This window comes from Pseudopodoces humilis, chromosome 2 (assembly GCF_049639895.1).
Source record: "Pseudopodoces humilis isolate 2021_Gansu_Grassland_sample_001 chromosome 2, ASM4963989v1, whole genome shotgun sequence".
Lineage (NCBI taxonomy): Eukaryota > Metazoa > Chordata > Aves > Passeriformes > Paridae > Pseudopodoces > Pseudopodoces humilis.
Genome location: NC_142201.1, coordinates 39,582,679 through 39,726,857, shown reverse-complemented (window position 1 = coordinate 39,726,857; position 144,179 = coordinate 39,582,679). Strand labels below are relative to the sequence as shown.

At 40.1% G+C, this 144,179-nt stretch overlaps 1 protein-coding gene across 10 annotated transcripts; it reads left to right on the top strand.

The window, feature by feature from the left end:
* Window positions 1-34,456: 34,456 nt before the first annotated feature.
* Window positions 34,457-140,997, top strand: MBNL2 (muscleblind like splicing regulator 2). 10 transcript variants are annotated; one of them, XM_088052163.1, is made up of 10 exons: window positions 34,457-34,587; window positions 72,223-73,064; window positions 106,932-107,096; window positions 110,065-110,265; window positions 111,378-111,641; window positions 117,184-117,237; window positions 117,929-118,082; window positions 121,262-121,297; window positions 122,710-122,804; window positions 138,040-140,997. In XM_088052163.1, exons 2-10 carry the CDS (start codon window positions 72,891-72,893, stop codon window positions 138,052-138,054), a joined length of 1,158 nt encoding a protein of 385 aa, XP_087908289.1. In that variant the 5' UTR covers window positions 34,457-34,587; window positions 72,223-72,890; the 3' UTR covers window positions 138,055-140,997. The 10 variants fall into 10 exon arrangements, with proteins under 10 accessions (XP_087908289.1, XP_087908292.1, XP_014104748.1 ...); XM_088052165.1 differs by lacking the exon at window positions 34,457-34,587 and adding an exon at window positions 35,299-35,317; XM_088052164.1 differs by lacking the exon at window positions 34,457-34,587 and adding an exon at window positions 51,116-51,325.
* The last annotated feature ends 3,182 nt before the right edge of the window (window positions 140,998-144,179 follow it).

Sequence of the window (144,179 nt, the reverse complement as noted above, 5' to 3'; positions counted from 1 at the left end):
TTTTGATTCAGTCTCTGCGTTAAACAGGACGGACTGCAGTGCTGACTCACGGACACCTGTGACGTTGGTCGTGGCAGCAGCAGATCCTGGAGGATGTACTTCCCAAGAAGCTGCTTGGAGTACCTGTGCCACTGGTGTCGCCCCCTCGGTGCCTGCAATTCACCCCAGCGCAAGCAGGTGCTCTGCAGCTCTGTGAATCACAGCGCCGTTCCTTAGAAACCAGGTGATACGGGCAGCGCTTTTATCTTGTGGTATTTTTTAGTAACGACAACATCATAGGGACATAAAACGTGTGGGGTACCATCAAAGACTAGGAGAATGCACACTGGTTAAAAATTAGCCTTTTCTTTTCAAATGCACTCAAAATTATGTGAATGATCATATCCAAAGAAATAGAGAGTCTTCCATTTTTTAAAGTAAAATCATACCCCTAGTGGCTTGGGTAATACAAAAATTAATGCCAGTGCTAAAACGTAATTAAAAAGGTGGAAAACCTGACATCTTTCTGCTCTAAAATTGTGAGCTGTCTTGTGATCAATTTACTCATTACCAGGCTTTAGCAGATGGATGCTATAGGGCAATATGATGATCTGGTGTCTCTAGCGAGCCATGCCATCCATCATAACCAGTTTAAAAAAAAAAATTATTTGGTTTTTATATAAAAATAAAAGTGTGCAGAATAAAAATACCTCTTAACAAAGAATTTGGTAGTAAAATATTACCCATGTGAGAATATAAATCACATTTGAATTGATGGTAGGGGGAAAGTCTTTTCTACCAGTAAGTGTTGCAAGCAGTGGTTGAGTTGGACTTGGAATAGCTTCAGTTGTTCTGTGACTCTAGTGTCCATTAATCACAGCACCAGGCTCCACCTCAGGTTGTCAGTGTAAAGCCTCTCTTAGCATCCAGGGAACTTTCTTCCCACGTTCTGTAGCCGGTGAGTTATTGTGATAATAAATGCAGCAAGGAGCTAGACTCCCTGTCCTTACATGCCCTTCCATTTATCCAATCCAGCATCTGCCTATTTGAACAAGTGCATCAGATACAGGCAACATGCCAGCTATTAAAATGTTAAACCTACTGCCATGGAGCTGCATTGTACATTTTGTTTTTCCCTTGTCCTTGAAAAGGACTCACTGCTGAACTAATAGGAGTGTGCTTAATGGTTCCTTATCTTAAATTCCCTATTTACACAACTATGTCTTCCCTGATTTGATACTTTGTATTCCCTTCTCTTCATGCTATTCATGGGAACATTAAATACCATTCTGCAAGGAAAGTCATTTGAGACACAACCTTTGCCAACTCTATGGAAAACTGATTTCAAAATCCATTTCTACTCTGATGAAGAATGCAAATCAAATATTTTGAGGGGTGGGAAAAGGATCATTTTAAAAGTTCCTTTTTTAAAACTCAGAGTGCTTTTGCTCTTCTTAGGAGCCGACATGAAATACCTTTAGCTAGGGGTCCTGTTGCTATGGTCAGATATAGCTTAGGTTTCAATAAATTCACTGGTTTTTACTGAAGAAATGGTGGATCTCAGCTTTGCTTTCTGTTGTCCTAGGGGAACTCAGGACTTGAGAATGGCTATGCTCAGTAAATTAGGAATTGAAGGTCTACCACAGACCACAGACCTTTTTGTCCTGGAAATATTGATTTAAGGGAAAGTCTTGCCAGATTTATTATGTGAAGATGCTTGCATAATCACGGAACTTAGGTGACGAACCTTGTTTTCAATTAGATTGCTTTAGCTCTAGGCTTCATTTCATCCAGAAGAGAAATTACTGGAATAAAGGTTAAATATCCAAATCAGAAATATTATTGCCTGTGTTCCTTTATGTTTGAAATGGTAATAAAACAAATTGAACATTAACCTAGTAGGACCAAGGCACTTCTATTTGCATGGTTTTGACATCTGAATTGGGCAATAACTTCTCCATGTTGAAATTATGCAATGGTTGTTAGTCAGTCTTTCATTTCCTCAAGCATTTGTGCACAGATTACATCCGCATATTATATTTTATTATGAGTCATTAAAATGCTAATCAACAGAAGTACACCACCACAGTTCCAGGAGAGATCTACATTGTTAAATGGGCCTCCATTTTGATACCTTTCTCCTAGCAAACACAACACATCCACTGAAATCTACACCAACAGCTTGCTTTTGAAGTCTACTTTGTGCACTGCTAGTCTCCCTGTACCTGCTTTGCGCTTCTGATTTCTTTCTGGTTTCCTAACCTTTTCCCCTACACCCACCAACCTATTCTCAAGGTAAAATCACTGTGTCATGGTTAAGGTATTTCTGTGAAGCTGCCTCCTCTGCTGCCTGATTCCTGTACTTCACCTACCTGCCACACTCACCCAACTTTTTTCTCTGCTCACATAAAACCTTTGATCTCTGCTTTCCCTCTGTCAAATCCAGATTTATTTTTCTTGTTCTGGTATTTTTTCTTTCTATCTGACTCTTCTCTCTGATCCTGTACTAATATGTCTTCACTAGAAAGTACCTCCACACATCTAGTTTTTCAAGAATTGCTTTCACCATCCATAAATTCTGAATATAAATCCTTAAATTCAAGACATCAATTTGACCAAATAGTACATTGTCCTTACAGCTATCAGATAGGACATTTACTTTCTCCCTTCAAACTTTTAGTAATGATAGCTTTGCATCAGCAGAATTTCTACTTGGCTGAATCTTAGTTAGTCTGATACTAGAATTACATTCTGGAAAACTGCTATTTATCACCAGATCTGTGCTTATTCTGTTCCCCTCCTTTCTACCATTGCCCATACTTAGACATCATATGGATGATGGCCTTAAAACGAAGGACAGTAAGTTTAGATTAGACATTATGGAGAAATTCTTTATATAAGGGCAGTGAGGCACTGGAACAGGTTGCCCAGAGAGGTTGTGGACTCCCCATTCCTGGCAGTGTTCAAAGCCAGGCTGCATGGTGCTCTGAATAGCCTGGTCATATGAAAAGTGTCATGCCTATGGCAGGGGGGTTGGAACTAGATGGTCTTTAAGGCCCCTTCCAACTCAAACCATTCTATATTCTAGGATTCTATGATTCTAGTATTCCAGGATTCTATAATTCTATGTTGTTTTCTTTTTAATTTTACTGCCCAGATTATTTCTTTAAAACATATTCATATCTTGCTGATAAATTAAAATTACTCTATCTTTCCACTTCTTAAATATTTAAATTAAAATCTAAAATTTTAATACCAGTATTCAAAGATATTTTCACTTGCTTAGGAAAAGTTAGTGAGAAGGAATGTCCAGTTCTAATTCACAGTATAGTCTACCTCATTCTAAGACAATTCAATATTGGCAAGAGGAGTAATTCCTGTCTTTTAGCCCTACCAGAGCAGTTATGTATTACCCTTACCTTTGTATTGACTCACTTCTTTGTGTCACTGGCTTATTTCCCTCTATTCCTGGAATTTGGAGCTGTATTTGTCTACTTCTCTGTGTTTTTATTTGGACATCAAATTATAGGAATTTAGGTCATGACTTCAAGAAGCCTGGGGTTTATCTGACCATGGACAATAAAAGCAAACAATCGTAAGAGGCATGAGAAATAAGAAAGTTGGCCTGAGTAAAAGAATTACTCTTACTCTCACCTGATAACAGAGTCATAACGGGGATTAGCTGAATCTGGGACTGCCATGAGTTAGTTTAGATAGTTGTGACTGAAGAAGGTTGAGGCATTCTGGCTGCTTTCAAAATAAATATGTCGATCATCTGCTCTCATTGGCTCCCACTCCAGTTGGCTTACTTGAGTTTTTTAAAAGTAGCATGTCTGGTTTTTGTGCACCTGGTGCAACTCTATTTTTGGGCTACTATGAGGCATTTTATCAAGTACATAAATCATGCTGAGTACTGCAGTATTTTGAGCATGTGTATGTGCATGTAATTCTAACACATAGCCTCAAAGAAAAATCTTTGTCAGAATTATAGATCGCTAAATATTCATTATTCACCACTGTTTGTATTTCTGTCCAAAACATTTTATTATCTTTTTAGTCTGATAGCAGTTTTCTAGGCCACTGTGCAAGCTTTCATGTTATGTAGCAGTTAATCTCACCCAAAAATGGAACAACAGGTTCTTTGTCTACCCTTCTATCTAATCCAAGAAAAATAAACACCATTCCTTTTTATCTTACTACTTTTCCTTCCAGTGTGCTCTCCAGATACTAATACAGTCCACAGTGGAAAGTGGAAAAAAAAAAAACACATGCAGAAGAGGTTAAATTCCTGTCTGAAACAATTTGTGATTGGAAATAATAATAATATCCTCTACAAGTAAGTAAGAGAAACTCTAGCATCTTCTATGGATATTTTGAAGGTTTGACTGCCATGCATGAATGCTCAGATGTTGCTGTAATGGAGACCTTCAGAAAAGAGTGGTTAGATAAAAATCAGGGTCTATCCTTTGCTCTTCTTTTCTAGTTTTGTTTAAACTTTCTCTGTATGGGTTTTTTTTCTCAAGTAAGAACCATGTAAAGAGGTTCCTCTTAAAATGATAGTGACTTTAGGTAAGAAGTTTTCTGAGAGCATTACGGGATGAACTTTCTAATCCCTGTCTTGAAAAGAGAATATTTAGATGCATCAGTATCTGTTTTCGATCCCTTACTTCCATGATTTTCAATTGTAGTTACCTAAGTAGAATTCTAAATTTTTATTCCCTCTACAGAGAATAAAATGAAATAGCTCATGGCTTCAGAGATAAATGTGTTTTTGTTGCTGTTGCCATGTTTTCATCTCTTGTATAATTCTTTTCTTTTCTTTTTACGTGTTTTTCTTAGCCTAATTCCCTATTCTCTTGTAGATTTGTACTTCAGATTTTAGCCAGAGGCATAAAGTGTTTCTCAGAAACCCTCTTGAAACTTCTCAGTCCATTCCATGAAATCAGCATGAATGTTCTTGTCTCATGGGACTCCTAGAATAGATAAAAGCTTGCGAGGGCATCTACAAAGTGAAAAACCACAAAAGGGGAAAACATAATCGAGCTGACTACAACTCAGCCTGCCTTTTTACCATGGGTGAGAAAGACCATCCTCTTACCAAAGAATCAAGGTCTCTGTCCAGTTTTCCCTGAAGACAGTGGAATGTTTTCCGTGAACTTGGCTCAGAGCTTCGTCAATGCCCAGCACTCTTCTGCAGTACTTGGCACTGAAGCAAGCACTCATGTACAGTCAGACCATGGCAACACCCCAAATCACTGCTTCCTTCCCAGACCAAGCAACTCTGTGGCAATGTTTTGTGCTCAAATTCTTTAGGGCTTTTATTACTTTATCAAAGCTTTAAGACTACAGGTTATATTTTTCGCGATGCCATACAGACCATGCAGCCTAACTCACAGTAAAAATAATTTGGACTTTTAAGTCAGGTTGATACAGAAGGAGAAAACTTACACAGTTTTGAGGTATGATTTACAAGTAGCATTATTTCTCATTCTTTTCAGTCTCTCTGGGGTTCTAAGTCACAGTATTGCCATCTTGTATGACTCCCTTAGGGCAAGATGAACCTTGAATTAATTTAATTTGGCCTTTTAGGATCTATTATTCTGTGGGAACCACTGTTTGCACAAGCAATACCAAACATCAGCCATTTATTGTTAATACAGGAAGCAGAACTAAAATTTATTGTCGCTATTAAATAAAATTTATCTGCATTATTTACAAGCCTGTAAACATGGTCTTTCGTAAATAGATAATAAGCTTTTCATGTCCCTGAACATAGTGTCATTAGGCTATGACATACAGAGGCAATCAAGCTTCTAACTCTAAGTTAGGTTTTGGTAGAAGTTTGGGTATTTCATCAACTGCGAGCCTTTGAGGATCTGCTCACAGAGAGTATGGAATACACAAAAGCTTTCCAGAACAATATACCTTTTAATATCACTGTCCCCTCCCCTTGTCCTGGAAAAGTTTGCAAAGAGCCTTGGTTGCTTTGTTCATACATCACCCTGACCTGGGCATAAAAGCTTCTTCCTTGTGCTCACTTCAGGAGTCCTTGAGGTGCAGGCGATGATGGGATGTTAGGGAAGGTGTGTCTACATCCTCCACCTGCACTAAATTCTGAAAGGAGCATGGGCAGTGACTAAGAACATCTGGGAACAATAGTTCAAAGTCTTGGATAACAGAAATCTCAGGGAGGGAACTTCTGTTTGGGAAAAGTTCATGCCATCTCACTTTACTGAAATACTTAAATGACAATGCAGATTCTTGATGTTTCCCATAATGATATCTCCAGAAAGGAATTAATATCTCAATAGGGCAAAACAGACACCTCTAGAGGGCTGTCTCCCTCCACTTTCCCTACAGGGACCATGGGGAACTAAGCTTTCAGTAGAGGTGCTTCATTTAGATGCCTTCAACCAGACACTAAACTGCTTTGAGTTTGGTGTATGTAGGAAATCACTTAGATGTTGAACTTAATAAATTGCTAAAGATCTAGGACAAACTTCTGCTCTCTTTCAGCAAACCAAAACACATCTTCAAACAGAGAGAAGCATGAGGATTCATTCACGCATTCCCTAAGTAAGTGATGAAGAAACATATTTTTGCTCAACACTGAAGCAAATCAATATCTGGTCTGGCATGGTTTAGCTCAAATCTTTTTCTCTTTAGAACTTGTACAACAACTGCCGAGCTGCACACACAGCAGAATAGAAAAACCTGGAGAGAATGTGCCAGTGGAGAGGAGACAGGGATTGTTTATGCACTTGAGTACACACTATATGCACAATTACATACATCACCACTGACTGCCACTCCTGTAGGAGAAGTGGATCACCATTTGTGCTCAGCAATACAGTGATTCAGAAGAAAAACCCAAAGTTTTTGTTTTTTTTTTTTTCTTCAATCCACTGGCTAAAGGAACTATGTAATATAGTGTCTAATGTACAATACTTTAATATTTTCTATCCTTTAAAGTTACATTTTTTTGTCATCCATTCAGTGAGTCCTTACTGTCTGAAATCTCTCTGACAGAAACTTCTCTGTTTCCCTACCCTTGCTCCCAGCTGGCCAGATAAAAATCTTTTCACAATAGCATCTCTCTCCACCTCCACTCCCCACAAAATCTCTTTCTGTGATACCATAATTATAAAGATCAACACACAGAAAAAGAAGAAGTGAAATCAAGTGTCTTACACTCTGTAAAACTAAGTAGGCAATGTGTTCATTTTCACTATGTCCAGGACTTTCAGAATAGTCCCAGCAATCATGAATCTGTTTAAATGCCTTTAAATATCTCTCTTTAACCTTTGAAGACCTCCTCCTAGCAATTGACAAACTACTTTCAGTAGCAAATTAACTGTATTTGTAGCTCTTTACTGGCTTTTGGTTCAAAGATTAGTAAACACTTTCATGTCATATGTAGGATCACTTATTTAGATATATATAAGGGAGTTTTCAAAGTAACTGCATTGAATGGAGTTAAATGTGTTTATTCTGGGATGTTCTTGAAATCACAAGAATTCACAGTTGTGAAAGTTTGGAAAACCTGGTGCTGCTGTACTTTAGCTTTGACTCAATACCCTTCTGCTAAGATTTCTACCCTGACAGATGCTGCTTGGTGCACACTGAGCCAGGGCTGAAGTTCCATCCCAGCCTCAACCCATCCTCAGGAAGGTGCCTGATGTGCAGGGCTGGCCCTGGCTGCCCTGCTCCTGTGGCTATGGGACAGCACTGGCTGACAAGGGCCTGCCTTGCCAACCACCCAGCTCAGGGAGCCACCTTTTGCCCACCATCCCAGCCCCAGGGAGCAGCCAGTCTTTTCCTTATGGAGAGGGGTATTATCTCTTCATGGAAGGAAAATAAACCCTGATTTTCTTGAGAAGATAAAACCAAAACAAACCTTATTTGTAAGGACATTCTCTCCACATATTCCTTTCTGCAAGGCTACTGCATGCTATAACCAGTCATCAGCTATCATTGCTCCACAACAGGTCAAAACAATGAAAATCAGTATCATAACACAACTTGCACTGAGAATTAGGTAATTTATATGCAGTAAGATTTACTAGAAGTGTTGAGATTACTGCTGAGCAGGGCTATTCCATCCACGAATACCAACGATCTCTGTTGAAGTATTTCATTTTACATGGTTAAATGGGCACAGGAAATCAGCTGTTTTGAAGATGACATGCTCTGATAATCTGTGAATTTTCAATGAATTCTGTTGTTCAAAAGTCCAAAAGTAAAATGTAATTAAAGGGCATTGTTATCAGGAGTGGATTTGCCAAGTATCAGGGCACGTTCATGCACTTACTCGCTCACAGGAAAACATGAAAAAATGAAAACATGACTGGCAAAGGAGTTTCAGTAGAAAAGCAAGAGGGAAGGAAAGACACATGAATATTTTGGTTGGCAAATGTAATTTTGCACAGTTTGCGTTCTTGTCAGACCTAGGATTTTGTATCAAAAGTGCTTTGGATCTTGATGAGCAGCACAGCTGGAACAAGTAGATGTAGAGAATTACCACATTGTTAATAGCTCAAGGTCTCCTTCCTCTCTATTGCTCTCACAATGGGTCACTGATAAGAGCTAAGATGTTTGTTTTGGTTAGTGGGTTTGGGTTTTTTCCCCCAGTTGTAGCCATTTGATAAAACCACAGCACTGTTTCCCTCCTCCTGTGTCCCTGACTCACTACAAAACAACCACAAGGGAGAAGGCAGAACAAAATAGCAGATGATAAAAAAGTGAGATGGCCACAGTGGTGCAGGGGGAGCATGGTAGTTCAGAGGTAGAGAAGAGCAGTACAATACTCTGGGAGAAGAGAACACATTAATTATAGGGACAGTTTTATTTATCCAGTCTCATGTTATCATACAGTTTTATTGATCATAGAGCAGTTTAGCATACCAGCAGGAATGCTTTTTTGTATCCCACTGGGTACTACTGAAAACATGGAGTTATTTTACAGTCATTTGGGTCAACAGAATTAATTTCTTACATGCAGTGCCATTGCAATACCCATTTTTTGTAGTTCTAGTTGCCATTAATGTTTCTACTGATGAGTGCATATAAACAGCAGTTCACAAAACTTAAATGGATTAGTTTGAATCTCAAGTTCAATAAATCAAGGATATACACACATCTAGACAGCTTTAATGTCTCATCAAAAATATAGATCATTGCATTGTCTTTTTTTTTCCACAGTCTTCAGTGAGACCAAAAACTTTCTCTTTTTTCTTTTTTCCCTATCCAAAGGAGCAGACAGAGGATTCTTAATTATACTGTAGAAAATCTGGAAAGTCTCATGGTAAATATCCTTTTTTTCTTCCCTCAAGCAGGAAAGCAGTTAATCTTTGCTTTTTGCTTAGCAGAGATATGTCCCTATATAAAATTTTGGTCCTGACTTCTGTCACAGAGTCGTGACTCAAAACACTGGGAATTGCACTTCATGGTTAAAACATTTATCACCTGAGAAAAAGATCTTATTTCTAATCACTGCCCTAGTATTAGTGCTTCTAAAAATAACCTTCTTGTCTCCAGTCTCGGCTGTGTTCTTCCAGTGCGGTTATTGAGAACCACTGAACCTGAAATATGGTTATTGCCTGTCTCATTAGGTCAGTCTCACACTTAATTATTGAATGTAAGTTGTGTTGACATTGCAAAGTTAGGCAGTTTGTCTCCGCTTTGATTCTCTTGGTAAACCCTGAAACTTGTTCTTCAGCTGACAAAACACACAACCTTTTTCTTTCCCAACTGCCTAACAGTTTCAGTTTATTTGAGCCATGTGGAGAAATAGTGGATTTCTTTTTATCTTTCTCACTTATGTCCCGTATTTTCTGCTTGACTTCACTGGATTATTGTAGCTCTCCTTCAAAAAAAATGACAGGACATACATTGAGATTAGGAGCCAAAACGGTCTTCAGCTTTCCTCAGAGAGAAACTTGCCTAAAATAACATCAATTTTGAGCACTTCTTTATAGCTAAAATCACTTAACAAAAGCTGTTACAAAATGAATGTGATGACCTCTACATTTCTGAATAGGTCACTTGGATTTAGTACTGCTGTAAATACAAAGATACTGTTCAGTGCTACTGCCAACGTTTCCACGAACTCAAGACACTTTAACAGTCCTTGGCACAGACACCATTAGTACCAAGTGAGCTGTATCTTCTCTCACAAGTGTGAGGTCTGACAACTTCAGGGTGCCAATTCTACAGTTCTTCTATCAGCTTGTGTACCAAACACACTGGCAGTCTAGGTGTAACTCTTCCCCTTACTAGTCTGTGAACACAAGATTGTTTTATCAAAACATCATCCTGAGATTAAGTTTCAACACTCAAGGGAGAGGATAATTTAGAAGGATTTGCCATTCACCAAATGCTGTAACGAGAATATTGGTACCTAGCGTGGCAGAGCTTTGGCATCATAAAATACCAAGAATGTACTCTTCCAGAGTCATCTGCAGACCTTCAGGCAGGTGCCTGGTCTATGCAAATAGCTCCACAGATCTTTGTAGAAAAATTGATTATCCTCATCAATTTAGATTGTTTTCTGGTTCATTTAATAGAATTTTTTACCCTGATAGCAAAAAAATATTTGGTGAGCTCTCCAACAAATAGAGAGCCTCTAACCTTCTATGGACAGTTGCTGTGCTCTGGATCAAATTGCAAAGACTTTGCTAAAAATTATCGTCTTTTGCTCTCACAGAATGTTAACAAGCTGCTACTAAACTAAAGTAACATGATCTGGCTGAGATTGTGCTAATAATTAAGTCCAGATCCTCAAGTGTTTTCAACCCTACTGAAGCTGTGTTAAAAATGCTTAAGTACTTATAAGAGCATGGGTCCACCTTGCGTGTCATATATATGACATGCTGGTCTGTTCCTTGCAAACATGGAGGATAGAAGGAAGAAGTCAGAAAGTATGCATTCAAAATTATAACGCAGGAAGATAATAATTGACCATAACTAAACTCTACACCTTCCTATGCCAAAGCATCAGAGAAATGTAACAGAAAAAAAACCCCAAACATTATTTAAGATAAAAACTGGTCTAAAGAAGAGAGGAGATCGCCATGTATGAAAGGTCATGTTGCATAGACAGCAGAATGTAATTCCATAATGAAGCAATGGAGCTGCTGCCATAAGTCTGATTGCACAAATCTTATGAGGCTGAGGCAGCTGGGATAGTTTAGCCTGCAGAAGAGGAGGGTCAAGGGTGATCTTATTGCTCCCTACTACTGTCTGAAAGGAGGTTGCAGCCAGGTAGGGGTTGGCCTCTTGTCCCAGGCAATTAGTGACAGGACAAGAGGAAATGTCTTCAAGCTGTGCCAGGGAAGGTTCATGTTGGACATTTAAGAGGAATTTCTTCACAGAATGGGTAATTAGACATTGGAACAGGCTGTCTGGAGACTGCAGAGTCACTGTCCCTGGAGGTATTTAAGGGAAGACTGGACATGGCACTCAGTGACACAGCTAGTTGACAAGGTGGTGTTGGACTCAATGAGGTTGCAGGGACCTTTTCCAACCTAGTTGCTCCTGTGATCATTGAATTTTGTATGAGGCAGAGGGCTCTGTGGCTGCAGGACATATGAGTGGAGGGGACTGAGGGAGAGCAGGATATCTGTCCTGCTAGAGCCAGGTCATCAAAGAGGAAAAGCGTTTTAGAGAACAAGTGGGCCGTGCGGATGGGACTGAACCTTAAAGCGGGAGAAAACAATATAGATTTACTGTTTCTCCTACTGCTTCTCTGGGTCTCACTTCCACCTCTCAAAATAGAGTGGTAAATTCATGACTAAAATTATAGAGATTGCCATTTTCCTTTCTTTCAAAGCGGAAAGGTGCTGCAGGGCAGGAGTGGCAGACAAACAGTGCACATACTGCCCTGTCCACTATCCCAGTGACCATCCCCAGGGTAGTGTCCCATGAAAAGCCTAGCTCATGGATGGACACACACTGTGATGAGTCTGTGAGGTCTCTGTCACCAGCCCATGGGTGAAGTGCAGCTGCATCCAGTGTTGCTGTGTGCAACGAGTCATTTGTCTACAGGATAATGTCACTTGTCAGCAGTCTGCTCTGAAATGTGTGTGTGTCTGGTGGGGGTGGGGGGAGGTGTCCATGCCATGAAGTGTTTTATGCACTGATTTCTTTATTTAATTATGACAAATACAGACTTACATCTTGTTTTCCAAGGTGATATGTCTTGATGACTTCATGTCAAGCATCTTCACTGCTTGCCCAACAGTGGGAAAATGGGAGCTGTCACTTCATACCCAGAGCTGGGTACATTAACTTGGCCTAAATCTTTAGACATAACACTTTATCTGTCCTGAAGCAGAACAGACATGTTCTGTGATGATGCATCTCCTCTGTGTGCAGCAAAAGTCCCTTTGTAGACAATTCTTCCTTAGGAAATCCCCTTCTACGATTCCCTGCCTGCATGCATTGAACCCCATAATGTGAATATACTTGACTTTGAATAGACATCTCTAATGGAATTCAGAAGATGCAAGCCTTGGTCTTTGTCAAAAGCCAAGCCCCTCAAGCAGACAGAAGGTAGGTGGTTACAAGTCAGGACTGATAGCAACAGATAGATTGTGTCTGGGGGCAGCTGGTGGCAGTCAATGCTGCTCTGCAGTCATTGTGTAACTTCATGGGTTTTTGCCTTACTCTGCATGCTAAGTAGATTATTCTTTCACTGAAGGGTAAGAAACCTCAAATTACCTCATGCACCCCACAGCCCGCATCAGCAGCATGTCTTCTAATTACATATTGTGCTAGAAGGTGTTAGTTTTTATCAGCTTTTAATTCGCTACCTTACAATTTCTGAATGTCTCCATAGTCTTGGGTTGAACCAGGGAACAGAGCTGTCTCAACAAAGGTTTTTTATCTATCTTGCCTTTACCATTCCTTACTTTAACTACTATTATCATGCTCTCTTTTAAATGTCTGACTTGTGAAATGAACTCTCCCAATCATTTCAATCTACTCATGCATGAGTTTTCTGCATTCCTCATTAGTCCTGTTGCCTTCCTCTCAATACCCACAACCTCTGTTTTGTACTGTGTTGTGTTGGCAGATGGTGAAAGTACTGCTGCAACCTGTTTTATTTTAATATAATGGGTACATAGTAATTTTTTGTGTGTGCTTTTTCTCAATGCCTAGGCAATATAAGGTCAGGGTTTGGTTCTGAATATAGTTGCATACTGAAGAAAGGCTTTTGCTTGAGCTGTCCCTAGTGGTAAACCGGTGTCCTCCTTGAATAAGAATTCCAACTAATTCCAAGTTACCCTTCACACCTGTGCTATCTAGCGACATTGAGCTTAATCAGACATGATGTTATTTGTTTACCTCACTAAGGTAAGTCCCTCTGATGTTCCTGGGGGTCTTTGCAGGATCTGACCAGCCTTCATAGCCATCACAGCATGTGGCGGATAGACAAGTCTATAATTTGAGGAACTCTTTAAGCCAAAATCAGCTCTCACTAGTCCCAGCTGCTCTCTCGCTGCTGTGTAAACCGAACGTGTTTGTGTGGTTACACCACGAGCCAGGCTGGGGAGCAGCCTGGAGGCTGACACAGGGTCTGAGCCCTTGGCCCACCGAGCCCCGAGCTGTGGAAGCAGCTGTGTCCACAAAAGCAGTGCAGAGGTGGGAATGAGCCACGGGGAGCGGGAGATACTGGGGATCCCTTCTTTCAGTGGCAGTGCTTTCTTAAACTGTCAAGCAATCTGTGACTTACAGCCTCGTTGAGAAATGGCAAGTTGTGTTAGAACAAGCTTTATGCAGAAGTATCTGTAGTCAACAAAGAGCCTGAGGATACCCAGGCCGCACACCTCAGGTGGCTTTGCTGTGTGTGTGCCTCCCTGTGCCCCAGAATTTTCCTTCCTGCAATCTCAGAAGGGAGGTTTCAATAGCTTCCATCCAAATTTTGGTGCGAGATACTGTTGAAAAGCAGAGCTGGGGTGCTGCATTAAAAATCAAATTGGATTGGTTTGATATACATCAAACATCAGATACATAGCTGAGGCTATTAAGAACTTCCAACAATAGGCAGATGAAGAATCATTAGCCTTGAAAACCTGGAGGATGAGATTATGATCACACAAGCCAATAAATCACACAGGTCTGTCTTGCAGAAGCTGATGTGATATAGCAGCAATTTGTTTATGCTGTGACGGGTCAGTTGGATCAGTGTCAAATCTTCTTTGGGATAAAATATTTTGGTTTTAATGCATACCCTTTCCCAAATGGCTTCTATGAAGCCTTTATATCCAACACCTCTGGTCAATTTCAGGATTACAAATAGAAAATCTAAAGTAGATGAAACTGATAAAACAGAATTATTGCAGGATTACCTCAAGATGCAGATTTGGCATTGAAAGATCTCCAGAGTAAAGCAGCATTACATGACTTAAGTTCAATTCTATCCAAACCATTTAAAAATATTTCTAGTATATTCTTATAGCCTCAGCTTTAATCCCATCTCCTTTTGAGAGAAGATTCCCTAAACCATGTCTTTCTAAGGGAGATTTCAGGGATGACATGATCTTTTTATTACCTTTTCTAAAACCTTGACAAAAATTGTCCAGTCAGAGAAAGAGTGATAAAGTTGGGAGGCATGACGTAGATAGAGAATCTTATGCTTATGATGAATGTATCACTTCTTCAATTGGTATGAATTGATTTGATGTCACAAATTACTACACTTTTGAAAGTCTTACCTGCAATAATGGCCCAAATATTTGTAGCATAAAATGAAGATTATTAATGTAATAATGTAATAATGAAAATAAGAAACTGCAGTCGTGGCAACAAAGTCTACTGTCACACCAAGCAAAAGATAACATGGCTATGTCAAAAAATTGGGTTTTGACAGAGGTATAATGAGTATTTTAGGCTTGTGCCATCTGTCCTTTTGTCCTTATTTACTCTGGATTTGTCGCTACCAACATATAGGCAGACACTTCATCTGAGTAAGTTCTTTCCTTCTTCCTGTGCTTGTTTTCTGCTGGTACATTTCAGACCACAATTCCTTTTGTTCTCCACAGATTACAAATCATAATTTCAAATGTAATCTGGCAATTGGAAGATAAAAAAATATTTTACAGACTGCCTCTATACTTAATTAAAAATAAAAATAAAAATAAAATTTGGCATCGTCTAAACTTTTTTTTTTTTTTTGTAGGAAAAGAAGCTTTGATAGTGAAGAGTTATCTTTTACTTGGGATTTTTTCTTTTAATGGTGGTCTCTGCTGCTGTAAACCAAAAGGGTGATAATTAGTGTCTCCTACTGTTTACGCCTTCTGCCATCTACAACGATGAGCTATTATTATTCTGTCTGCTAATACTTGGAAAGGATATCAGTTGGAGAACTAATCCAAAATACAGCAAGTAAAGATCATTGTCACAAATGTCTGAAATGGAGACATTGTTACAGATGTTGGAAATGAAAGGATTTCATTATATTGAATCATTCAGTCCATCTGCCCAGACTGTGCTTTGCTGTGCAGTCTCTAATGTTTCACATAAGTGCTAGAATACTGTAAGTATTAAATAAATCATTCTCTTTGAAATGCATTGTGTTCACCCAAAAAACTTTTCCATAATTATGGTGCTAGGTAGACCCGATCTTAAACAGTGGTCCAGTTCAGTGGGGCTTTATAGCAGTTGTTGGTCTTCCTGATCATTTCCAATTACTGGTCTGGAGTCACTGTGAGGAAATTTCTAGATTAGACAGGCTTTCTGTGAAGAATTAGACTGCAAAACAGTCTAGAATATACTGTTGGAGGTCTTTATTTTTATTTTTTCTTTCTTTACTTTTTTGTTTTGTTTTATTTCTTAAGGAGTTACACTTTTGTTGAAAAGAAGTCCCCACCTTTGCAAAAGCTGTCAAACTGCAATTCTGCATCTCCATATGGTTTCTTCACAGGGACATGTTTTTCAGATGATCATGGTACATTCACTGTTTTGTTTGTGTTCACTGGTAGAAATCCAGAAGAAAAGGACCATAGAGAGTTCCAGCATCTGGGTTTCAGTTTCTTTGGCATGTACTGCCTTTGGCAACAGGAAGGCAGAGAAGCTGCCATCTTCAGCAGTTTGGAGGAAGGTGTCTCTGAGCCACCTGGAGTGCAGCATATATCACCCTGCTGAGTGATGGGATTAAACAATCCTCCTTGTACTTGACCATGAGTGACATGGGATCCCCTGCACCCTTTTTTCTTCCCGTTCTTTGCTGTATGTGTCTCAGAAGCAGTGCTCCACAGAAATTATGTAGAAGCCACCTGGAAATCCTCCTCTTGCAGCTGGTACAGGACCCCCTCCACTTCTCACTAAGTCTTCTTTTATCATTTCTCATTGCCCTCATCCCCCTGAGAAAATCTTCCTGCATGTTACTGGCATCTGTTGCAATTGACACCTAGTGCTATGTAAAAGTTGCACACTCACAGAAAGTGTCACCAGTGCCTCTTGCTGATTAAAATCCTTAAGCATAACACAATAATATTTCAGTATTTCAAATAAATTTTAATTCTTGAGTACAAGTCCTTCAAGTCTGACACTCTATAGAGTCCTAAACTTTTTTCTTGCTTTCTGTAAATAAATCTGACTGCAAAAATAGTTAAATTCCCTCATGACACGTAAGGGAGAAAACCTCCACATTTTCTTATGTAAACTCATGAATGACAGCAGCTATTTAAATCTATTTGATCATTCAGTCTTTCAAGTCATCTCCTTAACTAGATAGAAAAGTTTCAGTGGGATGTTAAAATGCTGAATGTGTGTGGGAGGGATCTACACTTTACAATGCTGGGGACCAGAAAATTGTGTTGTTCACAGTGCTTGTGTAAAAAGTAAGGAAGTGCTTTCTTACACTGCTTACTTTTACAGTTTCTCAATAAATGCTTTCTTGCAGTTGGTAAGGTATTGATTTAAAAAAAAAATAGAGGATTTGAGAACATACTTTACTGTAAGAATCATGTTCAATTCATGTATCTTGGATAGCTGACTTGTAGCTCAATTTTTGATGCCTGTTGAATAACCATTCCCAAAGTAAGGTTCTTAAAAAAGTTAAGGGGTAGAGGTCTTCAGAGACACCCAGTTCTTTCTCTTTTTAGGCACCTTGGTGAACCAGACTTCATAAAATAAATGTGTAAATGCTAAAATATAGCATTTATTGTAGGCAAACAGTGTTGTAGATTCACTAGCCACACTGCTGATTTTTTTTTCTAACAGTGCAATTCCTTAAACTGTGATTGCTGTTATCTAAAATAATAATGCAGTATGCTGTTTATTGTTTATTATTTATCTTTTATGTAGAGGTTCCTACTTGCAGTCTACATTTGTTTAACGGAGAAGCTCAAAAGGTAACACACTGCTCCTGCTGATCAAAGACATAAATGAGCTGTTTTCTCTCCTGGCTTATTCAATGTATGCAAATATCTCTTGTTTCTCCCTCACCTCTCTGTCTTCCCATTGTTTCCTTGTTTTAGATATGTTTACTGTCACTATACATTTTTAATAAGGTGTCCATAGCTGCTTTCCTAAGAAGCTATTGATTATGTCTGTGCCTGTCAGTCAGTCTGTTTCAGTCCTCTCTAAACTCAGTATCTTTTGAAGCAGTGGCTCCAGTTCAGCTGGATTTGTCAAAGGGATTTAAAGGTGATGTTTTCATGAGTTTTAAGGAACTAAAGGCTTTGCTAGGTAGGCAAGCACATCAGCAGGCCACTGTTGGAGAGACTCCAGTGTGACTTTGATCTGTTCAGCTTTCCCGTTAACCAACGAGCACGTGTGTTCTGGCCTGCTGGTCAGAATCCACACAGCTTGGAACAAGTCCAAGCACATGATATGAATCACATTCCCCGACAGTCACCCTTTTGCTAGACTAAGCAATCCAAGGCCTTTTAGTTTATGCTTGTAAAACAAGCTCTCCTTTCCTTGGATTATCTGAATATCATTTGCAACTGCTGGAATTTCAGCCCTTCTCTCTTAAGCATGGATGGACAGAGCTGCCCACCGGACTCCAGCTGAGGTCACATTAGGACTAGGTGGTGTTAGTTTCTGCTTGACTCCAACGGGACTATTTTGGCTGATTTAAGACATTTTGAAAACCAGCAAGACCTCCAGCACACTGAAGATGACTTGCCTTGGGCTGGGAAAGTCAGGAGTTACTAACTTAAGATTTTTTTTCCTTTTATTTGCTTGATGTTTTAAGCAGTAAGATCAATTTCATGAAAATGGAACTCTGTGAAATGCTAGAAAGTATTTCAAGGTTTCATTCAGAATTTATCTTCTAAAGGAGATTAATAATTTCTTCCCTTCTCCCACATTTAGTTTGTAGGAATAGATCTCACAGTAGCAAATTTTACTGCTTGGCCATCCAGTCCTCTGTACCCTGCAGGAAAAAAGCTATTTTTTGAACAAGCTGTTATAGATATTAGTCTTACAACGTCTCTTTGTCTGATAAGAAAGGGAAAGATGAGTGTAGGCAAGCAGCTGAACTAACTGGAAGACAGAAAAAGAGAAAGCAAATCTCTTTTGCATTGTGGCTGTAGAGATTTCTGAGCATTTAATGTTGGGCATTAGTACTTAGCACTTAAATGTATGTTTGAACTGTAATTTCTAGTTACTAAAAGGTTTTCTGGCTGAGGAAGTGGGTGTGTAAGTGTCCGGCAAGTGTCCTTCAAACTTGTGTCACAAGAGAGAAACTATCTTCTGGCCTGTTTGAAATTTGATGTATTTCAAATACACTTGCAGATTTTTAGCTGAAATACTGAACATATGTTTGAATTCTGTTCATCTTTTCTTCAGTTGATAAAAAGAAAGGAGTAAAATGAAAACAGTTTTTCTTATTAATAAGAGAAGATTAATTTTTCTACCTAGCTGAAAAGTATTGAGTTATGCTATTTCATATGGAAGTCAGTTCTCAGTAATGAAAGTGTTTTTCCTTTTATGTGATAAGATGGGTGGACTATAAAGTAGCTATAAAAAAAGAGGAATAGGAAATATATTGCTATAAAGAGCTACACCGTGTGCTTTTTGGTAGGATTGCTTCATAAAACCGACTTGCTGGAAGTAATCCACAAATAGGCTTAAAAATAAGCCTCAGAATTTTATTCTGAATATCTCATCAACAACAATAAGGAGAACATTATGCATACTGACGGAGACAAATCTTTGTGTCAAGTATTCACTGTAGTTTCAGAGCTGTTGCATGTTTAATTGTGTTTGCAAAACATCTTCGGACATCTATTTTGAACTCTTATGTGAAGGTTTCCCATGATTTCTATTCACTAACCTGAAAAAGGCAATCAACCACATACGTTTAGATAACCAAGGCTAGAAAGGAGCATCTGTTTTCCAGACATCTCTGTGTTGTACGTGACCTATGGTCCGATTTGGCTGAAATCTGATAGCGTTGTATAATTTCACATGCCATCATTAGAACATTCCTCCGAGGGGAAAAGGAACAGGCCCTGAGCCTGGGAGAGGCATCTTTGGGTGATCTTCCTGCTCTTAAGGAAGCTCCGTGCAGGATCGCATCCAGCACATGTGGAACAGCGCCCTGAGGATGGGCACGCAGGCTTTGGTGGGCGGGCATGAGCTGGCCTGCACACTGAGCACACAGGAGCCCCATAGCAGTGCTAGGGCAATGCTCAGCAGCACGTCCCAGGGCAAGGTTTAACAGCTGTGGTTCAGTCAACCACAGCAACACGGGTTGCACAATGGTTTGCAAAGGCATGCAGAGACATTCCCTCCTCTGGCTGCACCAGGCCTGCACATGCAGAGAACAGAGACCACGTGCATGTCAGCCAGCACCATGATGCACCAGGAGCAGATCAATAGATCCACTGTTAGGTGCTGAGCCTCCTACATCTTCGATAAATGTGGTCTGAAGTTTTGACTCCAATTAGGTCTAATGGGGTGCTCTGCACCAAACGTCTCTGGCACATGTGTGGTTAGAAACTGTCTGATGTTAGGTTTGGGGGCTGTGGTTTGCACCCCTGCCTGGGGATGGAGCACATTTGGGGAGCACCTGGAGTGGTGCTTGAGATTTAGCTGAAGGAAATACAGTTTGTATATACAAGCCCCATTCCTTTTATGCAACAATGTGCAGCAAGTATGACTGACTGGGGAATTTGATTCAAAACTGCTTTAAGGGTTCAAGCCAAACTACCAGCATAGACACAGCCTAATTAATTTTCTAATTATATTTGCTCACTTGTTCAACAACTCCTTCAGATCAACAAGATGTGTACAATTTATGTACAACTCAAAATCTGGTCTCATTCCATATGTTTTCTCTTGAAAGAACATGTTAGAGTAGTTTGAAATTGAAGAATGGGCCATAATGAGGTGGAAAAATCCAAGTTTTTATTTCAATGCCTTTCTCTGGGAAGTAACGTGAGTTGTATCAATATGAATTTTACTTACATTTTGATGTTGCATAAGTAATGGATTTAAATTCCAGAGAAGCAACTCATGGTATCAGAAATCCTGAAATTGTGGCTACCACTGCAACATGATTGTTCACACAAACTTAAAAGTTATGTTATATTTTTGTGAATTTTTCCAAGCGGTATATAGAGGAGTTTGGACAAAGAAAGTGATTTGAATGCAAAACCTACTCAAGTTCCTTAAATGCTTAGCAGCCTCTACCTTTACAAACTTGAGAAAAATGCAACAGCCAGAAGATTTAAAAGTATATATTTTAATTGAAATCATAACTTCTAATCAACACTGAGAGTTATGCCTAGTATGAAAGGAATGCAAATTATATCCACTGCCACTGAAACAAGAATAAACTAGAAAACAAATTTCAAGCTAATCTTTTATCTATGATTCAAATCAAATCCAAGTCAGTAGTGTCTGAAAGCTGGTATTGCTGGGATGACCATTCTCTGATACAGGTGATGTCAGGCTGATTTCCCTGAAGACTGATGTGTGTATCACAAAACTCCAACCCACTTTCACCACACCTAACAAGTAACTGGGTATCTGGACAGAAAGTAGGTGGAGGAGCACAGAGACAGGAAATGCTTTCTTATCCTGCTGATGCTTTCATTTAAGGTGTGGGCAGAATGGTGAGGACACACACAAACCTGCAGTTCCAAAATACTCGGCATGGCACCTTCTCTCTGAGTAAAGCTCTCATGGCTCTCCCAACCTCTCACCTTTCACAGCTATGCCATTCCTTTTTTAAAAAAAAAATAATTATTTATCTACATGCAGGTTGCATGAAAATTGAATAACAGAGCAATATTTTAGAGCAGTTTACCAATTTTTATTACTATCCAGAGAAGTTCAAGGGTAGTACTTGTAAACATTTTTCATAAGTTCCAACATAAAAAACATATCTAAGAGTAACTTAGATCTTACCTCCCATGCTAATCCTCCAGTGAAGACTTAAAAAAAAATAGGAAAAGGGGGACAAAAAGTCTATATAATATTGCAATAAATTCCAAATTTTTGCCTCATATTTTATTAATCAGGAGTACTTTTATGATCTGGCATGAGGCAATTCTAGGTTTACATCCTAATACATGAAGATTAAAGTCTTTAACCCATGTTGTCTACAGGTCTGGTGGCAGAAATACTATGTGGAATTCACCTCTCCAGATGACAGAAATCTAATGTGTTACCAACCAAACAAATATAAAAGGGAAAGATTGAAAAAAAAAGAGCACCATAAATAATCTTCTGTAGCAATATTGAAAGTGTTTTGAAGCAACAGTTCATTTCTTACTCAGAAAGCTGGAGGCTGCAAAGGTCTCCTGGATTACCATAGTAACTAAAAGAATAATTTAAATCTGCCTTTTAAAGGGTTGTAAATAATGCAAGTGTAATATCAGTCACTGCTCATTGCCATTTCACATGCTTCAGAGGACAATTTGAAGAAGACTTTGGTATCGCCATTCCTCTTGGAATGAAGGAATTCCAGCATAATAAAATGTTGTGTCCAAATCTTTCCTTTTCTCTGTTGTTTTTTTTTCTGGATCTATCTGATGAGAAATGAGAACTTGTACAACAGGCTTCATTTACATGTCTCTTTGGGAACCTGAAATGGTTGTAGATACCCACTTCTCTGTTTGTCTAAAAACGCATTATCCTAAAGCACTGAGAATATGAATCAGACTCTCTCTATGTGTGTATGTACCAAATGTCGAAGGATCTTCTGGGAACATTACAGTGCTAGTACAGAGCTGCAAACTGTGCATAAGGGTCTTCTGCATTATCTGCAAGAGTGGGAACACACAACTATATGGGTGCTGCTTTCAATATTATTAAAAATATTACCAGAGAAAATATTTTAGGTGGGGATTTAGATATACGGATGAAATGGCACTGATGATCTTGTACAGACAGCTATAGGAAAAAAGGGAGATAAAATTCTGATCTTGAGTGCTGGAATGAAAAAATATAGCAGGGCAAGAAATTCCTGAAGAACCACAAAGGTAACCTTTTTTGTGATGTAGAAAGTAGATACTTTTGACTCCTTTTGACTGCAATCAGATGGTTCTGTATCTCCCGGGTCAACTTCTCATTGTCACAGTAATCACGATAGGAATGAGAAAAATGCTTTCTGAAAGCAAGCTGAAAAATATTAGCAAATTGAGTAAAATGATGCTTAGAAATTATTTTTTTAGCAAGCAACCTATACACATTTTTGTCTCATCTAACTGCAGGGGTGTCCCTCTGTACAGAAAAGATACAGTAAAGGGACAAATCCAGCATACATCCTTAAGACAGCCCAGCACATATGAAGATCTGGACAAAACTGTTTTCTTTCCAGAGCCTCTGTCACTCACATTCATCTTTCCCCTGGATTTGTTTTCTCAAATCCATCATTGTATCTGTGCTTTCTGGCTTTGGCTTAGTATACTGCTTGTTAGCTTCTTTACAGGGCCTAGAAATAAAGTCTTCCTTTTGCTTAGACTTTTCTTGAGCCCAGACAGCCTGATGCACTGAGAATATATACCTGTGGTGTGTGTGCCAAGGCTGTCTGGCCATGATCCAGGCAGCTTTTATGTCTTGTCCTCAAGGGAAACGTGCCATTGCTGCCTTTTCTTCCTGACATGTGAGGCAGCATATCAGGAAACCTATACCTAAGATAGTAAACCAGTAATATTTACCACTAGTATTTGCTGTATTTATTGCAGGCTCAATGGGAGAAAGTAGGAAAATCCTTTAGTATAGATATGTGAATTCATATCAAAAGACAGGGAAGGAAAAGGATGCTGTGACAGACAAACATACATATACACATTCATATATATTCAATACAAAGAAGAAACTTATATGCAGAATATTAAGGCACAAATCTTTGTATTGAAGTATTGGTAGGAAGTATATACAAATTCTATGATGGTTCAGGTAGCGAAAATGTAGAAGAAATCAGATATTATAGGATTAGTTTTAGTCCTTATTAAAATAGACAAGACCCATGTAGGTGGGCATAGAAGCCTTAGAAGAGAACGTACATAGTTCTAATCAATAACACAAAAAAGAGGATTTACTTTAATTTCTGACTTGATAGAATTCTCTTAAATTAATATAATCCTTAGCCTACTAAACTTTAGTCTAACATTATATTGAATTCGTAGCACTTGCTTTGCACTTTGAGGAGGCAAAGTACTGTGAAGTATTGATCATGCAGCAAAAGGATGGCATTGAGTATTTCAAAGTACTGTGGTAGTTTTCCTTGGAAGTAAAAACATATCAGTCTCACAGCTTTTGTTTTGGCAGTGAGAAAATGAAGGCCAAAACTCAGATTTCCACCAAGTTAGTAATCCAGTATAATCCTCAATTTTCCAAATTTATTAGAAAGATCAGTGACAGAAATAGTTCTGTAACAACCCCCTCAATTTATATATAGTGCATTATTTTATTATCCAGTGATTTGGTATCCATTTTTCCTGACTCATTTTTCTTGTGTTGCCACTCTTACTTTGTGATATCATTTCAGTGGATTGAATTTGTTTTTCAGAGAACTCAAGTGCCACACTAATGGGACTAATGGTAGGTAAAACAACACAATTAGAAGGGCTAAATTCTGATGACTTTTGTTATTACCCAGGAATTCGCACAGTTGCAATTTTTAGCTGCAGCTGGATTTGAAATCAAGTTTTAAATCAAATGAGAACTTACAGAAATATTCTTATATAATTTCAAGCCTACATAGCTCCCTTAGGATATGTTGCTATACAGAAGAAACACACCTTTAAAGATGGGTGATTTCTCCATAACATTAAGTCAAATGAATTTATATTTTAATGAACTTGCCATGGTGAAGTACCATGTTTACATAATGCTTCCAGGAGAAACAATTTTCACAGCTGCATTTTTTAAAGTTGGTTTTGTTGATTATTTTTCCCCCAATAAGGCTATTTTTAAATTTTTAGCATAAACAAGATTCTAACCTAGGTAAGTAGAGGACTTCCACTGTTAAGTTCCTTTGCATTATATTGGTCAAAAAAAAAAAAAAAAGGACACTCAACAAAACATATGAGAGAAGAGCCAAAGATAAAATGCTCTTCATATTTGTAAAACAAAGTAGAGAAGGACAATTAAGTGTCAAGGCATACATTCAACATACTTAAGGCACTGTTTGTACCCCACATGCTGTAAATTTGGTCCAGATTAGCCAAATCACGATTAGAAATAGGATGCTGCCAAATCAGATTTCTCCATAAGTAACATCTGTACAAGATGTGAAATCAAGTACAAGATTTCCCTGTTTACTGACAAATAAGTTAACCCACAGATGCACTGCTTCTTCACAGTGCAGTGTAGAATTCATGCACATCAAAGCATTTATATGAATTGTACATTAGTGGTGAATTATGTAGATGTGAAAGCATGTATCACTTTCCCATCTGCTGCTTCACTTTGTATTGCTCTATTGATTCGGAAATAAAAACTCTTCTGGTACTGCTCGAAGAGTTGCTTAGTTTCAGCTCCATGTTCTGCCAGGGTCACCCAATGTGATTTTTCTCATCTGCAGCTCCTAACTGGCCGCTATGAGCCTTTTCTCTCTGATTGCAGATAGATTGCTAATACCCAATTCAGATGGCAACTGAGACTGGGGCACCCAGAACCACCTGGCTGTGAGTCTGCTTCGTTGCAGTTGGGAAACTTCTGCTTTTTTTCTTGTTTTGTTTTGTTTTATTTTATTTTATTTTATTTTATTTTATTTTATTTTATTTTATTTTATTTTATTTTATTTTATTTTATTTTATTTTATTTTATTTTATTTTATGTTATTTTATTTTATTTTAATGGATTAAAACATTTAAATGGGTTAGCTGCCTCTTGTTTTCAACAGTCATTTTTCATGTCAGAATTTACATTACTTACTTCATTAAGTCAGGTCATGAGGTTATGCAGGGCAGAAAATTAGAAGACCTAGAGCCCAACTAGAACTTAATCTGGTTACTGCCATAAAAAATAATAAAAAATGTTTCTATAAATGCATTAGCAACAAAAGGAGGGCTAAGGAGAATTTCCATTATTTTTTGGATGTGAAGGGAAACATAGTGACTAAGGATAAGGAAAAGTCTGAGGTGCTTAATGCTTTTTTTGCCTCAGTCTTCAGTATTAAGACTGGTTGTTTTCTGGGCACCCAGCCCTCTGAGATGGAAGATGAGGAGCAGAATGAAGCCCCCATAATCCAAGGGGAAATGGTCAATGACATGCTATACCACTTAGAGACACACAGGTCTATGGGCCACAATGGGATGCATCCCAAGGCATTGAGAGAATTGGCAGAAGTGTTCACCGAACCGCTTCCCATCCCATATCATCACTGCTGGCTAACTGCAGAGTTCCCAGCTGACTGCATTCCACATACCCTGTGTGATGTCCAGCTATAAGAAGGGTTGGAAGGAGGAGCCAGGGAACTACAGACCTGTGAGTACGACCCAGATATTGGGGAAGGTCATGGAGCAGACCATCCTGAGTACCATGTGCTGCATGCAGCACATGTGGGACAGCCAAGGGATCAGGCCCAGCCAGCATTGGTTCATGAAGGGTAGGTCCTCCTTGACCAACCGGATCTCATCCTGTGGCAAGGTGATCTGTCTAGTAGATAAAAAGAAGGCTGTGGATGTTGTTTGCCTGTACTCTAGTAAAGCCTTTGACACTGCTTCCCACAGCATTCTGGAAAAAACAGCTGCTCATGGCTTTGGCAGGTGCAGTGATTGTCTCTCTGTACTCGGCACTGATGAGGCCACACCTCCAATTCTGTGTTCAGTTCTGATCCCCTCACTACAAAAGAGACACTGTGGAGCTGGAGCGTGTCCAGAGAAGAGCAATGAAGCTGGTGAAGGGTCTGGAGCACAAGCCCCATGAGGAGCAGCTGCAGGAGCTGGGGTTCTTTAGCTGGAGAAAAGGAGGCTCAGGGGAGACCTTATCACACTCCCTGCATCCACCTGAAAGGAGAGAGTAGCCAGGTTGGGATTGCTCTCCCAGGCAACCAGCAGCAGGGCAAGATGAAATGGCCTCAAGGCATGCCAGGGGAGGTTTAGATTGGATATAAAGAAAAAACTCTTCATGGAAAGAGTTGTCAAGCATTGGAACTGGCTGTCCATGAGAATGGTTGAGTCACCATCCCTGACGGTATTTAAAAGACTGTAGATGTGACGCTTAGGCACATGGATTATTGGTGGACTTGGAAGAGTTGGACTTAAGGATCTTAAAGGTCTCTTTGAAACCTAAATGATTCTATGACTCTGTGATCACCTTGGTTTTGTACCTTCTCACTTCCAGAAACTCCTACCTGTATTTTCACACCATAACTGAGTCTCAGGTAGTTAGAAGGGTACCTAGGATCGTCAGTGCATTGCATGTAGAAGGAAATAAATTATTTAAACTTTATTCATTTGCAGAAGTACTCTATAGGTATAAAATTCTGACATAACTCCTGTGAATTTGTGCCAGTAGCTCTAGGGATCTGTTATATATTCACTGAGCATATCCCTATGAAAGTCATTTGCACATTTTTAAAAATTGCTATAGTTTATAAGAGACTGGATATCTGGATTCATTTTCTAGTTCAAATGATAAACTTTAAAATATTTGCTTTTTTTTTCCTGGATAATTTTAAAATCAAAGTTCTTAAACAGCTATCATTCTTAGACATTTAATAGGAGAAATGCTAAAAATGCATTCTAAATTGCAGAAAAAATCTCTTTTCAAGAATAAAACAAACCCCAAAACTACAAAAAAACACAGAAAACAAACGTGTGTTATTGATTTCATCTCTATTCAGCAAACCATTTAAACATACCAAGGCTCCACTGGAACTTCAAGACATACTTAAGTGGTCTGAGAAACAGCGATAAACTTAAACAAGTCCTTAAAGTTAAGTGCTTTGTTGAAACAGAATTCAGTGTTGCAATTCCCACCCTGTAAATTATTAAATAGATGTAGGTGAAACTGTAAAGTATGAACTTTAGCAACCTTTTTAATGAGTCTAAGGAAACTTCTCTGGCAAGGACTAATAATATTTAAAAATATGTGAGCTGCCATTTTAAAGAATAAAATGGTTTGGTTACATTCAGGTACAAAAATGGTATTTTAAAAAGGCATGTGGTGAAACAGATACACAATGAAGTTTTGTATAAAAATAAAAGAATGTTATTTTAAAGGTACAACTTCTTCAGCAGGGAACCTGCAGCACTAACTTCAGCCCTGTTTTATATAATGTCATGGCCATAGGACTGTGTCTGATTCCTTGATGCTCTGAAATTAGGTGAATATGGCCTGGGTGTAAGTCCTATTTTAATGCACACCTGGTTGGATTATTGCTTTTGTCTCTACTGGCCTTAAAAAACTATAGGATAAAGCACCCCTACAATATGTTCTCCTATATGAGTTGTCAAAACATTTGGATCTTGGCAAATGACAACATATTTTATGCTAAAGCTTATCTAGTTAATTCTAACCACAGAATGCTTGCTGGATAGTTTGCATTGGAGGGGGGGGAAGTACAAAAAAAAAAAAAGTAAAAAAAAAAGTACAAAAAAAAAGTGATGAACTTCAAGGAGAAGGATTATTTTCTTTTTAAAGCTTCTTAATGCAGTATGCCGCCTCCCAAAGGGAATGACTCATTATAAGACCTTCTTTTGACAAAGAATAGTTAATTGTCACTCTAAAAATTACCCTGTTGTTTATGTATTTCTCATTAGAATCTGATTACACTCCATTTGCCTAAACAGGCAATGGTAGCACCAATATTCATCTGTGAAACTCTTAAAGAGCTAATTACCCAAAGCTTAGACTAATTGTCAGCATAAAGGACAGAGAACACGGCTTTGAAGTAGAAAGCGTTAAGAGAAAATGCCAGTCGTTCAAAGATAGCCACTTGGATATGCAGATCGACACGATTTCATTAGCATGTAAAGCTTTTACTGGGCAGAAAGCCACCCTGGTTAAAAAAATTAAATGAGGAAATGAGAAAATAGAAAATCAATTTGTAAAGACTCAGGTGGGGAAACAAAGTAATTAATGACAGGGATTAAAAGTAGCAAGAAAAGAAAAAGTTACTTGCCGGAGTACTAGCAAGCAACTGGATTAAATGCAGTAAAAGGGCATTTTACATAAACGTTAGGAGGAAAAGCAAGGAAGAATCTTACCTCAAGTAACAACATGAAATACGGTAGGTAAACAGCACAACAGATTTTTGGTATTTAGAACAAAGGGATTATGTTTCCATGTGAGAGAGAGGGAGGAAAAAATCACCTACAAGATCCTTGTAACAAGAAAGCTAGCAGCCAGGTTCTGCGGAAATCAAACTTCAGTCCTAACAGAGTTAGGCAAGAATCTGTCTTCAGCTGCTAATAAGGCATTTCCCTAGGTGGTGGGTAATTCCAGAAGAGTATTGTCAAAGTTGCATCCGTTTTGAAAAGCTTGAAAGAACTTCTTGAATAACTACTGGTGTTATTCTTCACCATAGCAAAAAGATTGCTAATTTTGGATCTTATTAGCAAAAATTAGAGGTCAAAATACAATTAAGATCTGTCAACAGACCATCCAAGACAGCAGTTACTATAGTTCTTTTGCTGTGGAGCTTGTGTCTGTTTCCTCCTTTGTTTTGAAAACTGTGTGATTCCAAGTGCTACAGACAGCTGTGTTCACATGACAGCCATTGATTCCTTCAAAGCTTCCCAGTCAATACAGCAATAACACTTTGATTTAAAAGAACTTCCATTATATGAAATTAACATTACACGGATTAAAAACAGACTTGCTGTTTGATCTCCAGATGTTATTGTTAATGAAAAGACATAAACAAAATAGTTATTGTAATGATTTTTTTCCCCCCAGAAACTTATTTTTGTGCTTAATACTTTTATCAATGATTTAGACAACATAAAATATTGGGGCAAAGTTTGCAGATGGTAGTAAATACTGCAGAGCATGTACTGCTTTTGACAGTGAGTCTGAATCATCTCATTGAGAGCCACAATCCAACAAAAAAAGTCAAATTAAAAAGGCCAAATACAATAAATTACACATGGGATCTGGCTACATTAGCTGTATGTATAGAATAGGAAACTTGGGATCAGGAAACTCCACAATGTTACATATACAGAAGTAGACTGCAAGTAGGGCAAGAGGAGAGCCTCAGCACTGGTAGTTTGCTTTGGTCCTGTTTAATGGCTACCTACCACATGACATCATTGTATGACATGCTGTCATGAGCATGCAAACTCATACCACAGTGTTCTATCAGGGAATAACTGTACACACTAGGCAGAATAAATGTGGCCAGCTTTAAGGGGCATAGAAGAAAGTTTAGCCATGTGCATGCAACACAAAGTGTCACTCGGCCACAGGGTCAAGTGAGAAGAGTCAGGGTCAGAGAGGAGTCATATATAGGTAGCATGGAGATGTCCCTCTGCAGTCCTGCTGGAGGACATGAGCACTGTATTGCCCTGAGCATGTTCATTGCGTTTACAGCTCTTCATTAAAACAATGAATGTATTAAAATCTTGTATATCTTGTATATCTGGGCTTCAGCTGGTCAGCTGTCACAGTATGGAAAGCCTTCTTTCTGGTGCACAATAGCCCAATTGTACTTTGTGGGTAGAGGGTTGGTCTGACACACTAGAAATGAGCTGGAATATTAGTGGGAAGCCCTGATTTTCTGCAATTATATGGAGAATCTTTCTTCTCAGATGCTTGTCCTCTACAGGTTTTTCACACAGTGAATGAAGTGCCAAAGAATTTAATGAATCTATAAATGGGAAATAATTTGCTTCAAAGTCAGGGGTATTCTGTCTTCCTTTGAAGCACAGAGCAACAGTTTTCTCTTAGGATCATTTGGCAATATGGTACCACTACAGACTAAAGAGGAAGCCAGTCCCTACCAGGCCTTTGGTCAACTTCAGCTTCTCCATTTCTCTGAGCACAGCTTGCAAAGCTCAGTCTGCTGTGGGATAAGACAGCTTCTACTGTGATTGCTGAAGATGAGAACAACATCATTGGGCTGGTTCTCTGTGGCTGTGCCTTGGGAAAATTTAATAGTGCATGGTACATTGTATATCTGTAATCTATTGATTCAGTATGGCCTTGAGTACTGAAATAATGAAAGACTGCAAAACTTCCTAATAAATGTATCGTGAATGTATTTGAAGTGCTATTTCCCAAGAGCATCCTGAACAGATGGGGCAGATGCTGCAATTGTCGTATGAACAAATTTAATGTTGCATACATGAAAAAAAAAGACACTGCAAAACTTGTGCAGAAACAGCAGCTTGCAGACTTTGTTTCCTTGGATGATGGTGTTGCACAAATTTTGGGTGAATTGTTTATGGAAATAAATATATAGGAATAATAATGGATAATCCATAATAACATACAGAAATAAACATACAACTAACTTGCATGAGTTCATGTTTTCTCCTTAGTATTAAAAAAAAAAAAAAAAAATAGGGAAAAGAATGAGTTATGGCCCTAGCTATGAATCCTGATGGCTTCTGTATGTACATATATTGGTGCCCACATACAGGAAAATTTGATACTCAGCTGAATTTCTCCATTGTTTAAAAGATGACATAGGCTTGAACTGGCTTGATGGCCTTTGAAACAGCAAATTAATCTTTTAAAAATCTGGAGACAGGCATAATGTCAGTGAAACCATGCCAACTTTCCCTTCCCTCTGTGCATAAATATATAGATACAAAAAAAGGTAATTTGTAAAGTTTCTTTTTACTGGTAACCTTGAAAATAAAGAGGCAAAGAGAATTCATATCTGAATCTAGGAGTTTGCCATGGTCTGAAACAGACTGTTGGATTTTCCTGGTAGCCATTTTTACATAAAAGCAAATAAAAACACAGATTATGCCAGTATGGGCTGAAGTTACTTCATTCCATATACATCCTTCCCTTGTAGGAAATTCTCAAACTGATTTTAGGCTAGAGAGAAAGGCGCTGCAGGGCATAGAGATTGCGTATGCGGGGTTGCTAGTGACACATAAATCGAAGGAACTCCTGGAATGCCTGTATTTGAAATTCACGTGTGGAGACACATGAGGGCACCACTGGGCGGGGATGGCTGCAGGTGGAAAATGGACATGTGCTGGCCCCTTCTGTGGGCTAGCTCTTAGGACTCTACTGGATTCCATGGCTAGTGGGCAGCTTCAGGGCAAGCCCCTGAGACAGAGCTGGTGCAGCAGGGAAGGCAAGAATGGAGACTAGAAACACGGATGTCACATTCTCTTAAAAGAGTCGACAGAGAAGCTGGCAAGTTTCAGCAAAAAATCAGCATAATTTCTGAGCATCATTTTATAGTTTTATAAAATAGGAATAGTTCTAGTCAAACATCTTTTTAAAATGGTAAAAGCCCCTTTAGTCTTTGTGGTACATTTGTAGTAACAATTAATAATACAAATAAGACTAAATAATCCCTGCAAATATGAAAGAGTTAATGGTATTTAACTTTGTCTTGCCTTCTCATCAGTTTTCTAGGCTGCACTTTTCCAAGTAGGGTAATATTGACTAAGCCTCATTAAACTGATTGAGAAATAATTTTTTAAAGAAAAATGCAAAATTAATGATCCATACTGCAAGATCAATAAGCCACTTCAGAATGTACATTGATAAACTATTGCCACTAAAAAATACTCTCAATTTGGTATGCAAAATGAATAAGATGGGGGAAAGTGCTGGCTAGGCACTTAGGAAAGCATGAAATTCATACAGGGAAAAGCTGGTGAAGAAAGGGTGCTCTTGGCACTGACCCACTACTCAATGAGTCAGCATGAAATTGCCATTGCAACAAAAACAAATCACATTGAGGGATTTATTGGCAAAAGTTCTATATGTAAGTCACCATTAATTATTCCACTTTCTTCATTACTGCTGAGGCTTGGCTGGTCTACAGGGTCTTATTGTGGATGTTACATTCAAATGACTAGAGGAGGGAAACAAAAATGATACAAGCTTGAGAAAATGTGGCAATTTGAATCAAAAAGTAAAGTCTGAAGGGAAAATATGACTCATTATAGCTTTATATCTAAAAGATTGTCATAAATAGGATAACATCAGTCATCCTCCACAGTCAAAAGAGGACGACAAAATTTAATCAGGTTAATTTTCAGAAAGAGGGACCTGCTCAAAGCCAGTTGATGGGCACATCAAGTTGCCTGAAGAAAACAGGCACCTCATGGGTGGTTTTTAAAAGCAGGGTAAAAACCCGTGTTGGATTTGGCCTGAAATATATTTAATCCTGCTTCTGGGAGTAGATGCTTAATAGAAGGCCTCAGGAGAGCCCGAGTTTTATGGCATGTGCACTAAACTCTTATTGATGGAATATCCTGTTGAGGCTTTTTGCATATTTAACAATTTCTTTAGCTCTGCTTTCCCTCATTTAATGAAGATTAAAAACAATGTGCCAGGGGAAAAAAGAAATCACAATCTTATTTATTTTCCTTCAAAAAAACTGCCATTCAACAAGATCAGAATCATACAAAAGCAGGGAAGGAATAGATAGAGATGTTGCTGTTGCTGCTTCTGGTCACCTAGGGGCTACCATAATCAGCATTGGGTTATGTTGGAGCAGCAGCAGATTTTTAAATTTCATTTTCCACCCTTTTCAAAGCCACTGTCTCCTCCTACAAACTGGGGGAGAATGCTTACTGGACGTGGTGGCATCCTCAGCTAGGCTCTAGCTTGTCTTTGTGTATACTCTATTCTATTTCCCTTTCAAAGTAGAACAATATTGCCATAATTTTTTTCACTGGTATATTCAAACACATTAAACCACGGGGTCACCTTGAACAGACTGGTTAGAACTGGTTTCCAATTTGCCTTAAAATATTAATTTGTCACTCTGCTCATTAATTAAATTAAAAGATAAAAAAAGGATTTTTCTTTTTGTCTTTTTTTTCAGCCTCCTAACACCAAAAGGATGTGGCTAAGGTGAAAGGATCACTTTCCTTCTCAAAATGTAACACATTTTTCAGTAGCAGTTCAGTTACTGATCCTTGTGAAAGACCTCAGGGACAGTCTAAAGGAATTTATATGAAATTGAAGTGCAGCTGCTTTCCGATTTATTTCCTGCTCCACCACCCTTACATTGGGATCCTGCAGGGGTTAAGGTCCTTCGAGGATGGGGCAGCTGCGGCCTCACCCCTGGATGTTGCCTGGCTTTCCGGAGAGCCCGTTCAGGAACCTGAGCTGCCTGGAAATGAATTGTGGTGTTTGCCAGGTGAGGCTTCAGCCCTGCCAGCACACAGAGCAGGGGTTCGCAGGGCTCACGGGGGACCAGGGGTCGCTGGGGAAGCGCGGCCAGAGCGGGCAGTGCTCCAACACCTCCGCTGAACCGCACATTTAGCTTCACCTGGCACAAGAGCACAAGCACGGTTTGACGGGCTGGAGGCAAACCTGGAATCATTGCAGCTAGATGGGGAATATTCCATGTCTTTTAGGGGAAGGTGCCAACCCTTGTTCCAGGGACAGCGGCCTGTGGGAGAACGGGGGCAGAGGGGGCCTGCGCTGCCTGCTGCGGGTGAGGGGAAGAGAGCCCATTTTGCCTGCGAACGACAGTTCACAGGAACAGAAACTGCTCACGAATTCGGGTCAAAATGCGGGAAGAATAAGCCCTGGGAGTCAAGCCACGCGTTTGTTTCCTCCAGAAAATCGTCCACGGTAACCGGTGACACGCCATAGCTCCAGCAGTCAAAAGGAAGCCGAACGACACGACGCAAACCCAGGATTTTGGCCGCTCTGCAGCACCGCCCGCCCGCGCGCCGCTGCCCCCGTTGTTTTGCGGAGGAAACGCTCGGGCCCGTCCCCGAGGCGAAACACCGCGGGCCGGGTCGCCCCCCCCCCGAGCCCCGGCCCGCACCCCGCCGGAGCCCCGGCCCCCGCGCTGCCGCTGCCCCTTCCCCGGCCCCGGCGGGAGCCCGGCGGGGCGGGCCGCGGGGGGGGGGGCCGGCCCCGGGGCGGGGCGAGCGGCGCCCGCCCCGGGCAGGGAGGGCCCGGACCGCCCCTACGCGAGGAGCCGCCGCCGTCGCGGTCGCGGCGGGAGAGGTGACAAGTCGCCGCTGCGCGGAGCCGCCTCCGCCCGGCTGGGAGAAGCGGGTGTACCCCCGCTCCGCGCTCCGCTCCGAGGTAAGGCCGCCCCCCGCGCCGCCGCCTGCCCAGCCCCGCTCCGGGGCGGCTGCGGGGCCCCGGCGCGAGGACAGCCCGTGTCCGCTCGCCGCGGGGCCGGGCCGCGCGGGGACGCGGCGGGTGCGCGGCGGCGGCGGGGCTTCGGCTTGCCCGGCGCCCCGGGGACGAGTCGCGGCAGCGGTGCCGCCGGCCCCGGGGGAGCCTGGCGGCCGCGGCGGCCCGCGGCGCCTCCCTGCGCGGGGAGCTGCCGGCGCTGCCCGTCCCGCCGCACCCGGACCCGCCGTCCCTGCCGCTGCCGCCGCCAAGGACGCGGGAAGGCGCCCCGAGCTCCGCGCCGGTTCGGGTGCCCGCTGCCCCCGGCGCTCGCCTCCCCTTCGCTTCCCTGGGGAAGTCGCCGCGGCGTGGGACGGGGCGGGAGGCGGCGGGCGCTGCTGCTGGGCCGTCGCGTCTGGTTCAGCGGTGATTTATGGTTTTGTTAACTCAGCATTTGGCACGGCGTGCGAGCGGGGAGAGCGGCGAGCGGGAGTCATAACTTTGTGTTACTTCTGGAAGGGAAAGGGAAAGGGCCCCGTGGGGCCGTGGCCGCTCCAGCGGCTTCCTCCAAATTCCTCCCTCCCCGCTCCGTGCCCGCCCGCTTCGTCCCTGCGCCGGGGGCTCGCTGCGGCCAGCGGGGAATAGCGCTGGGCAGGTTCGTGGGGGGGGACACGACACGGGACTGCCACCCGTGAAGGTGAGTGTGACGGGGGGGGAGGGAAACTGTCCGAAATGAAATGTTTTTCTTACTCGTGGTTTTGCGTGGAACCCTATATATTTATTCCTTGTGTGCATATGTACTCGTCTGCATACGCACAGAATATGCGCACGTATTTTTTGAACTATGAGAATATTGCCGATAGGCTTCTGTTTCCAGATGTTTTGTTTTCTGTTTCTTTTGGGCATATTTACGGTTCTGCTGGGAGGGAGAGACAGCAGTAATGTGGCTGAATATGTATTTGAACAGTAGCAAGGAATAACTTGTGCGCCTTTAATTCAGCTGCAGAGGATATCCATGTGGGATTAATATACTTAAGTGATCGTGTCACACTGACGTATCTTGTTCAGACTTGTAGATTTTTAAAGCAGTGTGGACTTGTAGGTAGTAGCGGAAGTGTAATTAATTTTAAACATGTGACTTGGCCTAGTGCTTGTGATTTTAACGTGGTATTCATACCTTGGTAAATACGTATAGATTTAGCCATCTGTCCTCTATTTTCCCTTCGTGTGTGCACGTACCACACTGTGCAAATGAAAAAGGTACTTGCGGTAAGCTTTAGGGCCAAATACATATTTCAACTCTTCTGGGAAATGCTCTAAAGTTACTCTCAAGGACTAGTAGAATGTGTCTTTCATAGAGTTTCTGAGTATATTTAAAGTTTAAAAACATGGTTGCTCCAGCATCAATTATGTCAATTTGGAGCTTGTATTTGGCACTGGTACTATTTGCATTTGTCGGGTAAAGTTGACACTGGTGCTGGAAGGGATATAGTTTTTCCTACTGTGGACAAGGCCCTTTTGTGCAGTGTCAACCTCATGCTTTTAGAGGATGCGTGAACCCCTGGGCAGAGCCAGCCCTGCAAGTTTCTCTCCCCATTGATGAGGTGGTGGGGGGGTGCCAGCTCCAGTGTTCCTCACTGGAGATCATAGCAACAGAACTTCTGCCACAGGCTGGAGCTCCCAGCTGGGGCATGCCAGTCTTGGGCACTTGCCGTAGTTGCAGGCATGTGCTATGGCTTATCTGCGTGTCAGTGAAATCTGGAATAGCCATGGACCTGGTACAGTGTGGGGGTCTGTCTGTCTGTCCGTGCAAGGTAACCTGCAGGACAGTGCCTGTTTTCCTGCAGCTGAAGAGATGGGCTGTTTTGTTGCGGCATCCCTGCCGTCACCACAGGAGTGGTACCTATCTGCATTGTGCAGAGAGGTGGGTGGATGGTACAGCATGGGTCACTTCAACATGCCTTCTCCTCTGAATTTTATGTCCTCTATTATTTATGGCCCTCTCTCTGAAGAAATGGCCTGGGTTTAGTCAACAGCAACCCTGCCAAAATGTCTAATCTTTGGAACTGGTATGTTTGGGATTGTGATGCTGAAATCTTCATCTGAGCATCATTTTCTTAAATTTGGCTTTTATAGAATAACAGTTGTCATAAGAAGATTAAAAATAAAGTCTACTTGCTGCTAACACTTGGTGGGTGAAATTTTCATCTTCTATACTCCAGATGCTCTGCAGTTTCTCTGCTGGTTGCAGTCTCTAGAATTGTACTGTGCAGTACTAAATGCTTTTTCTCCTAACCTAAGGGTTCTTAAACTGTGGTAATACCTACCATAGTAAAAGTTGTACATGAATCCTGCCACCAATGGCATGTGAGTGCCATTTGGGGAGCCTTCTTAGTATGGCTTTTCCTTGGGTTAAAAGATTGGTTACAAGATGCTGGAAAAAGTTCTGTTAACTTTTTGTCCTGATTTATGGCAGTGAGAAAGAAAAAGTGTATTAAATTGGTATTCCCATTGCTGCCTGATGGTGTTAGATTTTTTTTGCATCCTCTGGGTAGCTCTTGGAATCTCAGCAACACTACATGATTATTTTACTCCTTATGCTGCCAAGTAGAATTATATAGCCTAATTTATTTAGATTTGGCGTGTTCTCACTGAAAGTCATACCATGCTAGGTAAATGAACAGTTTTCTTGTTTATATTGCCTTCACTCCCTACTCCCCTTTTAATAGGCCCTCACAGGTCTTACTATAGTTCTACTTGAATGTTTCTGAATTTTGTTGAATCTGGCAACAAAAATAGAAATAAAGAACTATGAATCACATTAAACTTGTTATCAAAGAAGGTATTTTCATGCTGTCAGTTAGCAGGGTAGAAATCTCACTTCTCATGGCTCCAGCCAGTCCTACAATCACATTTACTGCTCTTCTATACATTTTTTTTCCTGACAGTTTATTGTTAGCTCTCTGTGGCTGAAGTACTTGGGACAGATGTGAACATGCTGCCTTCATCTTTGAAGAATTACAAAATCACCTAATTGGCTTCCAGATCACACTGTATTTTTCTTCATAGCCCTCTATCATAATTCAGACTCTTCCAGTCTACTTATTATTCCTTTCCAGATGTCTTTTAACAGTCAAATTTTTGCTGGATCACTTTTCCCCTGATGAATTATTATTTATTTTCTCAGAGGCATCTAAGAAATAAAATGACTGATGGATTATTTTTTTCTCCTCCCATTACCTTTCTTCAGTATTCTCCCACGTTCATTTGCAAGTAGAGCTACTTAGAAAGTGTTCATTAAAATGTCATTGAAATGAAAGTCAAGGCAGAGTGTTAATCAAAAATGCTTTTCAGTTTCAAGTCACTCATTTCTCATGAATAAACCTTTAAAAACAAAAACAATCTCTTTCTTTTCTTCTGCTGATACTTTCTTTCCCTGTGTATTTTGCTGTCTTGATCATTGTGGTTGGATTATTTGTGGTAACTGCGTTTGACACAATCGATTGGCTGAGGGCTTTAGAGAAACACAGTATCAAAACACTCAGCTAGCTTCAGAATAAAAATATATGGCTCAGTCAACTACAGGTATGAAGAAAGACTAGACCTCTTCAAAAATCTTAAAAGCGCTGAAGAACTCAACAGTTCATCTTGCCTTGCAGTTGCATGCCAACACGTTCATGTCCGTTTCATGCAGGAAGTGTTGAGCTTTCGTTGGGTGACTGATGAGAGTGATGACTATCAGGGGCTGTTCCTCTGCTGAGCCCAAGGTAGCTCTGCTGCTGCCCAGGGCTGGGACATGGGGAGCTGCGGGAGAGCGGGTAGATGTTTGAGCACTGTGAGGATGCAGCCTGGAAGATGGGAGGATGATGCTGTGTTACTGGGGAAGGACATACATCACACGTTCTGGAGGAATCACATTTCCTAGATTGGAAGGCTTCTTGGGCTGCCCAGAGTGCACTGGGGACACAGATGACTCTTTGCCTAGATAGAGCTGAGACAGCAGTGCTGTTATTGAGCAGCGTTTCAGTATGGAAGTATAATGTCAGTGTAAAGTCCAGAAATACTTCTGACCAGCTGGGATCATATATCTTAAAGCAACAAACCTAGGGTCTGTCTGTGGCTGCAAACTCTTGACAGGGCTTTCTTCTGCTCTCCACTGAATTCCAGGTTTAGGTTTTACTTCAGCTATTCCTCCTTGTTTGGATGGTGCTGCAGTGTTTATGCTGAAGGTTAGATAGGTCTGTTGTACTTTCACATTGGCAGAATTTGAGACTGTTGCTGGCTAATTCACCTGGTTGTTTGACACTGATGTTAAAACGTAGTGTATAGGTAATTGAGCTTTGTAGGTCTCTACAGGGGAAAGAGCAAGTGATGTGGAAGCAGCTTTTACTGTTGCCTTTTTTTCATTGCCCCTGGTTTATCCAGGAAGGATCCAAACCATTCATAATATTTTTGTGGGCCCTTTGAGGCATCCCCCCTGGTGAGAGACAAATATTCCATGCCTGATGGTACCAAAAAGGAGGTCTGTGAGGTTGAGTTTATATCAGCCCTTACCTCCTCTGAAAAGAGATTATTTAAAATATAGGGAGATCCATGTCCTTTCTTTCATTTGATGTCCCTGGTACCATTAGGCTTACTGAAGTGAGCCAATAGTTGCTTTTGTTGCTTATCTTTTTCAGGAATGGGAGATTTGGCATTAACCAGTGGTTGCTCAGGACAGTATATCCACGAGTTTCCTCAGCAGTGGTAGGACTGACAGTTTCAAGGAGGAAGAAGACTTCCAAGTATTTTGTTAATGATTTCAGACTGGAAGGAGTGTGGTTGAATTTGCAGGTCTCAGGGAAAAAAAGACACCCTATTTTAAGATTAAGAGATGTCTAAATGGGCTTGGCTTGAGCTGTATAAGCGGGCTGTTGGTGGCTATGGGCGAGGCGCCGTTTTGTTTCCTGAGAGGGCTTTCCAAGTGTGCACAAGGTTTTCACAAAGGGGAGTATTTCCTTGCTGTGCAGTATGTCTGAATGGATGTCATAGGCCTTGAGCATGGAAAGACTTAGTATAGGCTTTGATGCATTCGTTATTTCAGCATTTATTGGCAATTTCTCCATTTGAGGGTTTCTATCCTATGCATATGGTGAGATACTGATAACATCAGGGTGATTTTTGGGTATGTTATTCTAGCAGAGTTTGTCAGGAGTTGACTGTGGTTTTAATCATTGCTGATGTGTGGGTCTCTGAGCCCTTAGGCCCTTGCCCTGCGGCTGTTGATGAGATCTGCAAGATTTTGGAGTTTCTCAGTCCTTAGTCTGCTGAGGCTTTCTGGTTCCTGGGAAGCTGGTCATGCTTTCACTTGCCTGAATGAGGCAATTCTCTTTCCATAACTGCAGTAGTGTTGTGATATCCATAATGTTCAACTTCTCTGTAAAGTGTTAGGTCAAAAATATGATCAGCTTTGCAGGTTGGTCCAGGTGTGATCTGTGAAAGTGCCAAGACGACTACAAAGAAATGGCTTTTCTTAAAAAACGCAAAGTGATAAGGTTTGGGGATTTTATCATGTTCAACCCTGTGTCAAAGCATCTGCTGAAATTCTCAAGCTTCATAATTCTGGGACATTCTGCTACCTTCCATTGCAATATATTAATGCTAGTCTTTCCAAAGCTGTTTCTTTATTGTAATCTTTCAGTGAATAAATTTTAGCTTTGGCTTTTCAGGTTAATGAAATCTAATAAAGAAGCTTTAATATAAGCACCTTAGATTTCACATTTGCAGAACAGGTGAATGAAGTACTTCTTGGTGTCTGCTTGTCTTGGGCGCTGTATTGTGAGGAGTGGGGAAAAAAGATATGGGATTTTTATCTCATCTAGAGAGCTTTGGGTGATGCAATGTATATAATATATTTCACTCTTGGAATTGTGTATTGCCTGTTGGCAGTTAGAGATAGGTCTTGCATTACTCAATTCATTCACTTAATTTCATAATGCTTTGTGCTCTTTGCTTCCTGTTTGTAGTGGAGTGTATTTCTTCTGCTTCTTGCAGTTACTGGAGAGTATCTGATTTCTCTGGTTCTTCCCCTCTAATTCCTTGGATAACCCAGTCCAGTTTATACCATGGCAGATGAAGTGTGCTGTGTCATTCGGATTGCTGGGTCCCACAAGAGAGGCATGTGATTTGTCTTGGAGACACAAGCTGTTGAATCCTGGGAATGGTTAGACCTGGATATGCCTCCTGTGGGAGCCATAGTGATTGTGGACAGGAAGGATGAGGGCAGGCCTATGTTAAAATTAACATTCCATCAGAAGATGGTGTTGGTGGTTTCAGGCAGTCATTTTTTATTTTAAAATAACCTGTCCTTGCTGTTGTGAGTTAGAGGAAGGGTGAAGAAAAATCTGTCCACTTCCTGAGCTGTAAAGAGGCCACTTGACTAATAGTGTGGCAATAACTGGAGGCCAGAGCTGGGTGGATCTCAATACTCCTCCCTCACAAAGCAGCAGAAGAGTTTGGTCATCTGAATTGTGGTGGTGGCCCTGGGGCTGACAGGAGGATTACTACAGCACTGCTCTTGCTTTCTGGAAAGCTTACACCATTCTTCTTTACAAATTTCAAAGATGACTGAAGTGGTTTTTTCTTACATGGTATGAGCAGTTCCTAAACTGCTAGAGCTGGTCCCCACTGCTGCTGAGTCCTTGGGGGAGTCTGGTGCTGGAAACAAACTGGGATGGGGGAAAATGTCATTAGTACAGAACTGTGCAGGAGGCTTTTAGGGTTGAGATAATGAATTTTCTAAACAGGAGGAATAATTGAAACTGCTGTAGTTCCACTTTGCTTACTCCAGCAAGATTTTTGTCAGCAGGTTCTTAGTTATTTGTTGATTTCTGCATAATAGAGTGAAAGAAGGAGCAGAATGAATGGATATCCATGAAGGTTAGGTTTTTTGGTTTGACTTCTTTTTTTGTTGTTGTTTGTGGGTTGGTGGGTTTGGGGTTTTTTTGGGTTTTTGTTGTTGTTTTTGGGGTTTTTTTGAGCTGCTAGTACTCTTGAAGTTACATTGTCTCAAAAAGAAATCTTTGGAAATGGCCATAATTGGAAACAGCTAGATAAATTTGGGGTCTTTTAAAGGACCTATAAAGAACTCCTATAGAAAATAAGCACTGCCAACTTCATTTATTATTGTTAGGTAGCATGATCTTACATACCTTTGTAAAATAGATGTGTATTCAATATGCAAAATATCTGAGAGTACTGAAATAGAAGGGTCTGAAATTCTGGGACATTTCTGTACAGGATGCAGAGCTTTTAACATATACCTTCTGTCAGCAGTACAAAGAGGAATCAAAAGAAGCAAATGCAAAACATCTGCGTGGTAATCCCTTGTATATGCAACCAGTAGTAAAGGAAGGAGAAAACTAAGTCTTTCTAGTTCATCCCATGTTAATTGAGCGCACGGTCACAGCTTTTGTCAAGGCAGTACTTCTAGCTTAGATGAAGTCCTATTGCCATATCTAGTTCCAGTGAAAAGTCACTTTTAGGGCTAGGGGTCTGGGTTGAAGGAGCTGGGCTTATTTGCTTGCATGAAAAGTAGGCAAGGGACAGTCCAGTAGCTGTTACAGCTATTGGAGGATGATTATGAAAATAGTAGGACCAAACTGTACTTAGTAGTGCCAGGTGACACCAAGGGAGACAACAACGGATTGTTTCTTTGGAGATTCAGGTTGGATGTTGGGGAATTCTTGTTACTAGGAGAGTGATGCAGCACACCACCAGTTCATCCAAAGGAGCAAATATCTGCCCTCTGAGCTTCTCAGGGCTCATCAAGGCAAAGCCATGCTGACCTACTCTGCTCTTGATGATAGTTTTCTTTTGAAGCAGAAGCTATACTAGGTAAGAAACACCCTTAGGTTTGTTACAATCAAAGTTTCTAGGAGAATTCCACCCCCTTCCCTCCGCCTCCCCCTTCTCAAATGAAGAATTTTTTTGACAACTTTGGACTGAGCTGACCAGCTACTGTGGGATGCTTGGTGGTAAGCTTACTTTCATGCCCTCACTACAGCTTTTGTAGTTCATACAGTAATGTTTCAGTGTACTATGCTTAGGTTAGTATTGTTAACGTAAGTATTTATGACCTGAGGACCAGCAGAATATTTTTGTCAACACGTTTCTTTTGTACTTACCTGTCCCTGAAGGAAGGGAACTCTTTGATGGTTAATACCCTGCCCAAATAGGCAAACTTCTCTTCATGGGTCTGCTGAAGGTAGCTTTGGCAGATGAGGTGGCATTACAGTTGCCAAAAGGGCAGCTGGCCTGCAGGGAAATTTAGCTTAAAGTCACAAGGCTATACATTTAAGTTCATAAGACTATACAAAATAGCAAATATAGCAAAAGACCTGTAACCTTCATCTTGTACTTTTTCCCTGCATTCTCCTTTGCTAAGTAGTACTACTTTTAAGCAAGCCAAAGGTAGCAGGCGGGATGTCTTATAATCTTATTTTGGCTCTTTTAATACATATTGGTGGTCATATTTTATTCTTATTAGAACTGATACGAGGGGGAACAGCCAAATGAATGTTTTTGTCAATTTCTAACACTTCTTTTTTTTTGAAAGAGAGAGGAAGAGGAGAGTTGGAGAAAAATAGAGAATGGGTGAAGGAGCTGTGTTAGAAAGCTGGATGCTATCCCTGTACAGACATTTCCCTACAAATAAACTCTCTGTTCCATCTTTGGATCTCTGGTGAATGACGTCCTGTATGCATTTTGATTTTTGAGGCAATTTTTTCTGTAATTTGCTTAATTTTTTGGGTGGTGGGATTAAATATTGACGTGTGCTACTTGGAACATGCTGTTTTTAGAGGTCATGCTGTTGGATGCCATTTTCTCCCACACAGTGCTTCTGCTAGAGGACCTTGTTTCTTGCCCTGCATTACTCATACTTGTTTGCTTATTTTTTTCTGTGTGAAAACAATTCTTGTTTCTCTTTGTGTTTACAGCTACTTATTACTTGGTTTCTGTTACATGACATTTGGGAAAAATGAAGGTTCATGTTCATGTATATAGTATTTTGTGACAGAGTAATTAGGCAAAGATCCACACGTAATGTGTAAAGGCATTATACAACAAAGTGTTCCTGACACTTCACAAGCTGAAACAAAGCAACCTCTTTTGAGGTGCAAATGGAAATTTGGTGCAAAACTCATGACTGAATGCATCTAAGTCTAATGTTTAAAGAAAAGCTTGCCTAAGTGAACACAAACTCATAGACTTCACAAAACAGAGCTGCCTGTTAACCAAAAGACTAGTTGCTTGCCAACAGTTCACTTGGCATAGCTTTCTCCTACCTGTCATCCATACTTCACAGAAAGAAATAAAACCCTGCACTTACATACTCCAGACCCTCTCTTCTTGCCAAAGTAATGCTTTTTTAATTATATAGAGTCCTCTGCTCTTACATGTGTGGGTTATTAATTGCTGTAAAAGGGTGAGGGATTGAATGCTGCTCTTACTGATTTTAAAAAACAAAAATTATCCAATTGGCTTTCATTTTCTGTGAAGTTTCCTGGAGCCTATTTTCTCTGCTTATAGTGGAGATTGCTTGCTGATTTTGCTGCATGCCCCTGAGCACCTACCCTACAGACTCAGGCTGTTAAGAGGCAGCTTGTAGGGAAATGGGAGGCAGCATCACCTGTTAAATTAGGTTGTTTTACACCTGTATTGCAGTAGAGTGCAAAAACAATTGGGTAATTTAAATGAATTAGAAAGAGCAAGTTGAATTATTTTTTTGCTGATTGAAGATGGGAAAATTCAAAATGTAACTTAGTTTTGGTGGCATTCTTTTGCCTTTCAGTTTATAATGGATTAATAAAATAGAGCTTTTGATTTAAAGGATAATTAGAGATTTCTCATCATATCACTCATTTAAAGATGTATTATTTGCAGTCATTCCTAGAATTATATGCAGGATTTCAAATATATTTGAGGCTGATAACTGAATCTACATTGATTTTAAAACTACTGGGTTTGCATGCAGAGAACTTGCTTGGAATACATCTTTGTTATAGTTCTATGAAATACTAATTTTGGTCATTTAGGAACTTCTTGGGGGACAAATCTTGCTTGTCTTCCCAGTAGGTTGGAAATCCCCAAGATAAGGGACAGAAATTTAGTATATATATCCTCCACTGTATTCCTTGAAATACAAGAGGGTTTTCCTATGCCCATGTGACTCTGTGGCTGAGGTTAGTAGGTTTTATGAAAAGGTGATTTATCAAATGGTTTCCTCCTGTTGTGGGTTTGAATAGGACCTACTCCAAATCTTAGGCCAGAACAATGGGTATGGAGGAAATTAGTCATGGAGGGGTCTGAGGAGGAAGGAGCGTGTTTTTATCAGCAATGGAAGAACTTCCCAGTACATGGGGGTCTCACTAAAGATGATTTATGCATCAATGGGTAGTGCTGAATTACACCTTTGCATTGTTTCCAATTGAGTATGAAAAACCTAAAGGTCCAACACTCACTTCTTAATTTGACACATTTGGGAAGTATTCTTCCTAACCATATGGGCTTGAAATACATTTTTATGAAGGCTTAAGCATTTGGTGTTTATTTCAGATGAAGTTGAAAACTTGAGAGTCTTCCATCAGGTAAATCCGTGGCCATGGTTTGTATTGCACAAACTAGGGGGACATGAAGTCATTTAGCAGAGAAAGATTCATCTTGAATTTATGATATATGTTTCTGGCTTAAATAGTGCTTGTACTTTCACACTGTGATTCCTTGTGATTCATAAAACATATTCTGGACAGGGTTCAGCAGCTGTTGATAGAGGGTTTCTGGTTTGTATATAACGCTTTTACATTCTGCTGGAAGATTTGGAAAGATCTGTTCTGATAGGAGTATTTCTGGGGAATTGGTTGCATTTTTGGATGGGTACAGGTATCTAAATATATAGCATCTAAAGTGGCACTAGACAATTTTATATCTGGGACATCTGTGTGGGGCTGGCAAATATAAAACATACCAGTAACCCAGTCCTTCCAGCAATGGCCACTGAAGGCCAACAGAAATTCCCGTGGGCATCTAGAAGAAACTAGGTATCTGGGTTTGGATGATTAAAATTTAAATTTTAATGTTTTAATACTTCTTTGATTTGGTATTTAAGATGAGCAAACTGAAAATGGCTTTTTATTCAGCTGTCATGAAGAAAAACAGAATCACTTTCCTGAAAAAACTTTTGCATAAGTCAGTGTTCTAGAAGTAAGGCAATGTAGGTGGTTTGCCAATTTATTTTACTGAGCTTATTATTTTGCCGATTTATAGTATCTGCCTTATGGAATCAGCAGTATAATGGTTATTTTACCAACCTTCCTTCTCCCCAAAAATGTCCTCCTCCAAAACAAAAAAGAAAATTGAGAGGAGAAGCCCAGTTCAACTCTTCTTAGTTTGAGTTGGTGTCAATCAGTTGTTCAGAGGAGGAAGGCGTGAGTGAGTGCAAAGATTGCTGTTCAGTCAGGGGGAAAAAAAAAACTGGAACATGTTCAGCATAGCTTAGAGAACAAGCTTATGTAGCTTATATAGCAACATAGCTGGAACATGCTTATGGCAAGCTGAGGATTTACACCAAAGCTGTAACTGTACATTGTCAAAATACAGGTGTCCTTTAGCTCTGTGCTAATGTCTTTAGTTATTTGAACTGAATTTGAAAATCTAAAGAGCCATCCAGTGTATGTAACTGAAATATCTAAATATTTATGTTCATAATAAGGCTTCTTCTCTAGTAAGATTTCATCTCCTACATGTTTAATGAAGGACGTGATAGAAGAAGCCTAAGGGTGACCGTCTCAGGTAACCAATACAGAAACACAGATGCTTTTAGGATATGATGGAATCTCTTAGAATAGCTACTTTGGGATAGGATGAATCACAGCCCACAAATGCCTATTTCTCTTCAGTGACTATAAAGAGAGAGGGGGAGTAGAGTGACTCAGTGAAATGTGGTTGTTTATATTTGGTCAAATGTATTTGAAGCTAAGTGCATAAGGCTACAAGTGAGAGGCAGCTCAGCTCTCCATGGCACCTGGTGTATGTGTCTCGAACATTCAGCTACAAAAGCCTGGTTAGAGTGCACTGCAATTCTCCTCTGGCTGATGCCTTCATCACCCTTCCCAACTGGAACCACCCTCTAAAGGAATGGTGCACATGTACTTGGTCTTCATCCCAATGGGGAATTGGTGTCATCCTAAAATAAAGTCAGGATGCAGACTGGATGTGTGCCTGAACCCATGTGTTTGGATCTCACAATTTAGACATGGCTTAAACGCCTTGTGCGAGCAGCGGAAGGAGAGAGAGCATTTGGAAAGCTTCCAGGAACCACCTTAATTTTGGTAAGATTGATTCCTAACATGTAGTTTGAATATGTGCCTGCTTCTGTGGAGTGTTTCCATTTTATATTTCTCTCAGCATATATATGATGAAAATAGAATAATCTGTTTTTCTTTTCTGTGCACAGACAATCTCCAGTTTCCTTAGGTTAGGGAGATGTTGGGATGTCTGGGAGGTAGGAAGTTAAAAGAGTTAAAAAGCCAGACTTAAAGTTCTTGTGGTAAGCCTGTTTTTAAAACAAAGATTAGACCTGTCCTTTCAGAACCTGTTCCCAATTAGTAACTTGGAATTTTGATATTACTCTTTAAACTTTTTAACTTAATAATGACTTCCACCATCCCTTCAGCCCCAGTATAGAGATTGTGGTATTTTGCAAAAGCCGGCATCAGTGGTATTATGTATGAGTGCCTAGTTCTAAAATCTTGGCAGCTGCTTTGACTTTTCTTTATGCTGTCATTCAGACCATAGCTACCAAAGCTGAATTTTGCTCGTAGTAACAGTTGTGGGAAGTTACTAAGGGAAGAGTCTATTACTGACACAGGAAATAGTTTTGCAGTTCTTTTTGTCATTGCCAAACTTATCAAAACGTCACTCTTGCCATAGGTCATCTATGCACAGTTCAAAATCATCAATCTGCTGCAACTGACTATCACATAAATTGCTTGGTGACTTCGGTGCTGGTGTTACATATGTTCCACCCTTCTTGCAAAACTCCCTTTAAATTGACAAGTTTTGTTGTTTCTGGAATTAGACCTAATTGCTGTGATTCAAGAGTAAGGAAGGAAAAATAACTGTGTGGGTTCTGCATTTTTCAGTTCTCCTCCTCTTTATTACTTCCAAAATAGTCCACTTTTCTTCAAAAGTTGTATCAAGACCATTCAGAAAATTATGTGTGAATAGTCACTGATAGAAGCATTTTTCCCTTGATTCATTAATTACAGGAGCATGTCAGGCAGAGCAGATGGCATTTTCTGAGTTGGGAATTTACCTTTGTTTATTCTTTGTTGAGTTTGACATCTGAATTTCTCAGCTTCTCTAAGATGATGCTGTTTTGCCATCAAATATATAGTATGTTTGTATAAATCGGACTGAAAATTGAAATTCTGGCCTTTTTCTTTGCAACTGATGTGAAAAACGAATGGATGCCTGGGCATATCTCTATTTGAGAACTAGTCCCTCCTCAATGTACAGAGCAATTATTTTTAAAAAAATTATTTTTGTGCAGTCCGTGAAGTCATGCCTTACTATGGTACTACTCAAGTGCCATTTTTGAGAAAGAGCATATATTTTCTCTTGAACTTTTTGATGGGTCTTAGCTAAAGGGCTCAAAAATGGGATGTGATGTATTTTCAGCACACCAAATTGAGTTGAGGGTCTTCTGATCTGCTGTCACGGGAGAATCTATAACATAATGACCCACACGAGGATCTGGGTGGGTGTGTGTCTGCTAGTTTGGTGTTTCTGATTCAGGAGTCCTGGGAGTGCTCTCTGGAAGCACCCCAGCCCCGTTTGACTGCAGTTAAAGCTCTGCAGTGGCTGAAGAGCAGTGTGTGCACTGTGAAGCAGTGGCACTTGAAATTGGGTAGCTGCTGAGCCCGCACCTTTTCAGAGCTTGTGTTGCTGACTTGCCTTGGGTGTGTGGCAGGGAAGGGTTGAGCGAACTCGCACATTTCCTCCCTCTTTTGGAGCGAACTAATGGGCCACAGAAGCTCTCGGTGGGTGTTGTGGTATGAATGTGCCTGCAGTCTGTGGAGAGTGTGTCTGGCTCCTGCTGACCGGTGCTGCCTGTGCTGCTTACTCTCCCTTCTCTGGCAGGGCCACCATCTTCTTCTGTGTCGTAACCTGCTCGACTAGACCAGCCAGACTCTGGCTCTTGCATCTCTTCCTCGCTGTCCCTCCTCTGCCCAGCCTCACGCCATGTTTTGGCCCAGCTGACCTTTCTGGCACCCCTCTGCAGTGCGTTCCGAAGGGCTTGTCTCACGCACGTCCGTGGGGCACCAGCCGAAGGGTCATGAGAGCGACAGGCGAGGTTGTCTTCCTGCTGTCAGCTCCAATGTCTGGTCTCTGGCAGATGGGAGCAGCAGTTACAGGGGAAATCCGGCTAATCTCCTGTAACTTGAGCCCATTACATGCTCAGTCGCACTGTGGGGCTGGTGCCTTTCCAGCCACATATGGACGGATTGCTGAAGGAATCGGACGCTTACTGCAGAACACTTTCCGAGATTTGCACTGTAGGGATCAGAAACAAAAATTAAAAAGATGCTGTGAGTCGGCTGAATATTAGCAGGTTTTAAAGTTTTGTCAAATAGGAAAATATTTTCATATGCATAGCAAAACCTATTAAAAAACCTTGATATATTAAAAAAAATACCCTCAAAAACATCAAAAAAGCAAGGGATCAGCACTTTGCCAAATTTCAAGGCTGTCCCAACATGGGTAGAGGAGCCAGAGTTCCCCAGTGAGTTACAAATATGGCAAAGCAACATGTTTTTGTCTAGGCTATCTCAGAAATAGGCAAACTGTGTTTTGGCAGAAAAGTCAATAAATCCTGCAGCAGATGTCCAGCATGGAAAATTTTTAACAAGGGCAGCTCAAGTTTGGCAGAGTCAAAAGAATGTGGAATATCCTGACGAGATGCACCAAGCCATCTTAATAATGGGTGGAGTTACCTCCCTTGTCCCCAGGGTCTCTCGAACCCACCAGAATCAACTATTTGTGGTTTTGTTGGGGTTTTTTTGAGGAGGATTTTGTTTTGGTTTTTTCGTTTTTTTTTTAATATAGGGCAGAATAGAGACGAATGGAGGGGGTGAATGAACAGAAAGTATGGGCTGACTGGCAGGAGCCTTCTTGGCAAGAACACATTTCAGCCATGCCTGGAAGGGGAGGGTTTTCACAAATTGTGTGGGAGATGGTGCAGCCCAAAAGGAGAGTTTCTGCTTGCTAGATAGAGGAATAATGGATTTTTGGGAAGCTGTGTTTATAATATGCAAAATAGTCCACAGGAAACAATGGGGCTTTGGGACAGAGCTGCCAGTGAATGAGAGCTTTGTTTTCCTCTTGTCTATTCATATTTCTAAACTTTTAGTGGCATTTTAAACACATTTTACACATTTTTTTGTGTAATGGCTTGAATTGCCTAAACTGCTGCCTAAAGTACTGTTGCGCTGCAATCTTTATCCCTTTTTGGATAAAGATTGATTTTCAGCTTAAGCTCCTTTTTGTATTTTTCTTAATTGCAACTCTTGTTTAATAATCCTTGGCTGCTTTGTTTTTATATTTTAAAATTTTAGAAAAATGTATAGGAAAACTGGTTGACAGCAGACCTTGTGTACCAAGCATGTCGAGCTACCCGCAGCTTGACTTGAAAATGGCAACTGGTATCGTAGTCCTTATGCCAGAACCTTGACACAAATGAACATCAATTGCAAGCTAATTGCATGGACTTCAGTTTAGATGCTGCTGATGGGATTTGTCTGCCATGGATATGAATTAAAACACCATCATATAGATTATGTTTTCATTGAGAAACATCCCATACCTGCAGTCCCTAACAACCAGTCTGAAATAATCGAAAAGATGTTACGGTTGTATTGCTGTTAAATGCAGACACTGCACATGAGATTATGCAGTATTAAAATGGGAATATTACTGCCTGAATCGGAGTGTGTTTTGGCTGCATGTTAAAATAAAAGATAGATGGTTTGATATATTATGGTGCATGTCTCACCTTTACAAACAAAACAGCACCACTGCAGTTTTGCAGTTTCAGAAATGTTGTTTGTGCATGCGTTTACAAATAGCAAAAGCTTTGAAAATCCTTGTGCAAGAGATGGTGAAGCTGCTGTTGCAGCGGAGGGAAAGGGAGTTGTTTGCTTTTGCTGCGTATGTTATTTCATGGAGCTATCGCTTTGCCTCGCCAGTAAAACTCCTTCCCTGTGCGAGGGAAATTCCTGGTTCATTGGTATGGATGCATTGTTTTTACACATTAGAAGTGCTGTGTTGCTGTGTCAATCATCCCGTTAGGATCAGTTTAAGAGCAGTAGGGCTGACGAAGCTGGGTGTGATTGGCTGCCATATGCTGGGAGGGCTCTGTGAGAAGGAAGGGCTGCAGTCTTTCAGCAACAGAGTTTAGGCTGTGTCTTTGCTTCATCATCTGAGGAAAAAAATCCTCAGATAAGTCACAAGGCTTTCTGAGAAAAAAACCCAAAACATTACGGGCTGCTCATCGTTTCAAGTGAGAATTAGTTACCATGATGCGATGGGAAAGATATGGCTGTTTGTTTATATCAGATGTTCCTGTTCACGTTGGGAATGTGTCGAATAGACAGGGCTAAACAAGGTAGGAGGATCCTTGTCTTTTATGGAATGTTTCAAGAGTTTGCTGCAGTATACTGCATACTGTATGTGTTGCTTGGGGGAGTCGGGGAAACATTGTTTCTCCCGTGAATGGATTCTATTTGGGTGAAATAGGTGGATTTTATGGTAACTTGTTTTCAAAGGGTATTAATTTCCAGTGTAAATAGCTCTCTGCAGAAATAGAACATGAGTATATGCATATTAAAACAAGTAAAAAAAGAAATAGGTCAGTGTGTTTCAGAAGTGCTGCTACCCTAATTGGATTTTTAGCTGGGTTGTTGTCTGGAAGTGCAGCCTAGCTTTAAGACAGAGAAGGAGTCAATCTGGAAATCTGTGAAGTTTATAGCAGCTATGTTTGAAGATTTAGGTGAATTAGACTGGCTGATCTAAATAATTCCCTATCGGAAGCTTTAACTAAAGCCAAGACTGCCTGTTTTAGATTTGTAGAAGTATACAATGAGATTACAGTATTTTGCTCTGTTATTATAAAAGTATGGGTGTTTTTGACTGCACTGTGATTCCTTGTGCTCTTCAAGGAAAGCTGGGGGAATTTTTCACATCGTAGTTTAGCTTATTGTAGTTTATTGTAGAAAGCTGCCCTTTCCAAGTCTTTGTCTAGGCAGCAAAACAGAACCTGTACACGAAAACAAGGAAAACAAGGTTAATAATACGTGCTGCAATTATCTGATCTTTATGCATTTTTAATGAGAGAACACACAGCTAGCAGAATAATTTAATGAGCAGGCTGGCTTTTAGAGCAATGATTTCACTGTGCTAAGGCACATCAACTTTCTTCCAGAGGAGGAGCCTCAGGAAGGAATGGAGAAGATTTATGTTAAATGCTCTAGAGAGAAAGAAGAGATATTTAGTCAGAAGTCTGTAAAATTCTGGAAGAATAGAGTAGTCTTTAGTTCTTCTCATTATTTATTAGATAGGAAGCAAACTTTGCCATCATGTTGCAGGAGGGCTCTGAGAACATTTCCTCATCCTGTGATATGCTGAAGCCTCTTCAACTTTCTCAGACTGCCATCTGCATTGATGGTGCTCAGTAGCTTTCAGGATGAAATTACCTGAATTAACGCTCTGACTTCAGCTGTGTTATAGCAGCATCATTTATATGTACAGTATATAATATAGTTGGGTTTTAATTTTTCCCCCCCCCTAAGATTAACCTTTGGTGAGACAACAAGAAAATGTTGTCTTCTTATTTATCCTGTAATAGTCATGTACATTGCATATAGATACTTGTATTCAGCTAGGACACTGGTAAAAGAAATAAGCGTATGTACTAAGGGAGACTAAAGATCAGTTTCTTAAAGAGAAATCAGGTAGAAGAACCTTTTGCTACCTAAAAAAAAACTTTCAGTGATGTAATTTTGAGGGGAAAGTTTCAAGATTTCCTTTATCCTAGGAATGAGTTACACTAGTTTGCTACTGCAGCAAGTAGGCCCTTCTAGACCAACTGTCCATTGCCCCTCCCATTTTTCAAGGAGAAGTGCAGGACACGTACTCAGAACTCCCGATGTCACCTCCCAACTCTGCACAGCTGACTGCTCAGAGAAGGTTGGTACAACTTCCCTGCTCCCTGGCCAAGTACTTGCTGGAGACCTGTGGCTAGGTTGTTGACACATACTCAGTTTATGAACCGGTTATTTTTGAATGCAACAGTCTTTGAAGTAAAAACAACCTTGTGTCTTCTGAGTCAAGCTCTGCCAACAAGTGAAGCACATGCCAGGATGCAGAGCATTATTATTACAAATCCATAGGGTATGGATATGTACATTTAACTCTCTATCACTGTTGATGCTTAAACGTGCTGTTCGTGTGCAGATTGTGTTAAACAGTGAGGCAAAGACTGATAATTAGAACCAAATAAAATGATCTTTTTCAAGCTATAAAATATGAGACAAATATTTAATTTTTGCAAGTAAAGCTATTTTCATGTGCAGCTTTCAGAGAAAACTTTTCTCTGAAGAAAGAAAGTCTCTTACTTCCAAATAATTTCAGTGTCTGGTTTCCATACCTTAAAGATCACAATGTATAGAGTTACCCTTGTTATGCCTGACTACCAAAGTGAAAATTTGCATTCATCGCTTAGTCAAGTAGCTTGTATCAAACTGCTGGCAGAAAATCAAATGACAAAAGGATTAAAAAAAATATTTCCTGGTTAAGGTGCATATATGCTACTACTTTATATGGTTAGGTAAATGAACCTTTGTCTTGGAGAGTAGAGGTGGTACTAAATATTCTGTATTTACATTTATTATGTAAATAGTTGGTTTTAAAAGTATTTTGGACCAGATTCGGGTACCTCTTTTCATTTAATAGTCTCTTTTCTGCTTAATTGCTCTGTGTGTTTCATCAGAGCTGTTAGTGTGGTAACCTTACTGTGTGTAGTCTGTCTGTTTTCAAGGAATAATTAATTTATTTAGAATTTCTATCTTTATTTTCCTAAGGTAGAATTTTCTAATGAGTTAGAGGTTCTGAAGTAGTGCTTGACAATAGAGCCTTTATAAAGGCAAATTAACTTCTTCATTTGTAAGTGTACATTTTACAGAAATGTGAGATAATTATGTGCTACCATTTTTAATTTATTTTTTTTCCTGAGCAAGAAAAATGGCTCTTAATGTTGCGTGGGATTTTCGGCACTCGGGTATCACCTCTGCTGCGAATGAATCTTCTCTGTTGCTCAGAAATATGTCAGAAATAATCTGTACTGTGTTTATTTGTAAAAACTCTGTAAAATGTTCAGGTTTTATAATACTGAGAGATGAGAAAAAGAGTATTTAGTTGAAATTACTTATTAATTATTTTGCATATAGTTTTAACACATTGCTAATATTTAAATTTCACGTGATAGCTATTAGTGATACCGTGCTTCCTAATGTTACTAGAAATTTCTGACTTTTGAGGATTGTTTTTTTCTTTTCCAGGGAAGAATCTGTTTTTTTAAAGTCAAATTATTTTTTTCCTTTTTTTATTAAAAAAAATTTTTTTTAAATTTTAAAAATTTTAGCAAGAGAAAACTAAATCACTTGCTTTAAAATTTGTTAGTATGTACTTTCTTTTTAAAACCTTTGATTGTGGAGCTAATTTGATATGTTTAATACAATGTATTATGATTAACTAATGTGTACCAGTGCTATATAACTGGTCTGTAAACAGGCTGAAATTATAGCCTGAGGAAAATAAAACTCATTTCAAGAGAGTGTCAGTGCTGAAAACTAGTTCAAATAATGTTACTATTAACTGTTTGACTAATTAAACTAATCTCCTTATACATTATTAGCAAATGCAGCGACAGTTGTTTGTTATTGATATACAGAGTCTTCTTTTTAAAAAGTCTTCTTTTAAAACCAAACTTTTTGGCTCTACATGGAGTAGAGGGTGCATGAGGAGGAAGAAGTTATGCAGCCCCTTTCTAGGATCTGCCAACTTCTCAATCACCACAATTTTTTTTTAGTCTTTTGTAACTGGGCCATTAAAACATCTAGCTCTCTCTCCGATAATGCTGGCGATGTCATGTTCTTAGTTCAGTATTTCAGGCATGCTAAAAAAGGAAAAGTCTGGGGCTGTGAAGATTGAGGAGCGTACCTAACAGGGGGATTATATGCAAAATCCTTATAACTAACACAAAGAAATACTAATTATGTAGGGGACTCTTTGTGCTACTGATGATTACTAAAGCTGTTGAGAACTGCCAGTGTGCAGTTTGCTGCTTCTGCAGAAGACTTGTAGGATTCCTGGAGTCGTAAGTCTGGCAGAGGACCTGGTGGGCTTGTGATACCTGAAATTTTGCCAGTTAAAAGAGCTCAGCTGTAAACAAATTGATAAATGAAGAGCTTCACACTCTTTTTATTATTATTTTTTTACTATTTTTTCCTTTTTTTTTTCCCTCCTCTTTCATATCTATATATATGTACACAAATACATACACACATACATAATATACACACATACATAATATACACACACCCATAAAAATACAACTTTTCATCTTTGTAATTTTTGTACTACACAAACAATAGCTAATAAAGACAGTGGGAGGGATTAAGTGATACAGTCATTGCATAAAGAAGTGGATCAGGAAATAAGAACAGATGGTTTATATCAAAGTCTGTTATTTTTTTTCTGGTTTAGATCAATGATTTTTCTTTCAGCAGTTTCTGAGTGGATGATAAACATGTTGGGAAGTGTTTTGGGAAGATCTGGGTGTCATACATTGCTGAACTCATAAATAGAGACAAGGTCAGTCTGGAGGTTCATGAGCTGTAAAATCCTCTCTCCTGCAGGGAGCACAGCACCTCTGACAGTAGGCAGAATTAGAGATTACAAGTAAGGGAAAATGCAGAAATGTTTGCCCGTGGTAGTTCTATAGAAGGAGAAAGATAGGATTTGGTTAGAAATGCCTTTTTCTCTTTTTTTGTGGGAATTCTGAAGGCAACTTTTCAGTATGCTTTTTGTGTATGATTGCTTTTAAGAGGCCTGGAAAATATTTTTCTATTTTTTAATTGTCTGCCATTCACTTCGATCCAGACTGAATACTTTTTAACTTGAGTTTCTGAGGAATTTTATGTTGTTTTTTTGGGGTTCTTCTCCCCCTACTGTTCTGTTATATATACTTCAGGTATGTTGAATGGCTGTCTCCCAGCCCCTAGTTTTCTAAAACTGTCATGATTTATGTAATTTAAAGGTGTCATGGGCAGTGTTTTGAACTTAGTCTAAAACTAACCTACAATTTCCAAGTGGCAAGATTTACATTATTTTCCATTGTTCAGAAGGATGATGTTACAATGCTGGGTTTCAGCATGTCAGGTTTGTGCCTTCACAGTCTCCTTTGGCAGCCCTGTGGGACACTCCTGCTAATGTCAAGGTGGGTAAAGTGGCTGCCTCTTCAGACAGCAAAGCCCTGTTTTTATTCCATTTAAATATTTTTCAGGTATTTCCTTCCACTTTTCAGACTATCTGCAGTGCTGTTATCAGGAGCTATATGCATATTTCAAGCCTAGAGCTGCCTTGGTTTGTCAGCAGACCCCTCTGGCTGTGCCCCTGGCAGGACAGGCAGGCTCACTGCTGGCAGGAGCATACCTCTGCACCCAGTTAATGATTCAGGACTTCAGCACTGCCTCGCTCTTATTTACTTAAAAGGCTGTGATAACACGTATGGGATTTCTCTGATGGCTGTGTTCACCTGTGGCACAGCATCCCCTCCTACAGCCTCTGTCTGCCGCAAGGAGTCCAACGCCAGCGTTCCCACCTTCATCTCCTCACCCCCTAGCCAAAAAGTGGTGTGGCCTGGGCCACCTCCTCCAGCTGGCATGAATGAGGCTTTTGCAGAGGAGGACGCCGGTGCGTGGGCTGCTGGTGCTGGGGATTGCAGTGCTGCAGTCCTTATTGGCATGCTGAACATGCTCTGGCAGCACGGCGCGCCGCTGTCCTGGAGTCTAGTGCTTGTCTTTAAAAACTTTTTTGCTTCGTGCGTATTTTTATTTTTTTTTTACAATTCCTTTGTGTATTTTAGTTCCCCTCTGCTAATGCTGGGAAACACTTTGGGGATGGATTACTTTATTGCCATAATTTTAAGGGAGTTGGGGTGGTAGCTAAAAAACTCTTAAGACTTCCTCTGTCACATTGGAGATGGCATAAAAGGCTTTGAAAGTGGCCCCACTGATGTGTTTATAAAGCCAATGCACTTTCCACTTTCCCCCCCCCCTCCTTTTTTTTTAAAGACCTCATTTAATGCTCAGGACTGTGCAGTGAGGCCACTTTCAAAGGCTTTAGTATCCACAGTAGCAGCTCTTTGAAGTGGAAACGCCAGCGGGGAACAAGTCTTCAGCTTAATCCTTGGCGTAAGAGGTCCTAAGTGGTGTAAGAAGCCCCAGCATCCCTCTTGGTGGATGGAGCTGGAGAGCAATACCTGCAACTGAATCTGTATCCTGGACATTATCCATAGAACTAGAACTGGTTGGACAATTCTGTAGGGCAGGAGGGATGCAGTCCCTCTCATCTCTCTGGTTTTTCACTCTGGTTCTATCTGTCCCAGCTTCTTTCCCCAGTTTCTTGAGGAGGAGAACACAACTGAAAGGCGAGAGAGTAAGGCCTGAGAGCAAACCTGTTTGTGCTTGGGTTTGTTTCCTCTCTCAAGTTGGTAAATCTTTCTTCTGAAGTGCAGAGCCAGTAGCACAATCCATCTGGTGGCCCTTGTGGGCATGTGTCTGTCCAGCTAGGTTGGTGGCCTCATGGTGGCCCCGGGTGCTTGTCTCCCCGTTGTCACAAGGAGGGTGAAGGAGATAGTGCTTTTTGGTCACCAGTGACTCATTTAAGTGCTCAAAGCTAGGTGGGATGAGTCTGTCATCTCTGAAATACATTTGTTTGAAATAGAAGGTGAAAGGGTTGAGTTTCTTGCAGTGGGGCTTGAGGATCAGTGTGTCCCTGTGGATTTGTAGCCAGTCTTGGTTGCAGAACTACACCACTTGTAAGGAGCTGCCTTCCAAAAAAACAAAGAAGGCAGAAGCGAGCAATGCCTTGACTGGCGTGTGGCTTGAGCTGTCAGGGATGAGAAGCTTTTTGAGGAAGGCTTTCCTTCTCAAACATAGTAGCCATTGTTGATTCTGATGACTATTTAAATAACCCAATTTTTAATTGAAAAGTTAAAACTGCTTGTTTATAGTTTTGACCTTCAGCACATTACTTGACATTTAGTTTCACTCTTGTGCTGTTTGCTGTGTGCAAAACAACTGTCTTTTCCATGGCTTCCCCACTGGTAAATGCCTGAACACTCCCTATGTCCTAGTCAAAATCTGGTGGTCCTCATCATCAGTGTATGTGAATTTCTTACTCTTTCTGTTGTCAAAAACCTCACTGTTGCCTCATTCCACAGTAAAGAAAATGTAAGCCTTTCCACTGTGATGGTACTGTTACTGTTCTCTCACTCTTTTATCATTCCAGAGTTACATGCTCCCTGACAATACACACCAGTGTAATTCTTCTTTGTTTTGCTTTGATAGTGCCAAGTAGTCTGCTTGTTTTATACTCCATCAGCTGCTGAATATTTTGCAGAAATCTTAATCCAATTGCCTCTAATGTGCGCATGATCTTTCCTCTGTAGCAGTGTCTTCTTGGAACCCAGTGTTGTGGGTTTGCTATTCATTATTCGTCTGTTTTTCCCCTCACCTGCATTATTGTGCCTATCTTTATGTTAAAACTGATGTGGTTTTATCACCTAGTGAACTCATTATCATGAGATCTTTTTGTAACTCTTCACAGTCGGCTTCAGTTGTGACTTCACAAAAATTTTATGTCAACTGCAAACTGTCTTACTGCTTATGGCTATTGTTGCAAAGCAGAGAAGGAAACTCTCTTGGCAAAACTAATTATGAAAATGGCAGTATATTATTAGAAGTAAAACATGATATTTAATCTTGTGAGTTTGTTGTGAACTTCTGCTCTGACTTTAGTCTTCATACTGTCTGCAAAGGCTTAGCACTTTTAGCTGCTCTTTTAAATTAAATTTCTTTAACATCCATAAGGCCTAAGTCATCACTGTAACTGGGTTCCACAAAAATCATCAGTTTACAAAGATGAGATGATTAATTTGCTTTTATTTTGCTTAATTTTGAGCTTTTAGGATTTGTATTTCCTAGCTCTTCCCTACCATTGTCAGAATTGTACTCCTTAATGAAAACTGACAGTTGCTTGTAAACATACTTGTAGGTGATAAGGTTTTATGAAATTAACTTGATGTTTTCAGATTTCCAGTGAAATGGGAAAGAGATAGCTGTACTGCAGTAGGGTTCTCTTCTTAAACTTGAAGATACTTGTAATAGGAATCAATATGAGGTGGTGATGGTTTGTGGGTTTTTGTTGTTTTTCTTAAAGAGAAATGCAATTAAAACAGATTTAGAAGTAATAGTCTCCTTTCATGAAGATAAACACCTGTATTTCACCTGTCTGGGACTCCAATCACCAAAACATGAGCATGCTTTTCACTTAGGGGAAAGATAAATGTGGTGATTATAATCTTTGAAGTGCTTCATTGGAAGGTAAAAAAATGATTCTCCTGAAATAAGACATTAAAATTTGTGGACAGGTTTCTACTTTTCTGATTTCAAAATTTTTAAAATTTTTTTTGTGTGGCTCTTTTGACTCCAGTTTTGCACTTAAGAAATTCAGGGTACATTATGCAGGATTATTCTTTAGTTGTTTTCCTAATGGACTTTGTTCATCTGGTAAAAAAATATGGGACCTTAAATTGTGGATTTCCATTCAAATGTACAGAACCATAATAATTAAATTGATCACTCCCCAATATGCAAATTGAATAAACTTTTTTTGTGAGAAAGCACAGAGCTAGAATATCAGTGCATCTTTGTTGTCTCTCTTTTGTGTCTTTTCAGAGTATAATTTTTTTGGAGGGGTTGGGGTTTTGTGGTGGTTTTTTTTTTGGTGGGGGATGGTGGGTTTGAGGGAGATTTGTTTTGGTTTGGGTTTTTTTTGTCATTTTGTGGGGTTTTCTTGTGGGTTTTTTTGCTTTTGCATTTTTTGGGGTGTTTGGTTGTTTTGTGGGGGTTTTTTGTTGGGGTTTTTTTGTATTTTTGGTTTTTGGGGTTTTTTTTGGTTGTTTTTTGTAGTGGACAGTCCTGATAAGTTGCTATAAAGTGGAACCATGATTTCTATTCTTTCAGGTGATGGGCAGAAGGATAAATGTGGAAAAGAGGCACTCAAGTAGGTTTTCAGGATTTGAAATGAACCTATGCATTGTTATAAAGTGGTTATCTCAGTGAAAGCCAAATATTGGTAGTGCAAACTTTGCAGCCAGTAAAGTTGCAGAGGATTACTAGAGGGCATAACTTTGACCGAGACTGAGGTTGTTAATTTATTTATTTTTTTATTTTGGTTTGGCTTGGTTTATTTATTTTCTGGTCTGGTTTGAGTTTACGTCTCACCTGTTTTATACTGGAAATGTTGTATGAAATGGAAGAAATTCCTACCAGCTGTCAGGGACCAGAGAGTGTACAGGCTGATATAAAATCTCTTCTTTACAAGCTAAGAAATAGTGCACTAAAATGAGGCACATTCAAAACAAACATTTAAGTAATTTTTGAAAACTTATTTTGGAATAGGAATGTGTGTAAGCAGCAGCAGTCCACTTCTTACGTTTATATAGTTTTTCTTATCTCTGAGTGGTGTTGATGATATTACTTATTTTACCACATCAAATTTATTTTGACTTTTTTGCTATTTATTCACTTTTTAACACAGAAATTTTGACATTGTCTTTCAAAAATAGTGTTGTATATTGAGTTGATATTTGTGCATGGTTAAAGGAAGCTCTTAAATTATTTTAACACAGAAGTTGTGCATGGCAATACATAATGTAAAGTGCAAAACAAAGTGTGTCTTTAAATATCCTTTTGCCACTAAGCTTGAACTACAAGAAATTAATTAAACTTTTGAAAAGGACAAAAATGTTGAGATTTACATTAACCAGTCCAAATTTTCCACTGCAATGTGAGCTGAAAACTGTCTCTTGCCAAAAGCCAGTTGCTTGTGCTCAGTTGTCAGAAGCATCTCCATTGCTTTAGAAGTGCTGGCAAATGCCAGGCTGTGCTTACCTGTTCTGCCATTCCCAGCAGGATGGAGAAATCTCTGCAGTTACAGGTAAGCAGAGATAGTAGAAAAGGGTCTGGAAGAGGGCTCTATTAAACTACCAAGGGGAAAAGTGTTCGGTTTTCACTGCAAACCGTTGTAATTCATTGTGTCAAAGCATGAAAGCATTTGATTTTTCAATGTTTTAAAGACTTTTTTTTTTTTCCCTATTGCTCTCTTCACAATACATAGCTGAGTTAAAATAGAGGCTGTAATTTGAATATTGAGAAAATTTTTGATTTAACGTAGGGACATGCCTGGCTCTGAGAGACTAACACTGTCTAACCTGTCAGTATGGCTGCCTAAATCCATTCCCTTTTCAGCTCTTAAGATAAGAGAAATTAAAACAAAGACTCTAAATATTGAAGTTGCTTCTCAAAGATACTGGCTGTAGTTTTTAGTTGTGGTTTGGGGTTTCTTTCACCCCAGGACACCCTTACAGAAACCTGAATGTAGTTTATGTCCTCTTACTCTTACAGACAAATTAACTAGACACATGGTACAAAAATGAGTATGAACACATCCAAAGTCCTTACTGTAGGCCAATAAACTTTCTGAGTTTATTTCTGTGTAGCCTTTCTGTGTTTAAGTACTTTATCTCCTGTTAGTTGTAAATTTAACAAAAAAAGGAAAAGGTTACTCTCTGAAATGAAACTGAGTTGAAAAGTAACTTTCTTCAGTGGCAAGGGGTGGTGAGCTTTTTGGACTGAGGGAGACATGTTACACAAATCAAAACAACAGATCAATATGACCCATTTTTATTGGGTCAGTGCTTCTTAATTGGTGCTCAAGCAAAAAGGAAGGTCAGTAGCAGTACTGCACACCAAACCCAAGATTCGTCATCCTGGAGCTCAGGAAAAAAACAGTTTACTTGGTAGGCAACGTCTGCAGATGGCTATTGTGCACTCCTTCCAGTTGTAACTCCATTATTTGCCTTAGGATTAAATAGAAGTATTCAAGACTTCCAGGAAAACAGACATTCACCAGAAGTTGCAAGTCATATGAGAAAAGCTCTTCTTTTCTTCTCTGCCACGAGTCGCAAAAACAGTTTTAGGGGAAAAGCATTCTCTTTCTGAACTTGTGATAGCTATTTGACAGCTGAACAGTGGTTCACTAAATGCAAATTTATTTTATTCCAGAAAGAATGAGCTTGCATTATGTATTGTGAAATACAACACAGGTAGCCTTTGAAGTTTTGAATGTTTGTTTTGTTTAGGGTTTTCTGTTGTTTGCTTTTTCTTGTGGACGAATGCATGAATTTTGAAAATCAAGTTTCTTACTGTCATCTTCACATGGAATATGATTAAATATTTTCTTTACTCACCTTGGAGGACCAAAGATAATCAGGCAGGAAGCCATCTCTGTTTACAATACAGAAAGGCAACCTACCTTCAGAAGAGACCAATAGAGACCAACTTGTTAAATACTACCTTTTTTTTTTTTGCTTCAAGACCATGCTAAAACCCACATATTTGTTTTTTTCTTAACTGGGAAGGGTCTTTGAAAAAATGGCTTTTAGTGGGAGATTTCAGCTGCTGAAATGCTAGTATTCAGCTAGTCTGAATGCTAGTATAAAAACACTATTTAAAAATATAAAAATAAATAATCCTTGAAGGTACTTGTTAACTATCTGCGATTCTGTAGGTGACTTTAAAGTTAGGTCGCTGTTCTGTCTTTTTAACTGCTGTAAGATATGAAGTATTCTGGCATAGGCACCTAATCAGGCTTTGCGGTATGTCCTGTGAGATATTTAAGCAGTAAAGCACTTGTTTATGTTCTGCTTCATGAGGATTTCTTTAGTTTTGGACGTTAAACTAAAAAACTCGTGTTGTGTGTTACGTGCATGGTACTAATGGAGCAAAAGGGGAATTGAATCCTTGTGATAAAATGGACTCTGATGAAAGCTTGCTTTGGCAGCCTTCAGCTCTGATTACTAAAGACACTACTGAGGTTTTTCTTTTCCCTGCCAAAAGCACTTTGCCATTGTGATAAGTTGCTTCTTCCAAAATACGTTAGAGATGCTTGTGACATGCTTTGGGTCTGGTAGAATGCAAGAGTGCCTTGCTTAGGCTGCTTTCCTTTTGGCGGGCTCTCAGGTTTTCTGCCTTCTCTGTTGGGTTGCTAAGATCCCTGCTTCTGGGAGTGTTCCTAGATGATGCAGCTTGGGGTGCAGAGGAAGGGGTCTTGGCATTTCTTCATCTTGTGGTAGGTTTTAAAAGTCTTTTTCTCCAAGCTCCGCTTTTGCTGGAGTTTTTAGTTTAACACCTTGAGGAGTACTGGTAAAACAACAGAGATTCTCTTGAAAGCTTTTGTAATCAGTCATCTTACTCCCAGCTCCAAATGTGGTTTTCAGATTTTTGTGAATATCCAAAGAAGTCCTGAAGTGTTTCCTTCCATATCCATGCTCCTCTCCTGAGAGGCTATGCTTTTGTCAACAATTGTGAGAGCCAGTCCAACTTCCTCTTGGCGTACCCTACTTTCATTGCACATTATAAAGGACATTTCTGACAGAGCAGCATTTGAAAAAGGGATTGAGGAAATCCATGGAAGAAAAATTCAGCAAGACTTGTTAAATACAAAGACATCAGTTACAGGTTGTTGGGAGAAAATTCTTGGAAATTATCACGCTCTGCCTGCCCTGGTTCTGCACTCTTCTGAAGACATCTAATATAAGCCATAGTCTCAGGCTGCATTTAGGGCAAGATGGACTCTTTGACTCATCTGCTAAGGTCATCCTTGTGTGTGTTGTTATCCTGTGCTCAGGTAAAAGGTGGAGAGAATGGCACAGGAATGCAGGTATTTTATCTCAGCACAGTGTTGCTCTTGAATTTAGTGTAGGAAATCTGTTCAGCAGAATGGGTTTAGCACTTAGAGGCAGTCGGAGTTAATAGCATTAAGTAGTGCTCTTGCTGCCCTAGCCTCAGGAGCTTGGTTTGGATGTACCATGCAACTTCCCAGAGCTGGGTAATTTGCTGGAGTATATTATGAATAATGCTGTTGGCAGTCTTAAAACGTGCAGCTTTCGAATTCAACATGTTGTTAATTTACATACAGTGCTTGGTTTATTCAGACTTATCATTGTCTCTCAGTGCAAAAGGATGCTGCTTGTCACATAAACAAATACTTCAGCAAGAGTTCTGTCTTCTTGGCTTAGAGCAAAACTGGACTAGAGAAAATAGAAAATTGACAACAGCCTGAGCTCTTTTAGATTGTGCTCCTGTGTAACAGCATGTTATCGGTCCTTTGGCAGGTGAGAACAGTCACTTGATCACATGTTCCCTCCATGCCAGTCTATAAAAATTTCACAGTACATAAGCACACTTTTCTCTAAATATTTTACAGTCCTAAAAAAACATAAATAAAATGCATGTCTGCAGCTGGGTGTGAGTAGGAGCTCCTAATGCACTGGGGTACCCTTTCCTGGGGAATTGGGTTTGATTAATAGCTGTTACATGCTGCACTCTGCCAAAAGCAAAACATTTGTGTCCACAAGAGGCCAAGTGGTAACGTCATTGCTGCCGGGGATGATTAACTCTGCTTGCCGAGGCACAGAAACAGAAATTGCTTTTGCCCTCTTGTGAAGGTGGGGACAGAATTTTGTGTATGAAATTCATATACCTAGAGGATAAAATCAGGTTAATTTGGACTTAGAAAGTGTTTTAAGTTGAAAACTGTGAGAAGGTACAAACCAAGAGAGGAGGAGTAGAATAAAAACAAAAGTAGTTTGCTAGAAGAAGAAAATTCTTTCCTGCAATTGCATTTTAACTGAAGCATAATAAGCATTAGTTTTTCCAGCATGACTTCGAAGCACTTTGGTATTAGAAAATACTCTTGTGGGCTGTAGTCATCCACTGACCCAAAGTTCAGCAGAAATATTTCACGGTCCATTAGCAAAGTAGTACAGTGGGTTGCTGAAAAGATCCCAGGCTGTGTCGGTTGTTTCACAGTCAGTGGTACACCTTCCTCCTCACCTATTTCCCCGGGGACAAAGGACATTAGTGTTATTATATTGTAAAGCCAGCTTCAAAGGGAAGCGGCAGGTTTTAACAAGAAGCTCATTGCCGTACTGTAAATAGTGGGGGACATACTAAAAAGCCTGAACCTGGCACGTTAGTGGTCGTGACAAGGAAAATATGGCTCATTTAGCAAAACTGATTTGAAGGTCATGCTCAGTTTAAATAAAGCAGACTGGTGTTTTCTAGTCTGTCCCTGGACTTCAGTCAGCTTAAATAAAATAGTTAGGATTGTCTCTGTGTAAAGTGTTCATCTGAATCACTGTTCACTAGTGTTTATCACTGGTTGTATAACAGGCAAAGAGATGTTGCAATAGTTGATCTCCAAGTCAAGCAAATAAATAATGCTTTCTTTGTAAGTCCTGACACTTCTGACTTTAGCTGATTCATGTTGAATTAATATAAGACCCAGGATTAGAATTTTAGTATTTTTGGCTACCAGCCACAAACAAGTGGGCAGCTTCCCTGATATGGCAGTTCTGGCTTCTTCCTCATTTGAGCAATACTAGTTTCCTCAATGCTACATGGGAGCTGCTTAACATCTTAAAGTGGAAAAAAACCCCTGAAAGTGATTAAAGAAGTTGTTCATAAGTTTCATTTGAAATTTATGGAAGAAAATGCATTCATCATGCTCTACTGTAATTGAATGGCTCTTCTTAAGAATGTTATGGTCACAGAAAGGTTTCCCACTCATATTTGCCATCAAAGAATGGATAATGTTTCATGGAAACCTGTCCTATTTTCTCTTGTTTCTTGAATTTAGGGATTATTAATTTTTGTGACTCCACAATAGTTCAGAGGAGAGCCAAAAGCTTGATTTTGGTTTTAATCCTGTCTTCTGACTTAACTGTGCAGACACTACTATACTGTACTGTGCATTGTCCAGTTTTAATAGATATCTTGTATAAGGGTACCTATGAAAAAGATGAATATTAGAAATTGACTTAAAGAGAAGAACACAAAGATGGTATATACTCACTGATTAATGATACCTCTGTACTCTTGCATCACTCCTGGTCTTGTTTCCCTAATTTGGAAAGCTGATGGTATTAAAAAAATAGCCTATCCACCACAGGAGAATCTTCTGCATGTTCTTTTTTGAAGGTGTAGTTTATTCAAATACGATTTACAAGCATGCTGTCATATTATTTGTCTGTAAAATTACTTTAGTTTTTATTTAATTCATGTTGGCATCTTTCAATGTGAGATCCTCTTTGTATTGGCTAGTGGGGGATCTTGCACAATGAGGCTTAAATCAGCATGTGATGCCTGAGAGCCAGTCTTGTTTTCCAGGGACAGGGAGCATGTCCTGAGCGATACAGCACTGTAGCTAAAGGAGCTTGCAAAGAGGAGGCAGACCTGCTGCAGGTGGGGTGCCTCGTCCTGCCTGCTCTGCTCCCTACCCCATCAGGAGCGGGACGTGAGCAGGTGGCCATGACTCTGTTGAGTTGGCCTGCATGTGTGAAGCAAGGGAACATTATTCTGCACCTGATGAGGCAGATCAGAACAGATCCAGCTGTAGCCTGGGATTAAGCTGCAGTCTTGCTTTCCTCAGCAGGGAGTTTGAGGGACCTCAAGAGAGAACTTCACAGGGGGGAGTCAAGGAAACAGCAAGTAGCTGGAATTTAAAGCAACAGTGGAGAGAGCTTGTGGGGTTGTAGCTGTCCTTTAGTGGGCAGTTTATATTCTGTTTGGAGGCCTTGGATGCTATTTAAAGCACAAACAATGGGAGAAAAGGACATTTAAGAGTGTAACAATGATGTTTAGTTGAAAAACGGAAGCAAAGTTCCACTGTCTTTTGGATTAAAGCACCTGCCAGTGTTCCCTAAACATGTCTGCATCCTGAATGATTTGAAAGTGGGGTCCACTATGCAGCTGCAAACAAGAGGTATGACTTAGTGGGATTTGAATGCCTTTTCCTGGAATGAGGGTGAGGGTTCAACAGTTGTCAGTCTTTGGATATCTGTATATCCATTGTGAACGTTCAGGATACATAACTTGGTCTGGTTACAGAAGCATTCCTATGCGTTACACTTATGCAGGGAATCTTTCCACTGGGTTTTGTCTGTAAACATAGTGAAATACTAAGCAAGTTTCCTTTGCAAATAGGTCAACAGCAGCAGTTTTTGGAAGCAACACAATTCTTGTCTGTAGTCTGAAGATGCATCTTGCAGTGGGACACACTGGTTAATCTGTGTTCTCAGATGTCCTGAGGCATCTGAAAATGGTTGTGTTTTGTCCCACATCATCTGACCCAGGTAAAATCACTGATTCAAAACTAGTAAGTCCGGGCTGAAAGAAGTGGCTAAGCTTTTTATTTCTTAGAGGTCAGTTTATTTCCTGAACAAAAAGGAACATCATGAGAATCTGAGTTAAAGTAGGATGTGGTCAAGACATTGCTGCCTCATGAACTTGTGCTGTGGAGTGTGAAGCTAGTGATGCTTATGGTTAACCCTGCCTAGGCGTGCAGAGCCTATTTTCTGCTGCTTCCAACCAGACCTTAAAATTTTGCCATGAAATTTTTTGGGCCTGGCGTCTCCAGCAGGGCCATTGTTATTGTTTCTTCGTTAAAAAGTTTTTGAAATTTAAGACTATGAACATGATTTTTTGGAAGAAAGCAACATGAGTTTTTGTTTATGTGTAAATGGATAAAAGTTGTAGCAGCAATCTGCTTTGGGCCAAGGGTTTAAAACTGTACAGTATCATTTCCCTCAGGTTAGAGAGTTGACCTTGGTCTTCCTTTAAAAAGATCTCACATTTGGCTAAGAAAACAGTTTGTCTCTGAAGAGTGGCAGTATGTGCACGCTGGGTTTGAAAACTAAGTTCTCAATACATTGTCTTGGCATTGGAGTATCCAGCAGGTCGGTTTTGGTCACTGTAGATAGGTTCTGAAGGTGAGTTTTTTTCCCACCAGAGTTCAACAGAATTTGGGCAGCAGTCTGTAAGCCAACATGTTTCTCCCTGCTCGTGACCTAGAGAAGGCTCACCTTGCTTTCACAGCATAGTGAGTCTTTGGGGTCTGGGGGGATGTTTTGGGTTTGCTTTTTTGTTTCCTTGTTTTTAAAATAGCGTATTGTTTACAAATTACCAAACTTGTAAGGCTAAATATATTTAGTATAACTCTTCTGTCTGGGAAAAAAGAGTTCATATGCTTCAAACTGTATGGTCCCCTTTAAGTACAACTGAGGGTTTTCTAACTTTTTAATTCTTGAGTTTCTGATATATTTATAGGAGAAATATATAAATTGATAAATTTTGACAGTAGGAGCAACAAATTGACCCCTAGTGTTGACATCTCTTACTGAATATTTTAATGTGATGAATAATACAGAGTGTTTAAACCTCAAAAAGTGTAAAACTGTTTTAACACCTTTTGAGTGGGCTTAGTGGTTCCTCTAGAGGTCTGTGGTGAGACCATGTAGAGGACTGTGCTCCTTTACTGGAAGTCATCAGATGCATGACTTTTGAAGATGAGGTCTTTGTTCGTTGCTACATGTTGTCTACTGAAGCATGAATACATCATGTCCGGGATGTCTCAGCTTCACTGTCAGATACTGCGTAATCCATTGCCACATAATCTGTCTGAGTAGTAAAACTACTGTACCAAAGCACTTCATATTTTGTAGATAGCAAGAGCTGAAAAGAGCTTTTCCAGCTGAAAGATCCACCTGGTTTGTAATAGGGCAGGGCTTTGTATTCACTTGCAATTCCCAGAGATGAGGCTGTCTGCCCCATATTCCTCTGAGAATTTTTTCTGTGGGCTTCTAGTGTCTGTGTGCTTTGTCTTGTTTAAAATTAAAAGGGTTTTCTTTTCTTAACCTTGACAAAGGCCTTCTACTCCTATGCCTTGCTAGCTTTCTGCGAAAGGGAAGTGATGCTTATCCTAAAAGGGATCTGAAGCCAAATAGCTTTTACAAATACATGTCCATGAATTTAATTTCACTTAACCTACAAAAAACTGCTTTTGTAAGTGTGCATTCTTGATCAATTCCATTGATTCAACCATGTGAGAAACTGAAAATAAACAATAATATTTGTAAAAAGACAAAAATAATTTGTTCTTATGTTGAGTACTTCCTTCATCTTCAGTAAGAATACTTTGCAGCTCAGTTGTTTGTTGTAAATTTTGATAGATTGTTTAGCTACAGTGTGGAGGGGATCATTCATGATAATAACAACAAAACAACTAAACAAAACCATCAAGCAAACAAAACCTTCAGCCAGGATAAGGGACACTTGGTGCGGAGGGTTTTATGCTGGTAAGGTACCATTGATTTTGGCAGGACAGCTAATTCTGGCTGACATGTTGGGACACAATTAGAAATAATGGGGAGAAGAGTTTGTATTTGCTGGAGCCACTGGTTTTCTCCGGATGGGTGGGTTTTGCAACACACAAGGTCAGGTTAAGCTATGATGTTAATAATGGCATGTGGCCTGGCAGGCATTTTATTGAGGATTATTATGGTTGTTGTTGTAATATTTTCTTATGTAAATTCCATTATTTTCTTTTATTTACTTCCCTGTTTACTCAAACTGCTGGATTTTTTTCCTGTAACCACAGTGTCTTCTGCTTTCCTTCTAAAATTTCTTCTTGTCCCTCTCTCTTCCGGTGTTGACAACCTTTCTCCATCTTTCTTCCATTTCCTATAAAGTCTCTCCCTTCCTCTCTGTTTCACGACCAGCTATTTCCTTTTCCTACCTTCCTCTGTTTTTTTCCTTCTCTTGAGCACTTTCCTCATAACATTGAATTCTATATTTCTTGGCTTCTCCCATTATTTCATTCCCTGCTTTGTCTTTTCTCTCCCTTCTCCTCATTTTGCATCCCTTATGTTCAAATTTTCAAGGTGGCATCTCTTCCTTGTTTCTCCTGGTGCAGGTGATGGGCAGAGGAGGTATGACAGCTCCCTAACATGTGGTTGTGAACACGTAGGTCATGGAAGTGGTAGGGATGAAGCACTCCAAAGTATTCTATCCTCACCATGTTTGCATTTGCCTCCTGCTGAAGGCATGGCCTCCTTCAGAAAGGACTCAGTCCTGTCTCCTGAGTTTGCGCCATTAGAAACTCTTGAGGCACTTGACGACTCTTGAGAAATCAGGTGGCGTTGTTATGTTTGACAAGACATGGATTTTTGAGACAAACTTTTCATGTTTCCCTTTCTTTAGAAGATCTTCATGTAGCATGAGGGTAAGAAATAGGATGATGTATTTCACTCCTCTACCCTCCAACCCCAAATGCTTTTTGGTATGAATTCTTGCCATAGTCTCACAAATCTCATATGTGATTCTGCTTTTCATGTTTTTTAAAAACCGTGGCTACTGCCATTTCCATACTGTGTGCTGTTTGCTTTGCTGCCACACGCTGTGTCTGGTTTTTTTCAGTCTTAACACCTACTACTTGAGAAACAACTTTGTCAATTTTATGGTGTGCAGCCCTGCAGAGTATTACTACTTGTGACTTTCAGCAGTGTGCGGTACAACATTTACCCTTTTCCCAAAATTTCCGTCTGTCTCCTACAGCTATTACTGAAAACCGTTACTGACATTTCTGAATTGGAATGTGTGGCTCCAGGGAGAGTATTTCCTCTTTTACATTTAGTCAGCTAAATCATCAGCCCAACAAGCTATCAACAAGCTCAACAAGCCCTTGTGGAGAGGCTCTTCTTGTCTTTCCTCCTCTCTTTCCTTTTCATCGGTTATGAGTATTTTCTCACCTTTTTCTATGCTTTCAGCTTAATCTCATTCTTCATTGATGCTGTCAGACAACATTGATGGAATATTTAATTTGAGGATTTTGTAATTTATGTACTGTACTGTAATAGCATAGAATTATTAAAAAATTTACTGATTCTCTTGCACCTTGTTCTTTATGACCAAGTAAAGCTAAGTGTCATCCAGACATCCTTCTTGTTGCACATTGGACTTGAAACTGAATTTTTGAGCAATTACCATTGCATTGCTTTTATCATGCTAGCCGTAGGAACTTTTGGTGTAAGCATTGGTCGCATAGTAAAACCCTTCTGGTAGCATTGCTAAGTAATAGAAAAGCCTTTTCGTGTGAAGACCTAGAAGTCAGAACTGGGATCTGATCCTGAAACTGGGTATGAGTAATTCTTACTCACTTAACTAACAATACTGATTTCAATTAAGGCCAATGAATCCAAGCACAGAATGGTAACTGTTCTGACATGGAAAAGCTGGCAGTGTTTTTAGAACTATTTTTATTGATATATTTTAAAATCTCACTTGTTCCAGTCCTTCCTCTTTTCTTTTTCCTTGTACAAAAATAATCCATCAACTGTTTTTGGCTGGTATTTGCAAAGTAAAAGTTGTGTTCCTTTGAAGCTGAATAGAAGGAAACATCATGTTCATGGTTTCACTGTCTATGTATAAAATATAGTTAGTGGTTAAAATTTTTTGTAATATCTAACCCTTTGATTTTCAGATCTGTTTTTCTGTAAAATAGCATAGGTATTTTACAGTCCCCAGATAGTTTAAGTGCCATATTGGAATCTGAGGTTTTGATGCTGAAGGATGTATTTGTAGAGGTACACAAAGCCTAAATAAATCAAAAGAATATTTAGATAAAGACTGCTTCATATTAGAAAGGACTCATTGGAGCATGGTGACTTGGTGGTTGAGCCCTTTCACGAAGGGAACAGCCGTGAGGTTAATGGGAAAACCAACTCTATTGTCTGCATATGGAAGGTTTTGTTTCCTATAATTTTGGAAAGACATTTTTTGTGTTTTCTTTTCTTGAGAAATAGAGGGAGACATAAAAAATCTGACTACCATCCTCATTTCTAAGGAAGAACAAATAATGAGTAACAACTTAAAATGTAGTAACACAATCTAAAGGGCCAAGTGATAAATTAATGGAAACGGGTTCTTGTATACAGTTTTGGAGACTAAGCACATTTGATTAAATTGTTTCACAACTAGTGTGCCTAATTATTGTGTCTGCCACATTCATCTATTTAAATCATTCCCAACTTTTGGATTGCTGCCTGGAATATTACTGCAGTACGTGGCTCAACTGGTTATTCCCTTGTCATGTGTAACTTCACAAAGGAGGATGATTTTATTTATTTATTTATTTATTTTTTAAAAAGGAGTCAACTTTTGCTGTATGCTTATAATATGTGATAAAAAGGGACTTTAGGTTTCATAATGTTGATTTGTATGAGTTGCACGTGAACTGACGCTGTATTTGTTTTGTCAGGTCAGTGACTTAAAAAGTGCCTTTGCCAAGTCACTTTTACGAGCGAGGACTGCTACACCCGTGTTCTCAAAATCCCGTCTTTGCCAGCCAGACATTGCCTTCACCTTACACCTGGCAGAAGATACCTCAGCTGTCTCCATTTGCCAATTAGTTGATGGGAAACTGAAAGCAGAAAAAGGATTATTATTATTATTATTATTCCTGGGACATGAGCAAATGACTGCATTGCTTTTCTCGTGTAATCAATATCGGCAAGCAACCATCAGAGGACTGCTATTCTGTCAAGGAGTGCCATTGCATTGATGGACCTTGGCTTAAAACCAGTGCATCCGTGATTACAATCAACAAACCCACGTGTTTTACAGACAGAAATGCGACTGAGCATGTGTTTTCCCAGCCAAAAGTCTACAAGTGGGACTTAATGATTGATGAGTAACTGCTTGCTGATAAACTTTCTCTGCTTGTTCTGCTTTGCGTGTGTTGAACGTCGTTAATCGTCCCCCACTGTTTGTTTTTTTTAACTTTCTTTTCAATTAGAATTGAAGTTATTTTTTTCTGATCCCCTCCGTACCACCCTCCCCTCCCCTTTCCTTTGTCATTAGTTTTGGAAATTTCTTCGGCATAATTCACCTGACAGCAACTTACAAGTTCAAAATCAGCTTCTCATCATGGCTTTGAATGTTGCTCCCGTAAGAGATACAAAATGGCTGACATTAGAAGTGTGCAGGCAGTTTCAGAGGGGAACTTGTTCACGCTCTGATGAAGAATGCAAATTTGCACACCCCCCTAAAAGTTGCCAGGTTGAAAATGGAAGAGTTATTGCCTGCTTTGATTCCTTAAAGGTAAGAGAAAGAAACTGCATGTGTAGTGAAAATGCTACTACATGGTAATGAAAGTAAAATAGGAAATGATGAGTGATTGTTCTTGGTAAGATGTATATAGAAACAAATGTTGTTTATCGTAACGTTTGTTTACTGAACCTTTTAAGATTTCTTTCTAAGGTTTTTGTTTGGTTTTTTTTCAAATGTCACTATGTTGTTTACAAAAATTTCATGTGACTGTGGGATACAGAATTGGTTGCAGCTGGTAGGACAATTGTATTTTCCTGAGTACATTTTATGAATTATAATTGTTTCATGGTAAACGAAAATACACAGTGGCACAATACTATGCCATTCCCAGAGTCCTAAAGAAACAAATCATATGGAAAGAATGCAGATTTTTTCCTTTAGATCAGCAGAAGTGAGAAAAGTCTATCTATTACTTCAGATTTGACACAAAGGGTTGCTTACTCTTGGTATTGGAGACTCAGGTAAATTAATAGCATTGATAATTACATGTATGGATAGTGCAATTATGAGCAGAAGTTTAGGAACAGCAAAGGGATTCTCTTCTTTGGAGGATATTTAGCAATTATATTGTTAGGGCATCAGCTTCTTCTGACTTCCTAATGACATCAGGCATGCTTTAGAAAACTGTTTTAAAAAATTCAGTGAAAATAGTTCATGGACTGCATAAAAGAAGATTAATGACCCCCTGGGATTTGAGGAGTACACAGTGTTTTCCATGATGTGGATTTGTGTTCTTGTGTCAACAGAAGGAGAAAGCTTATTTCATATAAATAATTAAAGGGTAAAATTGAGAATTTCAGATTTTATTTTGCAAGTTTTACTTATGGCTTTATCTTCTGGGCATGAGAGAATGTCTTGGCTTGCTATTTTAGCTCTGAGGATCAAAATTTCAGTTACCAACAACTCTTCTACTGTGAAAGCATCAGTCTGAAAGACAAGAAAATTCAGCATGGTCTATTTCCATTATAACTTTTTTTTTTTTTTAGTGCAATGCAAGATATTGTGCTAGGCATCTGCCTTCTGTTTTTTCTCATTTCTTCTTTTCTTTTGGAGATTCAGAAGACAGTATCTCAGGGCAAATGTTTGTGAGGGAGTTGTGTTCTGTAAAGCCTGTAAGCCAGAAGAGCACCTTTGGAGTCATGGCAGTATGTCATCGAGGGCTATTAATGACCTTAATCCATGGATTACTGCACGATAAACTGTAACAGCTTCTTTGTAGATGTTCTTGTATATTGGTTGTCTGCCAGTGGGATAATTTTTTTTTTAAACAAGCAGACTAGTGTCTGCAGCAAATGGGCAATACTCTGATTTTACAAAAAATAAGCAGGTCAGTGGAAGGGGGTTTTTATGTACTATTTTTATGTGTTGTAAAGTCTTGGGTCTGTGGCTGGGAGGTTGGAGATAAGCAGCAGGGCTCGGTCACCCCTGGGCTGGCAGGACAGTGGCTCTGCAGTGAAAGAGATGCTGCTGCTGCATCATCCTGGCCAAAGCAGTGATGCACCTGTCCTTGCTGCCTGAGGACAGCATTGCTCTCCCTGATAGTACTGAGCACTCACAGCAGAGTTGCCAGCTATTCAAGCTGGAGACTTTAGTTCAGGGATGGTTATTGTCTGCAAATAAAAACTGGAGTCACAGACTAAGCTAATAATACCATGAAGAGAGATCCTGAGGGATCACAGTGGATAACTTACTGACAAACCAGCATCATTGCTCAGTGGAGAGAAGTCCAAAACCCTGTAAAAAAATGTAGTTAAAGCAAGCAGCTGTATTTTGACCTAGTGTGGGAGGACATCTGTCCTGAAGGGCCAGCCCACTCCAGCCCAGCTCTGGTGGCTGAAATGGTGCTGCTCTGTCCCACTGACCATAATCGCCCTCTCTCATGTAGAAGAGAGCATGCACCTGTGCCTTCCATCTTGCATCTTCTAGTTGAGTCTAATGGATTAGATTGCTGGGAAAGATGGGATTATAGCAAGAATTTATATTGTGGCCTGAAGCAGCAGAGGTGGAGGCACAGGTTTCTTCTCAACAGCTCTGCTAGAGGTTGAAGGAAATCCCATAGTGGGACAACAGTGCCTTCAAGTGCAGCTGCTTGGCTCTGAGAATGAGTTGGAGTTGTGCATTTCCATGTGTTACCTGATCCTGCTGTGCGCAGGAAACTGTTTAGGACCATTGTGAGTGCACGGCTCTGGGCTGTGCTGACTGGTGTCCTCTCAGTCATGGTCTCAGTTATTCAGAAGAATGTTTGTAAATTGGCATATCCAGAGCAAGAATGTGTGTGCCTGGTTAGCTCAGTTTGCTTATATTGCGGGCTAAGGGACTTTAGGTTAGTAACATAAAACTGATTTGTAGCTTTTGGAAGTACTGGTGTTAATCATACAGTTTCAGAATAAGGCTTTGGCACTCAACAAGTGGGATGACTTTTCATGTAAATGAACAAGCAGAACAGTCTAGAATTATAGATAAAATCAGAATTTAATTAAAGAAAAACAAGAGCTATTTTCCTTGCTGAACGTTGAACCACAGTTTAATGCAGGCAATTATTCAGCATTTATTTATATAGCATCCAGAGCTCTGGAGACTTAGCCTTTTAACTGTCTTGGTTTGGTATACCTGCTGCAAAAATAAATTATGCTGAGTCTCTGGATAAACATCTTTCTACCCAGAAAAGACAGAACTTTTTTTTAGTCTATGACGGGGTTATGTTACATTTAGGTGGTGCCTGGTAGTTACAGCTGCTCCCTTAGAAGTCAGTCAAACACAAGATACAGGACTCTGAGACAGACTCTCCTTTACACACTGATTGACCAAAAGAGCACCTGTTCTGGATAGGGATGTATGCTCCCCTGCATGCCATCTTCTTTCCATATTTCCAGGGCAGACTAGGGAGCATGCTATTAGTATCTGCCAGCTGGATCAGACTACCAGAGCACCAGTGTGAAGCTGCAGGAGAGAGTCCAGTGAAAGGTAAAAAAGATGATGAAGAGTCTGAAGCATCCCTCTCATACGGCAAGTCTCAGAGAGCTGGAGAAGGTTCAGGGGGGATCCCATCAATGTATATAAATACCTGCAGGGAGGGTGCAGAGAGGACAGGGGCAGGCTCTGCTCAGCGATGCCCAGTGAAAGGGCTGGAGGCAGTAAGCACAACCTGAACCATAGGAGGATCCTTCTGAACATCAGGGAGCACTTTTTCACTGTGATGGTGGCCAAGCACTGGCACAGGCTGCCCAGAGAGATTGTGGAGTCTCCATCCTTGGAGACACTCAAAAACTGTCTAAGATTTAGTCCTTGAACAGTTGTCTCTAGGTTACCCTGCTTGAGACCAGATGACATCCAGAGGACCTTTTCAACTTCAACTATCCTGCAACTGTGTCACCAGAAGCACCTTCACACAGACTTTCCTGTACTTTTAGGATTTTTCTAAGCTAGCAAAAGCTGGCTTTGGGGCCAAAGGATGTAATCCCAGCCAGGGACACTTGCCTTCATGTCATACCATGCCCTCCTTTGTGCTCCCACTGATACCTTTGTGATTGTGCAGTGTACCAGTTTGGAAATAAGTTCTGGATAAGTAGTTGCTACAGAAGAGAGGAGGAGCTATGTGGCACCAGCAGAGCACTGGATCACTTCTGCCAGTGACAGTGCTGTGGCCTTAGGCTGGCCCTCTGGAGTAACATAATTGCGTCATAATCAAAATTTTCCTGTATTAAAGAAGTATATTAGTAGTTCTGGTGGCACCAAGTAAAAGCTCAACAAAATTTAATGGACCCTGTTTACTTTTAACTGAGAAGGCAGTTTTGGCTCCCAATACCTGTCCTTGCAATACTTGACTTTAAACCCAGCAAAAGTTGCAACAGCAACCCATTGGACTGATTACAGCTTTGAGGAGCCAAAATGCTCACTGTGGAAGACTGTCTGGGCTCTGAATATCCTTCATCTGTGAGATGCTCCAGGCTAGACAGAAATAGCTAAAGACTAATGAGCCTGGGTCAGATTCAGGCCAGGAACCTGCTGGTTTCAAGCCAGGTTCTGCTGCATGGCCTTCTGAGAGGCAGCTCAGCATTTGTTTCTCCCTCTCTGGTGAAGGACAGAGTCTGCTCTGTTCAGAGCAGGGCATCTGTGGGGTTTTAGGACAATGCAGGCAGATCATCCCCGTGCACCCCATGGGTGGTAGATGTAGCAGTTGGACAGAAGTATGCCCATTAGCTGGCCACAGCGTGGCTGCCAGCAGCGAGGCTCCCTCCAGCAGAAGCCCTACATGACTGGGTCATCAGTGTGGCCACACAAACACACCCAAAACTGTACTGTGAGCAAATGAACTTGGTGAGCTTGATGTGCAGGATGAAAGTGTCTCCAGGCTAATCTGGTTCACTGTGCTTGAGGTGAATGAAGGGAACCTTTACTGGCAGGGCCCTGAGCCCTGGTCGTGGGTGAGAAGATAAAGGGTGCTGAGGATGCACTGCCAGAGCCTCGTCTGCTGCCATAACCATCCTGAAACCTTTTTGGAGCCCTTACAGGCTCCCCTTGGGATGCCTTTGGAAGGGTCTGTGAAGTGACCTGTCTAACCCAAAAGCTTGAATTTCAGAAAGTGCTTCATTTATGATTTTATACTTCTCCCTGGGCTGAAGTAGCTTAATTTAAAATTGAATGACGTGGATGTATAACATTTAATATATCCCATTTAGGTCCCTCCAGGCTGGACACTATAAGCAAGTCTGTTTTCAAGGCTTTCTTGACCTGTTAGTAGTAAAGAACAAAATCCTTTCAAAGGAATACTGATATATAATATAATGTGTGAGGATAAGACATGCAACACCTTGCTGTACTTGAATTGGAATAACTAAAAAAAACACATTAAAATGAATGGTGATGTTTAGGAGGGGGAAGAGGGGAAAGTTTGGCAGATAAGAAAATACAATCATGTGCATTTTGCTTAGAGTTAACTCTTACGTTTGTAGGCAAATCTGAATTTTCAGTCCTGATGTCATTTCTTGACTCAGATTTATACCCTTTCTTCAGGTCAGCTACTAGAAGGATATGTTGTCTAAGTTAATACAGGTAACAGAGATGGTATCTTCAAGATACTGTTGTTGCAAGTTCTATGGTGGTAACAAGGAAACAAAAGCTTCTTTAGAGCTTCAGATAACTTTTTTGGAGTGCCTAAACACTTCAAACTCTTCTATTTATTGAGCCAGCAGACTACTGTGAACTGGTCATCTGCATTTTCATGAAAGCCTTTTAAGAATATTTCTACCTGGTCTCAGATACAGGCACCACAGAATAAAAAGTAATTGAAAGCTGTGCACAGACTTGCTTACCAAGTTAAAAGGTTACTGTGAAAAAAAAAAAACAAAAATTTTAGGAACATCCACTATGTTGAAAGATCTGGAACTGAAAATAATCTTTTTAAGATGGCCTCAGCTTTATTTAGAAAAAGGGGAAAAAAATGCTTTGTAAAGTGAGCAGGGTGTTTGTATGAGAATGAGCTCAGAGTTGGGAGACAGTAGGTAGTAATTTGTCTTCCTGTAATTCTTTTGTGGTTCTCTAAATGTTTTACAATTGTCAGGGACTCAGGATCACGTTTGGCAGGTGAAGCATTCTGAACAGACTGTAGGTGAGCATGGAAAGGGGATTAGCTAGTTTTGTCTATACTAGAAAGCATTTAAATGACTGTTTATAGTGTCCTAGCTGGCTGAATTTCTGTCCATCACTTGGTTATGCGGTGTGACACCGTTCACAGACAAGGTGAGTTCAAGGACTGTGCCCACAGCTGATGGGAAAGAATGACTGAAATGGGCAAAGTAATTTCTCTTGGGCGACAGAGTGGCTTATACCTCCTGGGCCCATGAATTTTGCCTGCTTTGCTTCACAGTGACCCAGTTTCAGCAGGATGTTGGGGAATAGGCTGCCCTTTTCAGTAGCTGTGGGCTCTGGGGATGTGGAACTTGCAGGGTATAACTTTTCAGATGGAGGATACAGAATCCAGGTCTCACTCTTCCTGCAGAGCAACTTTGGTGTGTACTTTCTTTTTCACCCACCTCTGTCTTTTCTTGTAAAATGTCCAATAGTCTCTAGGCAGTCTGAGAACACTACCTGGCAGAAGCTTTCATGTGTCTGAGTTGCTGCAAAGTGTGGGCTTGACAAGAAAGTGCCAATCAAGGCCAGTTTTAGATAACTATTAACTCTGTGGAAATAATTTTGACTGAATTAACTCTGTGGGTTCCCTCTGTGTTCAGAATATCAGTGGCCACCCTGGGGCTGACCAAAGCCCCCTTTAGCCCAGTGACCCAGTAATGGCCAATAGTGGATGTCTTGAATGTGGTGTGTAAGCATGCAGTGGCTTCCTGGAGTGCTTTGCTGGCTCCTAGGGATGTGCTGCCCAGGGACATTGAGAGCCAGACATGGCATGCTTGTACCTAATAGCTCTCAGTCACCATCTCTCCACTGGATTTGTCCTGCTTTTTAACCATGCTCACATTCAGCATGAACAGTAACCACCTCCACAACTTCATTACGTGGAATGAAGCGTGGAAACCAACTTTACTTGTTCTTTTCAAACCTCCCCATCTCATGGATACCCCCAATTCTTGTACTGTAAAACAGAAGAGATTGTCCTCTGAATTGTCCTAAGGATGAAACTGGGTGGGTTTTTTTCCACTGACTTGACTCTGGAAGGGACATGTTTCTCCCTAGTGAGTTCAAAGGAAGCCTTATGAGAGAAGGTTTTAAATCTGCTTTGTGGAAATGCTGTTCTCAGGACAGGTTCGATTCCCAAAGGCCCTGCTTTTTCAGGCTATGGCAATTTTTTCACTCAGAATAAAGTGCTGCATGGAATTATGCCATTCTATTTCCTGAGACTATATTTCACCTTATACCCAATCCAGGAAACTGTGAGCAGTTGCTAAAAAGAGGTGGTTACATGCAGGCCTATCACAGCTAGCTCCCCATTTTTATCTCTGTTCAGGTCATCATGCAGCCATGCAACTTGAGTTGATCCAAAGGAAAGGGAAGAACTGCATTAAATTTGTAGTTGAAACTACAGATTTGGGCGGCACCATCTCAAATTAACAGCATAAATTGAGGTAAAAGGGGTTTAAGAATGGATAAGCTTTTTTTGAAGACCCCCCCTCCTTTATCTCTGAGCTTAGTATTTGTTGTTTGTTTAATCACCTGTTCTTGTTTGTTTTCTGATAAAAACTCTGTGTTCCCCTGTAGTCCTCAGCAAGCACAAGTTCCTTTAATACTTCTTCCTTTTTCCTGTTTGTCTCCCTCTTATCTATTCATGAAGCTGTCTCCGTGCCAGCTCTTCTGGGTTGGAAGGGTTAAAAAGAAGGTAAAATTAAAAACCAAGTAGCTGAACTGCTGGGCTGACACACTTAAAAATTCATGAGCTTGACTTAAATTGGTAAAGAGAGAAACTGCAGTAAGCCTTTAGCTGTTGTATTACTTGGTGTTCAGCTTTTTTTAATTTTTTTTTTATTTTTTTTTTTTTTTAAAGGCTGTTGATCATTGCAGGGGCCACCATGTTCCTTGCTAGGGTTTGTCTCTGCTGAGAGGAACATTTCTGATTTATCTCAGAACAAAGTCTGGAGGCACAGCTCATCCCAGCCACCTGTGGGGCTTAACCTGAAGCTAAGCCAAGGGCTGGTCTCTGTGGTAGAGGACCACTAGCCATCAAGTCAGCAAGTCTTAACCTGCTGCCCATGTGTCTGCCTTCAGACCGAGACTGTGAAGAGCAGAGAAGTTGAACCAGTTGAAGTTCATTGAACCAGTTGAAGTTCATTGCATAGCCTGCTACAAAAGCTGTGTATCTCCTTCAAGGCCCTGTTTTGTTTCCTCATTTGTCTTTCTCAGCAGCAGCACCAAGAGCATAAAGCTGTCCTGGCTGTCACTGCTATCACCTGTCACCACCTGACCGGCCAGATTTTAAAACTGTGCACCTTGTTATAACTTCAGTTCTATTTTCAAAGGAGAATGCAGTTGGATAGTGAGTTACCCAGGCCTTCCTTCCCTCTGGAGTCAGGGGAAGGCTCTGTTCCCCAGGGTGTGGTTCAGTGGCAAAGCCTCTCAGTGCTCAGAGCAGGCGCTTTTCAGAGCAGGTGTGTCACAACAGCCTGTTGTAGCCCTACCTACCTCTGGCCTGGGAGGGCCACCTGATGAGAGTGAGGGGGTGTTGCTAGTGCAGTTTCCAGATGGGAACGGAGCGGGGGGTGTTACCAGTGCTGTTTCCACTCCTGTGTTAGAGCTGGCTGAGCCCGTCATCTGGCCTGGGGAGGCTTGCAAAGAACATTTCTAAGTACTGTGCCATACCCCTTCGCATCAGATGCAGCTGCCACTCAGTTATCAGTCTAAATCTTATTATGTGAAGAAGAGCGGCAAGGCAGATTAGTTATGGCCACAGGAAACCTTGTATGAAAGGGCATGGTGTTTGCCAGATGTTCTTCAGATTTTCAGGCACTCCGGGGTGCTTCATATACCCATCAATTCACTGCGTAGTTTTTGTTGCTGCACCGATCCATGTTCCCCTAAGCCTTATAATAACCAGTTTGTGGGTGTAGTGAAGGCAAAATTCAATCAGAGTCTCTGACTCATCCCATCACTAGGATTTTGAACACAAGAGCAATTGCTCACTGCCCACTCCTCCCCCACGCTCCCTATTAACTCAGGTCACTCACTGTTCCCACAGGCTTGCTCTCTCCAGGTCTCCCCACCTACTCCTTTATTTTTCTGGCAGGTGGTTCCTCTTTCATTCCAGGTGCTTTTTTTTCCCCTTGGCCTTGTGTATGTAGCTTTCGCTCAGCTCGGGCATCAGCTGTTCTTCCTAAGCTGTTATACTTTGCATCATAAAATACGAAAGACAAGGTTATGCTTGTCTGATGGAAAAGCCTAGCAGAGACAAGACCTGTATTCCTATTGGTCCAGTTCATTCCCAGCATTGCAAAGATACTTTAAATCTAAGAATCAACATAGGAATAAGGAAGTTTATTTGCAAGTCTATTTGACAACTGTGCCCTCTCTCAACTCATTTTTCCCTCATATGAGGACTGGCACCTTCTTTTGAGGAGATGGACTTCACTGGAAACCTATTGCAATAAGAGGAAAACTGTTGTAGTTTTAGAGATCTTGGAACATCATTGAAAGCCTGCTGTGAGGTATAAATCCCACAACTGAAATACAAAAGGCAATTAGAAGTATCCTTTTTCTTTGACCTTGATGTTTGTCTTGTGGCTGTGGGTGTGGTGTGTCACTCAGTATTAGATTCCTGCAAGGTCTTGACCACAATAAGGAAGAAATTAATAATGGTGGAAATAAACTGTCTTCTCATCTGCTTTGTTAATGAGTTGTGTGACAAGGTGATGTGAGCAGTGCCTCAAGAGTCAGAGAGCCCTAATGCTTGGAAAGATCAAATCATCAAGCAGTAAAAACAAAGAAGTAGAGAATCAGTGGAATACTGCATATGCAAAACATATGAGGGGTGTAGCAGCTGTGGTGCAAACCTTGGTGTGTACTTGCAGGCTCAGGGGCCCAAGGGAGGTGTCCTGCTCCCTGTGGGCTGCTGTCACCCTGCAGGCTCACACACTGAATGACAGCACAGCACTGATGCCATGCTCCTGACTGACAGGTGACCTGGTGCAGTCACTGCAATGTAGATCTTCCTTTTCTCATGAGGTATTACAAATTCTCAGCCCTTGCTTCCTCATGGGACCTCTTGCCTTGAGTGAGAGAGGATCTACAGTGTGCAGTGCAGCTGCAGAGATGGCCTGGCCTAGCAGCCCATCAGGTGTGCTTGCTGCCACCTCACCTGCATGTCCAATAGGCCAGGCAACTTCTAAACTTTGTAAAACCCCAGTTTATTTACTCTATTTTGAAATTGAGTTTGGGCCCTGAGCAATCCACAGTGAAGCTGTGCCTCTGACTGAATGGGCTTGTTTACCATCTTACATGTTGTCAGGAGGGGAGCTTACCCACTGCAGGCTGGTGGCACCTGTACAGATACGCAGTGGCCTTAAGAACTGCCCAGCTATGATTCAGAGCTAACTGAGCTGCTGGGACCTTCTCTGTTGGTTCACAGTGAAACTGAAAAAATAAACTCCAGCATGTCAGAAATTGGACCAAGCCCTACTGACTGTTATCAAACAGGTCCCTAGCCTCCAGACCCAACTGGGGTTGATACAAGCCATAACATATGCCATCTTTTTAAGCCAGATATAACATGTGAAGGTCAGGAGATGTATCATGATTGTTTGGGGTTTGTTTCAAAGATCATTTGCTAGATTAGGCCATCACTTTAAAATTAATATGTATTTATTTGCTGGGGATTGGATGTGAGTCTCTGGCCTTGATTCAGTTTCCCAGTCAGAGGCACCTGATTTGGGATGCCCTGGATACTCTTGATGGCTTTTCAGTGGTTTGTCAGAGGAGTGTGTCGCCTTTTCTGGCACCTTACAGCAGTCCAGGATATCCCAGGAGGCTCCAAGTGGTCCTGCTGGCTTCTCTGTGGCAACAGAGTGAAGCCCTTCTTGAGAGGCTGTGTTATCTCTTTTACTAACGGGAAACTCTGGTGCAAACTGCTTTGAGTAAAAAGGTGGACAGTGGATTTGTCATAGTGATGACCTAGGTAAGAAGAAAGCTGGGGTATAGGCCAGACTCAGAAAAAACTGTTTTCTGTAGCAGAAGAATGCCCTTGTGGAGACCAGGAAGGGGATGAACCAACGGGTAATTTAGACTTCACCCTTAGTAACATGAACAGCTAATGTAAATTTATTTGTTTGAAATAGTTGTGACCCATGTAATTGGGCTCATTTTTTGCTACCTATGAGAAAGGTAAATCTATGAAAAAGAAAATCTCTCTAGGCACAGGAGGAATGTCATGGCACTGAACTCAGCCTATTAAAAATAAAAAGATGGACAACCTTTTGCAAATTTGAATTAAATAACAACCATTACTACTGTTCTATGAAGATTTTAAAGCTAGAAATTAACCAGAATATACATTTGAAAAAGCATGAAAATTACAACAAGGAAGTCTTTTTCCTCTGAAGTATAATTCTCCCTTACTTCATTTGCAGATGTGAACATATCTGTCAAGTGCCATCAAATATGCATGTAGTTTATTGATTTCAGATACAAAAGAGAAAAGAGTATTTTCTTTTCCAACAGTACCTTAATGGTAATTTTCCCAAACTAGTGGATAATAATGGATGTCATGAAAATGAAGACTATTCCCCATATGCATTTTGCCTCACATTGTGCTTCAAAGCACTGGTCATACCATATGTGCCAGCATTACTAAAAATGCAGGCATGGGATTTGCATAGTTGTGCAGAGTTGGAGGTGTGTGGATATTGCTGTGGAGGTACTGCGAGCATCTTATCATGTGAGTAAATTAGTGTTAGTATGAAGGAACATGAGGGTGATTGTGTGCTTCATGCTGAACATGTTGATGCTGTTGAAATTCCAGCCTGCCACAGTTCTTGGTTTAAATCAATATAAATATTAATTTGTTGCAAAACTCTTATTCCTTCAGTGAGAGCTGTGTTAACTGATTAGTATGCATGAACCAGTTTGTGTTTGAAGTGCAGCAAACGTCTATGAGTCTCCTTCTTTAATTGAACCTTCTGGCTATAATTGTTTTTAGCCTGGATTCTTGAGGAAATGAGGCTTACACAGTCAGTCTGCTTCTCTTTCCCTCCTCTCCTGCTAACTTGTCAACCCACTGGCCAGTTTCAGCCAAATTTGACAGCGATCACAGTCTCAAGGATAATAGGGTTCCTACAAGTTTTTGAAAAACAGGTAGCCTAATACTAGAGTGGAGTAAGAGAAAGAGAGAGACCCATAAGCCCTCCCACATGGAAGAGGTTCTTAGAGCATGCAGGCAAGAGGAGATCCTTAAAACTTGATTAACCACAAAGAAACTGGGGTTTGGGATTTGCAATCAAACGTGTAAAGCCCTGCCTTCGTTTGAGCCAATGTTTGCAGCACTACCCATTTAATGATAACAATAGTCTTGGTGTTGGGCAGACATGTGGCAAAGTCACCAAGTGCCTACAGTCACTCCCACTTACCTTTGGCTTCCACTTGCTTCTTGAGCCTCGTTTTCATGATATTTTCCCTATTCAATCATTAAAAATAGCAAATGTATCTTACTGAGTTGGTACTTACCACGACTTCTTTTTCTTCAGGGAGAAGGAAATTTCCACTAGGAACGCAGATTTAGGGGTGTGCAAGGCAGTGAAAGGCTGCTGGATGATAGGTGGGGAAGGTGACATCCCTCACTGAAGCTGGCTGTTGTATAGAAAGCACCGCAAAAATTTTGCAGGCAATAAGAGAGAGCAAGAGAAGATGTAACACTCTAGAGTCTGTGGCGAGTGCTCATCTGGAAGGAGGAGGTTTGCAGTTACCATCCCTGCTGCTAGGTTTCTTGAGGCATTTTTTCTTTAGACAGCCACTTGAAGGGAAAAAAAAAAAAAGATACTGTCCTGGAAATAAAGGTGACTGTGTTTTATGTAAGAACCATATGCTGTTCTGTCCTAAGCTCATAGCATCTCATTTTATTTTCGGGGTAGCAGCCCTCTTGGGCTGTTCCTGTATCCTGCAGGAGTAAGTTGGTCGTCTGCATCACTCAGGGCTGCTCTAAGAGATGTTTTCTCGTTCTACTTTTCCTTGGTTACTTAATTTCTTCACCCAACCTTGACATTGTTGCAGTATAGTTAAGTCCCCCACTGTTGGACCTGTAAGATGGTATCTTAAATGAGAACTACCATAAAAAAATTCCCATTTAACCAGCTTTCCCTGAAGTACCAACAGTAGTATAAGCAGGTTTTCCTTTATCAGATACTTCAGTATGCCAGCTGTTACAATATATGTAATGTGTTTAACGAGCAAGGGAGTTTATTATTAGGTAATTAAATAAGGCTGTTCTTTCTAATTAGTTATTTGCCTTTCAGTCCTGGATGTTGCAAAAAGATCCACTGTGATCTGTGTCAGCTGTATCTCAGTGTGCTTTGATTTTGCTATAAAGCAGCTGTGCATCTCAGCAATGCACGTGAGAATCAGGGGTGAGAAAGAAGCCAGCAAGTTTTTAATGTGAAATGAGAAATGTTATCACTGGCTAATTAACTAGCAACTGAAGGTTAATTAATTCAGAATATATCTGTATACATGGCCAAATTCTATTTAGTGGGTCAACTTATTGATACAGATGTGAAAATATAAAATGAAAAAGTAGTACAATAAGTTAATAAATGTGTAGCATCTTCAGATGCCATAAAGAAATGGTAGGAAATTGATTTTTGGTTTGGTTCAACAAAAGTTAATTAGTTGCCCTACCTAACAGATTCTGTTGTTCCCAGCATGCTTGGGATCTCAAGCTTTATGGCTTGAAATGAGATGTGATTAGAGCAGCCCAAAGGAAGAGAGAGTGATGCTGGTGAGGTAGCAGGGCCTAGCAGTAGTCTCTGGTGCTCTGCATCTCTGCATACCAGCAGAAGGCCACAGAGAGGACAGCACAGTTTGGAAAACTGTGTTGGTTTTTCAGTGAAATTCCACAGAATACAGCAGGCACATAGAAAGGGGAAACCTGAGGACAGATGTGCTGCTGTTGAATGTGACATGAAGCAACCTTCTCTCTAAACTCATTGTTTCCTGATAAAAAACCCAGCAGGTACAGAGAGCATGGGAATACTGGGGTTAGTATGAAGATATTTAGATGGTAATGCATGTTGTTAGGTTTGGCTGTTTCATTCAGACTGGCTTGGAGAGCAGTGTTGTCATATGGAAAAAATTACTGTGCAACTATAGACAAAGAACATGAAAAAAAAGCCCTCAAGTGATCTGAACGGGAGGCTGAAGCTTCCTGATATGGTATCTGCAGAATCGTTATTAAAATTTAGTTTGATTTTTTTTTTATTTTGCATTTCTTATGTGCACACTGTGTCTAATTAAAACCCTAGTTTAAATAGATAACCATAATTTATCAGTGTAAATACAGCAACTTTAGCATGCTTTCCCTTTCCCAAAGAATGTGGAAAGGATGTGCTTAAATTTTATGTGATTTTATTAAATTTATGTAATTACAGGTGATACTTTTTGCTGTTCTCTCTATAAGGCACCATTTGTCTGATGATGCAGCTCAAACCTCTTAAAAATGTACTTAAAAACATTTACAGTATCTGTGAAAGTTATAATTGGCAATGACTTTGGCTTTCTCTCATATTAATCTTAAAATTTGTGAATAGTAAATCAGAAGATATCCATCTTATATTTCAGCACACATCCCTTGCAAAACACCTGAATCTGCCTGTTTTAGCTGAAATAGTCAGTCTTCAGTCTACAAGTCATAATAAGTACTTGCGTCATAGATAACCTTGGATATTGGAAGATGTTTTTTTAAATGGTGGCTTTTGACATGATGTTCTCTCTTTTTTGTAGCAAATTGTTTAAATCTGTCCCTTTGTTTTCCCTTTTGTGAAAGGGATGCAACTGGGGTTATTTGGGTTTTTTTGCTTACCCTTTTTCTTTCAGAAGTAGGAGAAATTACTAAGCCATTCAAGGTTAGTAAGGAGAGACAATACTTTCTATTAGACCTGCTAACATAGCTGGGGAAAAAACAGACCAGCTTTTGTGTTTACAAGTCTTTCTTTGGGTAATGTTTATAGATCATCTTGGAAACACAGAGTGTGCCTGTCAATACTCACTTGTTAAAAAAATGAAAGTATTTTAAAATATCTGGAAAATGCTGCATCTCTGACACAGCTTATTGTGCACCAAGGAGTCCATGAATGCATAGCTCACATACATACATACAGATACACAGACAAAATGTTTAGTATGTGCCTCTCCTCAGCCTGTTTTACTCAGTCAAAAAACCCCACCACACTCTGTTTCTCTGTTTGTAAGACAGGCTTTCCTTTCCTTGAGTCGCCTTGGCAGCCCTTGCCCATGCCTGCTTAGGTCTAACCCAGCTGATTTCGACATTGGTGACCAGAGGCGTGTGTGGCACTGCAAGTAGAGTCACCACAGGAGAGGAGGAAGCCTTGCTGCCTTTCCCCAGCAGTCATAGTTTGATACATCCCTGGGGCTGTGATTGCCTTTTCCACGGTTTCTCACACCTGTGTCTCCACTGTCAGTCAGCAGTTGATCAAAGCATCCATAATGTTCTCTTCTGCCATGGCCAGCTCCCTCTCCAGGTTATAGCTGTGTGCCTTGCAGTCTGTGTCTGTGCTTATGGGTGGGGCTCATATCACATCCTAGAAATGCTCTGTTCTTTCATGCTGGTTCTTGCTCACCAAATTCCAATTTCAACATCTTCCGTCATACCCTGATGCTTCTGTCTTCCCATTCCCAAATAAGCAGGAATCGTCACCACATTTCATTAGCTTAGCTGGAGCTTCTGAAAAACACAGATCTAAAAACCACGGATCTGGTGTCCTGGAGATATGAAGCTTAATGGTGTAATCAAAGTAGTTGGTTTCTACATCTGTGGCTTCATAGCCCCTCCAGCCTGTGTCCCCATGGATGACTTCTGCAACTGATCCCATATTCTAAGCCAACTGTAAACCTCCAGTTGATTTCCTGGGGCACTGCTTTAAGTGCAGCCTGGTCTGCCTGTTTCCATTTTAGTGCCTCAATGGTTCTTGTCTGACCCAGGGAATTAAGTGGAGCAGGATTTCTCTCTGACTGGGGTATATACTTTTTGAAGCTGTATTTATAAATCCATTAATTTTAATTGTTTGGGAGCTCTCATCTGGGATTTCATGATGTGAATCCCTACCAGTAGGTTTCCATGAGGGGACTTTCACAAGAGAAAAGCCATTGACACTGGATAGTCAAGGGTTCTTCAAAATTAGCTGGCCAGTGATGTGCATCAGTATGTACTTACACTGTTTCTTTGAATAGCAAGTAAGTTGCTGTTTTTTTCTTGCTCCTGAGGGTTTCTTTAAAAAACAGAAATAAAAAAGAAGGTAATCTGTAAGATTTCTCTTCCTCTCAATTCTCTTTTTATTTTGAAAGGAATGTTTCATGCTTTTGCAGAGGGTGTGTGTGCTTGACTATTTGTTTTCTTTTGCTTTTTTTCCCTCTTCTGTCAAAATTCCGTCTCTGTTTTCCATCAAGGATATGTGAAAAATATTTTCAATATATATCATTAAATAGTTTCCTTGTTCTTCTACTACTCCCTAGGCATCTGCTGCTGGCTGCTTTTGGAAACAGGATACTGGACTAGATCGACCTTGGTCTAACACAGTACAGCTGTTTTATTTTCTTAAATGCTGAATCATTTGTCAAAAAAAAAAAGATTTCTATTTATTTACTTGTATGCAGCTGCAGTGGCTCTTGAGAAGCAGAGTCTGCGGTTTGCTCTTGAGAATATGAAGACAAATTCAGAGGTGTACAACAGCTCATCTGAGTAATTACAGAAGTGTTCCTAATTGTAACCTTCTGTCGAGTGCAGAGGCAATGAGCATGTGTTGTAACAAAGTGAGTGACTCCTAGAAAATCTGGTTCTTTGGGAAGTGCTGGAGACCGCAACAGCAGAGAAAAAGGGCAGCTACCCCAGCTTGTACTCCTGAGGGAAATACAGGGTGCCAGAGGGGGTCAAAATCTGCCCCAGTCTTGTTAGCTGTTGTTGCCACTGCTCAGTAAGGGGAACAGGAGAAAATTGGGGGACAGGAGATGTCCAAATTCCTTAATACCGTATCAAAAGTGTGGGTGCTAGATATTTTATTAAATACTTGGTTTAGCAAAACTGTAAGGACCCACAGCTAGAACCATTCACACTTCTTTTTGAAACTTCTCTTTTAACATAAATTTGATCCTGAAAAGTAATAAGAAGTTAATGGTTATGTTGTTGTTGTTGTTTGCTTGGGCTTTTTTAAGAAGCAGACAGAAATGTAAACTCAATTGCCTTATGTTTTTTTTGGGTTTTGGGGTTTTTTTGGTTTTTTTTTTTTGCTATTCCATATTTATGTACCACTGAACTCATCAACACATTTGTGGTATGCTGCAGTAAACCCAAATATTACTGTTGTTAATGACACTGGACTAAGGAAAATGGTCTTACAGTGAGAACTTGAAAGACAAATCTGAAAGGATTCCTGGGCATTAATTTTACCTGCTTATTTGGCCATACATAAATATGTAAGTTTTATTAGGATTAAGATTTGCTTTCCCAGAATTTTCAAACAATTTCTACATTTAGACACCAAAGTAAGACTTCTACTTTACTTTCACTGTATTTTTACCCATTTTATCATCATTAACTGATTTTGTAATGAAGTACATTCTCATTTGATTTAATTACTTATGAGAAGGTTAGTGTTTTTTACTTAACTGAAGTTTTATTGCATGATGCATTCACCTTCTACCTTTATGTTCTTACAGAAATTTTGCAAACCTTCAGCCTTTATGTTACAAATCATCAGAGCATTTACAGATACTGGGCTTTGTTGACTTGTTGCTCAGGAGTTAGTTAAAATTGGCTGAATAGCTGTCCTAAATACTTCCTGGCTATAGTACTTGGAATAGCAGTTTTCACTTCTCTGGTGATGGTGCAGTAGGCAACAGGCAATATATTTTTATCTGATTCCACTGTCCTTGAAGCACTTACATTTTAAGGAGCGCCTAAGTGTATTTTTATTTTAGGTTTAAACAAAGAAAAAAAAATTCTGGATTACAATTTTTTTTCCTAACTATAAGTTAGCTAAAGAGATGTAGGAATATCACTGTTAGTCTCTGATCTGTTCATGAACATGATCAAAAGACAAGACCGGATGCAGTTTGTTTCATATATAAATTACATTTCCAAATGGAAGACGATGTTTATCTGAAGTCCATTAAATAGGTGCTTATGTAGCTAATTATTTGAACACACAAGTCCAGGCTGGCTCACCCCGTGTTTTGTGGGAACTGCCAGTGCTAAGGTAAGGGAGGCTGGGTTGGGTTGGATAGGGTTGCTGGCTTTTCTGCTGGTTCCTCAGAGATGGGCGCTGGTTTGTAGTCAGCACCAGCAATCCCACACCTCTCAGTGCAGCTATTCAGGGATAATCTTCCTGGATAATCCTGCTGTCTTGTGGGAAGAGACAGTGGGAGCTGGGGACATTGGGTATTTGTGTGGTGTCAAACAGCTGAGGGACCTCACCAGCTTGCTGCTTGGATCCATGAGCCACAGTGCCTGCTTGGGTCGTGCATGGGCACGGAGAAATGTTGCAAAGTGAGTCTCTTGTTTCCAGACTGGCAAATCTCAATTACTTGTACTCTCCTACAGCCTTAGGGGGTTTGTGGGGGTTTTAAGGGTGTTGGTGAGCAGTGGCAACCGCCCTGTTTCTATCACAGCAGAGTTGTCATCATCCTCTTAGCTGCAGTCAGAGATCTGAAAAATACTTCATTATACATCTAGGCTCTAGTGTGTATGGGTGACTTTGTTTTTAGCAACACACATAAAAGGTAGATTTAAAGTGTTAGAGTCATGATTTTGAGATCTTTACAGGTTATCATCTGTTTGTGTGTCTGCAAGAAGATGATAAATTGGCAGACAGCTGTTTGATGATATAGAAATTGTTGTCTGGTACTCAAATAGCTTAACATTTTCCAACTGTGATCAGATGTGTCTGAATTGTTCAGCTTTACTCCAAGAGCGCTGCAGTTCCTCATTAATTCTAGTACTCCATGAGTAGTTAACCAAGTCTGTGTAAGGCTTTGCATTTCCAAAGAGCTGTGTTTAATTGCCTAGCAATTGGCCTTTATGTTGGTGTTTTTATTAAATGCTGAGAGAAGTTCTTTGTATCAGACTTGCTGGTGTTTTTGCATTGTTTCCCTGTAGTCTCCAAACTGGTAATTCCACTTGTTAAACTGGGTTGGCTTTTGCAATCTCCTTTGTTGTGGGATTCTCCCTTGCTTCCCCCAGTACATTCCAGAAATTGTTTGCTTGAAGGCAACTCTATTTATAAGCTTGTTTCATTTCTGTTTGATGTTTGAAAAGGTTTTTCATAGCTCTTACCTTTTCTTTGGTTTCTATGATATGCTAATCAAATGTTCTTTAACTACTTAAAACTGAACACTTTATTTGTTAAATATAATCAGCCAAGGGAGTCCTTCAGGCATGCACCTCCATTCTTTACTGTCTCTCTTTCATTGTTCTCAGGATTATAGCATGGGAAAATGAATAAAGTATGGTCTACAGTATGGGGGGTGGCTGTAGACATGATGAGCCTTTTACTGAGGCCTTCACACCTTTAAAATTCATGATGTTTCTTCTTCTTAATGCACAGTTGACTTTTAAGGCTACTTTGGTACTTTCTATTCGCTAAAACTTTAAGACTGAAACTACCATTGATGAGAAGAATTCAGATAAATACTTGCTGATGAAACACTGGGTTTTCAGTGTGGGATGGTAAAGTAAAATAAATTAAAATCTTGCTGATACCTACTGAATATGAATATCTACAATTTCCATAAAAAATGTTAACAGCACTTCTGTAATCTTAGTGTTGATTTTAAATTAATTAAAAGACTTTTCCCCCATTGGCAGTTTATTCCTTTGTAGTGAAGTTGTCAAGGAAGACTGAGATTATTTACTATATTCCACAACATCTTTTGTAGGAAGGCAAGATACTTGTAATCAGTCTGCTTTAAAGGTATCTAAAAATCTAAAACCAAATTAAACTCTTTAATTGTAAATAATGATGTGCTTGAGATGCCTTCATGTTAAACTCATTTCCAAAGCAATCTCTGTCAGAAGCCATATTTTTAGAGAGATAGAGGTACTCCTATAAAGCTGTTTGTATGTGTTTGGTCTGCCTATATATATAATCCATTGATTCTGTAGCATTTGACTTGCCTGCCAGTGAATGGAAATGAGTGCAGTCCTTCCAACATCCTCCAGCTTTTACCTGTGTGCTTGCAATCGACTCAGCAGTGCCTCAAGTCAGAGCTTTGCCCTCATAGGAAGATGCTCCATCTGTCTCACAGGATGTTCTAGAGGATCCCTAAATGAGTTTTACATTCCCATACCATGTGTTTTGATACCCTGTTACGTACCCTACAGAACAGCTTATGTGCCCCCAAGACTGGCCTGAAGATGTGAAAACATCTTTGAAAGTAGATCTTCCTTTGGCTTTTATTGTTTTATTGACTTACTAAGTAGTATAGCATAAGGATTTAATAGCCTGAAGAGTAATATTTTGTAAGCTTCCCTGTGAATGAGTTGTAGGAGATAAATGATAGCTTGTACTGGGATCTGTATCTTTTGGTCATGATTTTAGATTGCACTTGACAAAGATGACCTAACTCTAGTCTTTGTGTTGCTAACATGCCAAAATAGCTTTTATTGCTACATATGCCAACTTTTATGCAGACACTGTTGACTGATAATCCCTCTCTCTGCTGTGCTGGAAATAGGCTACTACAGCCTCGTTTAAATGGTTATAGTGTTTAAAATTTTATTTAATATTTTACTGTTGAATTGTAGAATCCTCTAAACTCCCTCCCACCTTCCCTTCGTCCAGACACTGGTGATTAAACAAGGGAGTTGACTAAACCCTGTCTAGTTGCTGGTTAGTGATCTCATATTTTGACTATTTCTCCTGATGAATGGTACCCATCCATCACAATTTTTCTTTGCTGAAAAGCGGCAGGATGGGAAAAAAACACTGAATTGGCCATTTAAATCCTTCTTTTCCAGACTGTCTGCAATTACAAAAGCTTTTTGAAAAATCTGAATCAAGATGGTTTCAATTATGAGTAACATTTCTAACCATACTGCACTCTAACCTGTATGTCCTTTAGGTTGAATCTGGCATGCCACAATTATCGTAATCACTTTATGATGTGTGCATCAGACAAATAGAAAATAGAAACAAATAGTGAATGGTTTCTGGCTGTGAAAGAGCCGCTCTTGTGGAAAGCATGAGATCATTATGCATTTTTTTTCTTCCATAAAACTTTGCTTTGGTTTGTAGAGTTTTAATTTAATGTATTCTTCAGCCTTGTGACATTTATAAAGAATATTTAAACCAAAGTCCTCTAAAGTAGCTGTGATGAATGAGTCTCCTGGGAGTAATGAAAATAATGGTTCAGCCACACTGCCAGGCCAGGTGATGAGCTGAGTACCTTCTCAAAGTCCACGTGCAATTTTGAGGTCTCGGTGGTTGTGGTCTTTGCCTTCCTGCTCCAGAGAGGAAAGTTCTCAGCACTTCTGGTGTCTCTGTTCCTGCTTGGGAGCAGAGAGGGAGAAGGTGGTATAATCTCCACTTAGAGTTTCTCACTTGGTTGTTGTTGTCACTTTGGCATAAAAAGCAGTGACAGAAGCCTTGGCTGTGCTGTTGGCTCCTGACCGCATCCTGCCTCTTCCCTCCCAGCACCCAAACAAAAGGAAACATTTGACAAAAAGAGGTTTGATGGGACTCTCTGTCTTGTGACTCCTGCTCAGATAAGGTGCAGGCAGTGAAAACACTTCACCCACAAAGGAAAGTCATAAATTATGTTGTACTTTGGTTCCTGTTTGCAGAACAGTATTTCAGACCTTGACTTTGTTTCTCCTGAGAAGCAGATGAGCATGGTGCCAAACCTGTGAAGGCTTCCAGGAGATGGAACACTGAAAGCTGTCAGTTTGTCACTATTGCAGCAGAGCCTGCTTGTCTCCCATAGAAACTTTAGGGGGAAGGAAGAATAAGTAAACAAAAATGGTTCCTTTCTCCAAGTGAGCTTGCACGTACTAGATGTTGTGACAGCCTGTTCATACTTGATGAACTTCTTTTCCCTGCTAAGAGTTAAAGGTGGGAAGGTATCATCTTCAAAATGCTAAAGAAAACAAATTAAAGTCTGTGTTCATGTCAAATGGATCAATTCAAGTCATGACTTTTTTTCTTTCTGTATAAAGCTTCGGGGCTTTGCTGTGACACTGGAAAGTCTTGGTACACTAGTACATGATCCCTTTCATTGTAATTTGAAGTAGAACAAGGTGTTTGCCTTGAAATGATGTTGATGTGCTTATAGCATTATGTTCTCCAAAATGTTGTTTGGTAACTCCTTATTCCATCAGTGGAGTGCATCAGATTTGAACATACAACAACTGCTTGTATTAAAGTATTTCTGGATGAATGGTCCGTCAGATTTCATTTTTAGCATGAATGTTTTGCTTACTGCCATTGTGTTTAAATACTTTTATTGCTCCATAAATGCTTGGGGTTGCTGTGATCATTAGCCTTTGGTCAGGCATGTTGATGAGGCACACATGAGTGTTTTAATACCAACAAACAGTGTGCCATCATCATCATCTGGATTTAATCTTCCCCACCACTTTCCAAATAATATCCTCCTTTTCTGTGGTTTCTAAGTCTCTCAAAATGCAGTTATCTGGGCTAAAACATTTCAATTACTGACTCAGAGTGTTTATTTAAAGTTTTGGTGAAACACTTCAACCATCTTTGAAAAACAGTTGAGATGTAAATACCTTTGTTTTCCTTCCACTTTTTTTTAGACTGGCTTAATAATAAACTTGATTTCTCATTGTTTATAGCTGAACCTTGAGATCCAGCACCAGAAAGGTTGCTCTGATATCAGGAATTCGCCTTCTGCTATTTTTTGTGAAATTTCACTCAAAATTGGTAATTTTGTAAGTGTGAAAGCTCGCCATCCGTGCACACTTAGCATTGGCTGTGTGCAAGCGGGGAGGTTGCACATGCACTCAGCTGTTTTCAGACCAGTGACACAGCTCCGTCTGGTGTCAGGTGCTGGTACCAGGAGCAGGGAAGAGGTAATTCTGAAGGTGAGGAAGTGGAGAAGGGCAGAGCTGGGATTTGGCCAGGTGAGCTGGGTAGGAGCCGAGAGTTGAGGAAAATGTATTGGAGATGTGCTGTCCAGGAAACATCAGTGCATGCTCTCTTCCAGCCCTGTCCTTCCCTGTGCCTCAGTGTGGGGTGGCATGTGGAGGGGTCAGGTCTCCACCCAAAGGGTGCTGGTGCAGCAAGAGAGGCAGGCAGTGGCAGAGTTGGCAGGAGATGGGCTCTAGGTCAGGTGTTCACCTCTTCCTCTGGAAACCAGTGAGTGGGTCCCTGAAACTGGGATCTTAGCTGCTAGCCATGAGGTGGGTACACTCCCAAATCCCAAGGTGTCTAGTAAGGTATCTGCATGTGCCACATGGATGCAGCAGCAAAGTGAAAGGAGAACAGACACCTGCAGTCAAAAACTGCAGGCACTTCTCAACTCTTTGACTGTATTTGGTCTCAGTTTATTCTGCATAGAGTGGGAGTAGTACTGTCTGGTATCACAAGAAGACCGAGAAATTCATTAATAATTTTAGCGGAGCCATTCCTAATGATCCTGTAGAGCCAGCCCTATGTATAGGCCCAGAAAGGGAATGAGTAGCTTGCATTGAGGCCAGGAGGTAAGTGAACATGTGTTAGAGTATTGACAACTGACTGTCAGGGTTAAAAGAAATGCCATTTGACTGCTTATCTGCTGTGTGGGAAAGGCTGTGCAAAATAGCAGATGTGGTCATGTAATTGAGGTTGGTATCACTGCTTTTACTGATGAAGATAGGTACCAGGGAGATTGTCAGGATATTCCAATGTCATTGCCATATAATAAATGGTAGGCAGTCTAGCGTGTGTGTGTGTTCCTCCCAAAGTCACGGATATATGCCTTGGAAAACCTAGAGGCATTATTTTAATTTGAAATTAACCTAGAATTTTACTTAGTCAGTGCTGAATCTGTCTTAAGGAAGAGTATAGCTATCTGCTCCTTCAACACAGTATTGAGAAGGTATAAGCACTCTTGAGACCACAATCCCATATTCTAGTACTGGAATGAATATAGTATTCAGGGAAAGTAATAAGACATCCTAATGTGTCTTATCTTTTCTCATAACCGTGATTTAGCTGCCTAATTCCGTAAGCTTCCATTTGAGATAAATGTAACTGCATTATATTTCTTGCTATTTTTGCTAGATCTTCTGGAAGCTTCCTAATACCTGGTGGAAGGGGATAGATAGCCCTTCAGTAAAAAGAAAAGGGGTTTTTTTTTTAGCTTACTGGAATGCCAGGGCTTCATTCTTTCCTCCTGCTTGAATTTATGGACCTTTTACCAGTGTTCTTTTTCCCCCCTTTTTTTAAGCTGATTTAGTTTGTTGGTTCTCTGGGTATTTCTCACTGCTAACTCTTATGTCCTGCTGCTTCAGAGCAGGGGGTCTCACTGCCCCTCTTGCTAGTAATGCTGTTTTCCCCATTCCCTGGAGTTCAAGAGAAATTCAAGACTGCAAGAAAAGATGGAATCTAAAATGTTTCACTGATGTTAAGAAACCAATTCTCAGAAGAGGAGGAGCATGAACTGGGTGTAGAAGAGGTGAGGAAAGGTGCCCTATTTCCCCATGGCTTTTCAGGTCAGGTATACTTGATTGCTCTCTGTAGGCAGCCCCACAGTAATATGGTATCTTTAATCTCAATAATTTATTTACTGCTTCTCAGCAGTTGTAAAAATTAAGGAGAATTTTATGTGTGATTCTTCCTTGAAAATGCATATATATTAATTTTTAGGTGTTTGTTTCTTTAATTTTTCTTTGTTTTCAAGGACTTTCCTGGTGTCAGACTCCAGCCCTTGCTGGCTGGTCCTAGGAGCAAAGCTGATGATTTATTAATAACGCAGCTGCGGTGCCAGCGCTGCCACTGAGAGTGGGTAAACACTCCTCCTCTGCAGATGGACAAGACTCTGTACTTTTCACCTCTGCAGTTATGTAAGGTGTCCTTGGCCATCTGTGTATTTAACTTGGCCCTTGCTTTTTCCATTTGTTTACAAAATGGTTGGCCATGAAAGTTTGAAACCCCCAACGGAGAAGAGTCCCAGGAAGCCTCAGCTGGACTGGGAGTCCCAGCAAGTAGATGGGTGCATGGTGCATAGTCCTGAGGAGCAGCACGGGGACTCTCCAGTGACATGTCAGGTCACCTGGTAGCAGTTCAGGGCTGCTGGGCATCCTGCTTGAGAGCTGTGGCATGCTGGTGTCCAAGGCAGTCACTTGCTTCTGGTGTACATCAGGTCTGCCCTTCTCAGGGACTTGTGACATCATACTGATGACCTTTTCCATATGGTGAGACTATTCCAAAGAACGGGCCTTTTCCAATTCACGTTTAATTCACTACAACTCTCAGGTGAAGCTCTGAGGCTCCTTTGGCCAGGTGAGTTGCTGTAGGAAGCCAGTGGAGTCAGTTTCATAGCACTCTACTCCCATTTTCTTTCTGACCTAGTCAACCAGGCTCCTCAATGCCAAGGCATAACTTCTGCTCCTTTTTGATGCCACATAACTGATTCTATGGCTTTTCCTGAGGTGCATTAAGATTCCTGGTTGCTGAGGGAACCATTGCTGGCACACCAGTCTGTTGTGTGGTCCTTGCTGGGCTTATGGGCATCCCATCAGCAAAGACCTCTCCCCATTACTCGCTATTTCTTTTCTGACTGGAGATGGTGGAGGATATGTACTAGTGCCTTTCCTTTACAGGCCACTTAGAGAGAAATAAGGTGTCTTGGGGTTTGAGTGTCAGTTCTGCAGTTACCCTTGCCTGCCTTATCACTGCAAAGTGGTGTTTCCAAAGCAAGGAATTTAATCTCAGTCTTGTTCATATAAGCAAGCTTGCATTAAAGTCAGCATATGTCTGCTTGAAGGTTTTTATGGGATTTGGAAACGAGGTGGGGAAAGGGATATGTCAGGAAGTGGTGCTGTGCCGTACCCATCTTCTTGTTCGGTGTTCTGCTGTTCTGCTACGCCACTGTTGCCTTTTCTCTCGCCAGCTGCCCTGCAGCCAAACAACTTACCTCTCTTTGCTGGGATTAATTCTGGAATGACTACTTTTGTCTGCTCTTGAGATATTGAGAAAATTTGAAGAAAACTGCCTCTTACCAAGCTCTTATCTTCTTTTACAGTTCAGTCAAGTTAAATTTAATGTATGTTGTTTACCAGCAAAAATCTGTGTCACCTTGACTTACTGTGTGGTCCAGCCTGCAATTCACACATTTCTCCTGTCTTCCACAAAAACACTCAATCCTTGAGATTAGCAGGTGTGTTAAAGCTGCCCAGCCAGCAGTTAACTATGTGTAATGCTCTATCCTGAGACTCTTTGAAGATTTTAGACATTCTTTTCTATACTGCAGGAGTCAGTGAATATGTTGACTTCTCTGGCTGGGCAGAGTTGGAGGGCTTAAATCACTTGTCTGCTTCTGAAAGCCATCTTGAGTCCCATGGCAGGCTGCCTCCAGTCCTCCCACGGGGGGGCTGCCTTTGTTGCAGGCTGCAAAGGCAGCTTCACGCCACGTGAAGACTCTCACCACCCATGTAATAGAAATCAGACATCTGAGGAATTTCATCTGAAAAGGTTATGCTTCCCTCCACTTCCTTTATGTTCACTCTGTTGGGTTTTTCCCTTATACTACTACCTGTTGGCTATCTTTCATTCTGTGGAAGTTGTCTGTGTGCATTAGAGTGAAGATTTATTTCAAGGATTGTCCACAGTTGCTTGTGATGTACTGCTGGTCAATGCTGGTAGCCAAACATGAAGCTAAGATAAAAATAACTGGTTGATTTTGAGTGCCAGTGGAGGGGGGAGAATGAGAAAAGAAAAACAAAAGGAGCTACATAATTGGAGAAGAAATAATCTCTTTTGCCCTGTTATTCTCAAATTATTTTCAAGGCAGTAAACACAGAAATAAAATAAATTGATATTAAACTGTTGTCTCTTTGAGTTTTCTTCTTATTTGTTAGAATAATCTCGAGGATGTTTGTCAAACAACTTAGAATTTCGTAAATAGTTTGGGCTTTTTTTGGCATCTGCAATATCTGCCTGATTTCTTTGTCTTCTAAGCAATTTAATATTGAGTACACTTCCCTTGATATTGCAAGGCAAATTATTAAACCATTCTCTATAGCTATGCTCAACATTTGTTTGAAAGAGCATCTTGAGAGACTCAGAGCTCTTTGTGCATTGCAAATGTGCTCTTCAATAGAACATTTTGTCTTTTTCCATTTAAATAAATATCTCCTATTAAGTCTTTAGTGGTAAGACTCTTACATCATTTAGACATTCCATCTTTTTGTATGGCTTCCATTTTTGTTCAATATTTTTCTATTTTTTCTGGCAGTTACAGGCAGTTCTTGTACTCCACTTTTATTAATAAAATGATCAATTTTATTTTAGTTTAGTTTAGTTTCTTACAAAAAATTGAAGTCATTAAAAGAGTAGCTAATGGGTTTTCTTAGCTTGTTGGAAACAGACTGAATTCACCTGAGAATTTTTTTCCTTCTTTCTTTTCTACCTTAAAGTAGGAAAGTGAATTTGCCTTCTACTTTTTCTTGAAGCGGAAGTGTGTAGGTGCGTATAAATATGTATGCACACTCCCTAACTTTGGTGGGTGGACTTGCAAGGTGGCTTTAAAAATACAGAACTAAGTTCTCAGCGATGTTTTAAAGTTGTTTTTAAGTTGTTTTTGTTGGTAGCTTTTGTCTGTTGTTTTTTTTTTTGCCAGGAAAACAGATCCAAGGCCGAACCATTTCAAGTGTAATATAAGAGATGCTTATGTTGTTTTGAAATACATTTTTTCCTTTAGGTCTTTGTGTTTGTAAGGTGTATGGCAAATAGTAAGGCTGAGGTATTTGAACTCACCATCAGAAGCTCAGTATTTCTATTAGTAGTACAGTTCGGTCTTTTTGAATTATTTTCAATTTCACAAATAGTTCAAGATAAGGGATCTTATTCTGATCTCCATTTCTTTCTACAAAATTATATAAAATTCTACTTAGGCTGAAAAATTGTGTTTTCATATGCATACGTGTTTTCAAGGCAATGTACTCTAGATGCAAAATTATGCAAAATGAAAAAAATATTGAATTTTTTTCGTATGCCTTAAGGCAGAAATAAAATGCTACATTACATTTTTTAAAATCTCTGACTAGTCATTCTTAAGGCTTAACTAAATCCCCTAAGTCCTTGGACATATGCATAACTTTATGAGCATGTGTAGTCCTACAGATTGTGTGAGGTGGTGCATATTCACAGCAAGTGCAAAGGGAATACTTTAATGGGGCTGTAGTGTCTGGTTTTTTACTTCCTGAGTGAAGTTAGGAAGCAGATTGGCCTGCATAGGAAAATTGAATTCATGGATTGTGATGTAAGATGGAAATGCTTTTTAATTCAGTCCAAACTGAAGTCTGAGGGTTTTCCATGAGTGTTGAAATTACTGTTGGTGATTGAACTCTCTTGTACTAAAATATGTAGGGAAATGCATGCATTCAAATCCTGTAGAATGAAAGGAATCATCCCTCTCTGTATGAATACTCGGTGTTTTCTTTAGTGTCTTGGGGCTTTTTTCCTTTTTGATACTTCTGCATCTGAAAAATAACTTTTGAATTGGATGTTTTGGGCTCATGGAGTTAGTGTGGCTGTCTATGCATAGAAGCAGAAGCTTAAGTGTCTCAAAATACCTACCCTCCTATTGACTGGGTCTGCTTTTAGCCTCAGGGAGCACAGGATTATCACAATTGAAAAGTTCCTGGTTTATGAAATACTGAAATTTTTTAATTGATTGGGTGAGGCCACACATGTTCCCAACCAGAATTTGCTGAGAGGCTGCTGAGGAGGAATCCCAAAGGAGAAAAAAACAGTTTTTGCTCTTGACAGGAACTCTTCTAAAGAGGTATTTATGGCTTAGGTACCACCCCAGCTGCTGACACTGCTGTCTTTGTGGCTATTCTTGCTATGTGCTGCCACCACCCTGGACAGTGAACTGTGCTAGCTCCCACTCTGCTGGGGTTTGAACAGTGTGTAATATCCTCAGCAGGCAATGTTTAGCTAAGCAGCATGCCCACAGCTGCAAAGGCATTACTGTTTTAAAATGTGTTCTGATCTTCACAGGTATGTGCAAGGCGTGCAGAAAATTGCAAAAGTTTTTTTTTTTTTTCGATTGGGAGGGGTAGTTGTGGCATCAGGTGATTATTACTTTTTTTAAAATTTGTGTGTGTCTTTTCTAACTCCAGCAAATGTTTAGATCTCATGGTGTCTTATCTGGAAACCAGAAAATCTTTTTTCCCTTCATAGTACCAGTTGCTCAGATGCCTTCTAAAACCATTTATGTTTGGAAGTCATATACTTCTCTTCTTTTCCCTTTAGACTGCATATTCAATCTTGAGACAATTTCATCTGCATTTTAGGTTTAGCCTGTTTTCTTAAGGAAACAGGTTTTGCATAAATGCACTGTCCATGTTTTTGCCAGCATCACCCTCTCGCCCTAATAACTTCTAAACAATGTAGCCAACTTCAAGCAAAGTTGCTAGAAGCAGACATCTCAAAGACATATCTCAAAATTCTTACTGGTTATGCAAAAATTTGTGTCTGGGTGGAAGAGAGATTCAGAGTTTTCCCCTATTAAGGAAAGGGCAGGAGCGGGCACTAAGCCGCTCCCAAGTGTGGTCTGCCAGCAGCGTGCATGTCTTGGCCGGCTCCTCAGGACACACACGGCTCCAGTGAGTTATAATTATCCTGTGAGTTGTTTCCTGGGCTATAGTTAGAAGAGATGGGAGGGTGCTGTGGGGGAGAGGGAAGGAGGGAAGTGGGGTACGGTAGGAAGGTGGGAAGTTACGGAGAACAGAGTTGAGTAGGGGGAGCTGGAAGCACCCTGGGGAGTGAGGTTTGGAACAAGGGACAGATGTCTGCAAGGCAGCAGGCCTCCTGCTTTCTGCTTCTCATTGGATAACCTGTTTCTTAAAGGTGTGTCAGATGTTAGGCTATGATGTGAGGTGGGGGAGTCATGCTCTGTTATTTCCCACTACTAGCATCAATAAATTGCCTGAAATTCCGTGCATGAGCAAAATAATTCTGGAAGCTTTAGTTGATTCTTGCCTTAAGAGGTAGAAGAAACAGTGTTTTGCTGGTTTTTTTTTCCCAAACATACTGCTTTTATGAAATATAATTTTAATAAGTAAAAGCATACTCATTATTATACATAAGCAATTCCCAAGCTTGAATTAATTATTGGTATTGTTACTATTAGAGTAAAATACTGAAAGAAGTTGTGAATTTATGAAATATTCAAAGACAGGAAATGGATCCTTAGGGTGTTAACATTCAAAGTTATGGGGTGTTACTTCTACATTCACCTCATTTTGCTCATTTTAAATTTAAAATTCTAAGCACATATCGAGCTTTTTAATATACTCTAGTCGGTGGGCTGTCTTGTGGCATTGATCTTGGACAAACTACCTATTGTTTTTAATGGGAAAAATCTCTTAATTAAAAAAAAATAAAATAAAAAAGCCAATGGTGTGACATGGCTTGTTAAGGGATGTGTTTTTGAAATTAAGCCAGTCAGGTAGCAGCTCCCGAGACCATTGCCCCTGCAGGAGCGGAGCCTCTCTTTGCTGTGCCCTATAGTGTTGGGCACTGAAGTCCTTTGAGTCTGAGTCCCAGCTCCTCAATGCACCCTTTCCCTCTCCCAGTGCTTTGCTAGAATGAAGCCTGACACAAGCCACAACATGATCAATCTGGATAATTAGCAGTAGAAAAGTAGTTTTTCTGTTAAAAATTTCTATTACCTGCCTGAAGTGTGGTGTTGGGCAGCAGGCTGGACAGCTGTAGAGGACAAAGGCAGAGAAATAAAGGCCAGAGTTAGGTACCATCCTTCCTGGATGAGGGGGAGTAACAGACTGCTGGGGGTGTAATCTGATGTCTGTTCATTGTTCCTATCCATTGCAGATAAGGAGACAGCTCATTGAAAGTGATTTTTTTGCGTGAACTCCCATGGGAAGTGCACAACCACTTATGATGTGCTTGTTGATAACCTTTACTTCATGGGTGACAGGAGTTTCTAGGGACCCAGTTTCAAACCAATTTGTCTGTGCCCTCGGTTTCAGAACTCGAACTCATATCTGGGAACAGGTTAAAAGTTGTAAGAAGCAATTACTTTTCCCTGCTGCCTGCCTTATCCTCCGGAGTTTGTGCCATCCTGTGCCAGAGGGACTGAATGTCTGTGGAACAGCTCCTAAACTACTGTGGTTTTCAGATGAAGCAAGCCTTGCTCCAGAGGCTTGATATTGATGTGCCTGAAAGTTAAAGTACTTAATTTTGTCTCTGCATTTGTGATGATGTGGCCTTCTAGCATAGCAGTTTTTTACAAAGTGGACTCTCATGGACCCAACCAATACGTTGAATACACCTGCATGTTGTGTACAGTTGCCTGTTCTGTGTTTTGGCTGGTATGGGCTGTCATGTCAACTGGACTTCACATTTGACTTTTTAATAAACAAAAAATTTCAGGGTCAATATAATTTCATTTGACTGAGATGATACTACGAGTTTGAATTTTTGTTTGTGCAGTGATTAGTAGCTGGGAAATGGAGCATTTGGAGAAAAAGGAATGAAAACTTCCTTATAGGTGTTTTCCTGCTGCCGTTGTAGGTCCAAAACGTAAAAAAAGCCAGTCTCAGAATTTATTTGATTTTGGTAGAGAGGGCAGATTAATTTACTCACTATTTTCAGTGCTCATTCCGCTGCAGTTTATTTTGGGTCATTTAATTTCAACAAGGCTTGATCTGTTTAGAGGGCATTCTATAGCAGTGTGGTGGGACCACACAGCTCTTTTATAGTACGTACGTTCATTGCTAACCGGGAGCTCAAAAAACTGGTAAACGATGCACAGACATGAATAACTTCAGAGAGGACAGTACATTTTTGTATGGTTGGATTATTTTGAAAGTTTTCAGAAACAACCAATCTTTTGTGGACTGTGGGTTGCTTTGCAGAGCTTGAAGTGATGAAGTGTGCTTTCAGAGGTAAGACTGGAGGTCTGGCTGAAAGCACTCTTCACGTTTAAGGTACTTCAGAAGCCACTGGGCATGAGAGTTGCTCTCAGTCCTTGTTTAAGGAACATTTTTGATTCCAGAGGTCGATATTTCCATCAGATTCAGGAGTTTGATATGATTTTGCTGTTTTAGTTTTTAGATTTGCTGTAGGAGCCATTCATATACAAAATAGGGTAAGGTAAAATAGATCTCAGTTGAAAATGTCTAAATCAGTTGGCCTCATCAGCCAACAAAAAAACATATGCTCATTGTCTGTGCTGAATCTGCTTCAGTTTAGCCTTATGATGGTAAAGGCCACATTCCTCCCCAAATGAAAGATCCAGCTTTCTTTTGTGTCCATCAAATCATGACTGTTTATGGTTCTGCTCATGCCAGCTGATGAAGTAATGTTCCTTTTGTGTAATTCATTAAATCAGGCAGCATTAGTGATTCTCTCAACAGAAGGAAGGCATGATGTCCTGAAAGTGGCTGCATCTGTATTAGGAGGTTAAAAAAGCACTGAGACCATTGTTCCTGACTGTTGAGACCATTACTTTTTCTTAAATTTTTAGTTTTCTTGCATTTTCTGTCTTTGTCTGTTTAGCATACTCCCAGCAGCAGCCAGAGGCAGTTCAGGAAAGGCCTGTTCTCAATAGTTTAATAGTGTGGAAATAGCTGTTTGCATTCCCATCAGCCTCGACACAGGAGAAGCTTCCTGAACATGTTTAACTCACCCCTGAACAGCTAGTTATGACATCCTTGTAGCAAATTAGATGCAGAATCCACACTGTTTTGGCATCTAAGTCAAAAGCATAGCAATAACACTAGTTTTGGGACATTTGAAGCCTGTTGAAAGTTTTGTAGCAGAGTATGTGTGTGCATACACAGAGTCAGTGTATGTTTGTACTGTGTGATATTCCTGCATAGGGATCTGGATGCTTTCTTGACTCTAGAAGGATATTCCTGCTTGTGTACAAATAGTAAAGCCCTAATATGGTAAATGGGAAGTTTACAAAGCACATCTTAAAGACATCTCAATTTGGAAACAACTTACACAAGTTGAGTGTATCCAATGCAGTTTGACTAATGCTTTAGGCCCTCTAGTCACAGCTCTTAAAATTCTATGTTTGTTTGTGAGCCGTGTCATCAAGGAGCTTCTGATCTCAGCAAGTCCTGCCCTGCAGCTGCACAACCTCCTGGTGCACCCTACAACTTCCTTTCTGGGGGAAAATATATCAGTGCCACTCTTCCTCTGTTTGGGGTCAGCTTGTACCTCCATCTCTTCTAACTCAAGCCTCCTCAAGATGACAGCCCACCTATATTTTTATTGTCTCTTATTATCTATAACTGTCTGAAAACTCCTGCTTTCATGTTGATTGGAGCTGTCCTTTTGCTGTATACCTTCAGATTTAGATCCATGCACTGCTTCTAAATTTAGGTTGTAAAAGTACCACCTTTACTTCTGTTCTTTTATACTTGAATGGAAATAGTTCAAAGTTGTGCTGATGTAATAAAAATAGGAGGCTGGAAGGCAGTGAACTGGAATAGGGATGAATGTATGAGAGAACACAAGCAGAGAGTGGCAAGTCTAGATCCTCACTGCCATGATCACACAATTATTTTTAATATGATATACTTAAAAGCTGCATTTTTCTTAAAGAAGGTTTCAATTTGTTATTCATCATGAGATGTCATTTAATAAAAAATTTTATGTTACGATAACACCAGATACTCTAGCCAGGATGTCATGAAAGGCAGTTCAGCCAGTCTGGACAGTTCCAAGATTATTAATTGTATAATAGTGATCTGTACTTAACAATGAAAATGCTGATTCACAGCCTTTCTCTTTTTTTTTTTCTGTGGCTAATGGCCTTAATGAGAGGTGGTGGGCTGAGGCAGAGCTCAAGGCCATCAGCTCCTCACAGCCCTCTACATAGTTCCCAGGAAACACCTTGTGTTTCATTATTTCTTGATTAGTTTATGATATAATATTTTGCACGAAGGCATTAAAATACCATCAAAAGCAGCCAACTGATTAGTGTGACTTCTTTTTCCAGGGTCGTTGTACAAGGGAGAACTGCAAGTACCTTCATCCACCAACACATTTAAAAACTCAACTGGAAATCAATGGCAGGAACAACTTAATTCAACAAAAAACTGCAGCAGCAATGCTTGCCCAGCAAATGCAGTTCATGTTTCCAGGGACACCACTACAGCCAGTGGTAAGTATGTTTCTCTGATGGTCTTAATGGTAAGTAAAGGTGAAGACTCCATTGACCTGCAAAAATTCTCTAAATAGTATCAATAAAAATAGTCCTTGTCTGTTTACTTAAGGAGTGGTCAAGATTCTAGAGATATGCTCCTTTCTATTTGCATTTCAAGATGTAATGGAGTGTTGCTGTGGTCTTGATTTATTTTTCTTTTATCCCATAATAATTTGCATCTTTTTCCGCCCCTTAATGCATTTCATGTAATGTTTCAAAGATTTTTACCTGTAATCCTTCTGGAGGTGAAAATTTGTATAATAATAATAATAATAATAATTTGCTAGTAAGTAAATTGAGTAGGAGCACAAAGTTTCTCAGGAGTCTATGGGTTTCAGTGGCTTTAAATATTATTGAATCCCAGTACCAGAAACAAAGGTTAATGGGTAGCATTTTTTTACTCTGTTGAAGTCTGAAATGACCAAGGATAGGACAGAGAATTGGTGGTGCCTGCACTTCACAAACTCAGTGTTTTGTCTCGAGGTGATGCGTACAGTACCTGGGACACTTCATATCCAGGAGGTGATATGGAACTAGAGTCTGGCATGCATGAATAGTATCTTTGGAAATGCAGTTTCTCTGGGCAGCCCTTGCAGTTGGGCTCCTTAATGTAGCATGCTTCCAAAGCATGGTTTGGCAGGTAATCTGAATTAAACTTTTCACACATGGCTGCTAATGATGTTTTTTTGATCTAAATTCCTAGTGTAAAGCATCCCACTGGGGTGGGATTTTTTTCTCTAACCTGAGGCATCTGGAGGTTGGCATCAACTTCTGCAGTGAGTTTCCAAGGTCCGTTTTTAGTTTATCAGAAGACATAGGCACTCCTAATTACTATTTGCTTGGCTTGTTCCAGACATCAGCATTTGGATTAGATGATTTAGTTTACAAAGTGCCTTTGTCTTTCCGTGGGCTACCACAGAAGTCGAGTGTAGGTATCTCAGAAGAAGATATCTGCATTTGGTCACTGGAAGCTCACCCCAGATGCCTTTTTCAATAATGCCTTTTTACACTTGAAACATCTGCTGTCAGGTGGGATTGGGAATTGAGTGTCAGGACTCCCAGAATTTCTGGTACATGTTCATCAAATTATATCTGGTGATGTTGGCCTCCAAATGCATCTTGATATTTCTTGGGGATTTACTGCTCAAGTTTTCGTCGGAAAAAGTTTTGGTAAAGTAATAGATTCCACCGCTTAACATTATGAGAAAAATTGAAGTGGCAAAATTATACTTTTTTCTTCTTGTCCATTTCATCATTTGAACTTTACAACTTCTTTGACGTAATGTCTTCTGTACTGATTGCTGTGATAAAAATGCCAGGTCTGTCTCACGTAAATTGCCAGATTAAGATGACTCAGCCTTGACCAAATGGATAAAAAGCGAAAGAAAATTTCACAGAAGTTATTTGATGATTTATTCTTAAAATTATATCTGACACAAAGCTGTTATTTATATTTCACATAACACATACTGTCTTCAACATAGTTGAACCATTGTTTCATATAAGTGTTCATTATTATGCTCTTCAGAATTTAGCTCATGTTTGACATATAAACTGGATTGCTTGATTTCAAGCAGATTTGATCATTCATTAAAACACAGCATAATACACTTCTAAGGGCAGTTAGATGCCATTTCTGTATACTTGGTTATCCTGATTAATCTCTATGCTCCGTGCATCTTATTGGTACTAAGTCACATCCATTTATAATTTAGTAATTGGTTCTAAAGACAAAAAAATCCAAAGAAAACCAAACACAAACAAAAACTAAAAAAACTGCCTTCTAGCTCCTGTGTTTTCTCATGTGTATTTTCTACCTACTTTATGTCATGCAGGCCACCTTAACGAGAAAGACACTTCTCCCTTTGTTAAAGTGTTTTGAAGTCTTAGTGTTGTGCTGTTGTGTTCCGAGCTGCTGGCTTATTTGGGAACCTAATTTCTGACAAAGCTAATTGGAGATGTGTCCTGTTTTTCCACGTAGTTTTTCCTAATTCACAATTACAGCTTTGCTCTCTGGGGTACTCAGCTCTGCAGAACTAAAGCACTTTCCAGGTCTGAGCATGGGCTGACCATGGTAATGTTCTGCCTCCATCCCCTGTGGAGCTGGTGGTAACAAACCCCCTATTCTGCCTCATCATGGCTGTTTTAGCATCATACAAATGCTCTTTCTTCTGGTCATGACTTCACTGACTCACTGTAGGAAGGAACAAAACAAGATTTTTAGACCCGTATCATTCCCTCCAATCAAAGTTTTTCATATGATGGACTAATCTAAGCCTGAATAATCCCTTTCTAAATATTGTGTCCAGCTGAGATTATAATATTTATTCTGCTTGCCACTGGTAACAGCTGAGCATACAAACGTTTGTGAAGGTGAGTTTTTTCAGTGTATGAGACACAGTAACATATAATTGCAGGAAGTGGCAAAATACAGTATGCAAACATACTGGAAGTTATATGCCAAAGAGCTCCTTATATGTACTCTTACTAGAAATATGGCTTTAATATAGTTAATAATGCTTTAGCTATGAAATCTGAATACTTTGAAAAACAGCCTTTTTTTCCCAAGGAAAACAGGTATTGAGAAAAAGCAATAAAGTCTGTGTTATTTCTACATTTAGATGTGTAAATAAGCCTGCAATGTAAACTGGACCTCCACACAGATTCAGGTTCAAAGTAGGACTTCCTTTGCATCAGCAGACTCTTTTCCAATAATAGAGTTACAAAGGTGGTTCTTCTTGTGCTGATGGAATGTGTTACATGATTAAAAGAAAAGAGGATGTTGTGTGTTTTGCCAGCTGTTTAAAGTTTTTTTCATTAAGAAAATGAATCAGTGCCAGAAAGAACAGCAAGCAAAAGACAACTAGCAAGCTATTGATTAAGGGGCTTTTTTTTTTTCATCTTGGTGTGTGTTTTCCTTTTTCAGCCCACATTTCCAGTGGGTCCCACAATAGGAACGAACACGGCTATTAGCTTTGCTCCTTACCTAACGCCAGTAACACCAGGAGTTGGCTTAGTCCCGACTGAGATCCTACCCACGCCGCCTGTCATTGTTCCTGGAAGTCCACCGGTTTCAGTCCCCAGTTCAACTGCTACCCAGAAACTCCTCAGGACTGATAAACTGGAGGTACTGTAGACTCCACTGTGACTATAAGTACATGCTCTGTTAGGCTGTGTGAGAGATCATGGAGAGTGTAATTGTTGTTTTAGAAGCAAAGCTTAAATTTAGTTGCTACAGATAAAAAAACTTGTAACCAGGCAGGATTTCTGCACTTGCAGCCAGTGGTAATTAAATACTGTTATTTTTAAGGTAATGGTTTTGCTTATATTTAATACACAGACATCAACATGAGTTTTCATTTTATTTAAAGTTCATCATCTCAAGAAATCTCAGGTATACGTGCCTGTAATGGCATCCCTTGATGAAATATCTAACAAGCGCATTTTTTATTTCACTAATAATTGCCTTGGTTTTTCTGCACTGATAATAAGGGAATTTTATAGCTTTATGGATTGATATTAGGGGAATGGCTGCCAGTGCTGAAGGGACAAGCCCCCAGCTATGTGCAGAGCCTCCCAGCTGTTACTGGATCACTGCGTGGCTGGACTCAGTGGAATCTGTGATCTGAGTACACAAGAAAGCCAAATGGTTCTTGCAGAAATTAATGTCTTTTCCCAAAAGCCTAAGCACCAGTGTCTAGAGCACATTTCTTCTTAGGAAAATCAGTGTGTTCATTCTGCCCATTTTTGAAAATTATTTTTAAGTAGGCTGCCAATTTTGTTTGTAGACTCCATAAAAAATACATTGCATCTGTATTTTCCCTGGGTTTCAGCAAGAGGAACTCCTTCCTTACCAGTCAACCTGCAAGAGTACGAAGTGTAGTCAGAGACAAAATATTTTGTGATTTCCAGCTAGTTTTGCAGGAGCAGTTACATGAGTAAGTATCATCCTTCCCAGCTGCTTTCTAAACAGGAGAAAGGAAAGGTATTTGGGAGTGCTTCTGTTGCATGTTAAGTTTATTCAGTACCAGAGAGCTACCTGAGGAGCCAAGAGCATAAGGGTAAAATAGGTGCACTCCATTCACCCACCAAAAGATGAAGTGTTTATTAAATTGAAGTTGCTGTAAAACTTGAACAGGGGAAGGGGGCAGGTCTGTCTTTTGGGGCCGTGGGACACTCCTTGCTCTGTTCACGTTGCCCCAAGCTGTGCCCCTGCAACACATGTTGTTTTGCACGTAGGTGTGCAGGGAGTTCCAGCGGGGGAACTGCGCGCGTGGAGAGACTGATTGCCGCTTTGCACATCCGGCAGACAGCACAATGATTGACACAAACGACAACACCGTAACCGTGTGTATGGATTACATAAAAGGTCGTTGCATGAGGGAGAAATGCAAGTATTTTCACCCTCCTGCACATTTGCAGGCCAAAATCAAAGCGGCGCAACACCAAGCCAACCAGGCTGCAGTGGCAGCCCAGGCAGCTGCGGCAGCTGCGACTGTGATGGTAAGTGCTGGCATGTATGGCTGCCTTTTTTCTTGATGCCTATTTTGCTTTGATTTAATGCTGTTTGCTTATACTTTCTTTTATCTTTTGCCTCTTTTTAAATTTTTTTGAATTTTTCTTTTTTTTTATTTTGGTGAAAGATAAGAATTTATAAAATTAGTACTATTGCTTGATGGGAGGAAGCACTTACTTTTCTTTATGCCCTTATTTTGATGCTGTATTTCTATCCAAGACAGTGAAGCAAATGACACTCTATACCACTTCTGTTCTCTGCCTTAATTATATGTAAATTTTCCCCAAGTATTTCCAAACAGAAACAAAACTGATAAGCTTCAGTGTTCCCAGGAAAATAAGGACGCATATGCTGTTTTAGCTCTTTGACGGCAGATATACATGTGGAAATTTGGAAGAAAAGCAGAGAGAGAACGTTTGCTTCAGAGATCAGTAGTTGAGCAGAAATCTGCATTGAGATTTAGCACAGTCCACCTTAGAAATGAGACAACCAGCCAGCCACCTTGGCCTCACTGTACTGGTAGTGGAGAAAAATCAGGACATTCATCTGATCTACCATTAGTGCCTGCCTGAGGATGAGAAAGAACTGCCCTCTAGAGATCTACAACTATCTCCAATGACTAAAAAGTGTTGCCTGTATCTTTTTTGAACTTTGGTTAAATACACTTCATGCCTAGAGACTTCTTGACTTTACTGCTGTTATGGGTCTGTTACTTGAATCGTGAGGTTTTAAAGTAGTGAACTATAATGGGAATCATTAGGAAAGAAACATTGTGGCTACAGTCAGAAGAAAAGAGTGAGAGCTTTTATTTTCAGATATTTAAACCTCTTACTTAAAACTGTTCAGACAAGACAGCTCACCCTTTCATCAGGATTGGATTCCTCTTACAGTTGCTACCAGGAAAGTTGATGAATTTACAGTGGTATTGATAAAGTTAAATAAATTGAACATGCAGGATCTGACTTAAGAGACAAAACTGCTGGCAGCAAATCAAAGAATCATTGTCCTCATTGCTGGCAGTGGACGAATAATTAAGCAGATGTGGTTTGTGGACTTGTGGGCAGTGCATACAATAGTTATAGACAATACAGTTATTCTCTGGTTAAAAAGCCTACCAGAAACACAATACAGTACAGTACATAACTACCCCAAGCTATTGTATTTAACGAATTAGAAAAGACCAGACTTTTTTGAAGGACAAAGGGTAAGTTATGTAAGAAAGTAAACCACTGAACAGAATATTTCTTAAGTTCTAATATTCTTCCTCTAATAGTATCCACAGCCTGTGTTTCAAATTGGATGATTTTTAGTTAAAGCTTCCTGTGCTTGCAGAAATTGAATACCATCTGGAAATTAAGGCAGAGAAGATTGCGTTTTTATTCTGATTAGCTTCTGTTGTGCAATATTTATTGTTCATTTGGAGAATGTAGTATTTCTAGGCACTATACTAAATAAGAAAGGAGAGAGATGAGGGGATTAATTTTTTTTGCACTTCAGTAATGGTTGCAGATATATATCCTGTGGTTTTAAATAAGGCTTAATTAGAGTTGCATTAGTCTCAAAGCAAGATGAAGCATCTTTGGAAATACAGAATGGAAATGTTAGCAGTCTAATGTCACAGGAGAAGGCAACAGGGACCTGTAATTCAGGGGTAACATTTTACAGAGAAATATGTAAAAAATATTCCAGCCCATTTCCCCTGCTTAAGCAGGGGAGCTAGAGGAGATTGCCCAGGATGTGCCTGCTTGGTTTACTAAAGTCTCTAAGGATGGAAATTCCATAACTTGAAAACGTGCTCCATACTTCCAGTAAAAAGAAATGCCTTTTTTTTTTATCGTACATTTAAATGGAATTTCCTTTATAGATATTTGTTTCCATTGCCTCTTCTCCTGTCCCTGGGCACCACTGGCTCCATCTTTACCCTGAAATCAGGTATTTGTGTACCCTGATGAGATTCCTCTGTATCTTCTCCAGGCTGAATTCAGTCCCTTGATCATCCTTCAGGTCCTTTATGGGAGTGTTTTCTGGTACACCTGTATCTTTCTTGTACTGGGGTGTCCAGTCCTGGACAGAGTGCTCCATATGTGACCTCACCAGGGCTGAACAGAGGGGAAGAATCACCTCCCTCCACCTGTTGGTGATACTCTTCCCAGTGCAGCCCAGCATGCCATCAGCTGCCTTTGCTTATGAGGGTGCATTGCTGGCTTGGTGTCCACCAGGAATTTTAGGGTATTTTCTGCCAAACCTTTGTGGGCCCCAGCATGTATTGGTGCCTTGTGATGTTCTTCCCCAAGTGCAGGTCTTGATATTTCTCTTTGTTGGACTTAGTAAAGTTCCTCTGTGCCCATTTCTCCTGACTTTCTAGGCCCTGTGAGCAGTAGCACATCTATCTTGTCCATCAGCTATCAACCACTCCTCCAAGTTTCACACCACTGGTGACTGGCCTCCAGCTGGGCTCTGTGTTCCTGGTCACATCCCTCTGAGCCTGGCACGTGAGACAATTGTCAGTCCACCTCCCTGTTTCCCATTTAGCCCATGATAAATAAATTTGTCTGTGAGGATGAAATGGCATTGAAAATCAAGGGAAGCAACATCCAATGCTCTCCCTTCACCTAGTCTTATCCTAGTGTATCAGGCTGGTTAAGCACAATTTCCTTGTCACAAATCTAGGCTGACTACTTCTCATCATTGTCTTGGCCTTCATGTGTTTGCAGTTGGTTTTCAGGAGGATTTGCTCAGTTGCTTTCCCAGGGACTGAGGTGAGACTGACCAACCTGTCAGTCCTCAGGCGGAGGCACTTTTTGAAGATAGGAGTGTCATTTACTTTCTTACAGTCTTTGGGAATTTCCCCCAGTCACAGGGATCTTTCAAATATAATTAAGAGTAACCTTGCAGTGACATTGGCCAGCTCCCTCAGCACCCAGGGTGCATTCTTTTAGTTCCTATGGGTTTGTGTACATACTTGTTTATTAACAAGTTACATACTTGTTCCCTAGCCTGATCATCCTCCTCCAAGGGAAAATCTTTTTCACTTCAGACTTTCCCACTGGTCTCCCACTAGCCTGAGGGCTAGTCTTGCCAGTAAAGACTGAGATGGAAAGGATTTTCAGAACCTCAGCCTGCTCCATGTCCCATGTCACCAGGTTGCCTGCCCCATTCAGCTGTGGAAACATATTTTCTCTAGTCTTCCTTTTGTTGGTGAGAAGCCCTTCTGGTTGTCTTTCATATCCCTTGCCAGATTCAACTCCAGGTGATCTTTGACTCTCCTAACATATCCCTGCAGGGACACAGGGCTGTGTCCCTGTTTCTTCTGAGCCATCTGTCCCTGCTCCCACCTCTTGTGGGCTTTCCTTCTTTTGTTTGTATTCCAGGAGACATTAGAGCATACCAATGTGCTGTATGGCAGGCAAATACTGTGCCTTGGATGTTTGATCATTTTTAACATTATCTTTATTTCCTTTTTGTATCCTCTTCCTCTCCAGCCTGTAGCTATTGATTCATTGGTTGTTAGTTATGTAGATCAAATATTGAGAAGGAGATAATCTGATGGAACAGAAAGAGGCAAAGGTGGTTTTACTATCAGGATGAAATAAAAGAAAATATTAATGTAGGAGAGCAAAATGAGCAGTTTGAAAGCTTGAAAAGAATGGGAGACTACGTGGAAGCAAGGTTGATGAGTATGTTTAGGAACAGATCAAGCCTTCAGGTTGGTAAGACTGAGACTGAATTTGCTGGGGAATATGAGGGGAAAACCAGAAGAAAGCTTCAAAGTAGGAAGGTGATGTTAAGAAGAGCATGGAGAAAAATTGGAGAAAGGCAATACAAACAGAAAGATAATAAGTTAACAAGTGAGACTAGATAAGATCTGTATTTGGATAAAAAGGGTAATTAACTGAAACACTTTACTCTTAGCGATGTAGGTTTGAACTTGTGGAGTTGATTACTGCGTAATGCTGAACTCAGTTGTACTGCATCGCCTCTGTGTAGGCTTCCCTCTGTGGTAGAGGCAGAGTGGCTCTGAGGCTGTGACCCAGGCAGTGGAGTGATGTCCTCTGCAGTGGTACCTGGACAGTGCCCTGCTTAGACAGAAGTCTGTCCAGATCCCCAGTTCAGACTAGGTGTTTATTGTTGTGTCTGGGTTGTGGGCCCAGAGAGATGAGCAGATCCTGTAGATCAGGGTGTGTAATCCAGAAAAATGCTAAAGAAGAGATGAGGAGGGTGTTGAGAAGACTCATGCAACAGAGACAGGAACAAGGAATAAGTAAAATGAGGACTGTCCTGCAAAATACCCTGTTGGCACCTGATAAACTTATGACCGCACGGTGTTTGCATGTGCCTTGTCCTCTTCCCCCACCTCAACTTTTGTTCCCTATTTCCACATACTGATTTCAAGGTAAACATAATCTGCATATTCTAAAAAGAGCTAAATATCAGCCTGTGTTTAAAAAAAAAAAGTAAAAATTTAAATTTCTAAGTAAAATTTCCTTTCCTTTTTAAAAATTTGTAAGAATTATTTACACTATAAAACTTGAAAGTAATATTTGAAAATTTTTTTTACAGAATGCTGTCATGTCAGCCATAAGTTTGAATTTACTTTGAAAGAATACATAGATGTATATGTATTTGTACTATGCCTAAATACTTTCTTTTGAAAAATTAATAATGCTGGACTAGTATCATAACTCATATGTTAATGTTGGCTTATGAACTGGGAGCCCGATTTTACTTCCTGCTCCTGAAGCTAATACTGAAGGTTATAGAAAAATTTAGAAAGTATGTTTTCGATTCTGAAAGATCTTTTTCCCTCTCAATGTAATGTGGTAAGTTACAAGATAAAAAAAAATCTACAAATATGACCCAGCTGTAGGAGAAAAGAAAAGGAATTAATGATAAGTTAGTGTAACTGGACATACTATGTACTCTGTTTTGTATTGGCAAAGGAGAACCTCTCTCGTTCTGACCACTGAATGATACACTTCTCTAAATTAAAAAACACTCACCTTGTAAGCACTGATATCAATAGCTTTTGTAATGCATTACAACTTAACACTAGTGTTTTGTATCTGAAAATGTAGCCTCCCAAATCAATTTTCCCACTTCAAAATGTGACTGAACTAACTTATCAGGAATTCCAATAGGTGTATCCTTAAAACTTTCTGCATCTCTGTGAAGTGTTTATATGATGCTTAATAGTGTCTGCAAGCTGCTGTTTTACTCAACTTTCCTGAATTTCAAACATCTATATTTTACTCTCTTATATGCTTTTAACTAAGGTATAGTAGATGCATTTTTGCTTCGGTACTAATTCAAAATGTAATATTCATTTCTTTAGAAGACATTTTTGTTGTTGTGCATGCCTAGTGTTTTGTATGTTGTATATTGCATTCAGAATATTTTTTTCCTTCTCACCTATCCACAAATGCAATGCCGTTCCCATGACGCACCTCTGCTTGCTGTTTACCTGTATGTTAATTCGCTTGACTCCCATTGGCCCACTGCCATCATGTGCTCGCTGCCTGTTATTAAAAGACTCAGTCGACTGCCAAAGCAATGAAGCGACCTCTCGAAGCAACTGTAGACCTGGTACTTTGACCTTTCACCTTTTGCTTTGCATGTAGCTTTTTTTTTTTGTTTTGTTCTGTTTATTTTATTAGAATTTTTTTTTTTTCCTTCAGAGAAGCAACTAATGAAATTTGTATCGCTTTACTTTTAAAACATCAACCGGAAATTATTTCACATACTCGTTAATTTACCGGAAGCTCTATTTATCCATCTCATTCTCATACGTAATAGACTGCAGACGATTTAGTTTGGTTCCTAACACAGTTTCATCTTTTTTAAATCTCTCATGAAAAGTCGAATTGAGATAAAACTGCTTTTGTAATTGAAAACGCGTAACGTAATCCATTAATCTGTATAATAATAGGAAACTATATTTAAATTTAAAAATAAAATAAAATACTTGGCAATGAAACACAAGTGGTTTTTTCTCCCTGTAATATTTGAAAACCTACTTAAAGGCAATGCCATTTTCGTTGCTTTAAAGCAAACGTTTCTTTTCAGTAGTTGTGCTGCTACAGTTCTAGGTTAATAGTACCATGCTTTTGCTACCAATAACAAAATTTCACTCATTTTACATTGCTGTGCTTTGAGTTAATATGCATGGCGAGGCATCTTTAGCTGCTTTAAAAAATAGTAAGTTTTTGTATTTATGTATATGTTATGGACAAGGTCTTAAAAATGGCGCCATTTTAACTAACTTTCTTATTTGCAGGCCTTTCCTCCTGGTGTTCTTCACCCTTTACCAAAGAGACAAGCACTTGAAAAAAGCAATGGTGCCAGTGCCGTTTTCAATCCCAGTGTCTTGCACTATCAACAGGCTCTTGCCAATGCTCAGTTGCAGCAACATGCAGCGTTTATCCCAACAGGTATGTTGTATCCACATGGAACCGGTTTTGTGTCCCTGAGGTAGCCTCTGTGTCAGGCAGTTGCACTTAACAGAAGGTTTTATTATGCTCCCTGCCCCACTTGAGGTGAAGTCTGCTCAGATGATTGCACATTATTTTAATTCCTCTTGCAAAGGACAAGAATTCAAGCAGAAATTTCAACACACCGTTAAAGCTGCTTTTTTGCACATTCATAGCCTTGCTCATCATTCTCCAGAGTTTGCCCCTTTTTGCCTACCGTAAATTGGCCAGATTTTTATTAATATCTGTTTCCACTAACAAAAATGCTGGAAAAGCATCGTGCTTCAGAGATGCACAGAATCCTCCTGCTCCCTCAGCTGCTGTCTTGCAGCTGTGGGGATTTCCCCAGCCGCACACGAGCACCCTGAGAAAGGGAACACCAGCCATAAACTTCCAGTCAATACCTGCGTGGAAGCACAGCGTGGCAAAACACGTTGCTCCCTGTGGCTGCACTAAAGGGCTTTCAGGCATCAGATGAATTTTCCTGGTTTTGGAGCGCCACCAGAACTTTTCCTAGCATTTGTGGCTCATAGCTGGGGTTATAATTCTTCACAGGGATGATCTAAAGATGAGTGAATGTAAATTATATTTCAGTGCTCAGAGCTCTGTGAAAATCAGAGCATTCAGAGATGGCTTGACCTGTACCCTGGCTTGGTAGCAGGGCTTCTCTTTAACTCCACGAGAGAAGGGATGTGCTGGGTGCTCGTGTGAGCAGTAGCAACACAACCCTCTAAATTGTGTCAGTCACCCCCACTCCAACTTCCCAAAGGAGAACATCCCTCCTAAGGAATTCTGTGATTTCATTCATAATTAACAAATTACGTATTTTAGTGTCAGGGTGTTCTTGAATGTGAACTTCAGAATAGTTTAAAACTACGTGTTTGCAAATGTGCTCGACATTTCAGCAGTGTTATTTTAGTTTATAGAAATAATGTCAGTTAAACAAGGAATGAAAGGCAACACATGATCATTTCCCAATCTATCAGCATTCCCATATGTTTTTAAAGATAAAAAACAAACACAGATGGCTTTGACTTCATGGAATTTTTCTATAAGGCCTCAGTAACAACCTTGGAGCCTGCCCCCGTATTTGTAATAGTAAGTAATAGCATAGCCTTATTTTTAGCACATTGGTGCACCAGAATATCTGTGGCAGAAAACACACTGACATTTATGGGAGTGTTTGAAAAAAAATAAATAAATGGTGAGACTGCCTATTTGGACATGAATGGAAGACTGCCCTGTGCTTACAGAACATACAGAAATGTCCACGAATTTATTTTACATTCAAACTATGAGAATTTGTACCATGATAGGTAGTTTTCCTTCTTAAGCACTCCCTTTCAGGGCTTATTCCTCTTATTTGCAATTGACAAGGACTTCAAATTAACTATGGAAAATACAGTAGTTTAAACCTTTTAGAGTGAAAAAGCATTTGGATATTTTCCAGACTTTTGGAATGTTCATGCTTCCTTAAGTAGCTCACTTTTTGTACTTTTTCTTGTCCATCCTTCTTTCCAGCTAATTGTTGCAATTCTAGTTTTAGCTGACAAATTTCTGGTGGTAGGAAGGGTGGATCTTGGAACCAAACCTTAAGGGACAGGTTGTTGTCAAGCCCCAAAACAAGTGCATGAAAAAAAAGAAGAAACAGAGGTATAAAATAGCAGATGGAGCCCAAGCCCCAGAGTAGAAAACCTTTCTTAAAGTCATGAACCTCCTGCTCTTTTCAAACACCATCAGCTCCAAGGAAGGATATTAAGGAGAGGAGTGGGGTATGGGAGGAGTTCAGGAAAGGGGAACACCCTCTGTAAGAGTGGGTGTCATGAGCTTTCCATTAAAGATGATACATCTGATATTCCCACATTTCCTGGGAAGGTTGAATTTGGTGGGTGTAAGGACTGTCATGCAGCCCACATCTGAGGAGCGATGCATGACATTATCTGTTGGATTTTAAATGATTATGTGATATTTTCTAAACTGGTATAATTTTCAAATGTGTTCCTTGTGTGTGTGTGCGCGTGTGTGTTAAATTTTAAGACAAGTTTTGCTGCTGGAATATATATAAAACTTAATTGTTTTATATAACTTCTCTGCTTTCTTAACCACTGGCTCCCCTAATAAAAAGTGTGGGGCTTGACTTAGCATGGCTTACCTCTGAAGTTCTGCACTTTGTTTGTTTCACATCAGTTTGATTGCTTTGTCACCTTCTCCTTATTGTTTGGTGAACGATCTTAAAAACAGCAGATCTTTTCTCTCTTCCCATTGCTGTTTGTTAGTGTTTCTATAGCCTCTAGAGGAGGAACTTTGTGTATTCTCTGGGGACTGTTCTTGGGTAAGGTCATTCATAGTCACGCAAGTCCTGCGATGGTCCGATACGGGGCTGCAGTAGTGATTCAGCAGGAATACAGGGAGCATATTTGATTCTGTGTCAAATATGCACCTACCTGGCACTAGCCTCCTTACCTGCTTGCCTTCACCAGCTTGCTGTATGCACTGTACTGGAAATAGGCTGATCTCTTCCTTTCATTTGGCCTTTCCAGAAAAGTTAAAGGTGGGCTAGGCACCAAAGCCAAACTGCATGGCAGGTGAGCAGTCATCCCACAGCATCTCTGAGGTGTTCTGGGAGCCTTCTGCTGGAATGTTACACACTTTGAGGTGTTTAGCTTGGGACTTGTCAAAGTACTGTTTTCTTTGTGTTAAGAATGAGTACATTAACATTAAACACATAAAAAAATTGGTGAATGTTGATCTGCACAACATTGAGCTGTCTGAATTATGCAATGAGTTGTAAAAGTCCCAAATACTGTGATCTTTAACTAAAGATGTTTTAATAAACAAAAACCTGTTGCTGCAATAGCACTAAGTCAAAGGATACTATTAATAAAGCAAAAAAGTTTATGAAGTATCTTGAATATGTACAGAAACATGCCAAAACCCACACAGTACATATTAAAGGAGTTTAGTAAGAACACAATCACCTTTTTGTGTTTAAGCAAAACTGTGAATGACCTTACAGTTTCATTTAACTAACTTACTTCTCTGTGGTTATGCTTGAATCTCACTTTGAATGTTAACTCTAAACAGCTAACCTGTTTCTTCCCTTTATCCACTTTTTTCACCTATCATTGCATGACACGCAGGGTCAGTTTTGTGCATGACACCCGCTACCAGTATTGGTAGGTTCCAAATTTCTTTATTGATCTCTTTTTTTTATACTGTATATGATGTATATTCACTTGTTTCAAAAATCCTAGGCAAGATTTAGCCACTGGCTAGAATTAAAGGTTCACTTGTCCTTCTGGTTGACTTTGCAGAGTGTTTAGATTTGTAGATGAAAGCTGCAATTTAGACATATCACCTGCTATAACAACTACACTGCAAAAGCATAATACCATGAATTCCAGTCTGCTTTTCAGTTTTCGAAGTTTTATTTCTCTTTATATTTTATATTGTCTAGTACTATAAAATCATAAAATACAAGAAAAAGCCAGCAAATTTCATCAGTGTTTTAAAGTTTCATAGTGGTGTGCCTATTTCTCCTTTGCTGTGTGTTAGAAAGTTTTATCAGCGTTTCCCAGACATGCCTACTTTGATCCACAGAGGTTCTGTTGAGACTTGTGATCTGAATCTCACTCCTTCTTTAAATATATTTGCAGCTTGAAATTAACATTTTGGGCATGCAAAGTGGAAGTCCAATGCAACAGCCTCTGAGACAAAAAAGTAGTCTTTCTCTGTTGCCCTATCCCAGTGATTTTATTTTTGGGTTTTGGGCCTACTCACATAAACAGTTAAAATATCAAGCCTTTAAAACATCAAATTAATAATTCCCCCATGAAGATGCTGATTAAAATTCATTCTTAAAATGAGCAAAAGCAGTGTCTTTCACAAAATCGATCTTGCTTTTTTAGATCAAACAAAGTAGTATACATATCAGGATAATTATTATCTTCACTCTCCTGATTTTTGCCTCAAGCAGATGGTAATTTAACTCTGATAAAGTTGAAGAGTTATGCAGTGCTAGTAGGAAAAAAACACATTAATTGGATTATAAAGGAAGACAGCGAGTATCTAGCTTACTTCAAAATGAAGATACATGAGAATAATTCATTTTTAATTGTGTTTAAAAATTAAGATGAACATTTAATGGTTTTCTTCCCAGTATATACCACTGGGATTTTTTAAGTTGGATTTTAATTTGGAGAGCTTTGTAGCTGCACTGGGGGAAAACAAATTGTGCACGTAACAATCCGCAGGTAACGGGCTATTTTGGTAAAGGCCTCATTTGCACAAATAATCTTCTTCTTAGAAACAACACTTGCATTTTCAGTGGTCCTTACTCTTTTTTTTCTGGGAATCGCCGATTGTGTTGACAACCTTCCTTTAATTGTACTTGTAATAAGCTATTTTCCCTTTTTTTTTATTTCTCCGCCACGCTTTCTCGCTTTGCACTGTGATTGCATGCCATCTGCCGGTTTAACCCATGACGATGGCTTGCCGCTCTTGATATTCACCATGCCAAAAATACCACTTCTCTTACCATAATGCTGCACCCTCCTGTTCATTGCTTCCATGGTTCCCCTCCTGAAAGTACCCATGATGCACAACGCTACGGCCGCCACTGTCTCTGCAGCAACAACTCCTGCAACAAGTGTTCCCTTCGCCGCAACAGCCACAGCAAATCAGGTTTGCTCCTTTTAAAGCTTTCTTTCACAAGATCCTGAACTCTAAATGAGTGCTGAGATTTTTATTTTAATTTTTTTTAACAAAAAAAATTCTCACAGAGAATTTTTTTTTTATTATTTCTGTGTTTACCCCATCAAATTTTACTTTTATTTTTAAGTCGTTTATAGCAAGTGTTTGTGGGACAGGTTGCACTTATTTAGAGTTAACATTTGTTGCAAATAATGATGTAGCTGTGTTTTGTGTTGCGATGTTTGTACCTAATTATTGTGTAATTAACCCAGCTGGAGTTAGAATCACCGTAGTACTGGACTACTTACAAAAGTCTATTATTAACTCCTAAGTTCAAAAAGAAAGATCATCACAGGTTTCAAATGTTCAGGTGTGTTAATGTAGCCTTCTCCTATAGGTGTGGAAGTGACTAATTTGTAAGTTTGGAAGCTGTCAAAAATGACAAGCAGGACAAGGCAACTGGAAAAAATATTGAAGGTTTTCTGTAAATATTAGTCATCAAAACAGCAATCAAGATATTTATGACTATGCCTGCTTTATATTTGAATGTGTATCTTTAACCTGGGAATTATATTTCCCTAAGGAAGAACGTTGATAGAAAGAATCCCAAGGGTTATGGTCTGAGGTAGGCTAGGAAAGATGATACTTCTCTTCTTCTGCAGTCTACATTACTGGGAGTTTTCATTTTGGTTGGGTTTTCCCTCCTCCTTTAGGACCTTGTTCCCAGAGAAGACATATCTGTTGCAGTGTGTAGCTTTGACCCTTCTGTTGGGGCAATTCCCACCCTGATGTGCCAGGAGAGGAGTTTGCACAGCAGTTGGGTCATTCTGGCTTTTCTGGTTCTGGGACCATGCTCAGGCACTTCCACCTGAGATGTGCTTCCCCTCAGGTTCTGAGAGGTCAGATGGAAAAGGAAGCAAGCAGATTTGCTCACCAGAAGAAAGCAAAGGGTTGTGTCCCCATTACCTTTCCTTGTGTTGCTCCTGGACAGACTGACAAGCTTGTGGCAGACTCTGTAGAAATGCTGTCCTGTTGGTTCCTTCCCCTCCACTTGCCAAGGACTTAGAGAGAAATCAGTGAAAATGTTTTGCTTAATAATATTATACTAACAGGTTTATTTTTTTTTACTAGCATTCCCAAAACTATTTAAGTATCCCATGGAAAAATAGAAGTCTAGTGTAAGAGTTTATTTTTACTAATTTAGGAAAAATATACTACCTCTGAAATACATCCTACTTTCTTAAAGAAACACAAACCAGTCCACTTTTTTTTTTTTTAAGGTTCTTTTGCCAACATTGTGATGTTTTTGCTTCTAGCATTTTCATCAAAAGAGGGTTGTTATTTTGTGCTTGCTTTTCTGAGAGCTAGCTTGTAAAAAATGCTTGGGAGAAGGATGAAAGTACAGCAGGCAAAGGGTGAATTACATGGTCCTTCCCAGAACTGTCTACAGCAGAAAATGGTTTGGTGGTATCCAGTGTAGTTTGGTGATCTCCAGGTGGTGACAGACAGACTTGAAGATGCTAAGGGACTAAGGGAAAAAGGGATGATTTAGGGAGGGGTTCAGCCAGGGACCCTCTCCAGCACAGGAATGCAGCTTGGGCAGCTCTACCACCTGCACTTCTGAGTGCCAGAGGGGGCGACTGTGGCTGAAGGTAGAATAAATACATGGATGCCCACACAAGGATCAGTAAGCAGTTTTTTGTTTTGTTTTGTTTTTTTTCTTTTTTTTGTTAATGGGAACACTTTCACACAATTAAGTAGTGCCACCAAGAAGACAGAGGTGTGCCTTAATGCTCTCTCATCTAGCAGGATGGTAGGCAAAGACCTTTCTTTCCCAGTGCAGATTTTGTTTGCACTGGAGGATTATAGCATCTCAAATTTAACAGGAGTTGTAGAAAGTGTCTGTATTTATCTAGTACATATATTTGTGTGTCTGTACATACAGTTCCATGCTGAAATTAATGGATGGTTCCACAGGAGGATAGGTTTTCACTTGTTTGACTTTAGCCATTTGTAAGTTTGGCATCTAGTTCATCTGCTCTTCTGGAAGTCCATGTTAGGGCAGGGTAAATTGCCCTGGAGGGTCCTGCCTCTGTCCCTTGCCTGTGGAATGAGTGTAGGTGTGTTACCAAAGCTCTGCACCACTGCATGTGGAGGAAATGAGTCTCACCTAAGGAGCTCGTTGGCTTCTGTAGCATGTGCCATCACAGTCTTTTTCCTCACTCCTGTCTTTGTTTTAGTCATTGTAAGTCTTTAAAAGCTACTGTAAAAAAACCCATGTATTTCAAAGTAGGGAAAGTAGTAGTATCTCCTTCTTTATAAGAGACAAAACTTCAAGTTTTCTGTTTATTTACAACATCCTAAGATTGGAGACAAAGCTACAGTGCTATGAAAGCCCCACAGTAACACTGTGGCACAAATTCTCAGTATTTCTTTTTACTGAGAAACACAGCAGGAGCAGGTTATTACTTTGCTGATTAACATTACTCTTTTCATGGTCATAGCATTCTTTTTGTCCTCTTGTATGGGTTTAAACTCTCCTGAATATTTCAGGAAAGGACTTTTTTTTACTCCCAACTAGATAAAATTTCCTTTTCTAGTCTGTGCCATGCTGCTTTACATATCTGTGAGTACAGTTTCCTCTTTCCAGTGTCCCTACCATTTATTTTTTTTTACAACCTGCAGCCTTCAGCTTGTCCCATTTCAGCGCCCATGGCTTCTCCTCACAATTCCAAGCATGAAAAGAAAGTTGTAGCAGAGCTTAATCATTTATCTTAGTATCATTTAGTTTAGTATTTTGACCTGGGGAAAGATTGCTGGTCTTCCTTGGATTCAGTATGATGATCTCAGTGCCTTTGAAGCACAAGCAGAAGGGAGAAGTCAACATCCCAAAAGTTATGGAGTCTCAGCTGATGGCTAATAAAACATAGTAACTCCATTGGGTCCAGTAAATCATTTAGTATGTGCTATCAGCTTGTATTTTGAAAAAAAAATTTCATTATGCCATGTCTTCTGTATATCCTTTCTTTCAGAAAATAACATGAATAAGAGTTCAAATAATACAAGGAAGAGTTCTTAATTAAGACACACCTGCACTGGCACACACTGTCAGTCATGCTTGGCCAGCAGCTCTGGGCATTGTGTGTTCAATATATGGCACAAGGCACATGAGAGGATTGTGTAAAGTTAAAGGCTGTGTACATCTGTACAGGGTGACACCATTAAGAATATATGGAAAATTTGGCATCTCTTGCTTTTCCTTTCTTACAAAGGTTAGGTTTTAAAAATAATTTTCTTGCAGTGTACTTCAGAGGGGAAGAGAATTGCTTTGGCGTAATGCAATGTAAACAGGATGCAGCAAAAGTGCTTTAGCAAACCCTGTTTTACAAACTCTGATTAAAATCTTTCTCTGATGATACAAGAGCTGATGCTGTTGCTGTTCACTCAAGGCAGTACCCTGCTTACTGTAGCTGCTAGGCTGTGGTGAAAGGAAATGGAGGGGAGTGGACTTCAGCTTTCCAGTGAAAGGCAGCTGGAAAGGTACATGTCCAGGACTGGTCAGAGGTAAAAGGCCCTTCCCCTTTTCCTTCTTCCACCCTTCACAATTGCTCCAGCCATTCCTGCCAGGATAGGGTTTGAAGCCTCAGCTGCTTAACCTCAATTCAGCAGTAGATGCTTAATGAACTTTCAGTTCAGTTGTGTGGGGATGCTGACAGTGTTTTCTTGGAGCAAAGTTTGAAGTTGTGTGAAATGATGGCGAGAAGCAGCGTTAGGACATGAATACAGAGGGTTTGGTCCTAGCTCCCTCTAGTGCATGCATGTGGGCAGAGGAACGTAAAATGTCCTGCTTAAAATATTAATACAGTCCTTGTGTGTAAATATATACTTCAGAGATCTTAACAAAGCTTTTGTTATTCCTTCAGCTAGTAGACTAGCAATACTCAAGCAAGCAAGGAAACTGTTACCTGCTGAGCTTCACTCACAGGTAGAATCGCAGAATCATTTAGGTTGGGAAAAAACCTCTAAGACCATCGAGTCAGCTGTTAACCCAGCACTGCCAAGTTCACCACTAAACCATGCCATTAAGTGCAGCAGCTCCACATTTTTTAAACAGGCAGGCTACACATCTTCCTCCAGGCATGGTGACTGCTTTGGGCACTGTTCCAGTGTTTGACAACCCTTCCCATGAAGAAACGTTTCCTTATATCAAATCTAAACCTCCCCTGTTGCAACCTGAGGCCATTTTCTCTCATCCTATCACTTGTTACTTGGGAGAAGAGACCAATCCCCACCTTGGTACCACCTCTTTTCAGGTGGTTGTAGAGGGAAGGAGCAATACTTACTGACTGGTTTTTTGGGCTAAGAATGTACAGTGCTGTAATTTCAGGATGATGCAAAAGTCATAGATCTTAAGGAAAATTATTTTGGAAGTTTGTTTCTCTTCTTGTTTTGCTGTTTGCTTAGTGAGAAAATACAGGGTTAGAAACTTGGGGAAAGGTTAGATAGAGCCTACTTGGAGGTGAGGATGTTCATGTCAATGGAAATGTAGAAAGATGTGACTTCCTCCACCCTGCACACCAAAGATCATTTAACAGAGGATGATTTATCCTGACATTATTTGAGAGTGGTTATTCTGACTTTTGGGGCTGAAGTTCAATTTTAAATAATGGCAAACACCTCCTTGTGGGGACTTTAAATTTCTAAATTAGAAAGCCTCACTACTATTCCATTTATATATATATAGATATATATCTATCTATATATATCTATATATATAGATATATATCTATCTATATCTATATATATAGATAAATCTCAATGAGTCCTACAAGGATTAGGTTAGAACTCAGCTCAAAATTATGACACTTACGTGTTGGTGTCTAAGTATGGGTGTCTACATGCAAGATACAAGTTTAAGTACCCGTTGTAGACTGAAGTTTGTCAGCCCAGCCAGATGAAATCTGGAGAGCAGCCTGGCTTGTCCTTCAGAAGTCTCACAGGGCTTGGTTCAGTTGCCTAAACGTGTGTCTGATGATGTTTAAGATTGTCCTAAGATAACCATGCATGTCTAGGTTACCCAAGACATTTTCACAAGCTTGGCAGATGCAATACAGGACCTACAGACAGATTTGCACACCTACTTCTGAACTGGCAGCTGGATGACAGGCAAGAGACATGAGCCCTTAGCCCAAGTGGTACCAAAACCCTGGTGAGCACATGACCCAAGCCTGCAGGCAGTGATCACATGAAGGGATCTCCAGGCTTTGCTGGCTTACTGACTAAGTTGTGTCCCCTCAGCGAGTGTGGTGGGGGGTTAAGACACCAGCATTTCTAAATGCTGCCAGCATGTCCTAAACTGTGTCCTCAGGTTCAGCGAGTGTTTCCGTTTATTAGAGGACATTTACCAAACTCCGAACAATTCCAAGCAATGTGAGTCCTGCTCACATCACATCAGTCCAGAACAGTACATGGCTTTATTTTTTGTACCAATGAAAATGGGCAGAGACTGATAGTATGAAAACAGCATAATAAAGAATGCTGCTTAAAGATGTTATTTAGTGACATTATTCTACTTCTTATGCTACCTTTTATCAAGAAGGAAATAGATAAGAATATATGCAAGAGAAACATTAAATACTTAGAGCCTGTGTCTAAAAAGAAATATAAGATCAACAGGCTGTCTCATGCTTAGGCTTGTGATTATCTGGCACAGCTGCTTTAAATTATGCATCAGCGTTTGCACTGAATTAGGTGGCAATTATGCAGATATTAATTATGAAATCATTCAGTAGCCTTCAGTTCTGTCAAAATCTGCTAGAATACAATGAAGCATAATAAAAATAGTTACGTTTGAGTGTTACAAACAAAAGGACAATTAAAATGTTTTCACCAGAATTCAGAAACTAGTTAACATAGTGTAAAATACAAACATGCCAAACTTTTGGGATTTGGGACACCATGTGTGGTGGCTTTGTCAGGAGGGAGCAGAGCCATGACGTGCAGAAACAGAGCACCTCTCCTCACCAAGGCGCCTGCAAAGGCAGCGCCGCTCCCAAGGGAGGCCGATTCTTCTCAGACCAGAACATCATGGGGCACTGACTCGAGGCTGAATCTCCCTTTCTCCACGAAGCAGAAGTTCCAGTTGCTCCCTCCTGCAGATATTCCTTAGTGCCCCCCAACAGGGCTCCCTCTCCATTCCTCTGTAAGCCCAGGAGAGGGTAGGGCATAGCGCTGCTGATGAGGCTTTTGCTGTCACACGTTCCCGTTCTTCCTCATGGAAACCTGCTGTTCTTTGTAAACAGGGAGAAAATAGCAATATACTGAGAAAATTAATTGAAAAACCTGGTAAATATTAGGAAATGGACTTTTTTTTCATCATTTAAAAGCAAGCTTTTGAGAAGGAAGGTGGGAGGTGGAAACAAATGTTATTTACATCCTTAGTGGCAGCCTACAAGAACATTACAACTAAAAATCTATGCAAAATTCATGTTAGTGGTTTGAAAACCTTTAATTGCAGTTTCTGAGAGAATGAGGGAACAGGTAGGAAAGTACTTCTTCTGGGAATAATGAGTATCTAAATTTTAATTGGGCTTTTTTTGGGTTTTTTTCCTGACTGAAAGTTTTGGTCTAAAAATTCCATAAAGTTCCAATGCTCCTATAGAAAATTTTGTTCTAACAGGAGAAAGATTTGAATCTGACTTGGGAAAGTCCAGAAAAGGAGACAGAAGAACAGGTTCCATCCTCAAGACACATTATCAGAGGGAATACTTTCAGGGAGCCAACTTGGAGCAGAACAGTATTGGGCATCTAGTGAGCTCACCTAAGGACTGACCATCGTGCTTTGTACCTGCACCAGGCTGGAAAAACAAACATAAGTAATCCTTGATCATGAAGAATCATTTCTCTAGAGAAGGTATTTAAATAGCAATAGCTTGTCACAGTAGGAAAGGCAGACTCAAACTGCTTGCTGCTTCTTTCGTGCTAGACACACAAGAATTACAAGCCTCATCTCACTCAAATTATCTTGTCTGACACTGAGTTACAGGTAAGTAGCTGTGACTCACACACTCAAGAAGTGAGAGTTTCCAATATTAAAGCCCACAGCAAATCTTGAACAGTGTCAAGAAAACATCCTTTGAATTGACTTGAAACAAGTGATGCTACAAAATAAGTGGCAAAACTATTTTCTAAGGCACCAGAAAAGCAAAATCAAAAGATGAGTCTGGAAAATATAATGGAACTCTATTTTAGTCTCATGCAAACTTCAGCCAAGTCTTTGTTTTAATAATATTTTTTTGCCTCTTGACATGGCATGTTGTTTCTTTGTAGGTGATAAAAAGTTCCAGCAGGCTTGTATACAGAACTTTAGATCGCATGTTCATATACAAGAAGCCAGTGGGGAAGAAAAGGAAAAATCTCTTCTGTTTTGTTTCTTTTTTAGAAATTCTCCCATCATACCCCTCTCCCCTGTATAGGACTAAAACCTGACTTCCTCTGGTATCCTGCTAGATGGCACTGTCACACAACATCAGCACTAAGCGAAGGCTTCATTCTTTTATGTAACAAAAGTCAAAACAGATTTCCCTTCTATGTTACAGAAATTTAAAGAAAAAGTGTTGATGTCTGATACGATAACTTCATTTTGTGTTCTTGCTTTCAATTATTCAACAGCCAGTACTTTGACAAGTGGTATAAAAGTCTTCTGGGCCATATAATTATTATTTAAACATAGGAAATTATTTCTAAGGTCCACTAATTTTGTAAGCATTTGGGGGGAAATGAATTTGTTTCATGGTGTATACATACGGCTCCATGTGAGTCTGGGTTTTTCCATCATAAAATTTTAACAACACAGAGCAGTGCGGAGCTCTAGATGTACTTGTCTGGGATTCTGTCCTTTAAAATAATTGCATCTGGACATCTCTAGGTGCTTCTTCCCCTTGAATTAAAGAAATATCATTTTTATCTTGATATGTTGGTAAAGTATGATTTATTGCCTACTAGAAATGCCAGTCTTTGGGTTTGAGTGTGCAGGAGGCTGCACTGGAAACATCTATATATTTATTTTTGTTGATTGTATTTGTTGTGACTTTCAGCTGGATGCAGAAGTTTGCTAACTTGCCTGACTTCATTTTTGGTGCAATATTACCTGCCATGGCACACATTAATATGTGTGTCTGTTTATGTGAGAGTAATCAGATAAGAAGAAAATTAAGGTAGTGGCAAGTAGTCAAAAGTCAGGAAGGTTAAGACTTCCTCAGAGAAGTGAGTTTTATAAAACTGACACAAGGTCTTATGAATAACCTTGATGAACATGAATTTGTTACTTTCCTGTGTTTGACTGCAGTTCTGGATGTTGTCTCTTGCTTTGAATGGAGTCTGAACTGGAGTGCCAGATTTTGGGAGAGGAGGGGTTTCAGAGTAGTGATATCTGCTGAGAAGCCTGCAGAAGTGCTGGCTTTGCCCTGTGTGCAGTGGTGCCTTCACCTAAAAAGGGTGCTGTATGTGTAGTGGCAGCCTCATCTTGCATGATGTGGGCATGCTTGGTGTCTAAAAGGAAAATGCAAAGCAGGTTTTGTTTAAAAAAAAAAAAGGCTAAGTGAGGACGTCAGGGCTGGAGAAGTAACACTCCTGCAAGAGGAATATGGGCACTTCCATGGATAATGAACAATTTGTGCTCTCAGTTTCTCTGTACAAGCCTATTCTGGCAGTTTCTAAAATTCAAGAAGAGGAGGAAAATGACCTAAAAGTAGGAAGTGAAAACCACAGATTATTGCAGTAGCTCAGACCTGCTGGAAGGTAAAATTGAGTGGCTGTCCAAAACAGTCACTGTATGGGTACTCCTAAAATACTACAGCAGTAGTTTTCTCACTTCTATATAGTCTGCCTGCTGCCTCTGCAATGAGTTAAAAATAGATTTTGGTAGAATATATTAGAGTATGTTATGATCAATTTTTAGCACTGCATTATTTATTACTTTAAAGAAGAATAAATAAAGCCAGATTGCCTTCATTTCTAAACCAACTAATCCTCTGTTTCTCCAGAGCTAGTAAATACTTATTAAGTTGAACTTAAATATTGTACATTATTACTTGAGTAAATACCTATTGAAGCTCATAAGCAAGCTAAGAAGTTGGCAGCACAAGTGGCTTTGGTCTCTTCTTTCAGGACCTTGTGACAATTAAATGAGAAGAATGATGCTGCTGAACCCTTGAACCCTTTGGGATCCCATAATTGCCTTGAACTTTTTTTTAGATCGTCACAAAGAGCTGGATTCAGACAAGGTCTTTGTCAGTTTTGTGACACCCTGATGGCCAACAGCTTGTGCCTGATGGAATGAAAATGTGCGAGCAGATGTATCCACTTCAGCGTGGAGATCTGACCCTCAGCCGTTTCCAGAGGCATACTGTCAACATATGGGACAGGCGGAACTGGGCACACTCAGATTTAGGGAAGAAAAGAGGATGGAGCAGGGCACAGGAATTACCATGTGAGAGAATTGGAATGAGAAAGCCAAGGAAATAGGACCACCAGACCTCAGGAAACACCTGATGCCCCCCATGCCTGGCCCTGTATGGACAGGCAGCCATCTGTGGCCCAGATATCTTACTCGCTGTGTTCAAATCAGAGGTCACTTTATTGATAAACAAGGTAGACAAATATATTTGGGTTGCACTGGATTAATGGAAAAGCAATAAGATAAAATCCTCCTGCAGCCCGGAATTGAGGAGAGGACCACGGCTAGTGAATAAAACAAAGCACTTATCCATTAAATCATAATATGCTGGAAATGAGAACAAGGTTTCAGGGGAGAAAGGGTAGCAAAGGAAAAAGTCCAGGCTGCATTTACTGCAAGCAAGTAACTGTTCAGCTGTCAGCAGTTGAGACAGAGGGAAAACCTATCCCATGGGTCAGTGTTGGTGGGAGCCCTGGTGTGGGTAAGTGGAATGTTTGGGATGGTGCTCCATGGAGCTGCTGCTGCAGAATCTGTGGGGAAAAATAGGTGAAAAGTCCATCTGTAAGGCTATGTAAAAATTAAATAAGACCAGGTATAACTGATACAATAGAGATTACTTTCAGTAAGTGTCTGAACATTTACTTTTATTTTTCCATTGCTAATTAAAAAAAAAGAAAAACAAAGTTGTTTATTTTGAAGAAAAGGAGCAAGGGACATACTACAAGAAAACATTCTAAGAGAAAATGAAAAATAAAGACATGGAGGCATTTCCCAAAGGCATGGGGAAATATAAATAGTCTTGGGTTCCTTGTCATAAGGAAGAAATACTTGGTGTTACTTTTATTTTTAGAAAGAGAGAGAAGTTATGAGACAGCCTGATATGAACCGGCTGTCTGAAAATATCTGTCATTTTTAATGTATACCCCAGATATATCTGACCAGTCTGCTACTCGTGTGAAAAACATGAAAACAGAAAAATGTCACTGTGGAAGGGTTCATCTATCCTGACACAGGTATGCGAAAGTTATATATCTTGGTGCAAACTGTTCACCATAAACTCTTTAATTTGGTGGAGGGCAAGAAAGCATCATGGACTGATAATCTCTCTCACACTAAAATAAGTTTCCTGAGGTAGCCTAGGAAGATGTAAAATGGGTGACCAGCTGAGGCATTCATGTCTGAAATGCTCTGAGATAAATCTTGTTTACAAGAAACTCCTATTACTACATTGCTTTCAAAATGGAAGGCTGAGCAGACCAGAATGTTTGCTATGTATGAGTTAATTTTTGGAGGGGTAAGTGCTTTGCAATGTAAAGATCAAATATAATCTTAACATCTTCTTAAAATATATTAGGGCTTATAAAGCACTCTGTATTTTTGAGTAATATTTTAAAAACTTCTGAAAAAGAAACATGTCAGTGGTAGATGCAAAGTCATGTTTTCCAGCTGATCCACTTTGACAGATCTTTAGTTGAACAAGAGTTCATGTACACTGAATTCATACAAAATGGTAAATTTTCTGTATTCATCATTGTATAATAAATCTGTAACTGGAAAATGAATTTAAGTCAGAGACTGCAAAGAAGCTTTGTGAATTGTAGCTTCAAAACAGAAAATCTCACGTCAAACAGTGTTCTTGTAATTCCTAGAACCTATTCATGATTCTCTGTAATTTGGTCAATTCCATGAACTGTATCAAGTAAAACAGTAACCTGGGTGTCAGAAGAGAGTTCACAAAAATGGAATTTTTACTTTCATTTAAAAGACTTGAAATTTTACTTTTTAAGTCTTGAGACAATGGCTGATCACAGCCACCTTTGCTGGGTCTGAGGAACTCACAAATCAATTTATCTGCACTGGTAGTTGGTGAAAAGCTGAAACCATTGGCAGTAACATCTCTCTTGGTTGTTATTCCCCTGGATGACACAGCAGAACTGTATCACCCTTACCATCAGCCCTGAATTTCAGGATGTTCTGTGTTGCATGAGGGGCTTAATGACTACTATGATCACTCAAAAATCCTGAAGGTAAAGGTCTAAAAGAGCCATACTCTGGTAGGAAGGAAAATCTTGATACTTAGGAGCTGAGAATGTCATCTCTAAAGAGCTGGAAAATTTTGAGGAGTGAATTTAGAAAGCAGTTTGCAGAAATTTAGGTTCTTTCACTAGTTTCAGTGAGGTCTGAACTACCATTGGCACAGTATGAATGATTTTAATCTAAAGGGTAGACAGCTTTCTGCCACTTCAAACAGGTGCCAAGCAAGAAGATGATGAAGAGGGTACCTTTATTGTAATTACCTCTAAAAAATGCCCTTTTCTGTTATTAAATCTTCTGTGAGGTACTACTCAAGACTCTAAGTGCCAGGCCGTTCTGCTTATGCTGGAAGTAGTCTTATTAGATCTTTTACTGCAGCAGCAGCAGGTGTGCTTTCTGGCATGTCCATATCCACACCTGTGGATCTTATCCATACAGAGCATGAGAAAATGCTTTCCCATGCTTGACCTGTAGACCTTTGTACATGGGGCAATGCACACTCTTTATATAGTCTTATTTTCCAGGGTTTTTTCTTATATATAGCATGGTAGAAGCATCATGACATTACATCCTGTTGCTGTGAAGTATATTATAATAGTATAGGAGCAAATACAAGTCATATATATGTGCATTTGAGATGGAATTCTTCAAAGACTAGTGAACTTGAAGGTGGCTGGACCTAATTGTAAGTAATGAGGAAGTGCAGACTCTGTAGAAAGTGCGTGCAGTGATGTTCCTTCTCTAGTACAGCTCATTTTTCAGCATGCTAGTGATGGAGCAATTAGCAGTGATGCAGACTTAGATAACCTCCACCTTCCATCACAGTTTATTACTTCATTTGTAGATTAAACAGGACAGGTTCACAGTGTGTTTTCCATGTAAAGTAGTTTAGCATTTTATGTTTCTCTGTCAGACAGAGTGAAAAAAAAAACAGTGGCAGAAGCTACATACACAGAATGCCTGTGTATGTAGCTGTGGCAGAGTTGTGATATCTTTTGAGAAATATGGTGTGAACATGTAATATAAGACTATGGGAGACATTTTGCACTTTGTGGCAAAGATTAAAAAAATAAATGTAGCTCCTCAGTTCTGCAACTCTGCACTGGAGAAACTTGTTCTGAAGGAGAGACTTGAGGGCTTTTTCCTAGGAGAACTCCTACGTGTACTAGAAATAGCCGGGTGCAACGTGCCCTAGTTACGGCCCTTGTACAAGGGGCGGCACATCGAGGATGATGTGGTGGGAGCAAGCCAGCTCCACAGCCACTGGCAGCGGGAGAGCCATGGCAGCAAGAGCTCCAGCTGCTCCTCTGGCACCTGCAACCCATAAACAGGACATGCTTGCACAGAAAAGGAAAGTGTTTACATTGTCTTCGCTGTTTTCCTGAGTTTTGACAGGAGGAGAGAAAAGGCAGGAATAGGAACATGGCAGTGAAGTTATTACCTTGGGCTTTGTCACTCACCAGGGCAGGGAAGAGAAGGGGTCCCTGCTCTTTCACATTTCCCAGGAACCCTCTGTCCTGCCTGGCACACAGCAGGATGAGTGGCACTTGGATTAATCGCAATGCCAGGAACAGTCCTACCATTTTCCCAAGAAACAGCCTGAGATTAGGCCCTCTGCCTTCTCTGTCACACATTTTAGGGGAATTGTGAACACTGGTCTTATGGGACTGTTTGACCAAAGTAACCTTGGCACATGGGGCAGTTACCTGTCTCCCTGTACTGTGAGGGGAAAAAGCCATAGGAAAATGCAAGTTTATCCCCTCAAAAATTGGCAGATGATGTAGTCGGCTGCAGTGTCTGGAATTCTGGGATTTTACTGAGTAAAAAACTTAGAAAGTTCCAGGTTATGTCCCCATTAAGTGAGACCTTAGGATCCTTTAAATACACTTGTGTGATTATGGCTAACCCAGTATAGCTAAAGCTGTTTTATTAATTACATTGACATGTTGGGTTGTAACACACTAAAAATACCAATGCCTTAAAATCTTGGTCATTTTTTATTTTCAGCACAGCTGTGTTCTTTATACATATTGTCAAATCACTGTGCTGGAGCTGCACCAGGGTTATCACAGACAGGGCTTTATTATTTGAGCAAAGGTATTTCTTTGTTATTTCAAAAGGAAACAGAAGATAGGTGATAAGCTAACAAACTCACAATGGGTGGAAGTTCATTAAAAATATATGTCCTTGTTGTGTGCATGATGTATTTAGATGTTAAGTCCTTTGGAGCAGCAGGTGTTTATATAGTGTCATTACAATGGGGCCTCACGTGTCACCATATTTCCAGAGCTGATGGCAATCAAAGATGGCTTTTTGGCTTGTTGGCAAGGTCTTTGGGGTCAGGGAGATGGTGCTTGTGTACAGAGAGTGAGGCAGTGCAGCTGTGAGGGGCAGTGGGGGTGATGGGCAGGGGACTGGGATGAGCGCCTGCCACACAGAGCCAAGCATGTTTCTTTTTGGTGGTGTGTATGTCAGAGGTAGTATGTTGCTGAAGTTACTTTCCAAACACCATTTCCCCCTCCCCTTTTAATATAAATATTGCATTAAGCAGTGGTCTAGCTTCATAATACACAAGTAGGTCCAAATGCTGTCATGACTGCCTTGCATACCACCTGCAAATACAGCTTAAAAATACGCCAAGTGCCAAATGAAACAGGAAGAGCAGGCAATACACTCTCAATTCCTTGACTTGTGCTTAAATCTGGAGCACAGGATAGCAATGGCGTGATAAAATATCGCACCCCTGCCTTTTGATATCACTTTCACTGACAACCATTTCAGGCAGGTGATGGAAATCTGAACCATTTTCCAATAGTGTGAGCAGGTGGAGTCAGCTGCCGAGCACATTGTGCATTTAACCTTCACAATATTGGAAGCACGAGAGTTTGCACCTGTAAAATGATTGCTTCACCCTCCATTTGAGACACCATGAAGGTAAAGCAGCAAGGTTAGTAACTACTTAGGTGCAGAGAGGTACCACTATAGTAATCCCCCTGGAATCCTTGCCATAAGGAAGCGTGAGAAAACCTCTCAAGTTCACTGATCTGCAGTTAATTTTTTTAGGGAATAAGCAGCTGCTAAGAGTGCATTGAAAAGACACTTTTGCTTTGTGAAAACACCTAGCCCAGTACATCTTTTTGCCTGTTAGTGGCAAGGAGCCCTGCCTCCACTGTTTCCCCTGGTCATTCCTGACTTTCTGGGATCACGGTGGGGGCTGGAGAATGGCCCCAGGCACGGATGCACTTTGAGCTCCTCCAAGAGGTGCAGGGCTTCCACCTCCACTGATAGGCAGGGCGCTGAGGGTGCACACCCTGTCTATGGCCAGGCCTGGATTCAGCACTGCCCTCCAGTCTTTTGACACATAAAATACCCCCTCTGTGCGTTCTCGTGCACATGAGTACCTGTGTGCAGGGGAAGACAACCAGGTGCGTGAGACACAAACCGCCTCCAAGGCAGCCTGAGGACACGGGACGCTGTCCCACACGGGACGCTGTCCCACCTGGGATGCTGTCCCACAGGGAATGCTGTCCCACATGGGATGCTGTCCCACAGGGAATGCTGTCCCACATGGGACGCTGTCCCACCTGGAACGCTGTCCCACCTAGGATGCTGTCCCACACAGGACACTGTCCCGTGTGAGCTGTGCCTGAGCTCAGGCCAGCGCCGGCCATCTGGGCGCACTGCTGTCCCCACATCACCTAAAAGCGCGATCACACTTTCCCTTTCTCTCAACAGATAATCCTGAAATAGCTGGCAGGAGTGGAACGGAGTGTCACGAAGCCTCCCTGCGGACGGCCAAGCACGGCTACTGTACATACTACCCCGTCTCCTCCTCTCTAGAGTTGCCACAAACTGCATGCTAAGTCAAGAATTTGTTCTTATGGACAAATCAAAAAACTCAAAAAAGCTAGTGCTGCTATGTCATATATGAATATTAAATATGGTATGCTTACTATACTCCAACCTAAAATAGTTAACTACCTGATACCAGCTGTGATGTTTCAAGACATAAAGGATAACATTTAGTTTTAAAGGTTTTCTAAGCATAGTTTAATTATTGCAAATACTGTCGTTTCTCCATAACTACACCTAACAAAAATGGTCCAGATCAGTTAGTCTCGTGAGATTCCATGTTTATGAATCTTTCGAGCTCAGCAATAATTGTGTTGCATTGGCTAAAAACATTCCCCAGTTGCAGGTTTAATTTTCACCCAAACTATGATTCGGGGTTTTCTTCTCAGTTAAAAAAAAAAAAAAATCTTGGTTTTGCTCCCTTGGTGAGTCGATTCCAAGACAGAGGAAGTAAAACGCAGCCCGGTGTCCTGCACATCATCCTGCCAATCTGATCTTTTTAGCCAGAAGTCCAAAGTAAAGCACAAAGTCTTTAGATGCACATGGTTGGTGTTTGACTTGTATGGAGAAGTTGCATTTGAATCATAGCAGAATAGCAGAAGAAAATTTAAAAAATTTTGCACAGTATGAACTTCATACCCCTTTCAATCCCCAAAAGAACAAAGTCTTGAGAACATTATTTTACGAGTATATTTATAATGTTTTTAAAATAGACTTTGCAGAAGTGCCTAAATTTTGTCACATCAGACTTGATGAAAGTGAGCCTGATGCCAACAGTCAAATCTCACCAGACGCGAATAATCTTTGAAACTCATAGTCAGGTTACCAAAAAGATCCAAGCTGTTAAGAAGTAATTTCTGGAAGTGTAAAATCAAACAAAACGAAACAAAACAAGACCAAACTCACAAAAGAAAAGGCAAAAAAAAAGGCTGTAGATGAAGAGATTGTATGATACTCTAATTTAATTAAAATTCAGTTGAGTCACCAAAGCTTCATAGGTGACTTTAATCTAGGCTATTAACTGAACACTAAGAATGTAGAATGAGATTCAGTTTAATAAATCATTACTGTATTTGCATTTTTTTAATTGGATTATAAGATTGTAACCAGATTAGAGTGGAGAAAAAGTAGTTCTTTTAATTGTTTTCCTTTAAAAACATATTTTATGTCACAAAAGTATGAAGATATCTTTAATACAATTATATACATGTTATATATACATACATACATATATATGGATGAAGCAGATTTTAATGTTGTTTACTTTTTTAAATACTTTGTTGATTTACAAGGTAATTATATATATAATTAAAATTTCATTTGTTTGATTTGAGATTTGTTTCAAGCACTATTGTACCAAATATTTCATATTTCACATTTTATATGTTGCACATGTATCACATAAATGACATAGTTTTTAAATTATTGTTTAAAAAAACAAGACAGCTGTTATAAGTGGATATTATGTATAATTGTTTGCAGCATAAGTTTTCTATGTGGACATTACTAGTGATTGCAGTATTTTAACTTAACCTCTTCAGATTGATTGTAAACTATTTTAAACTTTGGCAGCAATGCCTGTTCTGAACGACTGAAGGCACTAACCATATTATTATTATTTGTCTAGGAAATTTATTTTCCAGGCTAAATCTTGTTTGTCCAATGTCTAATTACTATCTATTTATATATAAAGCTGGAGATTTGATCATCCGAAAGAAGAAAAAATAATCACAATTCGGTTGTAAAATTAACATAGTGCTTGTAACGTTGCATTAGTTTAATTTGTGGAAAAATAACGTATCTTAACTTGTTACTTTAGCAGTTAAGGTATTACCATTATATATTATTAAAACACTAATATTTGTAGACTTTCTCAGTCATTATAACTAGGTAGTTGACACTGCAACTTGCCTATATCTGTCAAAGTTGTTTTTATTTTTTTATAATAGTTAATTTAGGCATTTGGGTAGCTTATTGTATAATACTAAATGGTAAATTATCCATGTTTAAATATTTTATGTAGATAACTTCAAGACATCGTTTTGTGTGAACTTTTTATGTTTCAAAATTACTGTTACTCTATGTTTTTTACAATTAATCCAATATTACTATTTTTTGCCCATGGATGACGAAGCTTCAGATACATCAGGTCTTTCATCCAGATAAACTGACAGACAAAAAAAGAAAATGTATTTTTAATAAGAGATCCACTTTCCGACTTTATGACTTTGTAATATTCCTGAAAACTGTACAAGTACAAACCTATGCTAACAGTAAGGAGGCAATTACAGAGATGTGCAAATACGTGTACAACAGATTCTGCATTTTATTTATTTATAAAGTAATTTTATAGACTATTTCAAAATTTGGGAAGATCTAAAACTATTTTTCTGTATAAATATTATTTGCCAAAACTTTGTTTATATTTTAAAAAAAAAGTCTAATGAAAATTATTAAATTTTAAATGCTTTGTTTAATTAAAAAAAAATACAACAAGAAATATAACCCCCTAAAAGAACCATGAGATGGGCCAACATGGAGACAGGGAATACTGTAGCTGGGACATGGTTTCAGGCTACTTGATATATCTCAGTGCTTATTTTCTTCAAAGGATACAGCACCTCACCAAAATATCTTTTAGTTTGCCTCTCTCATCCAGCATAATTGACGACACGTACAATGAATATTTCGGTAACAGTTAAAAGAAACCCCTCCATTCACCCCTTTCCAGCATATATAATTACTAGTGGTCTGTTAAATAGCCATTCTATTTCTGTTGTGACGTTAAATTCATTCACCCAATGTACAACCACTGAAATAAAAAGAAGCATTTTAAAATGAGAGTGGAGTCAGGGTGATCCTTTCTTGTGGCGTGCTCTGGGAAGAGGGGCCTGGGGTAACAAAAAATCTCCTAAAAAAAGTGGAGGAATCTTTTAAAAAGTATATTTTTTTTATTTTTTTTCTTAATTGCTTGTTCAGGTAACAAATCCTTAAGTGCAGGACATGCAGATGCTGTGTGAGGAAGACCATGCCCTTCTCCTGCCGAGGATGCCGCACCACACAGCTCCAGCCTCCAAAAGCCACCCCGAGCCCTTCCCGCCCACCCGCGCATGTCAGGGTGCAGGCAGGCACTGGTTATCCCAGGGGTGTGGCTCGCAATTGCCTGACCATTGTGGGAATTTGTGGTGGCACATCCTTTGCTGTTACACCAACAAATAATCCCTGCTAGTTCCTCTGGAGAGAGCAGTATCACAGAGGAGTTGTATGCCCACGGGCAGAGATTGAATGGCAAGCTAGTGACAGAGGAGGGATTAAAACCTCTGGCTGGCAGCTCCGTGGTTTCTTCACACTGCCTTCTCTAATTTATTATTTTTAAAATGCTTTTAAAGAATGGAAATACAATTCTTGCAGAATCACAAAGAGTTTGTGTCATGAAGTTGTCTACGCTTCATTAGCACTGGGCTGGTTTGAAAGGAACCTGAAGTCACAAGTGATGTGGAAAACCACCAGGTCAATCAGTCTGGATGTACTAAGCCAGAAGCCTGCTGAGAACAAGTATGTGGGATGGAGAGGAGAAACAGAATAACTTGCAGGGACAAGGGACAGGGAAGGACTGGAGCATTACAGGGCTGCAAGGGCATTGTAGAGCAGAAGCAGAAAATGATTAAAATTCAACTCCTAATGACTCAGGAGCAGGAAGCCTGTCTGTTGACACTTTCTTATGTTAAATCCCACCCTGGACAGTTGTCAGCTGCCAAGAAGGGTCAGGACATGCCACTTTTCTTGTCTAAAAGCTGTTTTGTTTCTTGTCGGCTTTGACACTTTCTTGGCATTGGAGAAGTGCTCATGGAAGCTATGAGCTTTCAGGGGCCACAGCAAACCCACAGTGTCTGTACATGTCCACGTGCAGAGTGTACCCCCTTCAGATAACATTAGAGTTTCCAAAATGAAGCAAGTAACTTCTAGAGAAGGGCCTTTAGAAACTTCTGGTTTTTCCCCCCTGCCATGCACGTCCTTGTGGACAGTCTGTGGCCACTGCTTTGGCCCTCATGTCAGGCCAAGGGCTGCAGCAGTGTGCTGGTGCCCAATATCAGCCATCAGCAGACTGCCCAGTGCACACGCACCACCCTTGGCCATGCACCTCCCCAGACCCCACGTGGGGTAACCATGGCCATAAGACTTAGTCTCTATGTTTTGCTTGGTTGTCAGTTCAAAAGTCTGAAGTAATCTGAGCACTGGGGTGTTTTCGCTGTCCACTGGAATTAAAAGCATGAAACAAAAGGGGATGGGACATTTGAGGGGTCAAGAACCTGCTGGGATAGTTTTGCATGTTTGTATACAGCAAAGGAAGCCAAAACTGGTTGAACTGTGTTCAGGCTGCACTTTGGGAGTGACTCTTGAGCAAGTTACTAAAACAGCAGCTGGGTTTTCCTTCAGAGTTGTTCCACTCCAGAAGGGAGCCCAGGAAGAACTCTACATTTCTGTACTGTGGGTAACAATAGATAAAAGGACTTGTGAGCAAGGCTGATCAGCAGTGCAGGCATTGAATCTCCTGCTACTGACATTTACTGCATTAATTCATGGGACCAAAAAAAACACCTCGCCTGGAATTGCTGAACACCTTCTTTGGCATCTGATTGTACAATCATCTGAGCATACCATGCTCTTTATGCCTGCAATCAGTTCTCTGGCCAAGCCTTTTGTCCAGTAGCTTGCCTTTTTAATGTCATATAATTGGCAGTTCTGGAGGCTTTTTTACATGGGTCAAGATGATTTTTATTGCTGGAGTGAATGTGTGTGAGAGCAAAATCACCTCAGCTGTTGCATTATTACTTGTATGTAATGTATTCAAGCATACAGGTATGGAATAGATAGTTTGTTTATCTGTGAAAGGATAAATTATGGAAATGTGTTCAAAATTGTTATTCTTCTAATTCTGTAATTATAGAAACCATAGAAATTGTAGAAAATAAATTACATGTTTAATTACATGAAAATACCTTCTGCTGTAACAGGGGAAAAATGCAACACTATGAAATATGAAAGTAAGGTGTTGGTGTGAGCTGCTTATTCAATGCTGGGTTGCAGTTGCATTATTTCCATCAAGGCTTCTTGCAATGTGAGGAAGACACCTGGCTTTATGATTTAGGAAAATCACTACAGGGAAGACGGCCTGCACCTCTCATCTTCAAAGGACTGGATTTGAATACTACTTTTAAAGAAAACAAATTCCAGTGAGTGTCTTCCTTAGTCTTAATTGTCACAAAACAGTCAAGGTGTGGCCTGTGTGGTTCCTCAGAGGGCCACCAGACCAGAGATGCCAGGATGTGGAGGTGGCGAGGCTGACCACAGTAGTGTGAGGTTCACCTTGTAGGAACAGCCTCCCAGGGATGGTCATGCAGGTGCTGCCTATGCTAAACCTGAGCTGTGTTTGCATTTGCCATGACTGCCTCTCATTTTCATGCAGGGCTTGGAAGAGGAAGAGCTTTTACTTCCTTGTTTTATGACTGTAGCCACTGCACTGAATGCCAGTGGAGCACATCCAGAGATGCTAAAGTTGGTAGCTGACAGCAGAGCTCAGGACTGCAACGTTTTCACACTTGGAAAAACTGCTCTAGTGGGATCCAGCTTTCTCTCTGCAGCTGTGGAGTCTCAAATGAGACACTGCAGAGTATTCACTTGGCCTAAAGCTGCTGCCATGGAGGAGCACAGGTCTGAGTGAGTATGTTAACTTAAGTCTGCCAGCCCCATGCAAGTGTCTCAGATATTCTACACCTTAGATGAGTTTAGACAATGAATCCCACTTGTTTTCACAAAGGACAGTGGTTTTTATGGCTTCTAAAACATCCACCATGCACAAGAAATCACAAAATCATGAGATTGACTGAAGTGGTTTGATAGTTAAAAATCCTGATCTTCTCTGTAGGTATTTGGAGGACGTTCAGCTTGCATATTTACACTTTTTCTCTCAACAGCATAGGCTGAGTGCAGTTGCAATGGGATGTACTGTCCCTGTATGCAAA

What these genes read in the sequence shown, in the direction of transcription:
- MBNL2 (XM_088052168.1), top strand. Translation starts at nt 72,891, where the DNA reads ATGGCTTTGAATGTTGCTCCCGTAAGAGATACAAAATGGCTGACATTA. An exon ending in CCTGCTTTGATTCCTTAAAG is followed by an intron (nt 73,065 to 106,931) that starts GTAAGAGAAAGA and finishes TTCTTTTTCCAG; the next exon opens with GGTCGTTGTACAAGGGAGAA. An exon ending in GACACCCGCTACCAGTATTG is followed by an intron (nt 121,298 to 138,039) that starts GTAGGTTCCAAA and finishes TTCTCTCAACAG; the next exon opens with ATAATCCTGAAATAGCTGGC.